Raw genomic sequence first — 103,831 nt, 5'->3', positions numbered from 1 at the left:
CGGGCTTCGGGAAAGGGCCAAGCGAGTCCATGCCGATCTGCTGAAAGGGCCTTGAGAGGGGTTCAACGGGGTTCAGAAATCCTGCTGGTCGGGCTGGAGGGGTCTTTCGTCGCTGACAATCTCGGCAGGTTTTCACATATTGTGCGACATCGGCAGACAGTCGGGGCCAGTAATGTTTGTCATGAATGTGGTGGAGGGTGCGAGAAAATCCGAGATGTCCAGCTGTCGGCTCGTCGTATGAAGCCTGAAGAACTTCTCCGCGCAGACTTGTAGGTAAAACAAGGAGGTAGGCTGTTTTGTTCGCTGCAAAGTTTTTCTTCACAACGACATCATTCTTTAAACAGAACGAAGCCAATCCTGGCTGGAATGAGGCGGGGGGTGAAGAAACCCTGCCTTCCAGGTACTCAATGAGGCATTTCAGGTCGGGGTCCGAGCGTTGCTGTTGTGCAAAAGAGTTGGAGCTGATGGGTATCAGGAAGGCGTCCTCATCGTCGTGCGGCGGTGGTGCACCTACAAGGGCTCGTGACAGGCAGTCGGCGTCAGAGTGCTTGCGTCCGGACTTTTAAACGACGGTGATGTCAAACTCCTGGGAGCGCAGGCTACATCGAGTGAGGCGGCCGGAGGTGGCCTTCAAACTGGCAAGCCAGCACAGTGCATGGAGATCGCTGACCACCTTGAATGGTCGTCCGTACAGGTGAGGGCAGAATTTCGACGTAGCCCAGATGATGGCAAGGCACTCCTCAGTTGTCGAATAATTAGCCTCGGCTTTGAACAGGGAACGGTTAGCGTATGCGAGGACCTTCTCCACTCCGTCAGTTTTCTGAAAGAGTACAGCGCCTAGGCCCACCCTACTTGTGTCGGCATGAATTTGTGTCGGCGTTTTCATCAAAGTGCGCGAGGATCCGTGGTGACTGTAAAAGATAGATAGATAGATAGATAGATAGATAGATAGATAGATAGATAGATAGATAGATAGATAGATAGATAGATAGATAGATAGATAGATAGATAGATAGATAGATAGATAGATAGATAGATAGATAGATAGATTAGATAGATAGATAGATAGATAGATAGATAGATAGATAGATAGATAGATAGATAGATAGATAGATAGATAGATAGATAGATAGATAGATAGATAGATAGATAGATAGATAGATAGATAGATAGATAGATAGATAGATAGATAGATAGATAGATAGATAGATAGATAGATAGATAGATAGATAGATAGATAGATAGATAGATAGATAGATAGATAGATAGATAGATAGATAGATAGATAGATAGATAGATAGATAGATAGATAGATAGATAGATAGATAGATAGATAGATAGATAGATAGATAGATAGATAGATAGATAGATAGATAGATAGATAGATAGATAGATAGATAGATAGATAGATAGATAGATAGATAGATAGATAGATAGATAGATAGATAGATAGATAGATAGATAGATAGATAGATAGATAGATAGATAGATAGATAGATAGATAGATAGATAGATAGATAGATAGATAGATAGATAGATAGATAGATAGATAGATAGATAGATAGATAGATAGATAGATAGATAGATAGATAGATAGATAGATAGATAGATAGATAGATAGATAGATAGATAGATAGATAGATAGATAGATAGATAGATAGATAGATAGATAGATAGATAGATAGATAGATAGATAGATAGATAGATAGATAGATAGATAGATAGATAGATAGATAGATAGATAGATAGATAGATAGATAGATAGATAGATAGATAGATAGATAGATAGATAGATAGATAGATAGATAGATAGATAGATAGATAGATAGATAGATAGATAGATAGATAGATAGATAGATAGATAGATAGATAGATAGATAGATAGATAGATAGATAGATAGATAGATAGATAGATAGATAGATAGATAGATAGATAGATAGATAGATAGATAGATAGATAGATAGATAGATAGATAGATAGATAGATAGATAGATAGATAGATAGATAGATAGATAGATAGATAGATAGATAGATAGATAGATAGATAGATAGATAGATAGATAGATAGATAGATAGATAGATAGATAGATAGATAGATAGATAGATAGATAGATAGATAGATAGATAGATAGATAGATAGATAGATAGATAGATAGATAGATAGATAGATAGATAGATAGATAGATAGATAGATAGATAGATAGATAGATAGATAGATAGATAGACAGATAGACAGACAGACAGACAGACAGACAGACAGACAGACAGACAGACAGACAGACAGACAGACAGACAGACAGACAGACAGACAGACAGACAGATAGACAGATAGATAGATAGATAGATAGATAGATAGATAGATAGATAGATAGATAGATAGATAGATAGATAGATAGATAGATAGATAGATAGATAGATAGATAGATAGATAGATAGATAGATAGATAGATAGATAGATAGATAGATAGATAGATAGATAGATAGATAGATCTTTATTTAGACAACAAGGTCTCGGATACAGGGGCAAAAGGCAGATGCACTCTGCCTGACGGGGGCCAAGCACCCGACACAATGCTCAGGACAAGCGGCAAAAGAAGCAAGAGCTTCATACACTCTCATTACAAAAACAAAAAATAATTATACAAGGTAAAAGTAGGAGGAAGATGCATACTTTTGCAATGACATAATTAAAGTAAATATTTACAAGGCACATCACAACAAGAAAAACACGAGAATTCACAGAGTTAACGGAAAAACAGGGGCATCAAGAATTTCTGTGTGAACAACCCTTTAATCATTCGGGCGAGAAAGGAGGTAAGCTTTAGCATTTCTTTTGAAGGACTTTTGGGAAACAGATTTCTGAATAATTTCTATGGCCTGTGTATGTTTATTTAGAAGACTGGGAATTAAATATGAAAGCATTTCGGTTCCATAGTTAGTCCTTACGAATGGTAGTCTGTAACTGACGTGTCTTAATTTATAAGGCGCGTCACTACTAGAGTTTAATTGAACATATTTAGTGGGATGATGTTTGAAATCGTTGATGTTTGAAAAGACGCTGATGTTCTTTGACCGCTTGCAGTGCGGCGCTTCCCATTTAACTGGCCCGTCTTCCTTTGTCAGGTGGGTCAGTGGCTCGGCGATGCGCGAAAAGTTCTCGAGAAATGGTCGGCAATACGCGCACTGTCCGAGGAATCTGGGCACAGCTTTCTTATCGGCCGGTGGTGGAAACGTTGCTATAGCATCTGTTTTGTGCGGGTCTGGGCGTACTTCGTCCTTGCTAACGATGTGGCCGAGAAACAGCAGCTTTTCATAGGCAAAGCGGCTCTTCTCTCTCTCTCTCTCTCTCACACACACACACACACACACACACGCGCGCGCGCGCGCGCACGCACGCACGCACGCACGCACACACACACACACACACACACACGCACACACACACACACGCACACACACACACACACGCACACACACACACACGCACACACACACACACACATACACACACACACACACACACACACGCACGCACGCAGTCCACGTCTTTGTCATAGCGCAATGGGCGCCAACTACCGTGACCACTGGCCGTGGCCAATGGCGAAAACTTAGTTATAGGCCAGAGGGCGAGGACAGTTGCTTTCCAGCATCGTTAAAATTTTGTTTACAACGGTTACATGACCAATCTAGCTTCTGAATTTGCTCCCACTTTTTGGGATATGGCCCCAGTGCTGCACAATCTTCGATCATTTCATCGCACCACACACGACATGCTCCATAGAGCATGCACTTCACTACGAAAGCCGCATATAATGCCTTTGTTGCACTGCAGAAATTACCGCAATCACCTTGTCCCAGCCGCAAGCTATCATGGCGAGCGCAAGAAGCCTCCATTACCCAGTAGGAATACATTTCTTAAAGGGTAACAGCAACTAAAGGTAAGCCAAGTTTCGCTAACATCAGAACCTGTACTCCTTGTGCTGCATAGATTTGTTAATTTGGCTAAATAGGTCATGCTAACCACAAGGCATAGAAAAAGTAAATATTTTCATTGTTATTCCTTAATTTCATTTATTTATACTGTCAGCCCAGATCACGGGCTATAACAGGAGGTTTTTGTAGTCAGGAATAGAAATTCACAGTTAGTCTCAGGCAACAGCTCTTGCCGCCGCAACAACACAAAAACGCGATTAAGGCGTCTACTGACCCAGGCAGCAAATTATGCGCGCTTCCTTTTATTAATTAAAATGACCGGAACGCGAAACGTCAATCCTAATGAACACAGTGAACGCCGAACGGACAACAGCGACGGCGATGCCTCGAAACGGGTCAAAAAAGCGACCGCCGTAGACAAATACAAAAATTCAGGGGCACTTTGTTGACCTAAAGTTCAGGGAGGCCAAAGCTTTAAGCGCAGTGCTGCTGCTTGTGTCATTGATGTGTGGTTAAGATGTTAAGCTTCGCCTATAGGAGTGGAACACGACAGCGTCTTGCAATGCTGCCAGGGAGTCCACAGAACGCCATCGCCCGTTCGGCTCTACGCCTTGCTCGACTGCAAATTGGTTTTTGAGGAAAGTAAATGTGTCTCTCCCGCATACCTCAGTGGACACCTGAACCTCGCCATAAGAGAAGGGAGGAAGATGGGAGTGAACGAAGACGCCGTATTCGCTAGACGCGCCTTTGTTCACTCCAAACCGTTGAGCTAGCATGGCGCAATGGTTAGCGTGCTCGTCCCGTACTCCGGAGACCCTGGTTCGATTCCCCAACTCGAGCAATTTACTACTCCGTTTTATTAAGGCGAAAGCCTTTAATGCCTCATCGTTGTAAGCAGCAGTTGTCGACAGAAAATGTCACGCTTTTCAATTGGTCGAAACGGCCGTGACGTCACAGTGCGCGAATTTCAAACGGGGCCAATTGTACTTTGCCTAGTAACCATGCAACCAATTGAAGGGATCGTATAGTGATGCTCCAAGTAAGTGGGACTGAGCTTAGTTAAATGCTTACTTAACCAATTAGCCTAATTAACCTTTCTAGTCAGACCAGATAAACAAATAAAAACGAGTAGGAAATTCGTCGAGCTCGGGAATCGAACCCCGGTCTTCGGCGTGCGAGACGAGCATGCTATCCACTCCGCCATGCCAGCTCGATGGTTTGGAATGAACTAAGGCGCGTCTAGTGAATACGGTGTCTTCGCTCACTCTCATCCTCCTCCCTTCCCTTCCGGCGAGGTTTAGGTGTCCACCAAGATATGAGAGAGATACATTTCCTTTCCTCAAAAACTAATTTACCGACGAGCGAGGCGTAGAACCGAATGCGCGATGGCGTTCTATGGACTCCCTGGCAGCGTTGCAAGACGCTGTCGCGTTCCACTCTTAGAGGCGAAGCTTAACATCTTAACCACACATCAGTGACCACACTTCAGGTAAAAAAAGTGCCCCCTTGAATTTTGACGGGTGTCCACCGAGATATGTGAGACAGTTCTTCCTCAAATATAATTTTCATTTCCTTCATTACGGGCCCTCTTTGTCTTCTTTCACTCCCACTTCCTCCCTTCCTCTACGGTGCTGTTCAGGTGTCCACCGAGATGACACAATTTCTGCGCCATTTCCTTTCCTCAAAAAGCGTTGCGTTCAAAAGGCAAGGCATCGCGCCGAACAGGTGGTGGCGTTCCGTGGACTCCCTGCCAGCGCTACAACACGCTGCCGCGTTCCACACCTAAAGGCGAAGGTTAAGCGTCATTAATAAGCACTTAATTGGTATTCAGGCATTACATCAGTAATTTACCATTAATTACTGATTTGTCATCACTTAGTAATTAGTACTCAATTATATGTGACGCCACCAGTTCCACTGAAGCAGTCAAAGTGGTGCGGAAAACGCTTTCGCCTCTACGCACTTTAGACAGCCAAAGTGCCCCCTGATTTTTTTTGACTTATGTGGTCTAACTAGAAAGGTTAATTAGCTCATTGGTCTTTGCCATTGTTTAATGCTGTGCATCATGTGCTGTCATTCACCTGTAAAGTGATGGAACTCTCTAGAATGTTCGACACAATGTCTACAAAACGTATAGAAACGTCTAGCTAATAGTGATGGTTAATGATAGTTAAGTATGACTTGCACATCTCGTATTACTAGTTGATGTATGGTTAGTGATAGTTAACGTGACCTTAACTCGTACATTGATTAATTAATGTTAGTTAAGGTACTAGAGCAGTGCACAGTCCCGCATGCCACTACTTAACTACTACTAATTACCAATTAGGCATTTTGTGTTTAAGTAGAATGAAAAAATTCAGGGGGCACTTTGTTGACCTCCTAAAGTGCGATCAGGCGAAAGCCTTAGGCGCGATGTTGCTGCTTGTGTCACTGATGTGTGGTTAAGACGTTAAGCTTCGCCTCTAAGAGTGGCACGAGACAGCGTCTTGCAACGCTGACAAGGAGTCCACAGAACGTCATCGCCCGTTCGGCTCTATGCCTTGCTGGTCGGTAAATTGGTTTTTGAGGAAAGGAAATGTGTCTGTCTCGCATATCTCGGTGTACACCTGAACCTCGCCATAACGGGAAGGGAGGAAGATGGGAGTAAACGAAGACACCGTATTCACTAGACGCTCCTTTGTTAATTCCAAACCACTGAGCTGGCATGGCGGAGTGTTTAGCGTGCTCGTCTCGCACTCCGGATTTCGATCCCGGCTGCGGCGGTTGAATTTCTTTGGAGGAGAAATTCTAGAGGCCCGTGTACTGTGCGATGTCAGTGCACGTTAAAGAACCCCAGATGGTCGAAATTTCCGGAGCCCTCCACTACGGCGTCTCTCATAGCCTTAGTCGCTTTGGGACGTTAAACCCCATAAACCAACCAACCAACCAACCAACGTACTCCGGAGACCCGGGTTTGATTCCCCAACTCGACGAATTTACTACTCGGTTTAGTTGTTTATCTGGTCTGACTAGAAAGGTTAATTACGCTAATTCGTGATAACTAAACTCAGTCCCACTTACTTGCAACATCACTGTACCATCGCTTTAGTTGGTGGTAGTACATCTTGCAGTACATCTTGCCGCTACCCTCGTGGCCACCCACTGGTAACTAATATAAACACTGAGGCTGTAGAAAAATGCTCGAGCCATAAGTTGCTGCCTCTGTTCTGCTAACAAAGGGAGAATATGCATCGAATTAGATTTGATTCTCTCTTCCAGATTGTTTTCTTGGGCTCACCTGATGCTTCAACTACTACGGATTCGAAGTGGAAGAGGAATGAATATCGGTTGCGCTGGGCAACAGAATGCAAGAGCGCCACGCCACAGCCATGAAGGAGACCCAGGTGACAAACGACCGCATCCTATCGAGATCATGGAAGACTTCACGGGAGGTTTACGCGTTTACCCTTGTGCGGATGCGGCTTTCAGCAACGGCGGAGTCGGCTCGAAGTGCTTGCGCTAGCCGAAGTGCCTAGTGACTCGATGCACTGGTGTGTCTGTTGCGTTTGTGCCGCTACACTTGCTGAAAGTGTTTGTATATACAGGTGCACTCTATAATTATAAACATTTTGTAGATATTTTCTGTACACTCTCTGCAGACGCGATTGCCATCCTTTAGAACTTTCCTTTTGTCTATAGACAATCCATAAACGATCTATGCAATAAAGTATACAACGCCCTAAATTTCCCTTCAGCTATAGAAATCATATACACAAACTAGAGACTAAACTCTATAACAGCTTTAATTTCAGTGTGTCTGTAGACAGTCTCTAGATTACCTTTAGAGCACAATCTACAATAATTTCAATTTCTACTTGTGTACAGGCAATGTATAACAATATAACAACTGCGATTTCCTTTTCTCTGTAGTGAGTATACAGACTGCCTCTACACAAATTTTTTTTTGCTGATCGAGGTCTGTAGATACTCCATAGACTTGATGACAATGTGCCACAGCCCCTTTGTGCCATCAGATCACATGCACTTAAGACAGAGGTTTTGCATTCCTAGAACGATAGCGTCCACTCGCTTCCACGTAAGCAGAAGGATAAGTAAGTGGGTTCCCTGCAAAATGTTCGGCCAGTGGTTAAAGACATAAAAATGATGATTTACTATCACATGCAATAAAAAATCTACCTTATGTTAGCCAATCTTATTCGTTCAGTCGCACTGCATGATGATACTTATTGACTTCTGGCGGCAGAACTTTTTAACAGCGCGGGAAAGGTAGTAACATCTTTACAACCATTTTTGACGTAACTGGAAGTGTCTAGCACAGCATTCTAGGTCGCAGCTGAAAACGTGCTCTATTCTTCGTGTCCAAAGGTTGAACAAGATGAGTATCCAGCAATGCGTGGAGACAGCAACTGTGCATCGGGATAACGGAACAATGGCTGGAGTCCTCCACCTCAATCCCTATTTCGGGAAAATAAAAAAAAATATTATGAGAGGGCAGTGCAACGTGCTCCAGTGTATTGCTTTAAGAATCCTTGACAGGCTCCTTTTTGTTACATCGGCACGTATATAGTGCGTACATGTAAAGAGTATTTAATGCTAGCTGATAAATTGAGCAAATGCTTAAGTTAGGGTTCCCGCAAATGGTACTGCATAGCATCGGAACCCTCTCCCTGAAAGGAATCGCTCGAGACTCCAATATTTCATGAACGATCTCCTTTATAGAGAGAGAAAGAGAGAAAGATGAACAGAAAGGCAGGGAGGTTAACTAGGCGACGCCTAGTATGTTAACCTATACGCTGGAAGGAGAACGGAGGCAGAGATAACAAGGTGAGATGGCCATCATTCAGGGATATGCCCGTACATTACACAAACAGAAGATTTATTGAAGGACGGAAGGGTATATATACGAAAACATAACACAAAGAAGTAAGAAGACAGAGTGAAAAGGGTCGTGAAAATCAAACACTATGTCACATGGGAAGTGATGTATGCTAATTCTTTGTTGTTAAGTGTCACGGAAGGATTGCTGACGCATTCGTCCCCTTACCTGTGGATGAAATGCGCTTCCATTATTTCGCGCGTGAGCTTATCTTTTTAGCGGAACAGAACTTCGGTTTTCTTGTACTCAGGTACGCACTTGCACTTTTTGCAGAGGAACTTTCTGCGCGGAAGCCCGCCATTTTATTCCGATTTTCTTTCTTGCTCCCTTTCATGTTGGCATTTACACTTTTCACAATGAGCGGCAACGTGGCTAAGAGGGTCATTTTTTCTTGTGTTTTCATGCTCCATGAGCCTTTTGTTTAAGCATCTGCCGGTCTGCCCGACGTAAACAGCACCGCAAACATGTGCAGAAAACGTGTTGTACCAAGTTCCCTTCTCTTGCGGTGTTGTTTACGTCGGGCAGACCGGCAGATGCTTAAAGAAAAGGCCCATGGAGCATGAAAACAAAAGAAAAAGTGACCCTTTTAGCCACGTTGCCGCTCATTGTGAAAAGTGCGAATGCCAACATGAAAGGAAGCAAGAAAGGAAATCGGAACAAAATGGCGGGCTTCCGCGCACCAAGTTCTGCTGCAAAAAGTGCAAGTGCGCACCTGAGTACAAGAAAACCGAAGTTCTGTTCCGCCATAAAACTAAGCTCACGCGCGAAATAATGGAAGCGCATTTCATCCGCAGGCAAGGGGACGAATGCATCAGCAATCCTTCCGTGACACTTAACAACAAGGAATTAGCATACATCACTTCCCATGCGACATAGTTCTCGATTTTCACGACCCTTTTCACTCTTTCTTCTTACTTCTTTGTGTTATGTTTTCGTATAAACACAGAAGCGTCTCAAAGACCAATGTACTGTGCGTAATTATTATCTACCACTCATATCTTTGCCTTGTGCATTCACGTGTAAAAGCACGGGGCGCAGCAATCACATATACAGCATTTTTTCGTTCCTTCTCATATACCTGCTGTTCGGAGCCCATGGCCCACTTACTAGCTGAGCACTCATACGAGTTGACCATCTACCGCGTAACAGTCGTAAGAAAAAAAGATAAATTAATATTTAATGTTGTAAATACATGATATCGCCGAGGTTAGCATGAACAGCGACGTTTTTATGGAGGTGAATCAAGCTAACCTCTCAGAAAAACCGCTTTCTCATGAAAGGTACTCTTAGGAAAAGTAGGAAAATAGAACTTCAGTCCAATATCTTCACGTGGAAAGTGTGGCTGTGGAAGGAAAAAGATCGCGAAAGGGGCGACTAGACAGTCTCATTTGTTAGGAGAAACCCAGTATAAAAAAAAAAACAAAGAGGTGGAGTAATGTTCGGAGTCACGCGGACGTAGTGGCAATTGTCCGTATTAGAGGCGACAATCCGGAGCCGCACTTCCCGCTGAAGTCTTCTAGGTCCATGTCGTACACCATAACCGGCGCCATGCCCATATCGTCCAAGTAAGCCTTCTTCAAGCGCCTCTGCCACGCAGCTGGGTCGGCAAGTGTTGCAACCTGTCGAGAGGCGGCAAAAAAATTACGAGGAACTTAAGCGGCTAAAATGCTGAAAGGCGAAAGCCTGAGAGCTGCATTCTGCTACGCGATTGTTTACTGCACATTTTGTTGGTGCATTAATTAACTGCCAATTAATGACGCTTAAGCTTCGCCTTTAGGAGTGGAACGCGACAGCGTGTTGTAGCGTTGCCACGGAGTCCAAGAAACGCCACCACCCGTTCGGCGCGATGCGTTGCCATTTGAACGCAACGCTTTTTGAGGAAAGAAAATGGGGCTGTAATTCTCTGTGATCTTGGTAGACACCTGAGCCGCACCGTACAGGAAGGGCGGAAGTGTGAGTGAATGAAGAAAGAGGGGCCTAATGAAGAAAATGAAAATTGTATTTGGTTTGGTTTGGTTTATGGGGTTTAACGTCCCAAAGCGACTAAGGCTATGAAATTACTCATTACCTGTCTCACATATCTCAGTAGACACTAGTCGAATATTGTATTTGATGAAATGAAGATGCGCAGTAACTGTCTCACATATTTCGGTGGACACCCGTCCAATTTCGTGCGCGGTGACGTCACGACAATTTGGACCAATCTGAAACGCGGACAAATACGCCTTGCTCGTTGGTAAATTGCTTTTTGAAGAAAGGAAATGTATCTGTCTCTCGTATCTCGGTGGACACCTAAACCTCGCCGTAACGAGAGGGGAGGAAGATGGGAGTGAACGAAGACACCGTATTCACTAGACGCACCTTTGTTCATTCCAAACCACCGAGCTGGCATGGCGGAGTGGTAGCGTGCTCGACTCGCACTCCGGAAACCGGGGTTCGATTCCCAAGCTCGGCCAATTTCTTACTTGGTTTTATTTATTTATCTGGTCTGACTAGAAAGGTTAATTAGACTAATTGCTTAAGCAATTAACTAAACTCAGTCAAACTTACTTGGAGCATCACTATACGATCCATTTAATTGGTTGCATGGTTAGTAGCCAAAGTACAATTGGCCCCGTTTGAAATTCGCGCACTGTGACGTCACGACCGTTTCGACCAATTGAAAAGCGTGACATTTCTGTCGACAGCTCCTGCTTACAACGATGATGCATTAAAGGCTTCCGCCTTAATATGGCTCACGTTACAAACTTGTCGAGTGCTGACTGCTCTAAAGAAAGATTCAAGCTCTCTCAGGACTGTTGTTTTTTCTCCACGCCGTACATAGTTCTCTCATTGCTAATGAAATGCATTTTGACATAAAGCAACTCAGAAAGCTCTATTACTCCTTTCATAACGATTGTGCGCTATTAATATGCATACACCATTTTAATTCATGATAGTAAGCTTGCTTGTTCAATTACTCACCATACTGTAGTCGGCTTAGGGAAACCCTCATCTTACGGCTCCTTCCAGACCATGCGAAAAAAATTCAGGGAGGAACTTCGTTGACCTAAAGTGCGGTGAGGCGAAAGCCTTAAGCGCAGTGTTGCTGCTTGTGTCACTGATGTGTGGTTATGATATTAAGCTTCGCCTGTAAAAGTGGAACGCGACAGCGTCTTGCAACGCTACCAGGGAGTCCACAGAACGCCATCGCCCATTCGGCTGTACGGCTTGCTCGACGGTAATTGGTTTTTGAGGAAAAGAAATGTATCCCTCTCTCGCATATCTGGGTGGACCCCTGAAGCTCGCCGTAAGAGAAGGGAGGAAGATGGTAGTGAACCAAAATGCCGTATTAGCTAGAGGCGCCTTTGTTCATTCCAAGCCATCGAGCTGGCATGGCGGAGTGGTTAGCCTGCTCGTCTCGCACTCCGGAGACCCTGGTTAGATTCCCAAAATCGACCAATTTCCTACTCGATTTTATTCATTTATGTGGTCTGAGTAGAAAGGTTAATTAGGCTAATTGGTCTTTACCATTGTTCTGATGCCATGCATCATGTCGTTTGACTCACCTGTCAAGTGATGGAACTCTCTAGAATGTTTGCCACAATGTCTATGAAACGTCTAGAAACGTTTTTTAAAGATGGTTGTTGATAGTTAAGGATGACTTGCACATTTCGTGATACTAGTTAATGTATTGTTAGTGATAGTTAACGTGGCCCTAACTAGTACACTGATTAATTAGTGCTAGTTAAGGTACAGGCGCATTGCAGTCCCACATGCCGCTTCTTAACTACTACTCATTACCAATTAGTCATTTAGTGACTAAGTATGTTCCGATGTCTTTCGATTGCACCCGATTCAGTATCGATTGGCTATTGTTAGCAAATGTGTCCGCGTTTCAGATACAGCCTTATATGGGCATATGCCAATCAATAGCCAATCGATACTGAATCGGGTGCAATCGAAAGACATCGGAACATAATATTTATTCACTAAATGACTAATTACCAATTAGTCATTTAGTGAATAAATATTATGTTCCGATGTCTTTCGATTGCACCCGATTCAGTATCGATTGGCTATTGATTGGCATATGCCCATATAAGGCATGTATCCGAAACGCGGACACATTTGCTAACAAGTCTTGGTCACGACAGCATGAGGCATTAAAGGCTGGTTGCTATGGTTTATGGGGTTTAACGTACCAAAGCAACTCAGGCTATGAGAGACACCGTAGTGAAGGGCTCCGGAAATTTCGACCACCTGGGGTTCTTTAACGCGCACTGACATCGCACAGTACACGGGCCTGTAGAATTTCGCCTCCATAGAAATTCGACCGCGGAGGCCGGGATCGAACCAGCGGCATTAAAGGCTTTCGCTATATGCGGATGACATAACAATATGGACGCATACAGGAAACGATGGGGAAATAGAATAAAATCTCCAACACGCGATCGATATTGTCCAGGATTATGCGGAATGGGCAGGACTAATATGCTCGCCAAACAAATCCGAACTTCTGGTGATCCGGGAGGCTAGCAAACGCGATACCAACGCAGGAGACATTCACGTACTGGTAAATGAGACTCCGGTAGCCAGAGTTGACCAAATCAGGGTCCTAGGACTTATAATACAGGACAATAGAAAGAACACAGAGACAATAAACAGGCTTAAATCCACAATTAACATGACAACCAGGCTCATAAGACGAATAGCTAACAAAAGACGGGGAGTCAAGGAGAAAGATCTCTGCCGAATGGTTCAGGCTTTCGTGATAAGCAGAATAGTTCACGCCGTTCCCTACCTCAAGCTAGGGCTGGCGGAACAGAACAAAATACATGGGATCATAAGGCAGGCATATAAAGAAGCATTGGGGCCGCCCCACTGCACTCCTACGGAAAGACTTCTTAAACTGGGGATCTACAACACCACCACAGAACTATGCGAGGCACATATATTTGCGCAATTAAGGAGGCTTGCGACCTCACCCCCGGGGAGAAAGATCCTGAGCAACCTAGAATTACATGATAGAATTCCGGAAAGAAACGCGCAGGCAAAATTACAGACCCAAGTTAGAAAATTACTCACTATTAAACCACTTCCAAAAAACATGCACCCTGCTTTTCACGAAGGCAGGAGGAGAGCCAGAGCAAAGGCCCTTGAAGCCAAGCTCGAAGGCTCGGAATACACAACCTATGTAGACGCGGCGGAATACGAAGGAGGCGACTCCTTTGTGGTCGTGGCCGTGAACGACTCGGGTGAAACATTAACGGCCGGTTCGGTCAAAACAAAAAACTCAGGGACAGCGGAGGACGCGGCTATTGCCATGGCAATGGCCAGCACCAAAGCAGTCACCATAATTAGCGACTCCAAGGTGGCTATCAACAATTTTGCGCGGGGTATGATCTCCCAGGAGGTAGAACGAATATTAAGACATAAAGACTGGGACCAAAGAGAGGTGGAACTAATATGGGTGCCGGCACACTCGGGGAACAGGGGAAACGAGTTGGCTCACAGTATAGCTCGAGGTTATGTCAGCCGAGCAGTGAGCCGGGTTGAGTCCCCAAATTTCACGAGAGATCCATTCATATCATTTCACGAATACACCAATCAGTTTAAACTGGAAAGGAGGATCTATCCGCCACCAGACAAAAAGCTCGACAAAAGCCAGGAGGTAACGTGGCGTCGGCTCCATGCGCGAGCCTTCTTTAGCCCGTCGAGGCTAGCACACATGTATCCAACACAGTACAACGCTACTTGCAAACAATGCGGCGAGATAGCCGGATATGACCACATTTTATGGAGCTGCAGAAAGGCGCCGCCACCGGCGGACCTACTACCAGTCCCTTCTCTAGAGCGGTGGGAGGCTATACTGGCCAGCTCAGACCCGTTGACGCAAGTCCGGGCCACTGAGTCGGCTCACAGGGTCGCCAAGAGCCATGGGCTCGAAGCCACCTAGTATAATGCCCACTAGGGCTCAGTGCTGACAATAAACGTTTTCCAATCCAAAAGGCTTTCTCCTTAATATTGAGGACTGGTACCCACCTGGCCACATTCTATAGCTTGTAGCGATCAATGCCAGCTTTATAGCCGAATTTCTGGTAAAAACACCTGTGTGATGACGGTTTGGTGGAGGTGAGCGAGCCCAAGGCGCTCGAAATTATTTTCAAGCCGAACCTCATACATACAAAACTGAAAGAAGCTGTGCAGCATGCTAATAAGTTCTACCCACATCTGCGCTGGAAACCGCAGGTTGCACTTTGGGTTGCTAGAAACTCTAATTACACCCTCCCAAAGATTTGTTCAGCTCAAATTTATCACGACAGATCTTTGCTGAGAGTTTATAGTTGGGTTACTAGGTGAAAAATCATGATGGAAGATATGTGCAGAGTCAGGACTTTCGTCTCAGTATTTTCATGTCTTCCCTGCGAGTTGTTTTGGACTCATTAACAATTATTTCGGGCGCAGTGTTCTGCATACACTTCCGACACGAACTGCAAGAACGTGTCTAGGTACCTTCCTACGACCCGCATAGCCTGAATCACTTTGGGACGTTAAACCTCATTAAACCAAACCTTTCCAATCAAGGAAAAGTAACCAAACTAATGGTATACACTAAAAGCTGAAGGAGACAGCACCATTCATTCACTCATCTCAATCACTTGTGTCTAAAATGTGGCCATTACTGAGCTGCCTTGGAAGCTTAACTTCTGAGGCAAATTTATATGTTCTGCCCTAATCATGACCCCAGGCAGCACAAAAGGGACAAAGTTTTTGTTACTATGGAGCTCTTTTGTTATAAACATTAGAAGAGTTGATGAAGGTCATGTTTTGATGCTATGGGTGACGGCTGGAGACTTTCACCACAATATGGAACAGCGCCATGCCATAGCAGTGGTTTGAAAATCAGTGTCCTTGATGTCCTCAATGGGCCGAATGGCACTCTGTGAAGGCCACTGGTCTTGATTTCCTCCGTTATACTAGGCAAACATTACAGAACGAAGAACATACTGGAAGGGACGGACAAGCCACTCCACCGCAAGTGCAGTACGCGCATAACGGAGCCCCGGATGCACCCGTTCAGCGCACCTTTACACGGACAAGCGCTTCGATGGTCTCAGAGGCAATCCATGCGCATGGTTCGCCGCGCGGCTGCTTTCTTTTTGTGGCTACAGATAGTGCGAGAGATTAGCAAGGACCAACAGCACCTGATATTCTGTTTATAGATGGGCGCAGCCTCTGTTTTTCTGGTTGCTTTAATCGGTGTGAGTATCACAAGAGCCAAGCTGCTGGAATCGTTGACGGGGCAGATGGGCTAGGTATTTTCGGACGGAGGATGCATGCACGGCCCTTTTGGAGAAGCATCGTGTTTAACTTGACGATCCGTGCAGACGTGCCCCACGGAAGAGATTGCGCACTAGTAGACTGTACGAGGGACAAGGATAAACCCTGACATCACTTTTCATGAGCAGAGAAGTGCGAACTTGATTTCACAGTGATGTGAGGTTGAAGATACAGTGCATGTATTTTGCTTTCAGGAGTGAAGGGGATGTAACTGGCACGCTAGTTAACAAAGCTAGTTCTAGAGCTACGTAGACACACCGCACCCCCCCAGGGTCCACAGTGTCCAATTTGGTTCACGGGGTCTCCAGACAGTTCACTGCAAGACGCTTCTGTACGTTGTAAAAATTGTCTGCAGAAATTTTATGCCTAGTGATTCTTCGTCAAGTCTTCAGCCCCCCAAGAAAGAAGAGACGACTACGGTGGGCGACATGAATAAAGCATCATTGGCGCCGTCGCAGCAGGACGAAGCACCTAAAAGACCGCAAGGAGACAACTCGAGAGCATCGCGGCAACAGCGAAGAAGGCGGTGGCGACGATCGCTGTGAGCTTGGAATGAGCATCGCTCTGCTTTTCTGCTGTAGGTTGGTGCTCGCACTGGTGGTGTTTTCACTATCAGCATCGTGCAGCTGCTACAGGAACCGTGACTGTCATCAGCCGTGTGCGCCTGCTGGGACACGTATCGGCTGCATCCTCGACATCATTGACATCGGCTGCATCAGCGACACCTGCTACGTGGGCAGTGACGTCATCCCAACAGCTACAAAAGGGCGTGCTCGGGAACCGGACCATCGCTTTAATTTCACATTCAGGATGCAACGCCCACACTGCTCCTCTTTTTAAACAGATGGATATACTGCCACTACAATCATTACCTGAATACAGGACTGTCTTGACAATACACACATGCCTTACAGAAAATTACCCCTTACACTCATCGCTATTCTGTATCCCACCACTATGCACTCGCAACGCCACTCATAGAAATTTCCTTCTTCCGAAAACAAAAAATTATCTATGGAGTAAGAACGATGGCCCATGTTGGTATTAAGCTGTGGAACAAGCTTCAAGTGAACTCAAACATTGTAAAACTTTTCCTGTGTCACTGAAGAAATATTATAAACAATGAGTGAAGCCTACGTTTCTTTCTTTTCATGTATTTTTGTGTGTTTGTATCTGTTTATAAAAGAGGCTTGGTGCTCTGAATATTGTTGCCCTATGTACCCATGTATGTCTTTCTAATTCCATGAGCTTTTATATGTATGTAATTAATTTTTGTTATGCCTGCAATTTTCTTTGAAACTGAATTGCATGGATCCCAACTAGCTTTCAGATAGGGATCCAGATGTTTTCACAAGCATGCCTTGTATGAATGTTGAGAAATAAAATTTGAATCAATCAATCAATCAACTTCGCAGTGGTGACGACAGCTGTGAGCATGGAATGAGCATCGCTCTTCTTTTCCGCTGCAGGTTGGTGTCGCACTGCATGTTACGTTGCACATTTGTTACATTCTTTCTGATCTTTCGTCGTTGCTGCCAAGTGGTATTTTTGAGTGGCTGTTTCTGCGTGGAACAGATTGAACAATGACTAAAGATCTTTCGAAATATAAGGAAAAGCTCAAAAATGATTTTGTAAAGCTGAGAGAGGAATTGAAGCTGGAAATCAAAACGGCACGAGAATCACTTGAAGGAGACCTGCGCAATGAGATACGGGAATTGCGGACGGAGCAGAGGCACATGATTGACTCACATTTCGAACATAAGGATATGCGAACCTTCAGGCGAAACCTTCAGGCCGAAATTGCCAAAAATGCAATGCTAGCCGCCGAGAACGAGGTACTGCAAGCTAAATGCGCTAAATTAGAAGCAAAGCTAGCGACCTTGTAAATCAGCCGGTAGGCCTGGAACAGTATTCAAGATCTGCCAGTCTTAAGATTATAGGAGTCGCGAAGACTGACAATGAGGATGTTTTGCAAATTGTATCCAAAATTGGACTCATCAAGGAGCCTATCAATGAGTGCGATATTGAAGCCTGCCACCGTGTTCCAACTCGAACACCTGACACATCAAATATCGTAGTTAAATTCAAGTCTCGGGCGAAACGGCACACCGCTCTCTATAAAGCTAGGAAGGCCAGAATCAGTAATGAAGACATTGGACTAAACAGCGCAGACGCCATTTATATTAATGAGCACCTCTGCCCAACTCTGATTTGGCTTCTTGGAAAGGCAATCAAACGTAAAAAGGAGCAACGCTGGAAGTCTGTTTGGGTGCAAAACGGAAAGATTTTCGCTCTCCAAAGTGACGCATCACAAAGTATTCAGATCATCACTGAGAAAGACCTTGTTAAGATAGTCTCGCCGCCGATCCCCAACAGTTCAGGCCACTAGGCTTATATCTTTGCCTTCCCTGAAATTCATTACCTCGAGCTTGTTTTTACAGTGTTCGATCTCCTCTCCCATCAGAAAACTCAGCATTACAATTCAATGAGCGCTCCGCTATAAACAAAGAAGATGATATTGTCGATCTACAAAGTTTTCACTTAAATATAACGTTATAATGATTATCGAAACTTGGTGCTATGATGGCGGCGATAGGGTTCACCTTGATGGTTACAAAAGCTTCGTCATTAATCGTGATGGCCGCCGTGGAGGTGGCTTAGCCATCTATTTTGATGATTGTTGGGAACATGAGCCTGTACCTGCATACTGCCTGATTACGAATGACTACAAAATTTTAACTCAAGCATAACCTCGAAATCTTCGCCGTTGTTAACCGTCCCCCCAAATGCAGGTGTGGACAGTTTATTGATTTTTTTCAGAGTTTTTTGGAAGATTCGTGCGCGAATAATTGTTAGTTAATTTCTAGCGGTGATTTTAATTTGAACATGCTAGACGCTAGCGCCAGTACCTATGATTTTGTGACATGTCTCACTTCAACTGGTTTCACAAATGTGATCACGACACCAACCCATGTCACAGTGCCCACATCCTCTGCTCTTGATCTGTAAATCACAAATATTGAAACAGATATGTACCTCGCTGGTACGGTCACTGCAGACATAAGTGACCATTGCCCTGTTTTCATGATTTATCGTTCACCCAAAATGTCGAACAAAAATCGCCCCGACGCTTTTACTTTCCAACACATTTCAGACGAAGCACTTAAATCTTTCGAGCAAGACATTAGAACACAAGACTGGCCATTTATACTTAGGAAGCGAAACTCGAATGATGCATACACAGGTTTCATTCAAACGTTTATAAAAATATATTGTGGGCACTTTCCCTTCAGAACATTTCACCAATCCAAAAAGATAAAAAAGCCATGGGTGACTCCTGTTCACTTAGCCGTGAACAGCCGTGAACACCACAAAATCAATAAACTTAAAAAAAAAATTCCCCTGTGCTCTTTGGTTTCTGTGGCTGTTGGCTTCTGTCATATTTATAACGAGCCCCTCATCCCCCTTCCCTTGTTTGCTTAATTGCTTAGCGAGGGCCTCGGTTCTGGCAGCCTTGACGCCATAGGAAGCATAAGAGGGTTCTCACGCAGCTTCCACCCTCTCCGTTCGATGACGTTCTACGTCACACCTGCGGTTACTCAGGACGTTCTACGTCCGCCGCTTATGAACGTGGGTGGCGCTGATGAACACTCTCAAGGTTAGGTTACTTGTAAACATAAGTACCCCCGAAAGCAGAAGGTTTGACAGCCGTCGCCGTAGCTCAGAGGTAGAGCACCGGACGCGTAATTCGGAGGTCGTGGGTTCGGATCCCACCGGCGGCACGTGGTTGTTTTTTCTTCTGCTTTTCTAATCAATTAGCTTTAAGCGATAACATATTCAGTAATATTCTAAATTGATCAACACCACAAAATGAATAAACTTAAAAAAAATTCCCCTGTGCTCCTTGGTTTCTGTGGCTGTTGGCTTGTGTCAAATCTGTATCATGCATTTTTAACGGAGCGCACACTGAATGCGTTCAAAGAATTCAAAGCTGCTCGAAATAAGTTAAACAGTGAACTTCGGCGTGCAAAGACTGCCTACTTTGAGCACCTGTTTCTTGACGTAACGAAGAAAAACCAGAAGCCGCCTGGAAAGCAATCAACAGAGTCTCACGTCGTCAGACTAAGAACTCCGCGCCTGATAAGAAAATATTAAATAGCCGTGAACTTTCTGGCCAAGAACTGACTGATCACTTCAATAAGGAATTTGTCGATAGCATAACGCCAGATGACAGTCTGCCCTCTGCAGCACCTCGAATCAATAGCCCAGTTAATAGTTTTGTTTGTCACACAGTTACCGAGGAAGAAGTATCTAGAACATTTATGCAACTTAACAATAGCAAAGCTCTTGACATTAATAATTAGCAAATAAAACCCATAAAGCATGTTTTACAGTTAATTGCTCCTGTTCTCACGTAATTTTTAATTTCGTCATTGAGGATAGTGAGTTTTCTTTGGAAATGAAAAAATGAAGGGTAACAGTCATACACAAAGGTGGCGACCAAAATTATGTTAAGAATTACAGGCCAATATCAGTAATACCAGTGTTTTCGAAAGGCCTAGAAAAAATACTGTCATCTAGATTAACACATTTTTTTGATACGATGAAGCTTTTTTTCTGACGCGCATTATGGATTTAGAAAGGGGAGATCTACTGAAAATGCTTCGCTAACACTGAAAGGGAAAATCGAGGAAAACATAGAAGGTAATCTTTTCACCCTCGGCCTAATCGTCGACTTTTGTAAGGCGTTTGACTCCCTCAGCCATGACATTCTTTTACACAAATTACATCTACACGGAGTACGAGGAACACCCCTTAATCTCATACGATCTTATTTACACGACAGAAGCCAGTCTTTGCATGATAGTAATAAGCATTCCTCTTTTCTACCCATTAAAGCCGGAGTGCCACAGGGCAGTATTTTAGGATCCTTTCTCTTTAATGTATACATTAATGACATTGTAACCATTGATTCAAAGGCTCAATTTATTATTTATGCCGATGACAGGAACATACTGTTATCTGGTCCTGATGCAAATAAAATGTAATATGGTGTAATGGCTTGCTCGAAAAATTGGTTTTGTGGTCACAGTGTAGCGGACTAAAGATTAATGCGAGAAAAACAAAAGTAATTATTTTTCGGCCACGAAACAAAATGGTGAATCTACAATATGTTGTTCAGTGCGAAAGGGAAGAAAATGTTATTGTTAAGGAACATAAAATCCTAGGAGTGACCTTTTCAGAAACATTAACGTGGGAATCACACATTGACAACATATGCACAAAACTTTGCAGAAACGCCGGCACCTTATCGCGATGCTGTTCTTCTCTCCCAGTTCATATTAAACTTCAAATATACCACGCCTTGTTCTCGTCATATATTAATTATTGCAATTTAGTATGGCTAACAACTAGTAAAGGGAACATTAAAAAGATCCACGTGCTACAAAAAGAGATTGTGCGCAACATAGCTAACGTTGACTACTTTTCTTCTACTGAACAGTATTTTCGTCAGTACAATATCATCCCCATACAAAATATGTATGAATTTCGCATGTTGCGCTCATTTTATGTTTCATCAGGCCCTTTCCGACAATTTATTTCTACAATCACATCCCTTCAACATAGCAGCAATAATGCATTTGCACGTAGCACTGATTTATGGCAAATTCCCCGTTTCCGCGCCAGTTACAAACTACAGTCCCTTAAGCGCAACCTCCCGTTAATTTTAAATAAACACTCGCAATTTACCAAACCCAGCCTTAATCAGTTGCGACAGTACTTTGTACCCGTATAGATGTTCTGGTGAATAACTGTTTTCCATTGTCCCAAATATTTTTCTTTATATTCTTTTACATCACACAACCATTGTAACCACAATATATAAACTGCTTGTTATTTTCTTGTGCACTGTTTTCCTCTCTTGTTGGAGTCATGCTATTCATTTTGATTTTGAATGTGTTTAAATCATCCATATGTATGTGTTTTTTTCAGTTTTTACATTACTTCAGAACTGTACACACGTTTCTACTTGTTACCACATTTTACACGTCTATCTGTGCTGTGTGTTTAAGTAATAATATTTTCATGTTCCTTTATTTTGCGGTTTTTCAATGTCTGTATAAATTGCCCTGCCTTGTAATACGCTGGACCCTGGGCCTCGTCAAGCTGACAAAAGCAGCTTTTAGCCCAGGTGTCCCACCAGATTTTTCTTTTTCTGGAAATAAAACTGAAAACTGAAAACTGAAACTGAAGGCCCTGCGCTGAAGAGACACAAATACAGAGTCAAATCTACGGCTTGCAAGTTCTCCAAGCTGCATACAAAGTCATTTCTGTTTGTGGCTCATCGCTGTGACTACTTAGTCAGCAGGCCATCGTTAGGAACATGGACGCCAACGGAGAGCAATGGCGGCCAATCATCGCAGCAGCACGCAGCGCAGCATCCACACCAACGTGTGGCGCGTACGGAGGATAGCAAGAATGAACAGAGCCAGCCTTGCAGTTCTCCGCGTCACACATCTAAGAGTCCTCGTTCATGCCTTTGGAGACGCACATGGTAATTTGAGCTTTGCTGTGACATGGAGAGCAGATACAGCCACATGTGTCCCAACATAAACATGAATCGCGAGGAAAACTCCTCTGGCGTGGATGCTAACGAAAGCGGGACATATGGAAGGGGCTTCGTTGAGGGAGCAAACGCGTCACTCTCCGAGACAGAAAAGTACCAACGGGAATTAGCCGCAAATAGTGAGCGCTCTTGAACTCGAGCTTCATTTGATTCGCATGTGCTCAGGTGCGGGTGTGTGTAGATATGTGCACGGTAGAGATGTTGAACCATGCGCTAGAACTACTCAGCTAAGAAATTGTGCCAAAATGCCAGCAGGCGTATTCCAAAGGTTCCAAAGGGCGATGAGGTGCGCCCATCTGGTTCGAGTCAGTTGAGAACTTGCTGAAGGCATGCGAGGTGCCGAAAACGTTCTGGAGGCATTTTGCGTTCCCAACAGTTGCACAGCTTATTGCGCACACTTCGACCCGTCTAAAGCCGGCCCAGAATCGCGATTACGACAAGCTAATGTACGTCGTACTTGGCGTACTCAGTCTGGGGGCGGCCGAATATGACAGGTGATTTTGACAGCGCCAAGGAAAAAGAACAAGACCAAAAGAACGTTCGTTTGTGACGCGTCTACATAGTGATTCTAACTTCTACGCAGAAACGCACTAAGTAACAACTTTCGATCAGTTGATCAAACTGATGGTCTCGGACCAGCTGGCAGGTGGCCAACCCAAGACGCTGCTGTGTAAAGTTGCGCGAGGACGACAATGGTTGACGGCGGATGAACAGGCTGGGCCCCAAACTTAAGATGGAGTGACGGGAAAAAGCAGCGCCAGTAGCAAACCATGAGGGGCAGATCCTAGAGGCACCTGCAAAGAGATTCAGACTTTGGCTAAAAATATGGTGCCACCCATGAATGGGCAGGAAAATGAAAAGCTGTCGAAACATCCACCGTGCCTTCAAAATTTCGAAAAGGCAGACGTAATGCTTCCACTTGGCGAACGCAAATCACTACATGGCCTGGTGTCCTTTTCCACGAGAGAAGCACAAGTGAAGGAAGCTCAGACCGGTTGATGGCCCGTGATCAAGCAGCGAACTATATGCCATGCTTAAACTGTGGACAGTGAAACTGAGCTGTCAAGACAGGGGGACAGGCGCAGTGGCAGACACTGGGCTAGAGGTTATGTTGATTCGCGAGAGCAGCATACCCCCATGACTTCTGACTTCACTCGCTAGTGTCTACCTCGTCTCGGTGGGCAGTTGGCACCCGCACCCCTGTCCTTCCTTCTGGAGCTCGTTTTGATCACGATTGCGGACGACGCTCGGCCCGTATTGTGCGTGCTTAAAGATAAGCTTTGCACGCAGACTGCCTAACATCTACAAACATGCGGCAGCAGTTGCAGGAGCCGTGGGAAGCAGAAAGGAGAACTCTGCATACAACGCAGTGTGTTCATACGGGAAAAGAAATAGAGGAGACGGAATCGTTGCGGGATTTGTACGACAACTGGTCTACATCGCGTACCAATCGCGTACCCACCTCGCAAGAGACGGAGTACAGGGGAAGCACACAACCCACCCAGGAACCCACGGTAGTTCAGAGCAGTGGCATAAAAAACTTTCGTAATTAGCAGCAGAACGATGAGTCACTTCGGAAAGTATAGTAGAATTTGACTTGACTTGAATCATTATGGGATATTCTTGGGGGGCATACTGGTCCCGACGTATGTTGGCCTTGTTCACGGCATCACTCTTGGGGACCAGGGGGAAGGGAAGTGGGAGTTGGGAAGGGTAAGGGGAGGGAGATTTGCAGTCGCCGCTGTCTCCAAGCTTGCCGAAATCCAGGGCACTCGTATCCAAGTGGTCCGAAGTAGGCAGGCGCGCCGCAGCGACAGGATCGCACCAGGGAAGGGGAGATAAACGGCAGCACGCTGGGAGTGGCGCGCGCACTTTGTGGGCTTGCTGGAGGCAAGCAGCATGGCCTCCGACCAGCTGGAAGGCTAGCCAAGGGCCAGGAAGGACTGCAGGGCAGCCGGGGCTGTCAGCAGGACGCTGTCACAATGATGGTCCTCGCGACAGCAGGTGAAGACCGCAGGTAACTGCTCCGAGGGAGCAGCGCGGCGGGGGACGCTGTAGACAGGCGTTTCTTCCGGCGCGTGACGGGCTGTGTACACAGCAGTGGCACTAGGATGGTAGCACCACGGAGGCCAGCGGGCTTTAGCAGGAGCACTGCACAGTGTCCTGGGTAGTCCACTGGAAGCCGCACCAGAGGGGCAGCTGGATGGTGTCGCTGAAAACCGCCATGGTGAGCGGCGCGATGAGGCCCCGCGCGCACAAGTGCAAGTGGGGAGGGCAGAGGGCAGCAGGCAGGCCGCTCTCACTTCCAAGTTTGGCGCAGCAGTCCTTGATGAGGTGGGCAGGCCGCCGCCATCGGTGTCCGCTGTGCCAGCTGCTGGGAGTATCCAAGGAGGAAGGGGCCGCCGCCGCTGCAGCACACGACGGCGGCCCGGTGAGGTTGTCCCGGTGGGGGTACACTACTACGTGGCCGCCGGAGCGGCCGACGAGTAGGGAGGCCTACTTGTAGTAGAAATGCGGCCGCCTAAGCGACCGACGGCTGGTGGAGAAGCCCTAGTAGGGGCGGGAGAGCGCCGGACGGCGCTGGACGCGCGCGGTGTTCCTCGAGCTCGTCCGGAGGGCAGGCACGAGGTGGGGCCGGGCGCGGCGAGGGCTAAAGCACGACGGTAACGTCGGCAGGCGCGAATACTTCGCGAGAGGAGTCGCAGGGAACATCCGCACTCATCGAAGGTCCAGACACAGAGGAATGATAGTAGAACGCCAATGCGGGTAAAAGCAGAAATGCCCATAGTGGATGGCTTCGTCAGTCACACAGGTCAAGCACACGGCGGGAGGCTACGGCAATTGGCACTACCTCGAACGCGTTGCAGTGCCGGCCTTAGTCTTGGTCATAAAGCAATGTAGGGCCGCCCCATCAGCTTTCACAAAATTGGAGGTTACACTGAAGCTCCGCCGGTTTAATTCCGACTTAATTAGCGTATAAGCAGAAGGTCACTCTCTACATTAATAGATCCCTGGCAGTTCTCGTAGTCCTCCTGGAGCAGTGGTGCAGCGGTTAAGCGATGCGCCACTGCACTCCGATGACAGGTGCTCCGAGTGGTACCTATAGACCCAGGTCGGTCTTCCCGAGCGACCAATCAATAATTTCATCTCCACCTGCCATGGTGGGCAGTGCTCGCTATGGGGTGGGCAGGTTGCAATGAGGCCTGAAGGTCATGTGGCGTTAATAGACAGAAGGGAGGGAGAGTGGGTCAGAGAACAATGGTGGGTTAATGACATCATAGTCGAAATCAAGAGTAAAAAATAGGCTAGGGCAGGGAATGTAAAGCAAAGGCAGATAATCAATGGTCCTTCAGAGCACTCTTCTTGATTCCATGAAAAGGGAAGCATAGCAGGGGGTGGCTAAAAATTAGAAGTTTGAGAGGTTAGGGCGGCCGCAACTTGCAGTGGACAGGGTTATTTGGAGAGATATGGTAAGGGCTTTTGTCCTGCCCTGTTGGTAGTTAGGCTTGTGACTAACGATGATGACCCTGCAATACTGCACCCTTTAATAATATTTAGAGAGTCTATATCTACCTGATGCTCCAAACGTATCCTATTGGCGGAGCAATACTGCCAACAGTTTAAACAAGGCACTTCACACTGAGAGCAGTTGCTAATCTTTTCACTGCTCTAGATATCAGTATGAATACTGCAGTGCGATGCGTTGGCGCTCTCGCAAGATTCCGGCACTTACATCAACACTGTAGCGTCCCACGGGCCTTTCCGTCATGAGGCACTCTGGATGGCTCGGCGTGTGTATAAGGGCTAGGCCACACACGGCCGCGTAATGCGTCCTGCTCGGCTGCAGCGTGTAGTTCTCCCAGCGCGAGGGCCCAGATGAAGGAGCCCCGAGTTGTGCTACTTCCGCCGTGAACGTCTCGGGCGCTACCTGCGTATGCCAGAACCACTGTGTACTTTTATTTTCACGACTGCAATGTTTCTACTCGGCACCGACTGTCGCTGCTCGAGCACAGCAGCAGCAAAACTCGATGTTTCGCAGAAGAAGTAATTTACATGGTCAGTATGTTGTGCAGCACTTTGTGAGAAGAGTAAACTAAACAGCTTTGACCAAAAGTCTAAGCCCTGTGCCTGAAAAGGCCTCTATCGTTTAAATTGATGCTAGAGCACGCTTGCGAGCAGTGATCACCTAACCACGTCAACACATGAGGCATTCGATCTATTAAGTCCAAGGTCGAAGCGATTGTGTAGTTTCCACAACCTACTTCTATTACTTTCCAAAGCAATTTCCTCGGGGTAGTGAACTACAAGCGCTGTTTTGTTCAATTGTGCCCCTTTGGCCAAGCTGCTTGATCGTCTGCTCACGGCGAAACATAAGACTCATCCCGTATACTGGAACGCCGGTGCTAACACAGCGTTTCTCCGCGTCAAATAAGCTCTGGCCGACGAAGCCCTGCTCGGCCACCGTAAGCCTGCATTCCTCTTGTACTGATGGCGTACGCTACCAGTACTGCTGGAGGCTCACTCCTCGAGCTGCACACTGATGCGCCTGACCGCCTCTCGCATTCTACTCCAAACGTATGACTTCTACTCGGACGCGTTATAGCGCGCCTGACTGGGAGCTACCCACCATGTACCTTGCTGTTCGCCACTTCCGTCACCACCGACATTCGACACGTCAGCGGCACCACTAACATTCCTGCAGGCGCTCTCAGCTAAGTGCGTGCCGTCACAGTGCTTCCCACAATTCCCATTCATAACCTTGCTGCCGCCCAGCTTACTGACTCCGAATTGACCCGTTCGCACTCGTCTACCACATCCCTAGAACTCGAGAAAGTCCACATGCGCTGCACCACACTCATAGGATTGCTCCAGGTTATTTTGGCCTAAATTTTCTCAAGCACCCTCTACTACTTGGCCTAGCCTGAAATCCGAGCGATGTAAAACTCCGTGGCGTCTCGCTACCTGTGACCGCGAAAGAAGGCTCATGCGCTCACTGGGTGCGCGCATGTGTTTCTTGCCGACGAGCAACGTCCACCACCACCCCATTCTGCCGGCCACTTCTTTTCTTTAACCCGACGCCCGCTTTGATACGGTCCACATCGACCTAGGGGGACCACCTCCACCTTGCCAAGGTTACCGGTACTTACCTGCGTCGACAGGTACACCCGCTGGCCGGAAGCAACACCATTCCCCGATATATATCGATAGCTCTATTTAACGCAAAAACTCAAGTTTCAGAGGGTATGTAGATTTAACATTCAAGGTACATTCGAACTTAGGGATTTCACAGCAGCCTTAAGTCTTCAGACTTAGAGAAAAAACCATTTTGGCGCAAATAATTTCTTTTAAACAAAAGAGACGAGGAGACAATGGACAGGCGCCAACTTCCAACTGTTTATTGCACCAGAAAAGCACATACATTTATAGCCTCAGGTTGCGCCCACATTTTCACTCCACGTACCTTAACGCAGCCATGACTTATCGCCTCGCACTATCATTATTGCACAGAAAATCGCACTCCACCGCATAAAATTTAACTGAAGTATCATTCACACACAAAACTGCCCTTTTCTTTGTGTACCTAAAGAAAAGGCCGCCTTGTGCTTGTCTGCGGCTTTTTATTTGCGTACAAAAAGAAAAAGGCAGCTTTGTGCGTGAGTGATACTTCAGTTAAAATGTATGCGGTGAAGTACGATTTCCTGTGCAATCATGATAGTGCGAGGCGATACGTCCCGGGAGCAATAAGCTTAGCACGTGGATTGAAAACGTGGGCGTAAATTGAGGCTATAAATGCATGTGCTTTTCTCGTGCAATAAACAGTTGGAAGTTGGCGCCCGTCCTTGTCTCCTCGTCTCTTTTGCTTATATGAAATTATTTACGCCAAGGTGTTTTTTTTTCCTAGTTTCCAGATGCTAAACTAACAAGCCCGGCAACATGCCTAACCGAGCCTTAAGTCAGATGCCGAAGCATACTTACTTTAAATATGGCCGATGTGATGATGACCCAAAATTTGGCCCTCGTCATTGCCAACATTGGCGCACCCCACCACACAAATCTGGCTTACTCCAACCCCGAAATTTGACCCTGGATTGGGACAAAAATTGATATCCAATCTAATTTGAATGCTCCCAATAGACGATGCCCTCCAGATTTGACCCGGAAAACTCCCAAAACTTCGCGCAGCCAGCCCCAGAAGTATTACCTCAGATACGAGATGTTAAGCCAACAGACAAGAAAGAGCAAAATCATAGAAGCGTAAGGATACCTATCGTTCAACTATTCGGTTTAACACAGTTAAACCGATGTCATTTTTTGCTGCCTACACCGTCGCGTCTGCTTTTGTTTCTGCCTGGATTCACCGCCACTCCAAGCAACGCATGTTATCGGCCAAAATATTGGGAATTTATTAGCATAGGCCCGTCTTACAAACGACCAGAGTGAAACCATCCATTTCCAACACTGCACCGATTATCTGGGCTACTTGGGGCCCCATTCCGTCGGCCACTTATTTTCTCCTACACGATGCCAGCTTTGATACGGCCCACATCGACCTAGCTGGAACATTTCCACCTGGCCAATGTCGCCGGTACTTACCTGCGTGGGAGGGTACAACCACTGGCCAGAAGCGACACCACTCCCCGGTATTGCTGCCTCGACCGTCGCGTCTGCTTTCTTTCTGCCTGGGAGGCCCGTTTCGGATGTCCCGCTTCACGGACTGTGGCATCATATAGTTCGAGTCGGCTCTCTTTGCTGAGCTTCGCATTCTCGCCACGACTCGCCTGCGCACCACTGCCTGCCAACTCCGGAATTATAGATAGTATTCTAGTTCACTATACCCGGAATAATGGCCTAGAGGAGCCCTTATCGCCACCTCAACACCGCTCTCACAGCCCATGTCACCCAAACAGTGCGTTCAGCGCCTGCCTCTCAACTTGTTAGGCATACGGTTCGCCTTCAAACAAGACATCTCCTGTTCAACGGTTAAGCTTTTTATGGCTGCTCACTTCGCCTTGCTACAGGCTTCAATGTTTCAAGCTCACCACCCATCCTCAGTGAGTATATACAGCTCCTTTCCGATGTGTTCCGCAACCACCACGCCCTCGACCAGTTCGTCAAGTTTACATCCCCCCGGACGTCAGGACTGCTGCCGACGGTTTTGGCCACACTATCTCGGTCCGTTTCCTGTCCTGGAGCGCCTCCCAGCGTCGTGCACCGTTGATATCCACGGTTGCGCCGATACAGTAGCCTCGGAGCGGATGACGCCCGCCTACATTTTCAGCGACGCAGCTTCTCCTTCCTCTCCTGCTAGTCTCTCCGCAGCCTTACCTAGCACCTCGCCGGGTTAATTGGAACACAAACATTATTTTCATTCATCGCACCGATCCTCGCTTGGCGCTTGCGGGGAGCTGGACTCACTAGAAAGCTTTTCTAGTGACTAGGCGGAGCACTGTACCCGCGCTATCTCTGGGGGATTAGAGCACGCGGGAAACACGAAGGGACGCGAGCAGCGTGACAGAAATTTCGGGCTCTGTTTCGGTTCGAGGAGATCAGAATAAAACAATCTATTCTGGAGTCCAGCACGCAACTGGTTCGGGTCCAGTTTCTGCCTAGGCTCTGCAACGTCAGAGTCCCCGGAAACAGCACGCAGCATTTTGTCACCAATTTGTGCTGGCAGCCCTATACTGACATGTGCAGGCAGGGATACGTTTTATTCGGACCACAAAATACTGAGAGGAACTGTCAGTTATCTGCTGCTGCGGTGAGGACTAAAACGTAGGGAAGCTGCCCGGCTACGCCTGCTCTATTTGTGGCTCCTAGGTGCCCGAGAGCAACACCTCTCAACCAGCTGTGCCGCTACAGTAGCGTAGACAAGCTGCAGCAAAGTCACCATTGTAGCCACAGTGAGCTACATACCATTAATCTACTGAGCTATGTCTGAGACCACCTGTACTCCTGACCCCCTGCATGTGAGTCCACACAGAACCAAAAGGAGGTCAAGGATGTGGTAGTGGAGGCGCGATCCTGAATCTGTGAATTTCACCTCCTTAAGTACACCCAGAGTGGGCCTATACTAAACTGGGCCACGGCCTATATTTATCTTGCTTGCAACCGCATCTTTCTAGTTGAAAGTTGAAAGTTTATTTCAGGCAGACGAGATACAAATGTACAGGTCTGTCTAAGAGGCTGACAAAAAGACACGGATGCCTGACGAGTGTCAGCCTGTCAATACACACAATACCTCAGCATACCGTGAAGAAAAAAAAAGGAAAATGTGGACAGGAAAACGGTTGCAGGCACTGAAGGATAGGTAGGACAACGAAAAATATGCAGCGATACAAAACGTGATGCAAAGGTGAGAAACTGGCACTTAAAAAGCAACAAAATGTACCAAGTCAAGTTCTTTCTACTATAACATTAAGTGGGCATTCAACTTCTTTTTGAAAACCCCTATGAACGATGATTGATTTACAATTGTCATGATGGCTGGGTGACGATTTAACAAATCTGGTATAACAAAGAATTTCTTTTGCATGGCATAATTTGTGCGTGTTTTACATATGTTGTAAGCTGTGCACCTTGTGTTGTAGCTGTGTTCCTTCAGCAGATATTTTCGGAAAAATTCAGTTTTATTAAGATCTACTGCGCGGAATATGGCAATTGCAGTTTTTCTGTTTACCAGGTTTCGATTGTTAGCACATTGTTCGTCTTGAAAAGCGTGGCAGAATGAGTCCTGTAAGGTGCATTTTCTATAATGCGTATTATTCGTTTCTGTAATGCATATAACCTATCTAGGTTGGTTTTTGTTGTAGTTCCCCAAACGGATAAACCGTATTGAAGGCGTGAATGCACTAGACTATAATACAGCTGAATTTTCAGTTGTTGGAGTAGCAGGTTTCTTAACTTATTAATAATACCCATAGATCCCACAATACTGGTTTTTATGCTGTCGATATGATTTGACCAGTTCAAGTTTTCTTGAAACAAAACTCCCAGAAATTCATGAGAAATGGAGCGCTGGACGGTGTCACCATTATTTTAGCGCTGTTTTCATCAATATGCTTGCGACGAGGGCGAAAAACAATGTACTTTGTTCTTTTAAGTTAAATTCTAATTTATTTATTCTTGGCCATTCAGAAATGTTTCTTAGCTAAATATGAGATTCGCGCTAAACATTAGATAAGTTTGCACCAGAAAAACATACTTTAGTGTCATCAGCATACAGTATGATGTCTGCTGTTAAGGGCACGTTAATAATGTCCTTTATGCACAAAAGAAAAAGGAGCGGGCCGCGAATAGACCCTTGTGGGACACCATATTTGATTTCTCCTAGTGCGCAACTCGATTTAAGTATTTCTGTGCACTGTAGTCGATTACTTAAATAGCTCTTCACTAGGTTAGGAGCAATTCACCTTATGCCATACTCACTTAACTTTAGCATTAAGATGTGGAATTTGATACAGTCGAACGCCTTCTTTAAGTCAAGAAATATTCCTATTGTGAACAGTTTACTCTCAAAGTTGCTGACTATTTTTACTTCAATGCGTAGTAGTGCTGTTTCCGTACATTGTTGTTTTCGAAACCCGTACTATTTATGGCCTGTTTTTTTTTTGGTGGGGGGGGGGGGGCACCTCGCTTAGCTCGCTGAAACTTTTCGAGCCCACATCTGAAAGAGCTGCTTTCAGCGCCAGAGAAAGAGCTCTAACGCAATGTAGTTGAAAGTGCAGGAACTGAATGCTCAGCGTTGATAACAATTAATGCCCGCCGGCAGGTCCTTCTCACCTCACCTGGAGAAGAAGAGTGTGGTTCATTCCCACACGAGTGGCGGCCATGAGTACAGAGGCAAATGCTCAAGAAGGGTGGAAGAAACGCAAAGAGGCGTGGGATGCGTTACGCGCAGGTGACGTCGCTTTGGATGATCCGGTGCTTCTTTGGAGTGTTGCTTAGCACTAGCTCAACGGGTCGAAGAAAGCACCGGCCAGTATTTTTATCTAAGTTGCATCTAAAAATGCTGGAAGGCATGCCGCTGAGCAGAGTAAAAGAGACCACCACTACAAAACAAAACACAAAAAACACACACCCGCCACTGTGGCTCAGAGGTTACGGCGCTCGGCTGCTGGCACAAAAGACGCGGGCTCGATCCCGGTCGCGGCGGCTGAATTTCGATGGAGGTGAAATTCTAGAGGCCCGTGTGCTGTGCGATGTCAGTGCACGTTAAAGAACCCCAGGTGGTCGAAATTTCCGAAGCCCTATACTACGGCGTCCTTCATAGCTTGAGTCACTTTGGGACGTTAAACCCCTATAAACCAACCAAACCAAACAAAAAAATAAAACAAACCGGAGTGCATTCTCTTGAATTAAGTCGCGGTTCATCTGTTAAAAGATGTTTACGCACCAGTCGCAATTTCAAGAAGAACTCAAGAGTGACTTCAGAAAGAAGCATGCTTGAAACTTCCTTTTGCGAATGTCGGAATGTTATTTTGATTGCTTACATTACTTTCTTGCGAGATGTTTGCGGGTTAGTAGCTTGCGGGCTCGAATCAGCTGATGTATTGCATAAAAATATATGCAAAATTAGATACTTAGGTGCAGTGAAATTAAGTCGATAAATTCTGTGAACAGCCATGCTTCTTGCACATAATTTGGGTTGTATCGCTCACTCTCCAAGCTGCTAGCTCATTTCATTCGTCATTTATCTTTATCCTCTCTTTAGGGAAGAACTTACTGTTACTTTTCCTACCAAGCAGCTTTAATTTGTTGAATCGTACCGAGACACTGTAGCCGATCTTTGGCCACAAGGTCCTGTTGAGCGGACTGCGTATGGCATTGAAGACGCCACTGATGAATGCCTGGGCGCCGCTGCAGCTAACCAACCCGTGCGTGCGGACTTCGTGCGTCTTCACAACGACGAAACTGACGACGAGGGCGAGCTGCTGGAGGTCGTAGAAGTGGGCTCGCGCTTCTATGGCCGGAATGCTGACGATCAGACTCGGGGCGTGCAGGGAGAGCGCCTGCACCAGATGGAGTAAACCATCTCCCGCATTTGGCACGTGGCGAGCGCACGGATCTCCAGGGTTGTTCCAGTCGATGTGTATGCCCTGGAAAGTGAGGGCGCAGAAGGCTATTCATATTGCCTTTATTTCCTTCGCAGATGTTTGTGAATTTATTTGAGCTTGTATGCCCCCTGGCTTCTCGAAAAAGTTAGCGCAACGCAAACACAATCACGAGAAAGAAAGAGAAGACGACGCAAAAGGAAAACAACTTTTCGTTTTCCTTTTTGCTTTTAAATAATCATGAACTCTCTTAACGCTTTTAACTAACCTTGTGTGAAAGGTCACAAAAATGAACAAGGGAGGGGAAAACCTCAGGTTTCTTGAGCCAACGTTTCGACAAGGGGACTTGTCTTCGTCTGGGCAAAGCGTTCATCATTGGCAGGGATTAAATAGGGCCTTCGCTCCGAGGAGGAAGGCCCCGGGGGTGGGGAAGGAAAGTGGTGTGAGAGGGGATGCGTGTCAGGAAGGGGAGGGAGGTGAGCCTTGATTCGTTAAGCTGCAATAGTGGAAAAACTTATATCCGGGGTGTGTGTAATGAACAAAGGTTTTGAAGGGGCTGCGACGGGGGGAGGCGCTGTAGGACCTGAAAAACTCAGATAAGAGGATTAGTCAGCGTGGTACAGGGAAATGAGGGCTTTCTTTTATCGTTTTATCACCTTTTACCGACCTCTGACGTTTACTGCAGCTGATAGGTGGCGTGACGATGACCGTATATATTCTGAGTGTCTTTCAATAAAGAATTCAGTTGTCAGTAGCGCGTCGTCCTGTCTTTCTTTCTCGTGATTGTTTTTATGTTGCGGTAACTTTTTGAAGAAACTATGCACCAACTAGCCCACCAACAACTTTTACTTGAATTCCCCCTGGCACTGATATCATTTTTCTCATATCCTCATGCCACTAGGGGCCGCCGTCGTGTAAGTCACCGTATAGGTGATGACTCATGACTCTAACGGCGGCAGCGATGGGCACAACTCGATCGTGAGGGTGCCGCCGTATGAGTCAAAATTCATGACCTACGGTGATTCACATGACGGCTCATCCCAGTGGAAGTGGTACACTACACTTTCTCAAAATGATTGCACGACAAAGCACGAGAGTCATTTCGTCGCATGTCGAGAAGGTTTCGTCTATGTCATCACATTATCCCGGTGCAAGCAATACGTGAGCTAGACGGGAAGGTGTATTAATGAACACTTAAAAGAAAGCACAATAGCAATGTCTACCATGCTGTGACAGGGCATCTCGGCATACATTGCAGAGATTGCGAAACTAAACCTTGCCAACCACGCTTCACGCAAACAAAGATATTGAGCAGGCACAGTAACATGGTGACGCGTGAAATTATTCAAGCTGCTCACATCGCATGGTCCCCCACCCCCCCCCCACCCCGCCCCCTAATTATTCTCAGCAAAAGAATTAGGTCTTCTGACGGCAGTGAAGCGATGATGACGTTATCATGTGCTTTTTTGGTGGGTGCTGATGTGCACGAACGAACCTGAATTGTCACTATGTTGTTTCTTGTTGTTGTTTGGAGCAGTCGTACATATTTGCTCTTTCCAAGCAATATAAGTTTTTGTTGATAATCAGCGCGTAATCTCGTGTGTCTTCCTTTTCGTCCATGTCAAATGTTGCGCTCTTCCTTTTCGAAGTGGCCAGTTGGTTACAGCATCAACTGTAAAAGCTTGAAGGGTGATCAACGGGATTCATGCGGCGGAAATCTGAGAGTATTCTCCTCTACCTTTTCTTCCTTTGTGCTATCGCTCTGCATGCTCGAGAACTCTACCACTACGACCACTGTCGCTATTTGTAATCAGTAAGCCACCGCCATCATTGAAGCCCTCAAAATCCATTATGCCTGTCAATAATGCGTCAGTACTCCATCCCTCTCCTTGTCAAAAAAAGAGCTGGATTTTCTGGGTGACTTGACAAACACCTAAGGTTTCTGGTGCGCCACATACAGCTGATTAATTCACGGAATCCTCGTTGGTACTGCTTTTATCTTGATTTTAGTTCCATACCCCCTTTTGGGCCCGTTTTTTAAAACTTTTACCTTCTTCATAGTTTTATATTTTTGTTTTCACCTGTAGAATTTCATCTTTGTCCTTCATAGTATTTATCATTCCCCGCCCTTTTGGGTACTTTTTTATTGTTTTTGTTAATGTTACCTACCTGACGACCGTTTCGCGGCCCTTTAAACCGTCTTTTTATCGATTATAACTTTCTTTTGTTCCCTGTTGTTTCTTTTTCATCTTGTGACGCGACCACACTGATTGCTGGCTATCGCTGCAGCAGCCCTGTTACCCACCCTCTCATGTTTTCTATTTAGGCGTCTTTCGACCAGAATAAAATTTCAGTTGTGAGTCAGCGCTCGTGTGTGTGTCGTTTCTTTGTGTGTCCGTGTTTCGTCGCGCTGTTTCTTCCTTTAAATGGATTACCAACTAGCCCGGAACCTTTCTGTTCTTAACTTCTTCACTAGATCTCAGTCACCATCCCCTCTCACTGAAGTGTTCTTACCAGGCTGCAATCACCGGTGTTTAATAGACCGATTTCACAAAGCACATTGCGCATGCGCGCGTTTATCAGAAGTAGCCAGCCGCCATCTTGGTTGTAGCCCTCCATGACATCGTCTGCACGACAGCCCACTTAACTTGGCACCTTAATCGGCATTATACCCGAACGCAGTAGCTTTCCGCCGTTTCATTATTCGTGTTAAGCTAAAGGAAACAGAGGCGCCACTACGGAGTTTCGAGGGGTGCAGCGCTAATCGCAGCAGGCGCAGCGCTGAGGGACCGGAGCTGACCGCAGGGACCGGAGTGACCGCGGCGGCTTTGCTTCGCTTGTTACTCGAACCTTGTGTTTAAAAATGTTGCAGGTGACGATGAAAACGCGCTAGACCGTCACTTTTGCTCATTTTGCATGGAGAAAATTTCTAATCACAGGGATGAACGCCTTCAGACAGCCTTAATTCGCCGTATCAATTTTCGCTGTAGTCATCTAGGCATTCACTATATAGCCACTATAGCCGTGACTGAGTGCCTTTGCTGCATTCATTTTTTTACCATGGTAATTGTTTAGAAGGGACCATGCGGTAGTTTTGTTTTATTTGTATAAACATAAAGATACCTTCATGATGTGGTCGGAGGGTTACCAACGCAAAACCTGAGCAGTACAAGCGATCTATGCTGCTTTTCTAAATAGAGTTGTGGCAGATTATTGTGCTTAGTGAAAAATGAAAAAGAAGCCACTCGGAGAGGTTCTGAGTGCGCGAAATTAACGTTGAGCTGTTTTTAATTTTGTGACAAGTGATTTGATTTTTGAGCAAATTGTTGCAACAATGTTTTCTTTATGATTTAGGGTAATATATTGTTGCTGTCAGGGAACCTCCCAAGTGGCTCACTCTCGCTATTGCCTCAGTGCAGATCTGCACTCTTTGACTGATGGGTAAAAACTTCCAAACATACTCAGTAAGACAGGAGTGGTATTCCCGCATAAATGACTAATTGCTAGAATAGCAATAGCACATATCCTCAACGACTGATGTGCAGCAAAATGTCCGAAATTATTCCGCATTTAAACGATTTTATAAACACGCTTTCTCATTGCATGAAATAAAGAAAGCACTATCGGTACTATGGCAGGTTGAGGTATCAGGAGTGACTACGCACATCAAGCATACGCATTGTGGATTCCTGAATACAATATAATTTCGCGCATTTGTTAACCCACAACCTTACATCGGGCAGAAATGGTTCCAAAGACCGTCTGACGACGGAGCACGAAGGTGAATCCTGCCGCCTCCTTGTTGGCAGTTTAAGGGACTACCTCCAAGCTGAGCGGTGCGTAAAAGGCATTTCAGCATGTCAGGTCTTAAAAATTTACCATTTACCAATGTGCACTGATCAAGAGGGACCAGACGGCTGAATCTGCTCGACAGGACTACGGCTGCATCTCATTACCAGCTTCTACGCTCTGCCTTGAAGCCCTTTTCTTTTTGAGCAAACGAGGAATAGCGGTCCTCTGTTTCGCGCAGTTATCGGAGCTTATGACATCCCTCAGGTGAACCCATTTCTCTAAAAAATGCAGAATTCATGCAGAGAAACATCGCGTAGCGAAACAAACATGACTGCGTATCGCGCGTGCGCCACGCATCGCGCCGACGCCGCCGCCGGCCGGAGTACCACAACTCCCTCATTGCGGAGCCGGGGGAGTTGCGCAATTGCTGTTAGAATCGGTCTATTATAGCTTGTGTTTCACTCTAGCCGGTGTTAAAGCAGGCTGAATGTGGAGAGGTAGCAGGTGACAGATGGAGAGCGGGAACTGCGCCTAGACACAACCTGGCATGGTTGGCCGGTAGAGGGTTCACACAGACGCCGACGCTGGACAATTTTCGCCATCACGGCCCGCTTAGTGAGCAAGAATTAATTGGTAAACTCTAATCTGAGTCTGTTTTATCGCGACTACAAGGCGGCTAACGCTGGATCATTACAAACCTAACCACCCTACCATTTTTAAATGCACTGCACTTTAAAGGCGAAGCAATATAACGTTCTGTTTTTTTTTTCATATGTGTATCCTTTGAGATGAAGAATGTACAAATGTATATAGCCTTAATACGAATTCAGTAGTAACTGTTAAGCTTGCGGTCGACTCTTCCTTCCGTCTGTTTCTCTGCACTGAGCTTTTCCAGTCTGAAGAAAGACCTTGTCAATGCGCAGTGTACATGCAGAAAGTTTTGAGTCAGAGAAGGGACCTAAAACCTTCTGATGATTGAGAAATGTGCGAGAAAAAAACTGACCCGACGATTACTCCTGAGCGACGCGATGTTTAGCGAGGCCAGGAGGCCTCCCACTTCTGGAGCACCGGGTCGTCGCAACTTTTCACAATGCATCCGAGCGAGAGATCGCTACACAGCAGGTTTATTCGAGAGTAGGGACGACACAAGAGAATGGCTACGTAATTGAAACAGCAAAAAAAGGTAACGAGACACGCGAGAACGTGCGCATGGCTCATTACCCTTCTTGTGCTTGCGTACGTGGCGCCATCATTCGCTTGCATAATGCACCAACTCGCCCAACAAAGTATTACTGACGTAAACTCCTTGGCCTCGCATGTTTTGTATAAAGAAAGACTAACTATTGAACATGTAGCGCCACCGTATCGGCACGCGGAAGAAGACGAAGCGGTGGGCACGCGGAGGAGAACGCTGGCTCGCGCAGAGAACGCTCTGGACTTTGGCCTCGGCCGGACGCTGCCGCCGCTGCTCTGCTGCTACCTCTTCTCAGGCAGCCCTCAAATAAACGTGGCCGCGGTCGCCTCCTGGGCGACCTCCACAGCGACCTGTACAAGTGGTGACCCGGCGAGCCGCGCCTTCTATCCCAGCGGCGTCCCAGCATGGCAGGCTGGCAAGGCCTGGATTTCAAACCCCGCTCCCAGAGTTCCGGCCTGCAGGCGTCGGCGACTGGTTCGCCCAACTGGAGGCTGCGATGTACTTGAACGGCATTACCATCCAGCCGTTTAAACACGCAGTCCTTTGTGACATTCTCCCGCCCGACCTCCTCTGCCGACTCGCCTGCCCTGCCTCACGAAGCCGGCCCTACGACTAGTCGCGCGCTGCTGTCCTCGCCTGCTACCGCGCATCTTACTACCCACTGCCGCTCTATGATGAGGCAGACCCGCTTCCGCCACCGCCAGCGCCTGCGCCCGCACCAGCATCGCACACGTCCCCGGCTGCATTCTCGAGAAACAGCACGCCGCAACCGTCACTGGCCAGTACAGTGCCGCTCCAGTCCAGCGTCTCCGGCCCGGCTGCTTTAACACCGACCGCACCCTCGAATTCCTACCCTATCGCCAAGGACCTGGCTCAAGACGAGTGGCAGCCCCCCGAGCTTCACGATCTTTCGCGTCTGCGGCTGTGGCCATTCCGCCCGCACAGCCCTGTCGTTTGGTTTGTGCATGTGGACGCTCAGCTACACGTGAACAGCGTCCGATCACAGATCTGGCGGTACCTCTTAGTGAAAAGGGAGTTGCCCGCCGATCTCTTTTCCCAGCTTGACCTTCCGTCGCCGGGTGAACACCTTTACGATGACTTGAAGGACACCTTCTTCAAGTTTTTTGGCGGAAACCCTCCCCGCCCTGCATCCCGCACGGTACAACCTGCTTCGGCTATAGACGCCCATCCACGTGCTAGCACCAGTCCCACGGCTCCTGCCCAGCCCTGCTTGCCAGCTGTGGTGCCTGCCCTGGGACCATCACCAGAAGAGCTCTCTCTGTCGACACGTGCCCCACCTGTTCGGAAAGTAACCCGACCTGCGGCGCAGCCCCGCTCCTTGTCACATGTTCGCCTGTACCCTCCTGCCCATTTCCGGTGAGCCCATCTGTCCTTCCTGTCGCGACGCACGCATGGACGCCACACCAGAGCCCTGTAGCTCATGATGCGCAACCCGCACCGCTTACCACGGTTTCCTGGGCATCTGTCGGCTTCGCTGTGACTCTGCCTCTGCGACAGACAAGACAGCCGCCGAATGTGGTGGCATGCTTGCGACATGGACGCGTCTAAGCGGGCCCCATACAGCACCGCCTGCGGTCTCAGCACCAGCGCATCTAGTTCCTTCCGACGCTCACGTGGCGGACTTGCGCGCTACTCCTCTAACCACCGCTGCCAGTACCAAAGCCGCCCGTTTCTCACTCCGCCTTCGCCTGCCTTGCCGTTGCCTAGCCGCCTTGCTGCCTCGAGCCACTGCCACTGCCAGCTTTCGATTCTAGCATCCTTCTGTCCACGCGAAGAGCACTTAGCACCTTGAGCACGAAGGACGAAGCATAACTTCTTTCCCAAGGAACCTTCGTCAAAACAGACGGTAGTCGTAGTAATCACGTATGAGGAGCATCAAGCCGGCGCGAGCTGCCAGAATGTGTTGGCACTTTTTCCCTGCCGTGAGCGCGGCGGGTGCGAGTATTGCTTGCTATGTCAGCGTCTCCCTTCCAGCTTACGCCTCATGCGCACACTGCCGCGACCGAATTCGCAGGGGTTCGAAACTCTGAAAGGGTCCTTAGCAAGCATCAATCAACAGCTCCGAAAATAGGAGCTAGAGAAGATATTCTACTAAATGCACCAAAAGCCTCAGGTCGTTTGCGAAAATCCGGAATGAATGTTGTAAGAACCATATGTGCCGCGCATATCGACATGCGCAATAACTCACATTAAGCCCCACTACGCGTAGTGTTTCTAGCGTACTTTAACTACCGCGAAATATAATTTTGGCTCTTGGTTTCCTTCCGTAGTGATAGCCTTTTATGTTTCATAAGTTTTTTTTTTTTTTAAGGCGTGGACGACGGTAATAAAAAGGAAAACGTTACCATGAGTGAGTCTAAAGAAAGCGTAGGCGACGTCACCTAGCCGCATTTGTGGTCTCCGGAACAGGGCGTCCTTACTTCGCGCTGCTATTCCTTGCGGCAAGCGATGACAAACCGCAAATTGCGTAGGGAAGGAAACCCATGGGGAGTAGAGGCACACGCACCACCGCCGAGGGAAGCGGGACAACATTCCTCACGAATTCATCCCGCACGACGGGGTCGTTGACGATGGCCGAGAAATTGGCGCTGTCTTGGCGCTCGCCGCCCACCGTGACGTAGATAGCGAGCGGCCCTGAGCTGTGGTTCAGGTGTCCAGCGGTGCGCATCGTTAACAGCTCGCGCAGGTATTCCGCGCCACTGGCGTGTTTCCACACCAGGGTCTTTCTGTCCACATCGATGGCGTAGCCTGCCACCACTACCGCAGTGCAGAATGTAAAGGGCACCAGGGAGGGCGGGAACGGCTCGACCGAGCGGAAATACCTGGGTGAAGCGAGAAGCACACCGTGAACGCGGGCGTGGAGCACAGTAAGAGAGCCGCTCAGCACGCAGAGGAATTTTTGTTGAACAAAAAGTTCATGACTTCCCGTATCTCACCGGCCTCAAACTACTCGGTAAATGGGCTGTGATCATCATCATCATCAGCCTGACTGAGCCCACTGCAGGGCAAAGGCCTCTCCCATGTCTCTCCAATGAGCCCTGTCCTTCGCCAGTTGCGGTCACCGTATTCGCACAAACCTCTTAATCTCATCCGCCCCCTGCTACGTTTTCCTTCTCTTGGAATCCACTCCGTTATCCTTAAGGACCAACGGTTATCTTGCCTTCGCATTACATGCCCTGCCCAAGCCCATTTCTTCTTTTTGATTTAGACTAGAATATTATTAACCAGCGTTTGTTCCCTCACCCACTCCGCCCTCTTCCGATCTCTTAACGTTACACCTATCATTTTTCTTTCCATAGCTCGCTACGTCGTCCTTAACTTAAGCGGAAGCTTCTTTGTTAGCCTCCACGTTCCTGCCTCATAGGTGAGTACCGGTAAGATGCAGCTGCTGTATAGTTTTCTCTTGAGGGATATTGGTAAACTGCCATTCATGATCTGAGAGAACCTGCCATATGCGCTACACCCCATTCTTATTCTCGTAGTAATTTCCCTCCCATGATCCGGATCAGCTGTCACTACCTCTCCTAAATACATATTCTCTTACTACTTCCAGCACCTGGCTACCAAATGCGAACTGCTGTACTGTTGCTAGACTGTTGAACATTACAGGAATAGCTGGAATAGCTGGGATAACAGCTGGAAAATATTTATTTTATTTTATTATTTATTATTTTATTTTATTTACACATACTGCAGTCATAGAGACCAAGCAGGGGGGCAACATTCAAAAAGCAAAAATAATATCAAACACTACGCAAATTCAGCGTTCCGGCAACAAAAAAACGAAAACCAAACAGAGGGCAATGATATTGTTAAATTTACACATACAATAAGATACTCTTTTCAAAAGCAGCGGCATCCTGAGCCGAAAAGACATTTGCTGGCAGTGAGTTCCATGTTGTGATTGTTCGGGGAAAAAATGAGTTTTTGAACATATTTGTGCGTGCAAAGTTCGGGGTAAGGTTATGGTTGTGGCTATTGCGTGTCTGTCGCGTAGAACGGAGGGATATATAGGGAGCAGCATTAATATTAAATTGACTAGAGTAAAATGAGTAAAGAAATTTAAGCCTTGCAAGTGCTCTCCTTCTTTCTAGAGTGGATATGTTCTTCGTAGACATCAGAACGGATGGCGAGATAGAGCTATGGTAAGCGTTAAAAATGAAACGGACGGCTTTTCTTTGGATCATTTCAAGTTACTTTATATCCTTTTTTAAGTGCGGATCCCATACGACAGAAGCATACTCAAGTTTCGGACGAATTAGTGTGTTGAAGGCAAGTTGTTTAAGTTCAGAGGGAGCGTGTTTAAATTTGTGTCTTAAAAGGCCAAGATTTCTTGAAGCAGACGAGCAAATGTTATTAATGTGGCTGGACCATGAAAGGCGATTTGTAATGGTGACTCCAAGATATTTGTATTCGCTCACCTGTAGCAGTGGAAGATTGTTTATTGCGTAATTAAAACTGTATGGCGCTTTCTTGTTAGTAACCTGAAGAAGAACCGATTTGTCGCTATTTATTTTCATGGACCAAAGGGTGCACCACTCTAGGACATTATTAAGATTTGACTGCAGGCATTCTTGGTCGGTAGTGCTGCTAATTTTCTTAAACAGAACGCAGTCATCTGCGAATAGTCTAATACTGACTTCGGACGTATTTACAGAGTTAACCAAATCATTGATATAAATAAGGAATAAAAGAGGCCCAAGTACGCTGCCTTGAGGTACAGCAGAGGTAACGGGTAAAATACCTGAATGAGATTTTTTAACATCGACGAACTGTTTTCTGTTGGAAAGATAGGTTTTAATCCATTCGACAAAGGCTGTTGGAAGACCAAGATGCTGAAGTTTAAAGATGAGCTTATTGTGCATGACGCGATCAAACGCCTTGCTGAAATCTAAAAAAATGGCGTCAACCTGTCCAGCATTGTCAATCGATGAAGCGAATTCATGAACTGTAGTGACGAGCTGAGTAACCGTAGATAAACCTCTCCTAAAACCATGTTGAAAGGGAGACAGGATGTTATTTTTTTCCAGAATTGACATAAGATATTTAGATATAACATGCTCCATAAGCTTGCAGGTACCTGAAGTTAGCGATATGGGACGGTAATTGTTAACGTTCAAACGATCACCTTTCTTAAAAATTGGAACAACGCGAGCTAAGCGCCAGTCATCAGGGACAACAGAATCTGTTAATGAAAGTTCGAAGAGGCGAGTTAAAATGTGGGCTAATGGTTCGGAATAACGACGCAGAAACTCATTAGGGATATCATCAGGCCCCACTGCCGATTTCGTTTTTAAGTTTAGCAGCATATTTAGTACGCCTTCATAGCTTATAAAGTCACCTGAAATATCAAATCCGAATACCTGAAGTTCCAAATCTGGATCACTCGAGGCAAAGACAGAATGGAAGAAACTATTGAAGTGATTTGCAATATCCACGGGAATCTCCGAGACCATGCCGTCAATGGATAGCTGATTTATCTCATCTTTAGAATCACGTAGGTAACGCCAGAACTTCTCAGGGCTCTCCCTTAAGAAGTTGGGCAGCATCTGCGAAAAGTAGTTTTTTTTTGCTTCGGAAAGCTTAGAAGCTAGCTGAGTTTTCAGCGTGCGAAAACAGGTAGTTTTATGACCGCTTCGTTTAGCGCGTTTAATTTTGCGATGCAAATGAATGATTTCTCTAGTAATCCATGGATTAGGCTTATTTGTACGTACACGCTGGTTGGGAACAAAATTTTCAATGCAAAAGTGAATAGTCTCCTTAAGTGTAGTCCATATTGCTGTGATGTCGCTAGGCAGGTTATCAACCAGCCACCAGCCATGATGTTTGCGTAGATTTACTCGAAGTGTTTTTGAAGTACATGGCAAACATGATGATGAATGCTTATAGCGCTTGGGATAAAAATGCTAGCTGGGTTACACAAGGGTAGGCATGTGCACCACTGTTATTATTTATAGCAGGGACGCAATACAAACAGCACCAAAATATAGTTCAAACGAGTTACCCCTTGCAGTCAGCCTATCAATAATTAAGTCGAGAGTTGGATGAAATCTCGTGTGGTCGGGGGCAATCATTACAAACGGTAAAAGGACGCCGACCAAAAGGAAACGTACAACCAACACAAAAAACGACATTTTGGCTCCCATACGGGAGACTGGTTAACATTAGACGAAATAGGTAGTGCATCGGAATTAAATACAGTTCGAAAGAGGGCGCACGGAGCGTGCGTATACTAGGGTTAGATTTTCAGTGTTGCGATTGAGGGTGTGATTAGTCGGTTTGGTTTGGTTTATGGGGTTTAACGTCCCAAAGCAACTAAGGCTATGAGAGACGCCGTAGTGGAGGGCTCCGGAAATTTCGACCACTTGGGGTTCTTTAACGTGCACTGACATCGCACAGTACACGGGCCTCTAGAATTTCTCCAAAGAGAATCAACCGCCGCAGCCGGGATCGAACCCGCGTCTTTCGGGTCAGCAGCCGAGCACCATAACCACTGAGCCACCGCGGCGGCTGTGTGTGTCGTTTGAATGATTATTCATTGCCGTGTGCCGTACCCCAGTCGATGTCGTAGCTGGTTGGTACGCAGTGTTCGGGTTTTTAACATCGTTACAATGTTGTTTTAGTCGCCTTTTAAAATCACCAATCCCGCTGATGTAGACACTGTCACAATCGGAACACGAGACGCTGCAAACAGTGCCAGGGTACTTTTCCTTGGGAAGAAGGTCTTTGACGTTAACTAGCTCATGTCGTAGTTTTCTTGTAGGGATATGAGCAATGCGAACTTTGAATATGCGCAGAATGCGCTCCAAGGCTTCGCTTATGCCGGGTGTGTAGGGAACAGCGTCACGTTTCATAGGGGACGACATGGGAGCTTCACGTGTCGGGCAAGATAGCTGCTTCTCTAAGCATGCCGCAAATACAGTTGAGTAATTGTTGCCTGAGAGTTCTTGCCGTACAGTATCAAAGTCCACTGCACGGTCTTCACGAAAACTGGATATGCGTTCTGTTCGTTTACACAGGGATGGGACAACAGATTTCTTTTGGGTGACCGGGTGGACATATTTGAAGTTAAGGTATCTACCTGTGTGGGTAGGCTTCCTCTGAACGCTGAATGTTAGATCATGGAAGACAGTTGGGCTAGTTGGGCTTTGCTCGTGCTGTCCCGTCGGTTCCTTTTGTTGCTGTCCTTGTGCTTTCCACGCTGGTTGCAATGTCGCAGTCACTAACTGAATGTTAGATTTCCGCTGTTGCGTTCCATCTATACGACCAGGAAGGGCAACACACCATTCGCTTCTTCTACGGTGAAATCAATCGCTTCTATGGAGTTTAAATGGGACGAAAAGGCGAGCAAATAATCTTTCCGAATGCGGGGTACGCAGTCGTCTACATATCTAAGAAAAATGCTTGGCGGTGGTGGGAATATTCCAAGAGCTCAGCGTTCGAAGATTCGATAGTGTGATCGCGACAGTCACTGAGATAGAAGCGCCCATTGTTGTGCCTTGAAGTGGCCGCTAAAAAAAGCCTTGGAAGACGAAATAAGTGTTGTCCTGGCAGAACTCTGAGATTCTCCGGAGATACGGAATGTTAATGGGGATCGTTTGCGGTAAAGATTGACGTGCCAGCCTTTAGCTCTTCTACCGCGATTCCTTCGTTTCATGCATACCGTCTGCACACGCTTCGGACTAAGCGTTATTGCCGAAGCTGAACGTTGGCTCTTCCAAGCTAGGATACTTGAATGCAAAGAAAATCTTAGAGCACCGAAAATGAGGCCTTTTTCGGCCGTCGCCGCCTCGAATCCCTCTACCTGCAGGAATTTCCCAGCATTTAGCTACATGCCAATCATAAGGCAATCATGCTGTCTCGGTCTGCTGACCTTGCACGGAAAAGCAAGTTACGTCAGCTTTTTCCGCGTACTTAAACTACGGAAAATGCCGCAACTACAACGGTGATCCACCACCTTGATATTTATAAACCTAACAGCGCCAGCTTGCCGTTTTAAACCGGGGCCTGAATTTCAACATTGGACCCATTTAGGATGGAAAAAATCTGGTTTGTGCCTTGGAAAACGCGGTTAACCATTTTGAACCTTCGCGCCGAGATGAAGCAAGGACACGGGCTGTCAGCGTCCTCTCCAGGTACCGCCCGTAGCAGTACATGTCCCCGCTTACCACTGAACATCGGCAAGCTGTCAACAGCCTTTGCAGCAACGTGGCTCTTGTTATACTTCCAGCAGACAAAGGCAACACCACAGTCCTTCTGGACCAGACAGACTACATGTGACGCTTGCTGAAAGATGACGCCACATACTCCCGTCTCGACAAAGACCCGACCGCAAATGTGTAGCAAGATTTACAGAAACTTCTTTCTGACGTGTCGAAGTTTGTTTCTACTGCCGACTAAGCACTTCAAGCTATTGTGCTCGAACGGTCGGGCCCTCACTCTCTAAGGACTTCCTCAAGTGCACAAACCTGGTATGCCGATTCGTCCCACCGTTGACTACAGTCGTTCTTCACTTCACAGTTCATCCAGGTACCTTCACCAGATCCTCAGTTCACTCGCCGGTCTCAGCTCGACACACGTACTCAACTCGACTGACTTCATCAAGAAGGTAAGCGACATATCACCGGATGTTGACGAGAGCATGGTTTCGTTTGACGGCAAGCCGCTTTTCACGAGCGCTCCCGTTGACCTGGCCGTACAAGTTTACTCTGCTGCCCTCGAAGCTGACAAATCTTTGCCACAAAGGACCCTCGTCGACGTTCCGGATTTCCGCAGACTCATACTGTTCTGCCTGGACAACACTTATTTGGTCTTCCAAAGCTGTTTTTAGCGACAACTTCAGGTCACACTAATGGGCGCCTCTTGACTGTCGCGAATCTCACTATGGAATCGGTTGAACGCCGTGCCCTTGAAACATTCCCTTCATCGCCAAGAATTTTACTCAGATATGTAGACGACTGCTTTTCCCCTATTCGGAAAGATGCTTTGCCTGTCTTTTCGTCCTATTTGAACTCTATAGAAGAAGCGATTGATTCCACCGTTGAAGAAGAAGCGAATGGTGCGCTCCCTTCCTGGACGAATTGGCAAAACGCAACGGTTTAAAGCTATCGTTCAGCGTTTACAGAAAGCTCATACACACCGGTATATACCTTAACTTCAAATCTGTTCACCCGGTCACCCAAAAGAAATCTGTTGCCAGATCCGTGTTTAAACGAGCAGAATGCATATGCAGTTTTCGTGAAGACCAGACAGTGGACTTTGCTACTGTTCGGCAAGAACTCTCGCGCAACAATTACCCAGCTGCTCTTGTGACATTCGTAGAGAAGCAGATAACTTGCACCACACGTGAAGCTCCCGTGTAGTCCCCTCTGAAACGTGCCGCTATTCCGTACACACCCGGAATAAGCGAAGCCTTGGCGCGCATTCTGCGCACATTCAAAGTTCACGTTGCCCATATCCCCACAAGGAAACCACAACATGCGCTGGTTAACGTCAAAGGCGTTCTTCCCAAGAAAAAGTACTTTACCGTTGTTTACAGCGTCCCGTGTTCCGATTGTGAGACCGTTTACATCGGCGGGACTGCTGACTTTAAAAGGCGCCTAAAAGAACATTGTAACAGTGTTAAAAAGCAAAAAGTGAACTCAAATGCTATCGCCGAACGCTCCGTAGAAACCGACCAGGACACCGAATGCGGTAGGGCACACGTGCTGGCAACTGGAAAAAATCTGTTCTGTCTCCTTCCCCTCAAATCAATAATAATAAAAACGACTAACACACCCTCAATAGCAACACTATCAATCTAACCCCAGTATACGCACGCTCCCTGCGCCCTCTTTTCAAGCGTATTTAATCCTGATGCACTGTCTAATTAATCTCATTTTGAACAAGGCTCTCTTAGCGGAGCCGAAACGGCGTTTTTTGTTGTTTTTTCCTTTTGATCACATCATTTTGAGTTTTGTCAACCTAGCATTTCTCCTGTATTGTTTAGCTCTATATTTGCCTCACGCATCGTTGACAGTACATCTCTAAAAATGTGGACATTTTACCTTCGTGCTCACAAATAAAAAGGCTAAACTGCGGAGCTGTGAGAAATACTACATTGCAGTACACTCTTTTTAAGGTAAAATCAAAGCGGCTGTTGTGGAGTTCACTACATGGTAGAAGGAACAGTTTGGAGCGTTTTGACGCGGCCTTATTCAGCATATACATTGCTTCGAAGATTCGCTGAAAAAGGTGTTCGAGGTTAGCTGCAAATTGCTTGCACTGTGTTGAGTACAAGGCACAAAGCGTTCATTCCGCGTACGAGACCACAAAAGCAAGCGGAACATTTTGAATACATTTTAAAAAATGCATGCTTTCGCAACTAGCGAGAAGAATGGTGCCACCATTTCGCATGACAACTGGCATGCAACTCAGTAGGGTAAGAGTGCAGACTAGTTGGTGATCCATTACATATAAATACCAGCTGACACCAGCAAGATACACGACGAAGAACGAGGACACACAAGCAGCGCTTGTGTGTCCTCGTGCTTTGTCGTGTGCCTTGCTGGTTTGCGCTGGTATTTATATATAATGGCATGCAACGTCATGTGCTAGAAGCGAAATCATTAGCCAGGGGCTATTTTTGGTTCGCCGGGCCCACTCTTTCAGACGTAGCTGCCTCGGTGTCTCAGTGGTTATGGCGCTGGGCTGCTGACCAGAAAGACGCGGGTTCCATGCTTGCCGTGGCGGACGAATTTCGATGAAGGCGAAATTCTAAAGGCTCGTGTATTGTGCGATGTCAGTGCACATTAAAGAACCCCAGGTGGACGAAATTGCCGAAGTCCTTTAATACGACACCCCTGATAGTCTCAGTCGTTTTGGAACGTTAATTACCCCGAAACCGTAAACGAATCTTTAAGACGCGAACACTCCGCCTGTCCATAAAGCCCCCCCCCCCCCCCCCCCCACCCTTTTGTTATACCCGCCCGCGTCGGCAGCAGGAGCAGGTAATGGAAGGGCCGAATGGGTGCGGCCTGGAGTGACAGGAAAGCATCCACTGACTGCAGCGCCGACGTTTCAGCGTGAGAAAATTGCCCAGAATAGATGGAAAGGCTTGAAGGCGCGAAGACACGTGAATTCAGACTGATTGCATATGTCTCAGCTTCCAGAAAACGCATTAAAAATTCTTTCTGGAGGCTATTTGTGAAGCGGCCTCTATTAACATCCTAGGCATACCGCAACTTCCGTTGGAGCCCGTTTCAGAGGCCCTCCAAAGGCTGCGGCATGTTTACTTCCTTAATAAAGACACATTCAGAACTTGTTCACAGAGTGGAAAGCCACACTTGCTGCATGCCATGCCTCTAACGTGGATAAGTTTATAAACTTATTTATTTTCAATGAAATCTTATTGTTTCACTTTTTGACGCTCTGGCGACATTCGTTCGCCAAGAATCGACATATTTATTGCCTAAAATTTTTAACTGAAATATTATTTCGCTCTCCTCGATTCAAGCGCCTGATCATCAGGTCACGTCCAATGCATTCATTATGAATTCAGCCGCGAAGGGAGTCGGTGTGATGGACCATGAACAATTAGGAAAAGAAGGCAGTACTTAACGCCTTCTGTGTGTTCCTTGCGGAAATGACCAGTGCCAGCCAAAACACCATAGGGCGAAGACCTCTCCCACATCTCTTCGATTACGTAGTAGCGGCGACACTTCTGTATTGTTAATGCAGGAGCGCATCCAGCGGCTACATTTCAATCTCCCATGTCCGCAATTTTTGTCCGTTCGGTTTCCGTCCGCCTAAACCACTAAAAACTCGCTTAAATAAAACAGAAAAGAAAATTATGTTTCAGTAGGCTTCGAACCTATGCCTCTTGAGTGCTAGGATGATGTTCGAAACGCTAGATAACTGCCGCAAGGTTCCAAATGATGATTCTGTACTGTAGTTCTGTCTACCTAATAATGAACTGCTGACGGATGTTTTACGTATAGTCACTTGTCAATATTCAAATTGACAAAAATATATAAAGAATGGAAAAAAGAGGACAGAAGGCCACTCTATAAAAGGGTAGGTTACGGGATAGAAGACGAAGCAGCGGGTATCAAAGCGCGTGCGCTGATGTGTATCCAATGAGATTAAACACCATGTTCGACCTCTCCAGGGTCATCTCATCAGATAGTTGGTCAACAATGCTTGGAAAAAGCTAAGCCGGCTTTGAACCTGCCCCGTTGCCTTCTGCCGCACCCTCAGGGACAGACAGCATGCCCAGCTGTGTAAGCTACCTTTAGCCGAGCAGACCTTTCGCCATTAGCGTTTAGGCCGCTCATTTCTGACCACGGGGCGCGCTCCAACGCTGTGACGGTAGACGGCATGCCAACCGCACCGTGAGCGAACTGACATTCGTCCTCGTTTTGTTTGCATTCTTGTCGAACTGAGATACCAGGAATTTAACTATGTGTTTCAATTTAATGCGAAAAACAGCAATTAAAACTTTTAGAACACGCCAAGTCTTTTTGAGCTGCGTTCTTTTTGAGCGGGTCATTCCATGCGAAACGTTCGACAGCTCAAAATACACCACCACCAATTCTTTTTTTTTTAAATTGGGCTAGTTGGCGATCATCTGAGTGAAGCATTTTTCATGAAAAATCTTTTTGCCGACGTGTGCGTTTTTGAAGTTCCCGCGAGGAATCAAAGCATGGTTGAAGTTAAAACTTCTGAGAAATATGAAACAGGGTAAAATGACAAACTTTATTTTAGAATATTTTTCTTGCTTTGCTCTTTCATGTGACAAATCATTTGAGGTATGCAAAAAAATTCGCATCTATTTGGCTCAGTAAAAAAGTAGGAAAATGGCATTTTAATACAATGTTAGCACACACGTCGATAATGTTTCAGCCACAATAACTTTTTCTGTATTCAACTTTTGATGTAGCGTATGTAAAAATAAATGAAAACTTTTAAGCACAGTGCTTTTGAGGAAAATTGCTTTTAAAGTTGGCGAAAGTGACTGTTTTCTGAGATTCATACCTAAATTGAAGGGTCCCTGTTCCTCTCAATACCACTTTTAAATGCAGTGAATAGCTGCGGAGAGTTCTGTTCACCACTTTTCCGTCCGGCCAAATCATAATTTCATTACCATTAGCCTGACTACGCCCACTGCAGGGCAAAGGCCTCTCCCATGTCACTGGAATTAACCCTGACCTTTGCCACCGTATCCCCGCCAACTCCTTAATCTCATCCGCCCACCTAACTTTCTGCCGCCCCCTACTACGCTTGCCTTCTCTTGCAATCCACTCCGGCACCCTTAAGGACCAGCGGTTATTTTGCCTTCGCATTACGTGCCCTGCCGAAGCCTTGTTTCTTCGTTTTGATGTCGACCAGGATGTCATTGACTCACGTTTGTTTCCTCACCGACTCCACCCGTTTCCGATATCGTAACGTTCCACCTATCATTTATCTTTCCTTAACTCGCTGCGTTGTTCTTAACTTAAGCTGAACCCTCTTTGTTAGCCTCCACGTTTCCGCCCCATAGGTTAGTACCGGTAGGATACAGCTGTTGCATACTTTTCTCTTCAGGGATATTGGTGAACTGCCATTCATGATCTGAGAGAACCTGCCATATGCGCTCGACCCCATTCTTATTCTTCCAGTTATTTCCCTCTCACATTCCGGATCGATGGTCACTACCTGCCCTAAATAGACATATTCTCTTGCAAAAGTACTTGATGCAGGCGTTGTTCGTTGGTTCACGAATAGCGAACTGTTCTCTTGCTAGACTATTGAATATTGTTTTGGTTTGCTGGATGTTAATTTTTAGCCTCACCGTTTTGCTCTGCCTTTCTATCTTATTGATAGTGCTTTGCAGTTCATTTCTTGAGTGACTTAGCAAGGCAATGTAATCACCGAATCGCAGATTACTTACGTTTTCTCAATTAACTCTCCTCCCCAACTGTTCCCATTCCAGTCCCCGGAATAGCTCCTGTAAGAAGGCGGTGAAGAGCCTTGGCGAGATCGTGTCTCCCTGCCTGACACCTTTCCTTATTGGAGTTTTATTGCTGACTTTATGGAGAACTGTAGTAGCTGTGCAATCGTTATAAATATATTCGAATGTTTCCACAGAACTATCTTCTACACCCTGGTTCTGCATTGCCTGCATGACGGCTGAGTGCCTGTTCCACACCCGAGTGGCACACTTTCTGGATGACTCGAGGTTTTTTTAAGCAAATAAGGTGTTTTTCTCAGTCATAAAGCTATATATAGCGGCTCGCTTCATTTGTCGTATTTCTCTGAACAACTATTTTTCGTGCTGATATCGTGTATTGATGACTATCCTTTAAAATGCGGTGTATTAAGTTGGCTGAATAAATTCTAAGCTAGATCGCGTTCTATTACAGAGTACATTAACAAAAAGCATATAGGCAACGAACAGTAATCAGACAACCTGTCACAACAAGTCAATAGTATTGCGCTACTAGTATAAATAGCCTATACCATGAGACGAGCTAGCTCTATACTGTAACCCTTTGAAAGTAACGTTTGGTATATGAACATTTCCTGTCTCACATTCATCCCATATAAAAAGAAAAGAGCCGTCCGCACCTGGAGTCGAAGTGGCACAAAACGTGTCGGTGCTGCACTTGCTGAGGACCGGTGGCCGAGAAACGAGGCATCGTGAGCAAGGGTGCCATGGAGGCCAGCGACCAGTTTTGTCTTTCCAGACGTTGATTGCAGAAATCGGCCACGCTCGTGCCCTCGGGAAGCAAAATGTTTTCCTCCGCATCGTAGGTGACGCGCGGAGCCTAGACAGGGTTTTAGAAGAAAAGAAATTCACCTTTGAAACGCCGCACTATTAAGCAATAATTCAGTCGCGTTTGCAATTCACAAATGCATTCTAAAATAATCACAAAATTAAATATATCTGATTTGCAATGAATAAGAATATTTTTTTCCATGACCCCTTTTTTGAACATTGGCGTGATCATTTACAAGATGCAAATAATAATAGTATAATAATAATAATAACATTATTATTACAGTTTATTTCACAACCAAAATATACACGGCGGCAGGATGCCAACAGTACAGTAAAAACTGCCTCTTGGGCAGTTTCGCTCGTCCATGGACATTCAGCCGTTAAGTCTTGCTGCTAAACAGTTGGACGCACAACTTTCGATACCTAAGTATTGAGCAGTATTACACAGGACATGGCAGGTACTTCCTGTAAACTAAATAAAATGACATAAATGATGTAAGCAAGTCAATTAATATATTCAATTTGCTTTCGAAACACAATAGAAAGTCAGTGTAACCGTGTACGAGGTGGATCTCTGGGCAACTTTATTAAAAGAAAGGGCATTTCGCAGAAGTGGTAGCATGTTTTCAATTGTTTGACGGCCATATGTTGTTCTCTATGCTTTAATCTGCCTCTCGGCGACCTTTAGTGTGTAGTGTACTTTGGAGCTTTGCTCAGTGTTAGCCAATTCATGAAAAAAAGACTTGCTGTTAATAATTTCCCGTTTTAAAGCGTGGCATCAGCGAAAGCGGTGTAGCGTGGTGATCGGAAGTATTTGATGCCTAGAAAAAGTCCTTCCTTTTAGAAGGTTTCAGGACCTTGTTCAGTTATTCTTAGAAGGGTTGTCTGAAAGATCCTGCAGCTTTCGATGTCTCCTTCTGATGTTTCCACCACAAAAAAGTACTGCATTCTGGCAAGAGCTAAACAACAAATTATATACTGCCAAAATGGCTTTTTGTGGCAGTAGCTGACGATAACGATAAACTATACCGATAATTTGCGACAGTTTGCTGGCAAAAAAAAAAAAATTTGCATCATCGTCCCACGTCAATTTTTCACTGAATATAACACCCACTGCCTTAAATGTGGTTGCTATACTTAAGTGAATACTATAAAGCTAATGTCTTGGATAGCGTGACTTTCTTATTTTTTTTATCTAAAAATAAGGGATTTCGATTTCGCGACATTAAGCTGTCAACCATTTTTAGTGCGAAAGCATTGGTAGGCTACGTTGACGTCGGAAGTGTCCGCAAAATGTGTCGCTGCAAGTTGTTCCCGCGCCACCGGCGTGACTGGATGGCGCAAAATTTACGGAGTGATGGTCACACCCGAGCTCAGTCACAATCGTGGCCACGTACAGACAGTACAGAGGACGAATGATGAAAAGAGATGTTCGGCGCAAAAGCGCGTCTGCCGATGCTACAAAGCTGATTTGAGCAACGCATAATGCAGGCGCAGGCGCAACCCCGCCGATGTCACCACTGGTTGACATCAATGTGGTGGCAGTACTCCCGAATATGTTGAACAAAGTTTTAAGAAACCGTTCTTCGCACAGCATTACTGGTGGCGCCATAGCATTTCTCTTCGCACATAGCTTACATGTTGTAGTCAAGTTGAAGGATAGCTTGTGACAGGAGTTCGAAGTAATGACATTTGTACCTTCAATTGCGTGCTTTCTGAGACCACATTTTTTCTTTAAGGTGCGGTTGAGGTGTCCACCGAGATGTCGATATGTGAAGTTCGAGGCTAGCTTGCGACAGGGATTCAGACCGATGACATATATGTATATGCACCTTGAGTTGGATTCTTTAAGGCGCCGTTAGGATGTTCACCGAGATGTTGAGATTTCAGAGCTACAACGCCCTGTCATTTCCTCACGAACTTTCGTTTTCTCAAAACAGATGCTTTGGCATTCCTTGAAGTAAGCAGACAAGTTTGGTTTATGGTTTATGGGGGTTTAACGTCCTAAAGCGACTCAGTATATGAGGGACTCGGTAGTGAAGGGCTCCGCAAATTTCGGCCACGTGGGGTTCTTTAACTTGTACGGACATCGCACAGTACACGGGCATCTAGAATTACACCTCCGCGAAATTCGACCATCGCGGCCAGTATCCAACCCGCGTTTTCGGGTCAGCAGCCGAATGCCATAACCACTAAGCCAGCGTCCGTAGAATTCGTTGTGACCATTCGTGTAAATTAGAGTGCAGAATTCTCTCTATAGGCTAACTTATTTAAGTGGGCTCCAGGGAAGGAGATACTCGTATCGTCCGCATATGTTATATACTTTGCAGGGTAAACATCTGCACAATATCATTAATAAAAAGTTGAAAAGGAAAGGGTTAAGTATACTTCCCTGAGGAAATCCTCGCTAAACCAGCTCTATTTCAGATAAATACTCATTATTACTGACCGCTTGTCTGTGATCATCCCTCCTTGCCCATTCCAGCTTGCACTCTAAGCCCAGAATGGTTTGCCTCTTCCCAGCCCACTCTCTCCCTCTGCACGGTGGACCCTCCCCCGCGGGATCTAGAGAACCTCAAGACCTGGGAGGACTGGGAGACCCTGCTGCGCTCGGAGGACCCGACCGTGCAGACCATCGCCACCGGCCGGGCTGCCAGTGTCATGGACCAGAGGAACATAAACACTTGAGTGCAGTTGGGTCGCCCTGAGATTCAGGGGTGTGCCCCGAGTTCCTTCAATACAATAAAGTTTTCTCTCTCCCTTTCTGTCGCCTGAACCAGCGATTAAGGTTAGCGCAGTGCGAATTTCTCCTTATTGATATCTCCAGACAACGTTATAGCTGCCCGCAATGTCTTCGGAAATAATAGAGAGCAAACTACTGATAATCACTATTCTTGAATAATAGTTTCTCTCACCATGCGGGCTGTCTGGCATTCTTGAGCAACAGCTTTTACAGCATAGGAATGATACGCACGTCTCGCGACTACCCATGCGCGGCTGTGTTCTGTGATCACGTGACCATCCGCGATAACGGCCATAATCATGATGATCGCATTATGCATGCATCCCGCACCTCACTTCATGCAGTCCTTTACACCAATTTGTGGGAAGCGCGGACATAAAACGCCCCAAACATTCCTTTAACGCCCTCTCAGAGGTGAGAGCCTGAAAACATGCGACGGGTTCAACATACATAGGATGAGTTTCGGACGCTGCCCACAAGGTGCTGCGAAATAACATTTGTAAATCTGTGCGCACATATTACATGAAATTGGGCAGGGCAACGCCAGCTGCCGTAATGCAGCAGACTTTAAGATAGCATGTGTCGCCTGTCTGATTTTTGCTCCTGCCAAACTCCAATATTAAAAATGAAAGAGCGCTCGCATTAAACTAAGTGTCTGTAAACGGCACAGAAGCTATAGTTTATTTTTCTTTCATGAAATCACCAACCATGCCGTTCTTGCTTTTCTGTTTTGATCATTTCAGAATTTTCGCTTAATGCGAAAAAACTGCAGAAGTACTCGGCTGCGACAAGGCCAAAAACGATCTCGTTTAACCAGTAAAAATTGAAAGCCGGTATAAAGTAGATAACAAAATTATAATTGCCATGTTTTCCACAATGCGAACACAAAAATTTTCAATAAGGGTTCCATATTTTCTTGAGCATAACAAAGCAAAAAACAGAGATGAACGAGGAACACAGGAGGAGCGCTCACTCAGAAATGAACTTATTGATAGGAATTAAGGAACGCAATGAAAATGAAAGCGTACAAAAAATTCATACAAACAAACAAAACACACGTGTTTCAACGTGTGATCAACGAACATGACTTCGTTATCATGTATTGAAAATACACGGAAGCGGTAGCCATTAACTTTCCTGTACGCCGTAGGTGGTCACAAATCAAAAGGAAAAACAGCTAAATATATTTAGGCATAATCACAACAGCAGATCTGCTAAAGGATCGACGAGAGATTGTGCTCGAGAAACTAGCCACCTTGTATACGCAATGCCTTGTGACCTCGAGCGTGCCTAGAGCTTAGAAAAACGCTAACATAATCTAAATTCATAGAAAAGGAGACGGCAAGAACTTGAAGAATTACAGACCGATCAGCTTATTGTCTGTTGGCGACAATGTATTTACTAAGGTAATCGCTAATAGGGTCAGGACAACCTTAGACTTCAATCAACCAAATGATCAGGACCGGATCCCGTGAAGGATACTCGACAATAGACCATATTAACGCTATCAATCAGGTGATAAAGAAGTGCGCAGAATATAAGCAACCCCTATATACAGCCTTATTTGATTACGAGAAAGTATTTGACTCAGTGCAAACCTCAGCTGTCAAGCAGGCATCGTGGAATCAGGATGTGGAAGAGTGTTATATGAAAATATTGGAAGATATCTATAACGATTGCACAGCTACCATAATTCTCTATAAGCTCAGCAATAAAATTCCAATAAGAAAGGATGTCAGGCAGGGAGACACGATCTTGCCTATGCTATTCACTGCCTGTTTACAGGAGGCATTCCGGGGCCTGAAATGAGAACAGTTCGCGATAAGAGTTAATGGAGAATACCTAAGTAATCTGCGATTCACTGATGACATTGCTTTGCTAAGTCTCTCAGGAAATGAACTGCAAAGCATGATCAATGAGTGAGACAGGCAGAGGAGAACGGTGGGGCTAAAAATGAACACTCCGAAAACCAAAGTAATATTCAACAGCCTAGGAAGAGAACCGCAGTTCAAATAGACCCTTTAGAAAATTCAGCGCCATCTGGTGTGTGGTGCGCAAACCGCGATGCCTCAGCCATTACTTGGGCATACGCCTGCCGGTATGCACTCGGGCCAGATTGAAAAGTACGGCGCCCGGCGAAGCCACAACAAGCGCAATTTTCTTGTTTCTGTGTCCTAGCCATGTTCCTTGACATTGGCTCTCTGCTCCAAGCTACAGTCGCGATGCCGGCATGCTGCTGTGTGCCTTTCTGCAGCCAGCGCGGCGAAGAGACGCGCACGGAAACAAGCTGTGTTTCCAGAGCACGGAGCGCATGGAGTAGCTGCATGCTTCTTTCTTCTCGTCCGTGACCTGTCTGTTTTCACATTAAAATAAATGATAGAAGTATTGAAAGAGCAGCAAAAAGTTCCTTCTACCGTGTAGCCGCTCCGCTGTATAGTGAGCACAAAAATAAAGGTGCCACCTTCGGCGCACTCGAGGACATGCATTCCGATACTGGCGACTATTTCAGCGCGTCACAAAATCAAAACGTAGCTCAAACGCGCTTGTTTTGGATTTTCAAGCGTCCACGTCCATTCATAGAGAGTTCCGTGTGCGCGAAAAAAAGCACGACGATGCGGCGCGGCGAGGAGCGCCGTCGTTCTCTCCGTTGCGAACATGCAGCAAACGACGGCGACATAGGCGGAGTGCAGCAGCAGCAGCTGTGTGTTTTCGTTCGGTCAGTGCCTGTGCACTCTGGCTAAAACAGGAGACGCATGTCCGGCAACACGTCCGGCGCGCCGCTCCAGTCACCGCTTCCGAACTGCCACACCACAGCAAGCAGGGACACACGGAGCGGCAAGCAACCGGTGTCGTACTTCGCCGCAGCGCAGCAGTGCCTGAGCGCTGCTTGGCTTGGTGTACAAATATTGCAAGAAAACACGGCATCACCTTGTTATCAGAAAGACTGCCAGCTATATTCGAGCGGCGACAAAGCATGCCTGCTGATGTTGCGAGCTTTCGGCAACAGCACCGCTCGCGGGCGCTCCGGGCGACGAGCTCAGCGGCTGCCTGTCTGCCGTGGATAGCCGGCTTTTCATCGAAGCGGCAAGGACCGGCGCTTCGGAAGTCGCCTGCGCTATAATTGAAGGCCTATTCTTCACTCCGCTTTGCTGTCGACAGCATCATCTCACAACAAAATAAAAGTATGGTCAATTTCTACGGCGCCTTCAGCAGCGGAGCTAGCGGGCGCCAGTCGAGCCGGACCCCAGCGTCGGGCCAGCGGCAGCTGCGAGGCGGTTCTCGCAACAAATTCGCTCGTACCACAGTTGCCACTTTTACCAGGAACTCGGTATTGGCCAATGACCCAGAAAAATGATATATTTTCTCACTTCTTTATGCCAGGGTTTATTATTTACGTCGAGAAAACTCATTAGCTCGTTTTTATGACGCCGGCAGACGGGATCCAGGCTGGCCGGCCGGCAGGCACGGCTTACTTCACGTTCGCACAAGAAAATACAAAACAGCCATGCTACCAGAAAGGATGCTTCCTAGATTCTAGCAACGACAGCATGCCTGTGCTATAGTGGAGCTTTCGGCAACGACACCGCCTGCGGCAACGCCGGGCGACGAACTGCTCGCTGGTCACCGACTGCCCTAGTCGTCGCTAGGCCTAGATGGTGAACAGCTACAACGCGACTGATTTCGCACCGACGGCTAGCGCACTGGCACTGCTCATCGAGCGCCCATATTCGGATCCACACGCATTTCGCCCTGCAGTGCGCCTGCTCGTAGTCGAGTCCGGTCCAAGTGTTGTTAGCCCTCCTTTATCGACAGTAGATTCAACATGCAGGGTGACACGGCAACGCGCACTGTCGACGGATCGCAGTAATACCGGCTTGTAGCTTCGCTGAGAGGTGCGGCCGGACAATAGGAGTCCAAAAGCCTTTCCGAAAATCCGCCCGGGATGACAGTCAGGTCCCTCGAGCACTGCAAATTTTCCGCCATCGCTTTCACAAACACAACCAACATGCCACAAGGTGGAAACTAGAGCAAAGGCTGTGTGCGTCTTCCAGCCAAAGGTGCCCAAAATATGGCGCACGGCGCCGACGGAAGTTGCTGATGATGATGCCTGCCGAGTTGCCAGACTGAATTTTCTAAAGGGTCTATTGGTGGCGAGGTGCTAAAAGTAGCAAGAAAATATGTCTATTTTATGCAGGTAGTGACAGCCTGTGCGGATCATGAGAGGCAAATAACTGGAAGAATAAGAATGGGGTCGAGCCCCTATGGCATGTTCTTTCAGATCATGAATGGCAGTTTACCAATATCCCTCAAGAGATTTCAGTATGCAACAGCTGTATCTTACCAGCAATGACCTATGGGGCAGAAACGTTGAGGCTAACAAAGAGTGTTCAGCTTAAGTTAAGGACAACGCAGCGAGCTATGGAAAGAAAAGTGATAGGTGTAACTTTAAGAGATCGGAAGCGGGCGCAGTGGGTGAGAGAACAAACGCGGGTTAATGACATCCTGGTCTAAATCAAGATGAAGGAGTGGGCTTGGGCATGGCATGTAATGCGAAGGCAGGATAACCGCTGGTCCTCGAGGGTAACGGAGTGGATTCCAAGAAAAGGCAAGCGTAGCTAGGGGCGGAAGAAAGTTAAGTGGGCCTATGAGATTAAGAAACTTGTGGGAACACGGTAGCCGCAGCTGGCGAAGTACAGCATGATCAATTGGAGAGGCATGGGAGAGGCCTTTGCCTTGCAGTGGGCGTAGTCAGGCTAATGATGATGATTATGATGATGAATCATAAAAGCAGACAATGTTGAACGAGTACATATCCGAAATTGTGAGCAGAGCTATAGATTATTTTTCGTGCTTCGCTCACTGCGTTGTTCACTCCGTGTATGCTGCACTGCGTCGTACTGTGTATTTGAGCGTGTGCGTAAATGCCCCCTTTGCGTTGTTGTTTCTGAATTTGGAAACAAGGCGCTCAGTGAGCGAGTATCTGGTAAAAACTGCCCTGGACTCAGCCGCAGCAAGCGTTTGTACTCTCCGGGTCGCATTCAAGTATGTCCTCGTACAGCAGGTCCTGCATGTCCAAACACTTTTTTTCCAACTATGACTTCGGGTTCGAACCCCGGACCAGGACGAATTTTATGCGAAGCGTATTGCTAGAGCTACCACTCACGCCGTCGGCGTGGGACCCCTAGACGTCACACCACGTGACACCGTGACGTCACACCATATGACACCGTGACGTCACACCACGTGGCACCGTGACGTCACACCACGTGGCACCGTGACGTCACGTGACGCCGTGACGTCACGCCACGTGACGCCGTGACGTCACACCACGTGACATCGGATGAGAGAGGCGGCCTCCACCTCGCGCCGTCGCCGTGGGACCCCTAGCCGTCACGCCACGTGACACCGTGACGTCGTCGTGACGATGCCATCGCACAGACGCCGGAATGTCCTCGAGCGGCATTCCCGCGCATTTCGAACGCGCGTTCACACTCGGTGTAGGTGAAACGCTCGCTCCACCGGGCAGGCAGACGCGGCTTCCGTGGAAATCCAGGCGCTCACCCAACGCGCATCTCGGGGTTAGTCGGCGTTCCGCTGTAGCCATGCCGTTGTCTTCCCCCCCGACGAAGGCTTCTAGTGGTTGTATTAAAATGACCAAGTATGCAACCAAGGAAAGCCATGTATTACCAAGCCTAGCCACCAATATGCTTCGCATCTGACTAGGCTTAACCTTAGCTAAGCCTCAGCCATAATTTTTTCTTTAATTGCGAAGTTTCTGAGAAAGCTGTATAGCTTTCCTTTGTAGCCGTATGGCCGCGCTTAGGTGGATGTCAATGAGTAATTACGCCCTTATTAGGAATCTACTCCACCTTGGGGGATTCCCTTAAATATTTGACCAACACTGTTCCCACTTCGAGTTATTGATCAATTCACTCTCGCCCTACCATAAGCTTACTCTCCCGGTGAGCTCAATTGGTAGAGCGACTGCTCCGGTGAAGCGGTGGTCCCGGGTTCGAACCCCGGATCAGGACGAATTTTTCTTTAACTGCAAAGTTTCTGAGAAAGCTCTATAGCTTTCCTTTGTAGCCGTATGGCTGCGCTTGGGTGGATGTCAAAGAGTAATTACTCCCTTATTACAAAACGTTTTTAGCCGTGAAAACTTCACCCTCGCTTTTAGACGCTTCAATGGCTGCAGCCAGTGCGGCGAGACAACGTTTTCGCTCGGCGTTCATGCTGAAAAACTCGGCAGCTGAGTTTTCGAAGCCACGCAAACAGCGCAAGCCCGCTGTGTGCGAGAGTACGCGCGGATTGCCCGCTGCGTTCGTGTGAATGCCCGACGTCCGGACCGACTCCCGGATGCTTGGTCACGTGTCACGATAACCGCGCTGACGCGCGAGAACCATCCGCGATCCGGTCCGCTCGTCTGAACCCACCTTAAACAGCACAACAGACTAAATGATGTATCCGTTCCTGTGCGGTGCGTAACGTTTGAGAGCACTGCAATCGTGGCGCTCAGGCAGGCATGTCACCTGGCATATTTTATGCGAAGCATATTACTAGAGCTACACTACAGCCCGTCGAGCGCGGCGGTGGAGCTACCACTGACCACGTGACACCACGTGACAACATGACGTCACAGCAGAGGAGAGATGGGCTGCCGGCTCGCGCGGTCGGCCGCGGCGGTGGAGGCTCCACATCAGAGGCGCGGCGGCTGACCACGTGACAACATGACGTCAGAGCAGAGCAGAGATGGGCTGCCGGCTCGCGCGGTCGGCCGCGGCGGTGGAGGCTCCACATCAGAGGCGCTGCAGCTGACCACGTGACGCTACAGCAGCGGTATAAAGCTGAGCTTGCCTCGCTCTCCGGGCACTTACGAGGAGGCCAGGTGTTGGGATGCCGCCTAGAAGCAGGGCTGATTTGAACGAGAAGCGAAAGCTTCAGCGTGCCACAGAGACCGATGAAGAGCGGGATGAACGTGAACCAAGGAAAGCTATGTATTACCAAGCCTAGCCATCAATATGCTCCGCATCTGACTAGGCTTAACCTTAGCTAAGCCTCAGCCATTTTATTTCTATTTCATGGGAATCTGCAATGCGCAAAAAAAGCTAATACGTAACAGATGGTTAGGCTGGAAACTGTTCAGTCGGATGTTTTGAGGACCGTTATACAACTTACTCATTGAAATTTATCGTCGGTCATCGGCGATCGCGAATTTGGTTAATTAATCTCGACTAATTATAATTAAGCAAAATAAAGTGAGAATTATCAATAAAATACCCTGCAACATGCACTAGATCGGGTCATCTTAGTCTGCCGTGCCATAGTTGTAAACCTTTGCCAAATTCCGCTCAGGCAACCTATATACGGGCTGCAAGAGCGTGATCGCACATAGGTGTTGGAATTACCCGCGTGAGGTCATGGAGTTGTGACGTCACGACTCTGTCGATTAGGCCTTTTTCGGCCGCGCCGCCGGTCAACGACGACACCGGTTTTTCTGGGTAACGGGGCCTTTAACGCTAGTGCGTTAAAATGTATTGTTACGTATTTTTGCTCATCCAGTATCAGGGATAGATGAATCATTGGCATGTAACAGATTAATTCCATAATTTGTAACGACATTAATACAATTCGAAAATTTGCGGTGATCGTTTGGGAGCACATTTAGCAAGGTATGCTGTTGGAAATGCACCTTGACGTTTTTTACTAATTATACACGTGCGCTAATAATGAACCAGTTAATAAGCTTATCATTTTTAAATGGGCTGGAATTTCTTTCCCGGGGGGGGGGGGGGAACTTTTCTCTGTTAGAAATCCTTAAGTATTGAGTGTACTACAATACCTTTGTATGAGTGACGGTTGTTGGGGGATAGTTGCTGCATATTTCCCGAAAATGGTTATAGCTCCTTAAAGGACAACACACAGCAAGCGTCTGTGCCGTCTAGCTTGCTGTGTGTTGTTCTTTTCGGCGCTACAACCCTTTTCTGGAGACCTTTGTATGAGTTGTAATGATGGGTAGGGGCATTACTGTTCCGTTAGTTCCATTTTTCCGTTAAGCTTAGCAATCAAAGTTTTGCAGTTGGTTTGAATGGCTCAGCTATCCGAAATTTGTTAGAAATACATTAAGAAATTCAGGACTTTCCTCATTTAGGCCTGAAAGCGAGCTTTGTGGTGAGCCCAAATTAGCTTCACATTCTTGTCATGTTTATGAGTTGAAATATTGCATTTTACAAGACTAGCAAGTGGTGGCTTAGCTCGGGCATGTAGGAGAAGCCTGAAACGAGGTCGGGATGGGAAGGTCATATTAAATCTAAATATCGTACAACGCAATCTGATATCCGGGTTTCCTGCCCTACTAGCTGAGAGAAGGAAAAATTGGTTGTGGTTCAGCTCTGGTTAAGCCTCGAGCAGTGCAGCGAACCCTAGAAATTTTTCTCTAGATCCAGGGAATTTGGACGTCATTCAGGGGAAAGGGAACTTTTTGTATAATCTAGGGAAAATTCATTTGTTCGGAGAGGTCTTTTTTTTCTCTCTCAAATTGGGAAGACAGTACAAGCTTTTCGTTGTTTTTCCTCTACAACTGACGGATGCCCGCACAACACCGCCGCGCGTTCGAGTAAAGCTTGTTCCACATGCAAGTGAAAAGGCTTTGTTGTTGCGACGCGAGAACTGTTTAGAGCCATCGCGGCGGCTCCAGCAGGCGGAGCGGCGATGTTCCAAGTTACAAATTTCTCGCCGCGCTGCGCTGTTGAATTTTGCAGTCGCTTGCATGCATGTGCATCAGCCTTTACGCGGACGTAGTCGGACGTGTACGGACCCTGACGTGGCCAGTGGCACCCGCTGCTGTGATCTGGCGCGCCCTCAACACGCGCCCCCCTTCCTGATGCTGTATTTGGAGCTCGCTGCTCGACGTGAAATTCCTATTTTGTAAGGATGTCTGTAATTTTATTTTAATAACTAGGAAAGAACAAGGGCGCCATTTTTTTATATAAGAGCGCCGTGTTGGAAATCTTAGCTAGTCTACCTAGGGGAACAATTTCCTGTTCAACCGCCGCGGTGGCCCAGTGGTTATGGCACTCGGCTGCTGACCCGAAAGACACGAGTTCGATCCCGGCCTCGGAGGTCGAATTTCGGTGGAGGCGGAATTCCAGAGGCCCTACTGTGTGATGTGAATGCGCGTTTAAGAACCCCAGGTGGTCGAAATTTCCGGAGCCCTTCACTGCGGCGTCCTTCGTAGCCTGGGTCGCTTTGGGACGTTAGACCCTCCAAAATCATCAACCTCAATTCCCAGTTCCACCACGAGGAACAAAGTGAGTTGAGGTCACATGAGGCATATAAAAGCTGTAACAATGACTGCTTCATTGTTTTAATTGACTCAAACTGTTACGTCAGTCACCCTCTAGAGCAGTCGCAGCAAATGAACAAGCAGCTTTTATATCGTAGTTTCCGTACACTCCTCAAGCGACCTCCAGGCATTCTGTACGTGGTATCCTTCGTCTGAAGTATAAACCGACACAGCATGAGGGGAAAAAATTTAGTTAATTCCACATACCGATACATGTTTACTAATATCTTGCGTGCAGTGAAAAAAAAAACGTACACAATATAGAGCGTTTATTTTGCAATTTCCAGAGAGCGCCATGGTTTATGTTGTAGTTTCATTTAGAAAATCTTCATTACGGATTTTTCATTTCAAATTTACAGCTAATTTGCTTACCAACGCCTGGTAATAGGGTAGTTGCATGGTAAAACTTGGTACTGAACTACGCATAAATAAACTTTTTTCATAATTGAACACCACTTTCTGTATCTAGTGAAATCTAGGGAGTTTTTGTTATCCTTTCCGACTTATCGTTTCCGACACAATAAAGGCGCATGCCAAAAACCAGAACCAATTATGGTAAACAAACAGTTCCTTATAAAATGGCTTCGATTCTTAATAAACTTGAAGGTAACTTGATTTCACATCTAGTATTAGCACATTCAAAAACACATTAAAGATGTCCTAATAATATCAGGTGTTTTGTACGTGGAGTGACTAGTACTTTTGACATGCATTCACAGGATGTATCCTTCTCTTGTACTATGGGTTTTCACTTTATTTTTGTTATAAGTGTCCTTCAATGTATTGTATATTAAAGAAAATCTCTGTATAATATCCTTGAATATTATTTACATATCATACTGCGTTATTGTAGTGATTATAATGGCATAATTTATCAACATTTGTTTTAATTATATGACTTACATTCTTCTTATGCTCAAATTTGTATTGCACTTCTGTCGACTGCAGAGGGACAGAGGCCTCGTCAGGCGCCACAGCCTTTAGCCTCTGCCCCTGCAGCAAATGCTGCAACTGCTCTGCTCAAATAAATCTTGGGAGGGAACAGCGCGAAACAAAACGACGGACAAAGTAAGAGGACACATAGACGAGCGCTGTCCGTCGTTTTGTTTCGCGCTGTTCCCTCCCACGATGTATCAGTACAAACTCGCCCAGTTACCCATCCTTCTTCAAATAAATCTTTTCAATTTTCAAATTGGCGGAGAACCTGCTCTGGAGATGAAAAACTGTAGCGCTCGAGACGAGGACACAACGAAGACGACAACACATGCGCTAACTTTCAACTGGTTGAAACCGCTCTGGAGGTTGGCAACACTGGATTCCAGTGACGCGATTACAACCGGCCGAGTGGAACTTGCTCAGTCGAATGGCAAAGTCAGTGTTTCGCCGCTCCGTTTCACTCGGCGTTCCTGCTTCGTCTTTGTCGCTGGACGTGGATTCACTTTCTGCCCCTCTCCACTCCTCCCCGACTTGGTTTTGCCGGCGCGCCGGCAGCTGTTCCGCAACACATGACCAACCACGTGACCAGCCACGGCGCTGCCACGCTGGAGGCTCGAAATGCTAGCGATGTGTAGGCCCACGGCGCGCACACCACTTGCGTGCTCTGCCGTTACACCGCTCATGCGCGCAGCTGGCGGAGCGGTGGTGCCACGGCTCAGCGCGCAGCCACGCTGACCTCGCGAAGCTGCTGGCGTAGTGTAGCTATGGCTACAAAAAATTAACAAGGGTCCAAGCACTCATCGCTTTACGACAATTGTAACCTTATAGAAGTTCGTTCCGATGATCAGCCAGATTGCGATCAAGTTAAAATCGCCTACTAAAATATTAGTTCTGTGGAATGTTTTGTTACAACAAGGTTGAGTACAATATACACTTATGATGTGAAGTTCATAGAGTAATTGGGAGCTCGATAACCTACACGAAACAAACTTTTTGATGGCTTGATTCCACGAATGCCCAAATATATTTTTGCTGCTGAAACAGTTGCACACGTTGCATAGTTCCAGCACTGCAGCGTTGGAGAAACACATTGCTCACGCGCACGTCGCGCACACCAGAGCATGCCTTACATGGGCACATGATCTCAGTGATGCGGGAACTGTTGGCCGACTGACTTGGAGGTAGTATGCGCGCTGATAGGGCTGCCAGCCACAGGAGTGGCACCTCTGAGAAGCGTATAAGCGGTCAGTGCATGAGGTCTCAGGCGCGGTCGGTTCCATCTTACATTAAATATGCGACCAGCTTCTGAGAAAGTGGGCGCCGGAAGTGTACCCAAACGAGCATTATGAACCACGCACCTGAGTGACTGGGCTGGTTGTGGTGCTTGTACTGCTTGGCCCTAGTGTCGTGTTGTGAACACCTCTGGCGGAGGAAGGCAGCAGGAACAACCCAAATGGCACGACCAGAGTGATGAAGACCACCGAGCACGCCATCCAAAGCAGCTTGCAGAGGCGGCCGCCTTCCGCTTGCTCTTCTCGTACCGTCTACGCAATGCAGTCAGAGACCACACTCAGCTTGCGCCTTGAAAGAGTTTCTGCAGATAATGTCTATGACAAAAATGACACGCGAAAACTGTTTCTTTGGTGCGGGTGAGGCGTAATCGCATTAGGGCTGGCAAAGTTTCATGCGATCGCACTAAGCAACTTTCCCAATGTATGCCGAAATTTTGTGGCCTTTATGTCATTCTTATTGCTCTCAATCTGATTAGTGTGAACATTTCGCCCTGTTCTGCTCTCATTTTACGAGCTTATTTTTTCGCATATCTCAGTTCATTAATATTATTGTTTGCCCTCCTATTATGCCTGTTCTTCAATTTGATCTGAAACTTGCCAAGCTCATCTCGGCATCTGGGCATCTTTCTTGGTGCTTTATACTTTATTTTTGTTTAAATGTACGTTAATTGATCCATCTGCAATCGTGTACGCCATTTTGACGGCTTCGCCTCTGTGCTAAAATGCAATGCTATGATTTAACTTCAGAAATATAAAGTTTTTGAAAAGTGGTTTCACTGTTTCGAGTTTAAGCCTGTAGTTTCTGAACAATGTACGGATAAGTTGATTTTGGCGACAAACGCAGTCGCCAAAATCAAAATCAAATGTTTCCGCTAAACTGTCGCTAACAAATAGGGCGGCATCTGTCTCCACAAGGGCAGTAAAGTACAGTGTTTGCATCATTTTCGGTACCATGTTAAGACAAAGTGCATGTTATGCGAGGAAACATGGCTTCTACTTAAGGCACCTGTGGCAAGAAGGATGCTAAGTAGTAACTTGCAGTGGTAACTATCGTTACGAAGAACACACGGGTGCGTAGCTGTTTATATTATCAGGGCTACCGCACCGCTCCTGCAACCGAAAACTGCAAATATTAAGCCGGAAGCCTTTAATGCCTCATCGTCGTAAGCAGGAGTTGTCGACAGAAATGTCGCGCTTTTCAATTGGTCGAAAAGGGCGTTACGTCAGAGTGCGCGAATTTCAAACGGGGACTACTTTGGCCAGTAACCATGCAACCAATTAAAGGGATGATATAGCGATGCTCCAAGTAAGTGGGACTGAGTTTAGTTAATTGGTTAATTAACCAATTAGACTAATTAACCTTTCTAGTCAGACCGGAAATTTAAATAAAGCCGAGTAGGAAATTGGTCGAGTTGGAGAATCGAACCAGGGTCTCCGAAGTGCGAGACGACCACGCTATCCACTTCGTCACGCCAGTTCGATGGTTCTAATGAACAAAGGCGCACCTAGCGAATATGGTGTCTTCGTTCACTCCCATCTTCCTCCCTTCCCTTACGGCGGGGTTCAGGTGTCCACAGAGATATGAGAGACAGATACATTTCCTTTCCTATAAAACCAATTTACCGACGAGTAAGGCGTAGAGACGACGGGTGATGGTGTTCTGTGGACTCCCTGGCAGCGTTGCACTGTTAGAGGCGAAGCTGAACATCTTAACCACACATCAGTGACACAAGCAGCAACACCGTGCTTAAGGCTTTCTTCTCACCGCACTTTAGGTCAACAAATATTTTGCAAGTAACGCATTTACAATGAGAAAAAAAAATAACCTTTCTGTCCATCACCCATCATTCCTTATTAAAAATTTACCTACCTCTATGATACTTCCTAATGCCATACTTTAGCGAAACTCTTCAGACGTATTCATTTTACGCGCTCTTCTTCGAAGCTAGGACCACAGCACGGGCTGATCGACGGCCCTTAATGTCCTTCATATACCGCGCTCCACTTCTGGTCGTCACTTGCCGCCTAATCAGGCGCGCGCGCACACAGCGTCCACAGCACAAGCGCTCCTTCTCTCACTCGCCGAGGCACTAGTCGCCATTGGTCAGGCGAAGAGCGAGCTTTGCGGAGGTTTCGAGTTTCTTCCCTCTAACCCGGCTCCACCTCGCGGGAGCGAAGTGCAGAGGGCATCACACAACACGCACAGTGTTGCGCGCTATCCATGGGTAAACAGGGGTTCCCTGGGTCCTTCTGCACCGCAGGCAGGCGTGACTGCCAGGGTGCCTCGATGTCCGCGCGCGTCCGCTTTCAGGGTTGCGACACCCTCTGTGCCACCCCTCGCCGCCGTGTTCCCCTTATGGCGTCCGTCGCGTCCTCCGCGCTATGCTTGTGGTCTTTGTAGCTTTGTTTCAATGTGGCTATGTGGTGACTGCAATAATCTGACAAAAATTGAAATAGGCACTACATAGTTTTTCGTTCGTCACAGCAATCTCCCCGCACTTGAGTGCGTTTTATGCATGGTGCAGTCGCTGCGACTGGGCGATAGAAGAATTATAACGAGCTGCTGTGTTTCTAACTCACCGGCTGCCCTGAAAAAGGATAGCGCTTATTTGTTCTACGTGCGAAGTTGTTATTATTCATTTATTTATTGCACCCTCAACGCCAAAGGCATTACAGACGGGAGTGGGTTAATTAGGATAAAGAACAATGAATATATAACGTGAACACTGGTACTACAAAATAAATTTTCTCCAGGATAAAACAAACAAAATTTACAAAGCGTAACTAACATAAAATCATGTACACAACAAACTGGAAGCCGATATAACACATGATCAACTTTCTTCAGAATAAACAATGTTAGTTATTGCGTCGTGAAAGGTTTTGTTATCAGCAATGGCTGCAATATCGCGGGGGAATGGCGGTTCCATTCCACATATGTACGGGGATGATATGACTGAAAAGATTTGGTGTGGCATGTTGGGATGCCAACCTTGTGTCGGTGATCGATGCGACGTGAAATGTATTCTGGGGGTTATATGAAATAGTCGTGAAGCACAACGTGATGATATAGCTTGTGAAAGAGTGTTAGGCGATCAATTTTATAGTATCAGAGTCATCGATTTCCGCAGCATTATGCTGAATTTGCTCGACCGTAAGGACTGTTCAAAAGGTCCTACGTTTCACGCGAATGACAGCAGCGCGGAGAATGACCTGCCATATAGTATTTTATTTATTTATTTATTTATTGAATACTACGGACATGCTGTATGTCCAAGCAGGAGAGGGAAATACATACAGGAGGGAAAAGCAAAACAGGTGCGATAGTAACGAACGATATAAATACAACAAAACAAGCAACGCAAAAGTACAATTGAGAACGCGGTTACAGCACAGCTACTAAACCAGCAGTGAAAATCAAGAATGATTACAGAACAACGGAGAGTTCTCCGGTAGAGCATTCCATTGAGAAACTGTTCTCGGAAAAAAAGAAAACTTGTAGGCATCTGTGCGTGCAAAAATAGGTTTCAGGCTAAGGGCATGCTTATGGCGCGAGGCTCGTGTGGAATCATTAACGATGTAATTTTCAGGTCGGATACCAAGTCGAGAAAAGTATAATGAATGAAGGAAGTTGAGACGGGCTTTCTTCCTTCTATCTGCCAGTGGTTCTAAGTCTGCGAGTTTCAACATGGCGGAAGGAGAGTCTAGGCGCCTGTAACGGTTGTAAATGAATCGTGCCGCAAGACGTTGCATTCTTTCTAGTTTTTGGATGTCATCTACCGTGTAGGGGTCCCATACAATGCAGGCATATTCGAGACTGGGCCTTAAAATAGATTTATATGCTTTCAGTCTTAGGGCACTAGGGCAACCGCTCATCCGAAGCTTCAGAAATCCTAGCTTTTTGCGGGTGGAGGAGCATATATTTTCGATGTGTTTCGTCCATTTGAGCCGTGACGTTATTGTGACACCTAGATACTTATATTCTTTTACAGCTCTGATAACTATTTTTGCGTGGTCAGCACCAGCCTCTCCAATATTCTCTTTGATTCCTTTCTCTTATAAGTGCACCATATATGGCGCATTCTATTCAGTAATGTTAAATTCCTCTTCGGAACGGTGCACTGCTTTGGGGTGGACAGCTGAGAACACGTCTGAAACCAAATGCTCTTATTTTCTTAATAGCTTCTTTTAGCGGCTTGTTCGGCAAAAAATCATGCACGCTGTTGACTTTCGCTTTGGATGTTGCTTACTGGATTACACTGATGATACTATGAGGCGACGTCTTGCTGATTCATTGTTTCTTTATTCGAGGACAAATTTCTCTAAAACGATTTTAAATCATGAAGAAAAAAGCCATTAAAGGCGACAGATTAATCCCAAAGAAACCTCAGAAATACGGCCCCTGATACAACTTCGTTTCAATCTTATTGTAGCCGCCAGGTTGACTAACAAAGGAAAGTCAGAGCAGCACTGGCCGCTGTAGTGCCGGCGCCCACATTTCGATGGCTGGCCTCTCTGAAAACAAGCGCTGCGCGCCCTCCGTCGCTCAAAGCAGGCCAAGACTCTCTCGGACATGTCGCGACGTGCAGCGTGACTCATCCAGCCACGCCGGCGCCGACACGGACCCTTCTTCCTCCCCCTCCTCATCGTCGGCTCGGACACCCGCGGCGCTTCTCCGGCCGCCCGTTCCTGTCTCAAGCCTTCAACGGCCGGCGCCTCTCGACCATTGGTCTAATTTGAACGGTGGCCAGTGCTGTGACCTGATTGGAGGATTTGAACTGCTGGCTGCCGCAACCGTCAGCGGGCGGCTATAAAAACGGAGCCGCGCTGAACTCGACTCGAGCAGCAGACGGGCAGCAGAAGAGCCATCATGCCGGAGCTACGCTCGCCGCCGGGGCCGCTCTTCTTTGTGCTAGCCCGTGGTGCTCTTGGCCCTTGTATGACGTAAAAGCCCTTGTACATACTGTACATAAAAGTCATTTGACTCACCGTCGCCTCGACCGTTTCCTGGCTCGGACTCCCAGTCCCAACACCGCCTTCATCGTCTCCGCGGAACCCTCTGCTCCAGCTGCCAAAAGACACCGGCTTGCCACTGCACTCGATTGTCGTCGAGGAAGGCAGTGTATCTCTCATTAAGCTATGGGTAGGAAACAGTTAGCAAACTACGTTTGACGTAAAGCGCGCAGAAAGACACGGACGAGTGAACACGACAGACAAGCTCTCATCCCCGGTGATGCCTTTAAGAGGCAAAATACAGTAAGCCTTTCGACATACGTGCCGAGAAACACACGTGACGTAATTTACTGAGGTTGCTGCGTGACGCCAACGAAAGAGCCATTTTCTCAGTACTGATTTATTTAGGAGCAATACCATACGAAAGGCAAATAAAGAAGTACGGGGTAAAAAAGGCTTCTTTCGTTAAATCTTGCAGCCGCGAGTTCCTTAGTTACTGACGCGCTGAAAGTAGGTACGTCGCTGGGATATCCAGTCAGCAAGCGCAAAGAAGCAGAGGAGCTGGAGTTTGGAATGCATTTGTGACATAATGTTAAAGTAATGCTTAGAAGGACAGAAAGCTGGGCAAGTTGGTTGCGATCTATAGTATAACACCTCGGAAGACGAGGACAAACGAAAAACCTCGGGCTAAAACGAAACGAAAACGAAAGCACTCGAGCCAAAAAATAAAGTGATGAAAATGCAGCGACGAGAACTTCATATTCTTGCTCTCCAACGAGGGTGCCAAAACAGCACTGTTGCCTTGAAAAACGTCCGTGTCGTCAGTTTGTGGTACGCGCTCGGCAATTTTTTATGCGGCCTGGCATGTTTTTATCGTCGCCTCTCCTAGGCGATATCATTTCATTTGAAGGCGCCAAATGTCACATGCCGTACAAAAGACCCGTCTCTGGTAATTGTGTAGCTGCGGGACAATTACAGCTTTCCGCCCCGCCGCGGTGGCTCAGTGGTTATGGTGCTCGGCTGCTGACCCAAAAGACGCGGGTTCGATCGCGGCCGCGGCGGTTGAATTTCTTTGCAGGAGAAATTCTAGAGGCCCGTGTACTGTGCGATATCAGTGCACGCTAAAGAACCCCAGGTGGTCGAAATTTCCGGAGCCCTCCACTACGGCGTCTCTCATAGCCTTAGTCGCTTTGGGACGTTAAATCCCATAAACCAAACAAAATCAAACCAATTACAGCTTTCCCGGGCTACGTCATCGGTGCACGTGCTTCCGGTATTTTGAAAGAACATGCGAATTTTGACAGCCTAGTGCAGAAGGGGCGCCGCGTACAGAGGCGTTTGTTATCGGGAGAACAGATGCTGCTATGCGTAACGATCGATGCGAAAGCCTGTCACCTTCACATCAAGTCTGCCGCTCCCGTTCGCCGCCAACATCAACGCCCGTCGTCTCCACTAGGGGTGTGCGAATATTCGAAATTTTCGAATATCTTTCGAATATTATATTTTTAGTATTCGTATTCGATTCGAAATCCAAGTATTCGCGTTCTTTCGAATAATCGACTCGACGCGAATATTCGTATCTAGCCGAATATTCATTGTGAGCACCGCCGTTCATTTCGGTCCGCAAGCCCTATCGATAGAGATATAACAACATGGCGGCGCCAAGAGCAATGCGTATGGATGAAGGAAAATTTTTCCTTCGAATTTTTCCTTCGAGGAAGGAAAATTTTCCTTCCTCCAAGGGCCATGCCGTAGCTGACTGCGCCGGTGAGCTTTTTTCTGGCTATACCTGCGAAACTGCTATACGTGCCAGTTCAGTGCCAAGTGAGAGGGCATTTTCTGTGGCTGGAGGAGTCGTTTCAGCTAGAACGGAACTACTACTGCCTGACCATAGAGAGCAGCTGGTTTTCCTTCACGACAACCTTTTATGTTCATCCCAGCAAAGCGCTTTTGTGCTGATGGCAAGCTAGTCTTAAGCAATGCTGTGTACTAGCCATACTCTCGGATATTTCCACTCTTCTAAGAATAATGTTCGAGACGTTGATACTTTTTGTGCAGCCACACACACCTTTTGTGTTCATTTAACCATCGATATTTGAACTGTGATTTTCTTGGGTGCTCAAATAAATGTTTTGTATTGGTTAAATGCGTATCTCCTTGATTATTCGATATTCGATTCGATATTCGGAATCAAGTATTCGTATTCGATTCGTATTCGAGAAATTTGATATTCGCACACCCCTAGTCTCCACCCTTCCCTCGCTCTCACTCAGAAAACTAACCAGTGCAGAGCCCAGTGGTGACGCTTCGTTGATGAGGTGGCCTAAAAATCCTCTCCTGACCCTCGCTCTTCGCCACAACCTGCTCGATATCTGCGTGGACGGTGCACCAGTTGCAGCTCTCACTGACACTGGCGCCCAAGTTTCTGTTTCAAGCTGCTCCTTTCGCCGTCGTTTGAAGAAAGCTGTGGCAACCGCCGTTTTTTAGCAGTTCGTGTCGCCGACGGAAGTGCCGCTGCCGACGTTGAAATGTACAGTGCGCATTTACACTGACGGTCGTACTACAACTGTCCTATTCATCAACCATTGCCCACAATATGACCTTCGGAATAGACTTTTTAAAGACCCACGTGGCGCTAAATGATTGCTCCACTGGCCGTTTTCGGTCGAAACTACCACTCTGCTCTGAACGCGCCGGTACCCAGCCGCCCCGCTTGCGTGCCGCTGAATTTACTCGCCAGCCGCGCGAAGCTGCAGCCTATGCTCCAATGTGCCTGTTTACCCCATTCCTGATGGTGCCAATATCATTTACCCAATCAAGGACGTTGTCCTTCAGCGTAACATCAACTTTTCACACACCGCCGTCACCAGCAATCGTGACTCTTTGTGGCATTAAACTCCCTCCACTGTTTCCTTTGACCGAACGCACCGTTTCTGCTCTCACAGTTGAAACCTCAGTTTCGTCTCCATGAACTTCTCTGCTCGGCCGCTTCACGTGTTGAACGCTACTGCTGCAATGATCGAGGCGGATTGGCCACCTGACCACGCCAGCACCCTCTTCGCTCTTTTACTTTCCTTGAGCGATGTCGTCGATTTCGGGAATCGTGCTCTCGGCCAAACTACTGTCGTGTCCCAACGGACCAATACTGGCGATGCCAATCCCATCCACATGAAGGCCCTAACGTACCTCACTTCCTGAGCGCCATGCAATTCAGGCAGAGGTATACAAGATGCCGGCGAACATACAGAGCCTTCTAGCAGTCCTTGGGCGTCTCCAGTTGTGTTGGTCAAAAATAAAGATTGAAGTTGGCGCTTCTGTGTCGACTATCGCCATCTTAATTGCGTAATAAAGAAAGACGCTATCCTCTTCCGAGAAGTGATGACGCCCTCGACTGTCTGCGTGGTTCCAGCTATCTCTCTTGTATTTATCTGCGTTCAGGGTACTGGCAAATTGATGTTGACGAGAGGGCTCGTGAGAAGAATGCCTTTATCAGCCCCGATGGCGTGTACCAACTCAGAGTCATGGCTTTCGGCCGCTGAAACGCTCCTGCCACCTTCCAGCGCATGATGAACTCGCTCCTGTGTGGCTTCAAATGAAAGACGTCCTTGTGCTACCAAAATAAGGTTGTCGTTTTCTCCTTCCCATCAGAAGGTCACATACACCTTCATTCTACGATCCTTGGCGTCTTCCGCGGCGCAGGTCTCGAAATGAATTCCAAAAAGCACACCTTCGGCCAGCGCGAAATGAAGGTCCATGGCCACTTGCTTGATGCTTCTGGTGTCAAGCTCGACTCCTGCAAAGCTGCTGTTATTCGCGAGCTCCCCACCTCCCGTACCGGAAGCGATGTGAGCAGTTTCTTAGGGCTCTGCTCGTATTTCTGCTGGTTTGTCCCGAACGTCGCCGACACGACCCGTCCCACAACCAGCCTTCTAAAGAAGGATGTGCCTTTCTCTTGGGGCCTTGACCAAGCTCGCGCCTTCACAGCACTTGCTGCGGCCCTCACTGGTCAACCTGTGCTGGCCCATTTCAATCCTTCTGCGCCTACGGAACATCGCACCGACGCCAGTGGCTGTGGTATTGGTGCCATCACGAGCACTATTTGTGATTGCCTACGTCACACGCCTGCTAGCTCCCTGCGAACGCAACTATCTATTCCATCACGGAGAGGGAATGCCTTGCACTTGTTTGGGCGTTAACGAAATGCCGTCTTTATTTAATATAAGGAACTTCTGTGTAGTTACGGATGACCATGTCTTGTGTTGGCTGTCTTCTCTTAAAAGATTCCAGGCCATCTGCGTCGATGGGCCTTGCTCTTGCAGGAATACACCTTTATCATCATCTACAAGTCCGACCGATTGTACCAAGAAGCTGCCTGTTTGTCCCGCCATCCCGTGAGCCCTCCCGATTCTCTCAACCACGGTACAGACGACTGCGTTTTGTTCATATCGGACTTTTTACACATCGAACGAGAGAAGCGCTGGGATCCATCTCCGCGGCCCGAATTAACCGCCTACGCAGCGGCCACAACGGCCCTGTTCGGAACCTCTTCGTGTTGCATCACGATATGCACCCAGATGGCGCCGACCTCTTGCTCGTCGTCCCGACCCACCTCTGCTCCACTGTCCTCACCAAACTTCATTACTTTCCTACTGCAGGGCACCTCGTCGTGTCACGCATGTACGACAGCGTACGAAGACGGTTCTTCCGGCCTGGCCTTTACCGCTCTGTCTGTGGCTGTGTTGCTGTTTGCGAGCAATGTCAGCGCCGGAAACATTTACATTTCATTTCATTTCATTTATTTGTTTTGTTTGGCCAGTACAGAGGCTGCAAACAAGGGAGAGCAAGCTAAAGGCGCCTAGTAGCGCCTGACAGAGGCCTGCCCTCCCCATGTAAAAAAAAAAGTGGCACTTGGCAATGGTACAAAATTTCCATAAGTAACAGAAACTAGAAAAGCAGCGGATATATTGACAACGAAACAGAGATCAGTCATGCATAGTGCTAAGCACAACAAATCTAAGAGCAAAACATAAAGACAAAAACTGATTAGGCAAAAACACACCACAACTAGCTATAACAAAAATACAAATGAACAGTTTTCCTAAATCTGACCTCGAACATATTTTGTAGTGACAATTCTGTTAAGTATGGATAGGTGTTTAATGTATCAGGAATTATGTGAGTTAGTTTTTGGAACACATAGTTTGTACGGGATTTGGATGCATGGTATGAGGGTGCCTAAGACTATATGCTGTTTGGGCAATCAAATATGTGCTCTCAAAAGTCTGCCAGTTTCCTTTCATAAGGTTTCTGATGTAAACAGGAAGCTTCTTGTAGTAAGCGGCCATGATAGTAAGCAGCCTATGGTTGAGAAAGGAAGGACCCGTGCTCTCACTGTAATGTAAATTATCAATCGCTCGTACAGCTCTTTTTTGTAAAGGCAGTACTTTCACAAGATTGGTTGAGGTAGTCGTTCCCCAGATCAACAAACAATATTGTAGATGCAAAAAGACTAGAGAGAAATAAATTTGTAGTTTGAATTTTCGAGGCAGTATTGTGCGAAATTTATTTAGGATACAAACAGAGCGAGCCATTTTAGTGCAGACGTAGTTTACATGTTCTGTCAAGAGTAAATGTTCTTCAAAAATGACTCCAAGGAACATTGTAGAGCTGACACGAGTTATCGGAGCTTGTTCGAAGTGAATTTGGAAGTTGTTCGGTACTTCCTTATTTTTGGCTCTAAACAGTATGTACTTTGTTTTCCTGCCATTAAGTTCTAACCTATTTGATTTTAACCAAACAGACAGTTGGGATAACCAACTATTGGAGGCTGCTTCCAAAATATTACTATCCTGCCCTGAAAAAAATACGTTAGTATCGTCTGCATAGATTATAATGTTGTCTGCTGGACGAAGGCTGACGATATCATTAATATATCATAAGAACAACATTGGTCCTAGAACGGAGCCCTGTGTCACACCAGACACAATCTGACCGATCCTAGATGAAATACCGTTAATGATAGTTGTTTTAGACCGGTTGTCAAGGCAGCTAGCAAATAAGGTTAAAGGAACGCCGTGTATTTCATAACACTGCATCTTTTCAACCAATATCTTATGGTTGACCGAGTCAAACGCTTTCCTCATACCCGCCCCCCCTTCCCCCTGGTGGCCAGTTTAAGCCCATCGACATACCGACTCACCCATTTTCCGTGTTGGTATCGATCTGCTTGGGCCCTCTCCCACATTAACTTCCGTACACAAGTGGATTGCCGTTGCGACCGATTACAATACCCGGTACGCTACCATGCGGGCTATCCCGGATAGCTGTGCCTCCGATGTCGCCGACTTTCTTCTCCATGACGTCGTTCCGCTTAATGGCGCTCCTCGTCAACTGCTTACGAATCGATGACGCTGTTTTTTTTTCGAAAGTTGTCCACAACCTTCTCCGCTGATGCTCCCCCCGACACAAGTTCAGGGTGACCTGCCATCCCGAAATAAGTGACCTTACTGAGCGCCTTAGCCGCACTGAGACGGACATGTTCTATGTCTCAGACGACCATCATGACTGGGACGTCAGTTTGCCTTTCGTGACGTCTGCCTACAATTTCGCCCGCTATGATACTAACGGATACACCCCATCTACCTACCCTTTGGGCGCTACCCGTTGCTACCCTTTGACAGCTTACTGCCTCATGACGCTTCTTCTACCAGCAGTTACGCTTGGAACGCATTTCCCGAGCTGACGCCACCCGCCAAATCGCTCGAGATTGTCTCGACGCTTCTCAGACCATATAAAAACACCGCTATAACCGTAACCGTGGATTCCACTACCCTCCCGGCTCCCTGCGCGCTGTGTGGGCCACTGCCTCGTTACGGCGGTCCTTACCTCGTCTTCAGGCAACTGAGCAATGTGGCCTACGAAATCACGCCCCTGGACCCCAAGTCTCGTCCCGCGGTCGCATCCGCACAGCTGGTGCACGTCACCCATCGTAAGTAGGGGTGTGCGAATATCAAATTTCTCGAATACGAATCGAATACGAATACTTGATTCCGAATATCGAATCGAATATCGAATAATCAAGGAGATACGCATTTAACCAATACAAAACATTTATTTGAGCACCCAAGAAAATCACAGTTCAAATATCGATGGTTAAATGAACACAAAAGGTGTGTGTGGCTGCACAAAAAGTATCAACGTCTCGAACATTATTCTTAGAAGAGTGGAAATATCCGAGAGTATGGCTAGTACACAGCATTGCTTAAGACTAGCTTGCCATCAGCACAAAAGCGCTTTGCTGGGATGAACATAAAAGGTTATCGTGAAGGAAAACCAGCTGCTCTCTATGGTCAGGCAGTAGTAGTTCCCTTCTAGCTGAAACGACTCCTCCAGCCACAGAAAATGCCCTCTCACTTGGCACTGAACTGGCACGTATAGCAGTTTCGCAGGTATAGCCAGAAAAAAGCTCACCGGCGCAGTCAGCTACGGCATGGCCCTTGGAGGAAGGAAAATTTTCCTTCCTCGAAGGAAAAATTCGAAGGAAAAATTTTCCTTCATCCATACGCATTGCTCTTGGCGCCGCCATGTTGTTATATGTCTATCGATAGGGCTTGCGGACCGAAATGAACGCCGGTGCTCACAATGAATATTCGGCTAGATACGAATATTGGCGTCGAGTCGATTATTCGAAAGAACGCGAATACTTGGATTTCGAATCGAATACGAATACTAAAAATATAATATTCGAAAGATATTCGAAAATTTCGCATATTCGCACACCCCTAATCGTAAGCCCTGCTATTAGAACCTGTCGCGTCACACCCTTCAAGCGGGTCTTAAGTGCCCCTCGAATTCAAGAATGAAAACATGCCTTCACTGGTCTAAACGGTCTAACTACGATTAACATCTACCAGTTTTAACTACACGGCAAAATAAAGCACTTCTAACCATGCAACCGTCCGTCCTTCAGTCCGTCCGTCCGCCAGCCCGCCCGCCCGCCCACCCGCCAGCCCGCCCGCCCGCCCGTCCGTCCGTCCGTCCGTCCGTCCGTCCGTCCGTCCATCCATCCATCCATCCATCCATCCATCCATCCATCCATCCATCCGTCCGTCCGTCCGCCCGTCCGTCCGTCCGTCCGTCCGTCCGTCCGTCCGTCCGTCCGTCCGTCCGTCCGTCCATCCATCCATCCATCCATCCATCCATCCATCCATCCATCCATCCATCCATCCATCCATCCATCCATCCATCCATCCATCCATCCATCCATCCATCCATCCATCCATCCATCACTTTTTGCCGCCGCGGTGGCTCAGTGGTTATGGTGCCTGGCTGCTGACCTGAAAGACGTGGGTTCCATCCCGGCCGCGGCGGTTGAATTTCTTTGGAGGAGAAATTCTAGAGGCCCGTGTACTGTGCGATCTGAGTGAACGTTAAAGAACTCCAGGAGGTCGAAATTTCCGGAGCCCTCCACTTCGGCGTCTCTCATAGCCTTAGTCGCTTTGGGACGTTAAACCCCATAAGCGAACCAACCAGCTGTATTTTTTCCTTCTGAAAAAGAAACGCAGTGGCGAAGGTTCCATCTCATAATTATTTCCCGTGCAGCCTAAATAATTCAACTCGGCTATGGCACAAGGCGTGTGGCACTATTGGCATTTGTTCCCACAGGCTTTGATGAGATAACCGCGAGTGAAAATATCAGTTCTCGGGAAGTCTCCTGGATCTTTCGGCAAAACGGCTTCCAAAAACAGAGGCCTCATTGCCCGCTAAATTCGACTGTAGTTGTAGAAACTTCTAAAACTTGGCTTTCTGTCATTGACAGCAGCTCCGAATTTCGTCGCTTTCAAACATGGGCCTTTTTTGAACTTTAGTTCTGAAACAAATATTAGGTGAAGTAACCAGGCAGCGCTGCCTTCACTGTATGCAGGAGATCGCCAGGAGCATACGTTTTTTGAAAAACCCATTACATTATCTGCGGGACTCATTATGCAAATATACGCGACTCTTCCTATTGACCCGCTTGAAGCCCAGGCACTTAACTAGGTTAGATACGAGCTGTCTTAAATTCCCGATACCGCGTGGGATGGAAAAATCATAAGGACAGATTATGACTAATGCTCTAATGTACATCAGCTCTTTAAATATCTTAACATGTTTTATAATAATTATTGATTTGAATGCTGCATTTATTAGAAGTTTTCACATATTGGCGATCTTTTGTAGCTATCTTTAAGTGCGTTGTTTTTTTAAATATCTTGTACTGCGTTTTTTTTTACATATATTTAGTGAAAAGAACGAGCTATTGTTCTTGTACGAAATATGATGTTTCCGTTTTCTGAAAATCGGCTGCGACATGTTAAGGCTAACGAAATAAAGCTGATAAAATGGTTTAAACAAAAAGTCTGCAGTAGCCATTCTATCGGCGACGCCAACCTGACCTCTTCACTGTCGAAGCTTGGTCCAGAAACATGGTCCGGTGGCAGCTGCTGTTCGGGAGACACCACAGGTGACCGACCGATGTCGGTTGGCGGCGACCAGATTGGCCCGTTCTCCGTACGACGCTGCTTCAAGTTTTGAGTGGGGCTGAGCACCTGCGTGAAGAACATGGGAGCTGAACCACCGCCTTATTTAGAGGACCCGCAGTAGACAGTCTCGCTTCCACAAATGCGCGCCCGGGGAAAATGCTGCTCATCGTCTCTCGCTTAGAAAACAGTTTTCTGCCCCATTGGCTGCCTTCTTAATTCTTCTACATTCTGCAATGTGTCCGTGTCGAGAATTGCTAACGCATGCCCGACTGCCGAAGGGGAACGCTATCGTGTGCAGGTTCGAACAAGACAACAACCAGATCAAACAAAACAAAACGAAGCTGTATTTATAATTTAAAGGAAAAGACCAAATAAGAAAACAATAAGAAACGAAGACACCAAGAAAAACACATGCTCCACACGCGTACAACACAACAGGTTAAAGGAAAGAGTTCACCAGGTATGAAGCGGGAATGCCTTGCTGGCAGCAAGGACGCGGGTTTATGTCCTGCGGTGCGTCGCTGGCGTTGCGTCGAAGGAAGCGGCGGAAGACAGCCAGGTGGCAAGGAGCGGAGAGGAACACAGGAAGGCACCGATGGACTCCAGTCATCCGCCTCAAGAACTTGGCAGCAGCAGCAGGAAAAGCATAATAAAGACTTGTCGTCCCGAATCGCCGTAGGCTTATGCAAACTATCCAAGGAAGCCTCTCGGCAGCACGGACCCTCAGTCCATTCGCTGCCACCTCTAAACTTCAAAGCGATGCAGGAGGCTTGCGTCTGTGATTCAAGGGAGGTCCCCGGTAGCACAGACCCAACATCCGACGGCTGCCACCTCCACGCTTGAATGACCCGACCTTCGCTGCGGTGTCTTCCTTCACACCTCGGTTTTCTGACACATCAGCTCTCTACTCCTCGCGCTCGCCGCGCTCTTCGTTGTCGCACACACCATTCGCACGTGCACACGCGCAACGCTGGGCTGGCGCGCGCGGCGCTCCGCTGTCCGACGCACCGCGTTGAAAAATGTGCCGACGATTCCGTGTGCACGTCACAGTCCGTATTGGAAACGACAAAAAGATAGAGTCTAAGTTGGAAGCTCGAGAAAGACTGCGAATGCAGTGCCGTTCCACTATGTAAGGCCGCAGTACCAAGTGCGTCAATAGAAGCACGTCACGTGCCAGAACATAAGTACCGATATAACGGCATCACCAGACATCGCTCAATGCCAGATCAGACAATCACACGTTAAATGCGTGGACGCTCCCGCTACGGCCGCATGAAGGATTTAGTTGCGCGCAGAAAGTCATCTTTTCAAGCTCAATGCATTGCCTACAGGTTGATGGTTCGAGGAAAATGAGAATCTTGAAAAGAACTCTTGACCGCCACTGTAAGGCCACTGATGCTCTTCGTTTCATCAGCACGGCAGACGAAGAGTCTGTCTCGCAGCTGAAGTAAATAAATCAGTGACAAAATTTCAAGCTGGTCTTGTCGGTTCGTAGCCTTTTATAGGATGTCTTGCGGGGCGCAACGGAATGACACAGAGAGGAAGGAGAAGAATAGCGCTGTTCTGTGTCTTCTCTCTATTAGTTGCCCCATTTCACTGCAAAAGATTCTGCAAAACACTACTTGCTCTACCTTTCCTTTGCCTAGGTGTATACATTGTCGTGCAACACCACGGGCTATCAAAAGAGAAAATAAAAGTACTGTGAATCCGACAATGAATAGAGTCAAGAATAGAAATTCCACATCAGTGGAATGGCTTTATATCACTCTACGAAATGTGTATAATATTACAAGTATTGTTAGAGAAAATTCCGGTTCTCACAAAGACATCTGTAAACTACCTTAGGAGGAACCTGTTTTCGAAAAAGGAGTAATTTTCTCATCTTAGAGCAGCTATACCGGAGGTGCAGGCAACGTGACCCTTCGGTATTGAAAAAAAAAATTACATTCGTGTGACTTACTATGAATAACTTAGCCTAATAAAAAGGTAAAAGAATGTATTCATAAAATTCTTTTTTTTTTCACCGGTGAATATGTGCAGTGCGCTTCGGGTTCCGTTATTTTACTGCGGTCCTGCATTCTCCAAGATGGTCGCTTTAGTACTACACGTGCGTCCTTTGCTGGTCTTGCCTTTGGGAAAATCTGTACAGTTAGGTAAGCTGTGCACATTTATCATGTTTCGTCTATATAACGTGTTGTGCTTCGTTTTGCGACTGACTTGCTCTCTGCAGGTGCTGCTCCTCTGTGGGAACGGCCGATCCTGACCGGTTGAATTCCGAACAGTGCTGAGTGCACGATTGCACGCGCGCGCGTCTATTGTCGTGCTCGTTATGTTTAATCGGATATTTCACGCGTGGTACACGAATGCACACCATGACATGGCTGATTTAGAAAGGCCCCAATCATGAGTACGTATGCTGAGATAGGTCGTGATCTGTGCGTGCTATTGTAATAGGAGTGGATATGCATGCAATAAAAAACTGAAGAAGGCAGAGCAGCGACCAAGAAATGAACTTTTAAATGACGTTCCGGCTCCCGCACGAGAGCCTCGTTCAACATGTACACCCCCGACCAGACGAGTTTCCGCCACACCCTCGACTTCGGCAGTAAAGAAGTGTTTTTAGAACAACCACAAGCGTGCGGCCCAGCGGCAGGGGCGCGCATTCGCGAGTAGTACTTCACACTGGCAGCACCTATAAGGCCGCGGGCGGGAGCAAAAAAAAAATCGCACTAATAATGAACCTGGATTACTGCAATCAGCGAGATGACGTTTAGTTGACTGTCGCCTGTAGTTTGAATAAATGCTGCGGTTTGGTACCCAACCTTGGTACCTTAGAAACGACTACAAAGGATATCTGCGTGTTCGCATCAGTAGTGTTGGAATCATTGGAATCGTTAAGCGTTCATCATCATCATCATCATTATCATCATCAGACTGACTACGCCCACTGCAGGGCAAAGGCCTCTTCTATGTCTCTCCAATTAACCCTGTCCTTCGCCAGCCACGGCCACCGTATTCCCGCAAACTTCTTAATCTCAACCGCCCACCTAATTTTCTGCCGCCCCCTGCTACGCTTGCCTTCTCTTGGAATCCACTCCGTTACCCTTAAGGACCAGCGGTTATCTTGCCTTCGCATTACATGCCCTGCCCAAGCCCACTTCTTCCTCTTGATTTCAACTAGGATTTCATTAACGCGCGTGTGTTCTCTCACCCACTCCGCCCGCTTTCGATCTCTTAACGTCACACCTATCATTTTTCTTTCCATAGCTCGCTGTGTTGTCCTTAACTTAAGCTGTACCCTCTTTGTTAGCCTCCACGTTTCTGCCCCATAGGTGAGTACCGGTAAGCGTTCAGTTCGCTGCTTTTACTGTATTATGAATACTGCTGCAATATGTAAAAACCGAGATAAAGCACCAAATGCAGGTTACAAAATAATGTCCTCGAATGAACCGCGCACGCTGCCGGTTTTTACAGGTCACTGTTTTATCTGTTTGATTCCGTAAGAAGCTGTGGTGTGCGTTGTATATATTAGGCATTCTGCAAATATATTTTTTCATTATCTGGTTGTAATCGTTTAGATATTTATGTACGCCAATCATAAACTTGTCCTCTCCTTTCTGAAAAGTCACAAAAGTTGTGGATATTTCATGGCGTCACTAAGGAGGAACCTTCAAAAACGTGCCCGCCCGGCACAAAATTTTCATGCACTCCAAAATTTCACCAGCGCTGCGACTAGGAACAAATACAGAGAAGGAAGACAAGGAAAAGCGCTAACGAGCGCTTGTCCTTGTCTTCCTTCTCTGTCTTTATTCCTAGTCGTAGCGCTGGTGAAATTTTGAAGATGTACCAACTAGCTCAAACCACCATTTTGCTCCATTTCACGCACTCATGTCGCTTGAGAGCTTGGTAGCTTTAATGTATCCTTAGCGGATACGTGTCTGTGGTCAGTCTACGCTACCACACGGCTCGTGAACTTCAGAGCTAGTAAGCGAAAGCTCCGGGCTACGAAATCCTTCACAGGTCACCTGGTAGTGTGGCACGGCCCCCAAGAAGCAGATTTACATTTTTCGTTTTCGGACTGCCACAACGACCAGCACGCACCTTTTAGAGCTCCTGTGTTTTTAAGATCGATTACTGGCGCACACTTTTCGTGCTAAGTGTAACAAATTCTTTAGTGACTGCGTAATGTCCCCAACAGTATAATGACAGAAGGGGCCAAATGTTATTGTTCTTACGAAAGGTGAGCGATTGCTTGCACAGTATGCCCGGTCTGCTGGTCGGTGAAGTGGAATAATATTCGTGGCCAATGCGTGAGGGCAAAGAGAAATCGTGTCAGCTGTTGAGGCGTTCTGCCGACTTCAATCGGCGCTTTGCAGGTTATTGGATACGTCTGATATTAGCTGGAGGCAGTTGACAAAGACATGAGCTCAGCGCTACACAAAATAGCGAATATGTCATTTAAGACAATTTCAAGCGAGAGGTGAAGATACCTTATTTTTTGCTTCATGCGTGCTTTATCCTGAACGATAACTCACTTGCCCCCCTTTTTCTTGCCAGCAGATGACAGTCACCCATTGCTGCGTAGGAGACAATATGCCGCAGAGTACAACAGCGTATAGCGTACTGACCACCTCTGAAACCTTGATTTTACACTAAGTGTGTGGTAGTTTTTACGACGGCCTGTGGTTGCTCATCCAGCCCCATAAACAGCGCCACCAAATAGCGTAACTTCTATCACCTCTTTGTTTTCCGCTTTGAGTAACAAGGAGCAAAAGTTTTTTCAGTGTGCTCTTGACCATGAGGCCCCACTTAGAACCAAATAACTAATTTTGACAATAAATGTTTTCCTCCTCTTCATTCTATATTGTGTGTACTAAAAATGCTACAACACAACACACCACACATTTCGGGAAGACATTCAATGCTCCACTTGAAACACTGCGCAAAATGGTTTTGCTTCCAAATGGAAAGACAAACGCTGGCATCGCAGCCACAAAGTTACCATGCATTTACGAAGCCGGCAGGGTGGCACAGAAAGCTCGCTCCCTAACGCACTACCCTGGCTGCAGTAATAAGCACTTCGCTAGCTGTCGCACCTTCGCTATATTGCTTGAGAGTTGCGCTAGTGGCATGCATAAATGGAGCGCAGTGCTGTTTAGGCAGAAGAAAATTTTTACACATCAAAATGCCGACATCAAGCTCTACCTGATTGTATTATATTCTATACGTTCTAAAGTGCAGAGTTTGCTTTAAAAGGCACGAAGAAATTTCTGTGGAATCTATGCACACGAAATATTTCTTCTTACAAGCCAAAATTCGATTGTATGCCTGTCGACATCGCCAGTTAAATGTATGCATGCCGCCTTTGGTGAAACGTGAGGAAGATATGGGAATATTCTCTTTTAATACCCAAACTAACCAGTATCAGCTAGCAGAATATTCGTTCGTTTCTTCCACATATGCATCAGCGGAAGAAGTGTATTAGATAGCGAAGACGTAACCCATGTGGAGAAGTGCCACAATACCGAATAAATATTAAACGGAAAAAAAGTGCAAAGGTATCAGAATTCAGGAAGAATTTTCCGTGCATATATTCTTATTGTTGATTCGAACCCTATATACCTCGTAAAAGGCTGCTAAGGTGCTACCTACTTGGCATCAAATAATTTCTGCTCTGCTGTTTCAACGCTGCGAACATCATATTTCTCCCCCGCTGCGTTGTTTATTTGAAAATACGGGCTTGTTACTTCACCGACGCTAATTTCGTGTGCGTACAAGTGCGCCCACCCGCGACAGTAGAGCGAGATACGGGCTTCAACTGACACGAGAACTTTCTCATACAAATAATATTGTTACGTGGCGGCCAGCTGAAGAAGGGGCATGATGAACGATGAACAGGAGATGATTCAATGGCCGATGGCCTAGCGCGAGCGCTCCGTCTCACTCCACTGCCAGCTTCCTCTTCGTCACATTACGCAGGGCCACCGAGTGATCGTCCCAATCGTAAATCAATCGTTTTTTGTTGCTGCCTCCAAAAAGTGACAGAGGAGCTGCAGAAAAAGCTGTGATATACAGCTTGACTGAGCCGCAGCCCTCTTATACCGGGAGCAGTGAGAAGCGACGAAAAAAAAAATTCAGAGTAAAACACATTATTAACACAAAGAAAAATCTTATCTCTAGTTTGTAAATATGTGCAATGTACATGGTAATCCAAACATCATTACAGAAGTTAAGTATCTTTTAGCAGTACAACAAGCACAATGAACAAACAATACAAATTAGAGAAAGCAGCAACACCACTTAGTGCAGTTTAAAGAAAAAAAATCATTTTGTAATTCAGTATATGTGTAAGCAACGCAGCTCATGATGAGTGCAGATAAACAAGTTGAAATTGGCAGATTTGTATGCGTTTAGAAGAGAAGGAAGTCTATATTGCAGGCGCTGTTTACCAGCATTTATGCGTGGTGTAGGCACCAACCAGGTTTGAGGCTCTCTAAAAGGGTAGCTCACTTGTTTTTCTTTCACATTTGCCAGATGTCGAATATGACTTACGTTATGTTTGGTGTCTAGTTTAAAACGAACACTCAGACGATATTGGTATAAATCAAAGATTTTGATTATGCGAGTTTCACGAAAGAACGCTTCGCTGGGTGCTCCATAGTTCGCCTTAAAGACGTAGCGAGGAAACTTTTTTTGCAGAACATGAATTTTTTGTAACGAGGAATACGTTGTAGTGCCCCATACAAGCTGGCAGTAGTTAATGTGGGCACAGAACAGTGTGTTATATAGAAATAGTTTAAATGATTTAGGAATAATGTATCTTATGCAGCCAATCGTGCCTGTTACCCTGGCTCACTGCAAGACAACATGATTTACGTGATCTTCAAAAGACATGTGCGAAGAAAATACTACACCTAGGCATTTTAAGAGATCAACAATTTATATTTCTCTCGAGTTAAAGTTAATACTATCGTGTGGGGCGATCGGTTTGTTTCTTGGTCGAAATATTACAGCTTTACTTTTTTTTTCATTCACGCGCATATAGTTTGATTGTGACCATCCTTCCAGTGTGGGGATTGTCGTGTTGCACGATTGTATCAAGTCATGAATGTTACTTCCGGAGAACAAAAAATGCTAGTACCATCGGCATATATGGTGAACCTGACATTTGGACTAATGTTCACAATATCATTAAAGAAGTCGCCTATTGAATAGAAGAAGACATCGACGAAGGGAGGCGCGATTCGCTGATGGGCTTCCAGGGCAGAACAAAAATGGCAAGGTGGTGAAGCACTGGCCCCTACGATGACAGATATGGGCGAATGAGTCCCGGTCCAGAAGCAACTGGGCCGCAGGTTGCCAGGAGCCGACGGCCGAGTCCCTTGGACGCACAGATCGGCATGGGCAGGGGGACAATGTAGGCACTTGTCAGCGGCATCTCGGGTCGGTCGGGTCATTGGTTCTGGTCGCGGCAGCGTCGCCAGTTCGACGTGTGTTATGGTCGGGGCGGGGGACGGGGCTGGGATGAGCAGCGAAGTCTGTTCAGGTCTGACGGGCTGGCGCACAGCCGGGCGGTGCGGACGAGGTACACACGGCCGATGACCGCGGCAGGCGCAGGACGCCGAAGATCCGGCACCAGGATTGCGATGATACCCCGCACCTCACACCAAACGGTACGTGGCGGCGAGCCGAAGAATGACGCGTGATGAAAGATGATTAACAGATGATCTAATTACGGGTGGCCTAGCGCAAGCGCTCCGCCCCGTGCCACTGCCAGCTTCGTCTTCTTCGTCACAATATTTTGAACAAAAACACCTTTTATGGAAATTGGTTCAAACTAGCATGATTATTCGATACAACAAGCGATTGCTCCCGCTCAGCCAAACGCAGCTGCGGCTGGCCGCCCAAGCCAGCATGGCTTTCTTGACGAGACAAGCCGATACATGGCACCACTTCTCAAATATGACATCTTCCATGAGAAATCGATAAGCGATGTCTAGCGCCGTCGGCAAGCCCGTGCCGTTAGTTGACTTGTAAGATGTCCTCCCGCACGAAACCATGGGTTAAAAACAATGGACGCCCAATGGACCTGTCAGGGATTGCCTCATTGTGATCCTCCATTCGTCGTGCTGTCGCATCACCTTGTCAACAGTTTGTTTTCGTTTGTTCACCTCTCTCTTGCATTGGTGCACTATAGATGTAACATTTCTGTCTGTATTGTCGCTCCTCATAAGTATAGCTTTGTGTGTGTTCTTTTATTCGGTAGAACGCTTGTACGTGTCTGCTCCTCGGTAGAATACTAGGATTTGCTCATATCAGGAATTTGAAATAATGCTGCATCGTCTCCGTGCTTTATAAACTTCGCTTTGTAGTGAACCACTGAGTCCGATCATCTTTGGTTTGCGACCGGCGCAAGGTGGACACAACACGATACCCACACCACTTTGTTATTTGGTAACTGGATTACGACTCAGCTTGTGAGGTTGAGTCGAGAACAGCTGCTGCCTCCACATGCTCTAAGGATGTCTGAGTGCGCACACTACCAATGAGGATGTGACACTCGGGAATATAGAATTAAGAACTCCACTTCTTTAACATATCGGCTGTGGGGGTACATTTTTACACAATCACTCGTCGCTTCAAAGGCACCTAAAGGCCGGGGACACGCTGATAATACTTTATTGCATTTAAACTATATAGAACACATACGCTATCTTGAAGAGCACCTCTCTATCTCAGTACGAACACTACTTACAAATGAGTTGGGCATACCATGACCTTGTACCGACTGCTACCTAGTGTCACAACACTTTTCCTCAAATTCAAACTCTGGCATGGTTCTCTGATGTCAGATCTCACGTTCCCGGAGAGGACTGCTTCTGAGTTCTTTACTCAAAATAATGAGAAGAGTTTCACGCAATCTAGCATCTCTTGATAAAACTCTGGCCTATGAATATTTCTGCACAATAACCGATCCCAGCCACAATCCCGTCCAGCAATGTGGCAGCAGCTGAGACGACGAGTGATACAGAACCTCACTGGAAGCACTTACCTTGACTGACCTCAGGGTATTTCATTTGTCCGTAAGCGTTTCCTGCCCAAGCTTACTTCCGTGTCTAATGTCGAATACTTTGGAATCCTTACACGTGCTTCCACCCCAACCCTGAAGGATAGCCACCCCAATTGGAGACGTGTTCGCATGCAGGAAATATTGAGCATCTTACCTTGATATTGGTCTTTGCTTGAGTGTGCGGCGACGGCGGGGACTGTCGGAAGAAAGCGCAGATATCAGCAAAGTACCATTTTCAGAGAGATTACACTTTTAGCGTTCCACAGCAAGTACATACAAAGCTGCAGAAATAAAATCATTTCGTCACGCTTTTTAAGTACCCGACACAAAACATATAGTTTCTTGAGCATAATGAACGCCGGCTTAGCAAGCGTTACTTATTTCTCATCTTTCCGTTTAGGAAAGAAGGATATTATATCCCTCTTGGAACTAGGCCTAGCCCCCAGGCTGGTGTCTACTCCCATGTGTGACGTGCGCACGGCGGGGAAAAAAATAACGGAGCGCTACTTTAGGTATGTAGACGATTTCTTAATTTTCTTGAAACTAAATTCCCGTGACAGTGTCGAAGCGGCCGTAAATGACATCTTGACCTTCTTTGGCGATACCTGTCCTGACTTGAGTTTTACTCATGAGCTACGTTTTGATAACTGAATTAGGTTTTTAGATCTGACTCCCACCTTCTCTGAAGAAGCCACGTTTGCTAGAGCTACTCCCCACGGACCAAGCTAAGCCTGCTGCCCTACCCCTCTTCACGTTCTAAACGTGTGAAGAGAGCCATTGCCAAAGTTTGCCTCGGTAATGCTCTGCGCAGATCTTGTTCACACAACATGCAGTAGAGTTTCTTAGAGCAGCTTGACCGCTTGAGGTCAGCGGGCTGCTCTTGGAGGTCCTGGTTTCTATTGCTGAGACTTTGTCTAGCAAGTTTAAGTCACAGTACAAAAAAAGATGAAACGCCTTGTGAAGAATGTAAATTTGCTGTGATGCCATACCTGCATAAGATCTCACATAACGTTAAAAAGGTAGCCATAAAATACGGTGTTAAGTTTGCCTTTTCTGCGCCCACCAAACTCTCGTCACTTTGTTCCCGCATCTCTAAAAATAGTACAAAAATAGAAATGTAATGTCAGGGACCAGAGCATGTTCACCAAATGCACAACCGATGTAGTTTACTCGCTTCCACTGTCCTGTGGCAAGGCCTACATTGGTCAAACAAGTCAATGCCTGAAAGAGCGTATGAAGCAGCACCGGACTTAGCTGCAGCCAGGCAACACAGCAAATCTGCCGAAACATTGCAACTACTGCAAAGACTGCACCCCTCTGTTTCATGATATCAGAATCATCGGCCGTGGTAAAACGCACATTGAACGAGAAATCTTAGAATCTATGTCAGGTTCACGGCAAAAGAGTGCAGATTCATGAATGGGACATAGGTTGCCACATGCAATCTTAGCCGCTCAATCAGTTTGTTCTTGTTGTTTTGATAGCGTTTATGGTGCTCTCGCGCATGTGCGCCCTGTTCTGTTGTTGGCGATTGACCAAGAAAAGAATATTTCAGTTGTGTTTCCAGCTTTGTCCTGTGTACTTCTCCTGCTTGTGAACGCGTCCTTTCCGCTGGTTTCCCACTTACCACGCACCGACTGGCCGAACAAGCTACGCTTCTTGAATACTTTGGGTATGATACGCTATTGCTATCACAACAGCTGAGCTGTGTATAGGGAACAGTAACGCGCGTGCAGTGGGTGCTGAAGGTCAAAATGTATGCGCTGAAAGTGCAACTAGTCTGCCGCGGTGGTACAGGTTTATAATGTTCAGAAGGGTTGCGGATCGGGCTAATTGGTGCAGTTTTGACATTTTTCGAAGCACTAACGCCACAAGGACGCAGAGGGAACAGACAGGGTTGAGCGCTCGTCCCTGTCTGTTCCTTCTGCGTCATGCTTTGGAGTTCATGTCCTGAGCGACTTAGCAAAGCAATGTCATCAGCGAATCGCAGATCACTTAGCTATTCTCCATTAATACTTATCCCCAACTGTTCCATTTCAGGCCCCAAAATACCTCCTGTAAGCAGGCAGTGAATGGCATAGTCGAAATTGTGTCTCCCTGCCGGACACCTTTCCTTACTGGAATTTTATTGCTGACTTTATGGATAACTATGGTCCCTGTGGAATCGTTATAAATATCTGCAAATATTTTCACATCACACTCTTTTACACCCTGATTCCGCAATGCCTGCGTGAATACTAAGATTTCTGGTGAATCGAATGCTTTCTCGTAATCAATGAACGCTATATATGTGGGCGGTGCCAAAGGAAAGCGAGAGGGCATACATTTGAATTTTTGACGTCTTGGATAATGCGCGACGCGTCCTCGATTTCCATAGATTATCGTACCACACCGCGTACGCGAGGCATTGATTTACTTGAAAGGTAGAAAAAGTGCAGGGATTGACCAACAGTGCGAAAAAATATATGAAGGTTAGAAGCTGCCTACACTTTGGAATGTTCCAAGAGGTTAGTAAAGGAGACTAAGTCTTGTAAAGGTTATGATATTTTGACGTTCTATTCTTGCAAAAGTAATGATATTACAAGGGTCAATTTATATGCGCAAGCTGCAATAAATGAAAGCCACGGGTATATATTAACAGGCAAATACTGTTTTTACTCTCCTAACAGCACTCGCCAATGTTCAAAGTTATACAATGGAACAAATAGTTTTCAAAGTGCCTTTAACGCCCTCGTGCGTAAAAGGCATCAAAAGCTCAAAGCCTGGAGTGTTTGCCTGGCGCTTCGCACAAGAAAGAATATTAGGCAATTTTGCCTAGCAGCAACTGCAGCTTCCGGTCTCAAAACTTCTCTTCATGGGGTCTCATTTTTCCCGCCCTATGAGAATAATGAGATCTATATTAAGAACTTCTCACTAGCCGTAAGGCATAAACAAAGTTGGCGTTTTTAATGGCATAGCGATATAGAACCACCATGTGGGTGAAATCTCTCCATCCGTCTGTCTCAGGTCCTTGGTTGCGAGGTGGCGCAATAGAGAGCGAGAGTGCAAGTGGCAGAGGGAAGACGAAACGAACGTGGGTGGTGGAGAGCGGAGAGAGGACACGGCGCGTCACACGGTGACAGACCGACTAAATGGCACCACCCACTGGCACAGTTTTCACCAGTCAGCGCCAGCCTTTGCCCCGTCCGAGGCGAACACTAATGCTAACGCATAGAATGCCACATCAGTCACGTTTTCCGTCTCCAGTCTCCGGAATTTTTTCTAACTCCTCTGCTCTTAGTCAAGGTTTCAGGGTGCACTCTCTGTAGTGGTCTGGTCCTGTGTGCAAAATTTCGCAGCGGGGTGGCTACGTTCGGGAAGATTTCTACCGCCAAACAAGCGTGTGTGACGTCACTGGACGCATGGTCCTCGGCATTCACTCTGCATTTGCTAAAGAGCAATATTTCTAGCTGCGTTTTGGCAGTTTCAAACAAATAGTGACCAAACCTCTCTCTTACAGTCGCTAGTCTGGCCAATCAATGCGGACTCAATAGGTTTTGTAGCTCTCCATGACGCTATACGACCGTCTGTCACGGCGTCATCATTTGGTCAAAACGCAATTTTTGTTTCTGGTTCCTGGGTTTTGCTTTCTTTTTAAGCGCTTGTATTGGCATTTTGTTAACGATATTTTGCACGGAGAGCGGGTAGTATACGGATTCTGATGGGATTATCAAATCGAACTGTTCAAAAATTCCCCCGAGTTGGGCTTTAAAATAAGTTTATTTTACGTTGAGGTACCAGCATTCGCTTGTCTTGGTCACGTGCATAACGGTGTTGATGTGGGAGCACTACCGTACTGTATACATATTTTTCTCATTTCTTCAAGAGTAGACATTTGGATCGCTCTTTCTCTGATCAGAACCGTATGGACGCTGATGTGCGTCAATACTTTTTCTTCACGATCCTAACAAACTGCGCACTTCGGGTCATAGTTTGAATGCGGTGGTAGAAACGGCAACCTATTGCAGGACCTGCTCAGTTAGCTTAGGGCAATTTTTTTTTGTGAGCGAATGCGACAGAATAGTGAGCAATTTCCCAAGCACTGAGAGAGCTGAAATAATTATTAACTGCTTGCTTCCAGCGCATGAAAAGGGAAACATTTTTATAGGCCTGTAAAACTTACTCTAACGTCGCCGCAGCCGAAACTCTTGCAGCCTTCCAAAATCACGCATAGAGATATCACTAGCACGACACCTGTAAAGCCTGCTTGCTCAACAGCTGGAACGTTGGGCTGCGAACAAGGACAGGCGTCGCCGGCGACAGGGCTTCAGGGAGGATGGTGGGCTGCAGAACCTGGCCTCGATACGGTGAGCCAAACTCTTCGGCAAGCCCGTAATCACCGACGATGTCCTGGCTTTCATGGTGAAGAGGGCGGGCGTGAGACAGGCTTTGAGCCATTTCTTCCCCAGCTGTTCCCTGCAAGCGCCAATGGCGGGACACTGTCGGGAGTCGTACGAGTAGGATGGAGCAATGCTCCTTTAGGTGCGCTCGCCGCACACAAGGGCATGATAACAGCGCAAAGCTATTTCACTGTAGGCGGAATACTGCAACGGTGCACTCCCCAGCTACACAAATCATGGTGCATCGCTACTGGACAAGGCCCCTGTTTAAGTAGGCTTAAACACAATTTCAACTTTGGTCTTTTCGTTTCATGTTTCCTGTTCATCCTTTGGGCGCTGCTACAGCACTCATTGTACAACACGCTACGACAGCACTGAGCTGTGCTCACTGGACGCAACAAAACTTTTCGTTCGATCTCTAAACCATGCGCAGCAGTTCCTGCGATGTCGGGGGCTCTTCGAGGTTTTGTATGCGCGTGCCTTGAAAGCTCCGAGTCATATATAGATACAGAAAAGTATGCAGGCACAATCATTGCCAGGCAGTGGACGGTTAAATTCCCGTGTTACGTGAGCCGCCGCCGCTGTTATTGTTTACAGCGTAACTGCTAATGCGTAGCGCCTGTGTTGTGCGGCGGTAATGGCGATGTTTTCATAGTAAAAGCGCGAGAACTGTGAAGAAAGAAAGTAGGGCAGGGAAACGGAGATAGAGGTGGGAGAGGACGGAAGAGGAGTGTTAGCTTATCCATGAATTGGCTCTTAAACAGTGAAGGCACACTTTTTACAGAAAAACAAAAAGGGAACTCTATTATCAAACTGAATGCACGAAAGTTGCTTACAGGACGCTCTGGAATTCTCTCCTCCCTCAGTCGATGCCTGTAAGCTACCTTCCTCCTTTTCCTCTCCCCATCGGTGCCAGCCTCTTCCGTTCAGGTAGTCTAGCGCCGGAGCCATCTCGAATTGACCGCGGAGGTGCCATGTACGGCCGTGTGGTCAGTTTTGTTCCCTTCATGTGAAAGGACACTCTTCCCATTCGGGGCCACTTTTGGACGGCGTCGCAATTTATTATAAGGCTGCGATCACGTGACGAGGGAGGACAAAGAAGCATAGCGAGTGCTAATGTTTGGCTTTTTCGCCCAGTTTGTTGAAATCCGGTGTGGGATGGGCACCATTATTTTTATTTACCTTTAACCTGCTCAGATATCTTCATGTTCTTTTACAAGTAGTAGGCAGGTGGGAGAGGACAGCAAAAATTGCTGGCGATCTGGACCTAACACAAACAGCTTCATATTGCGATAATGCGCATACATGTTGCCCCAGCTAAAATGAAAGACAGTAAAAAATTCGCTGTGGCTTAGCTTGGTTAAGCCTGGTAATTGCGAAAGCAATATCCGTACCTACGCCATGGTTCAGCTGATAGTGTAGCTGGTGGTGGTGCTTGTGGTTAGACTTGTGGTGATGCATCGGTTATACAATCCAATCCACTCCAATTCAATTCAATCCAATCCAATCCAATCCAATCCAATCTATTCTATTCTATTCTATTCCATTCCAATCCAATCCATTCCATTCCATTCCATTGCATTCCAATCAAATCAAATCAAATCAAATCAAATCAAATCGAATCGAATCGAATCGAATCTAATCTAATCTAATCTAATCTAATCTAATCTAATCCAATCCAATCTTCATGTGCACCGCCGTCGCACACGGACGGCGCGAGATGGTCGCCCAGCTCTTCGGCGTGACGTCACACAGAGGTCATGCGTAAGGTCAATGGTGGCACCGCCGCGTCACAGCAAAGGCTTGAAAGTGCAAGTAGTATTGCTTTCGCAAAAAAAAAAAAACTTCTGTTTGGGCTGTGTGTTTCCTCTTGTGTCGGTGTTCTTGTGCGCTTAAATTCATTTCAAAATAAAAAAACACAAGGAAACCTGCTTCCGTATTGAAATCCAAGTGAATGTTGCTTGAGGCCTACCGACTGGTACTGGCCGGCATTTTTTACGCTCTAACTGCTTTATGTGTTAGCCGACGATGAGTATTAGCTGCTTAAATATGGCGTTAAAATTGTCAGGCGCAATCAAAAACATTTGTCAAGTGCCATAAAAATTTTCGGAGCCAGGGGCCTCCGACGCCTTAAGTAGCCTTAGGGCAGAAATTTAAACCGACAAAATGAAAGCTCCCGAAATATTTAAAAAGAGCACTTGGCAGCTTGATTCCCGGGCCCGATTGTGATGCAATTTCAGCGGCATTATCAAAGACTTGGCAAAGGAATGCCAGTTTAGCGCCTTCTGCAGTGTCCGCGAGAGAGCATCGCTTTGCTGGCAACGAAATAAGCGCCAGCGGCTGGCGATGCCGTAGTTTTTCGCAGCGTGCGCCCATTAACACCGCTTGAACAACATACCAAAGGCCCGCCGCGGTCGCTCAGTGGTTACGGCGCTCAGCTGCTGACCCGAAAGACGCGGGTTCGATCCTGGCCGCGGCAGCCGAATTTCGATGGAGGCGAAATTCTAGAGGCCCGTGTGCTGTGCGATGTCAGAGCACGTTAAAAACAGTTCTTTCAACCCCTTATTTCATGATCCCTTAAATGTGTGAACTAAAACATATCCACTTAGTCCTATCCTTCTCTTCGGTGATTTTAATTCTCCCACAATAGATTGGTCTAATCCCGCCGCTACATTATCGAAAAGCCGCCCGGCTAGCGATTTCTTAAACATGTGTATGGCTTTTGGCTTAACTCAACTCGTCACTGATCCCACACGCGTTACTGACCACTCGTCCAACGTTCTAGATCTCGTATTAACAACGCATCCTGATAATTTTACTCCTATCGTCTTGTTGCGCGGTCTCAGCGATCATTTGACGATACATACTTCTTTTTATTGCAACGTACTAAAGAAACAAATAATAAAAAAAAACACTTACGCTTGACTACGCCAGCATGAACCGTGAATTATCAGACTACTTCGAAACCTTCGCTGCTAACTTTCCACTACATTCCCTCGAGTCGAACTGGTTACTTTTCAAAACAGAGACGCATCGGCTTATAAGTCTTTACATTCCAACCATTACTATAAAAAAAGAATAACATCACCATGGTTTAATGTATAACTCAAACGACTCAATAATAAGAAAAAACGCCTATTCCGGCCGGCCAAGCTGTCTAACTCTTCTTCCACATGCCAGAAGTATCATGCTGTCGCAAAAGAATACAAGTTAACCACTCAGACTAAACGCGCTTTTTTCTATTACTTTACCATCTATGCTACAGACTAACCCAAAACGATTTTGGAAAACCATTAGCCCTAATCAATGTAATGAGATTTCACTTAATAGTAGCTCTGGATCTCCTATTCCTGACACTGAGGTTGCAGATGTTCTTGACACATAATTCAGTGCGCTCTTTACTAATGAACCACCTGACAGACTTCCAGATCCACCATATTTTACACACCCGCTCATGCAAAATATCACATTTCATCCCGTCGGCATAGTCAAGGTAATTGAATCACTGAAGAACTCGTCATCTACTGGAGTGGATGATATCAACGCCAAAGTACTGAAAAATACTAAACATACATATAGCCTGTTCTTATCGCTTCTATTCCAGGAATCCCTCAACAAAGATTCAATTCCACATGACTGGCAGGTGGGCAAGGTCATCCCAGTATTCAAGGAAGGAAGCCGACCATCGCCGAGTAACTACCGCCCGATTTCCATAATAAGCGCTTCTTGCGAAATAATGGAGCATGAAAGCACGAGCTGATGGGCGAGTTGGTTGTACATGATATGATTGAAACAGCGCAAGGCCGAAGGCCAAAAAAGAGAGCAGAGGAAAGGAGGAAAAGGACAACACAGCGCTGAACTAGCAACTGACATTTATTTGGCACGCTGCGCGTATAAATACATTCAGGCACCAAAATACGTAGAAAACCACGCATAGAGCAATTCATGCACCAAGATCCCTGCAAGCAAACACAAACTAAGAAGTGCGATTCAGGAAGCGAAGTTCTTTTTGTGATAAAGACACTGATGCAGCACTTACACATGTATCACCATACTTCTTGATATTCGAAGCCTCGATAATTTCCCGGCAAAGCTGGTCTTTGTTCCTAGCAACAACTCGGCAAAAATTAAACTGTGGGGTGCAATCACATTCACGGCAATGCATGCTAAGGTTACGAGACTCTTTGTTATCTACATTGTTGCGGTGCTGCCTGAGCCTATCATTTAAGCACTGTCCAGTCTGGCCAATATAAAACCTATTTGTGAAGTGTCAAAAAAATGTCGTGTATTCCATTCCTCTCACTTGTAATAGGTTTTATATTGACCAGACTGGGCAGTGCTTAAATGATAGGCTCAGGCAGCACCGCAACAATGTAGATAACAAAGAGTCTCGTAACCTTAGCATGCATTGCCGTGAATGTGATTGCACCCCACAGTTTAATTTTTGCCGAGTTGTTGCTAGGAACAAAGACCAGCTTTGCCGGGAAATTATCGAGGCTTCGAATATCAAGAAGTATGGGGATACATGTGTAAGTGCTGCATCAGTGTCTTTATCACAAAAAGAACTTCGCTTCCTGAATCGCACTTCTTAGTTTGTGTTTGCTTGCAGGGATCCTGGTGCATGAATTGCTCTATGCGTGGTTTTCTATTTTGGTGCCTGAATGTATTTATACGCGCAGCGTGCCAAATAAATGTCAGTTGCTAGTTCAGCGCTGTGTTGTCCTTTTCCTCCTTTCCTCTGCTCTCTTTTTTTGGCCTTCGGCCTTGCGCTGTTTCAATCATATAATGGAGCATGTTTTATACTCGCATGTTTTGATTGCTATATGTTCACTGAGACTTGGGGTGGTATTCTCCCGGTGTCGCCTTTTGCGACATGTCGCCTTCGCTCTTCGCTGATTGCCTCGAGCCGCGGTGACGGCGGGGTGACGACACGGATCCGCCTTCCTGCTACGTCATCGTGACGTCGCCCCAATTTACTACGCTTAGTCGAACAACGGAATGCGCTGAAGCGATTCGCGCCGGCGACGGGCTACGAAATTGATCCTAGACGCCATGGATACCACTCTCCTTGCCTGGTTTTTGAGTTGCGAAGAAGAGTGGCGTGTCCGCGGACATCGCGACCAATTTCCCTTGGCCGACGAATCTTGTCGGCGGCATTACCGGCTGTCGAAGAGCACAGCACTGTGGCTACGAACGCAATAGGCAGTAGCAGCTTTTGTGCCCTTAGCGTGAAAACATAGCGGCGTCCTTCCAAGCGAGAGCCGCCCGCTTCGGCCAATTCAGCAGTCCTTGCGATTCCGGTCGGCATGTTTACCGGCAACTACTGGTGTTGTTGCTTTTCGCTATGACTTACCTTGCTTCGACGATAAAGTGTAAGCTGCAACTCAGCCTAGTTTTTGAGATACGCTCTCGATTCTAGAGCGCGCAAGCCTAATGGGACCTCCAGCTACACTGCTACCGTCTGCAACTGCCCGAAGCGCTGCCGAAACCTCGCACAACCGTCCAGAACGATACAAAAATAGATTTGGAGCTTTTTCGCGGTGTTTTATAGACTTAGATGAAGTAAAGCGAATTTATATTAAATTTGCAAACGTTTTTTGAACATTAGACGTCATGTGATGGCAAATATTCTTGCTATCAAAGATACGAAACTACTGCTGCTAGTGAATCAGCAGTGGTAAATTGTCGCTTCTCGGAGTGAATGAAAGCACCGCCGACGAAAGTGCCGGCGGCGTTTTGCGTTTCTTCGAGCAACTGTATGCACTTTTTTAGGCCCCACTCTAATGCGACATGTCGCAAAAGGCGACACCGGGAGAATACCATCCTTGGTGTCCACAAGAAAGCGACTTTATTCATTTAGACTCTTTTTCACTTCTACTTAAACAGGCTGTCACGAGGAGGGGGCGTGGCCATTTATGTAAAATCTTCTTATAAATGTGAACTCATTGCAGAACTTTCAGCCTCGACAGAAAACTATGAAATATTAACATTACGTCACAACAAATACATAATATCTGTAGTCTACCGGCCTCCTAGTGGAAAATATGATCTCTTTTGCCAAAATATAAACCATCTTCTAGAATTCTGCTCTTTAAACCAATACAGCTTAGTTATGGGTGGAGATTTCAATATTAATATGAATGAGAAGAACCCAGCATCATTAACATGTTCCAGCATAATTGAATCGAATGGATTTACTAATGTGATCTCTTCTTCAACAATAATTACGCCACCTAGCTTAAGCATCATTGACCTTTTCATAGTTAATGTTGGTATCACCGTTCATTCTGCTGGCACTTTGTCATGTGATATTAGTGACCACTGTCCGATTTTTGTGTCCGTAAAGATGCGCCGTTGTGTGAGTAATCCATATCCTTTTATAAAGTTCGAGTCATTCACTAATGAAAATCTAATCTCGTTTCGACAAGCCATACAGAACATGGATTGGTCAGATATTTATAATCACACCTGCGTGAACGAAGCATACCATTCATTCATTGAAAAGTTTAAGGGTATCTACTGTTCTCATTTTCCGTGTATAACAAAGCGAAAACACAAAAAAGTAAGGAAACCCTGGATTACCCCTGAACTTTACCAAAAGATTAAAACAAAAGATAAACTTTATCAAAAATTTGCGGTAGGCAGGAACAAAGAAGATTCAGTTGTTTTTAAAAAGATTTGGAACTAACTGAATACGAAACTACGAAGGGCACGAAAAGGCTATTATCAACAGTTGTTCCAGGAAAATAGGTGCGACAATCCGAAACTAATGTGGCGGGCTGTGAATGAGGTAATCAATAGCCCAAATAGAAATGAGAACATCGGTGAACTTGTCATTGACGGATCGCCAGTAAAGGGTGCCGCCTTAGCGAACCGCTTCAATCAATACTTCATCAACCTGCCAAACACTACTTACAATAAAGATGCGCCTCGCTGCATTGCAAAGCAAGTGAGAAATTCATTGTTTCTTCAGCCTACTGACCCATCTGAAGTTTTCTCTACGCTTATGGCATTAAAAAACAGCTCTAGCTTGGACGCTGAGGGTTTCACTATTAAACCAATTAAATTTATTGCCGACTTTCTTGCACCATGTCTATCGCATGTTTTTAACCTATCCATTTCGACCAGTGTGTTTCCAAATAAAATGAAGCAGGCGAAAGTTATTATTCTTCATAAAGGTGGCTCAAAGCATGATATGAGCAACTACCGCCCGGTGTCGACTCCACCCGTGTTTTCAAAGCCACTGGAAAAGATATTACTGAGGCGTTTAGAACGTTTCTCTAATCAACATTCCCTCATAGATGATTCCCAGTTTGGTTTTCGACCAGGCCTATCAACTGAATCTGCTCTGCTGACACAAAAAGAACTCATTTTATAAAATATAGAGGCAAAGCTACTAACCTTAGGCATATTTATTGATTTCAGCAAAGCCTTTGACTGCATTAATCATCATATTCTACAAGACAAATTGCAAAAGTATGGAGTCAGGGGAAGTGCATTACAGCTGATGGCATCCTATCTTGATAAACGCCAGCAGTGTGTTATCATTAACGACTTCTGTTCTTCTTTTGAATATATTGTTACGTTGCCCGAAAGGCTAGTCACAAGCAAGGGCGACCGGAGCGCAGAGCGAACAACACAGGAGGCACCGAACAATAGCGCGCGCACACCAGTCAGGCACTTCCTTCTCATCGTCTTCTGTGAATATCCGTTGCATGGCCCCCTGTCCGGAAAAACACCGTCACGGTGTACTGGATGACGTCGAGCGGCAGGGCGAGAGGTAGGGTTTCAGGCGAGAGACGTGGACGATATCACGTTGAAGGTGGCGGGAGGAAGCGGGCTGGAAGGCTGGAGCGATCTCGTAAGTAACAGCAGTTACCTGGCGCAGGACACGGTACGGGCCAACATAACGGGACAGAAGTTTTTCGGAGAGGCCGACGCGGCGAGATGGGGACCAAAGCAAGGCGAGGGAGCCAGGTGAGAAAGAGACTGTGCGGTGACGGCGGTTGTAGAACTCCTGCTGGGAGGCCT

The 103,831-nt window shown here is 46.6% G+C and overlaps 1 protein-coding gene across 1 annotated transcript; it reads right to left on the bottom strand.

Moving 5' to 3' along the window:
• Window positions 1-10,258: 10,258 nt before the first annotated feature.
• On the bottom strand, window positions 10,259-95,858 carry LOC149360928 (putative chitinase 10). The gene is made up of 10 exons (XM_089569422.1): window positions 95,655-95,858; window positions 91,576-91,617; window positions 82,265-82,417; window positions 67,944-68,129; window positions 66,625-66,627; window positions 53,410-53,609; window positions 41,330-41,645; window positions 33,531-33,860; window positions 26,498-26,692; window positions 10,259-10,432 (listed from the first exon to the last, which is right to left on the bottom strand). Exons 1-10 carry the CDS (start codon window positions 95,856-95,858, stop codon window positions 10,259-10,261), a joined length of 1,803 nt encoding a protein of 600 aa, XP_089425548.1.
• Between the last annotated feature and the right edge of the window lie 7,973 nt (window positions 95,859-103,831).

The sequence above is a fragment of the Amblyomma mixtum genome, chromosome 2 (assembly GCF_055824585.1).
Source record: "Amblyomma mixtum isolate Tamu chromosome 2, ASM5582458v1, whole genome shotgun sequence".
Lineage (NCBI taxonomy): Eukaryota > Metazoa > Arthropoda > Arachnida > Ixodida > Ixodidae > Amblyomma > Amblyomma mixtum.
The sequence above is the reverse complement of the archived record's forward strand: the minus strand, read 5'-3'. Positions and strand labels throughout refer to the sequence as shown.

Bases quoted from the DNA above. Each gene is read 5' to 3' on its own strand.
- LOC149360928 (XM_089569422.1), bottom strand. From the start codon at position 95,858: ATGGCTCAAAGCCTGTCTCACGCCCGCCCTCTTCACCATGAAAGCCAG. The intron at 68,130-82,264 runs GTCAGGTTGGCG...TGCATTGCGTAG, and splicing joins CAAGCTTCGACAGTGAAGAG to ACGGTACGAGAAGAGCAAGC. The intron at 10,433-26,497 runs GTAAGTGCCGGA...GCCTCTCGACAG, and splicing joins TGGGACGCTACAGTGTTGAT to GTTGCAACACTTGCCGACCC.